The 125,421-nt window shown below is 40.0% G+C and overlaps 4 protein-coding genes, 1 long non-coding RNA gene, 1 other non-coding gene and 1 pseudogene across 7 annotated transcripts; 4 read left to right on the forward strand and 3 right to left on the reverse strand.

Moving 5' to 3' along the window:
- The first annotated feature begins 16 nt into the window (after nt 1-16).
- LOC148870316 (uncharacterized) lies at nt 17-1,047 on the forward strand. The gene has a single exon (XM_088969963.1). The coding sequence runs from the start codon at nt 100-102 to the stop codon at nt 1,045-1,047; it is 948 nt and encodes a 315-aa protein (XP_088826089.1). The 5' UTR covers nt 17-99.
- Nucleotides 1,048-12,653: 11,606 nt separating this feature from the next.
- On the forward strand, nt 12,654-21,115 carry LOC148870317 (putative E3 ubiquitin-protein ligase LUL2). The gene is made up of 3 exons (XM_088971011.1): nt 12,654-14,084; nt 19,186-19,684; nt 20,703-21,115. Exons 1-3 carry the CDS (start codon nt 13,588-13,590, stop codon nt 20,850-20,852), a joined length of 1,146 nt encoding a protein of 381 aa, XP_088827137.1. The 5' UTR covers nt 12,654-13,587; the 3' UTR covers nt 20,853-21,115.
- A 6,357-nt stretch (nt 21,116-27,472) lies between these two features.
- On the forward strand, nt 27,473-43,747 carry EMB1144 (chorismate synthase, putative / 5-enolpyruvylshikimate-3-phosphate phospholyase). Its single transcript, XM_088969042.1, has 13 exons — nt 27,473-28,144; nt 29,932-30,082; nt 30,396-30,472; nt 30,615-30,673; nt 30,996-31,079; nt 31,198-31,290; nt 37,467-37,547; nt 40,389-40,520; nt 41,709-41,811; nt 41,900-41,994; nt 42,115-42,180; nt 43,022-43,106; nt 43,256-43,747. The coding sequence occupies exons 1-13, from the start codon at nt 27,994-27,996 to the stop codon at nt 43,390-43,392; spliced, it is 1,314 nt and encodes a 437-aa protein (XP_088825168.1). The 5' UTR covers nt 27,473-27,993; the 3' UTR covers nt 43,393-43,747.
- A 5,734-nt stretch (nt 43,748-49,481) lies between these two features.
- LOC148870319 (uncharacterized) lies at nt 49,482-50,168 on the reverse strand. Its single transcript, XR_016107713.1, has 3 exons — nt 50,107-50,168; nt 49,952-50,041; nt 49,482-49,869 (listed from the first exon to the last, which is right to left on the reverse strand). It is a non-coding gene; the product is annotated as an uncharacterized LOC148870319 (long non-coding RNA).
- A 14,650-nt stretch (nt 50,169-64,818) lies between these two features.
- Nucleotides 64,819-71,769, reverse strand: LOC148870320 (patatin-like protein 6). Of its 2 annotated transcripts, XM_088971799.1 has the most exons (5): nt 70,848-71,751; nt 69,672-70,774; nt 67,768-68,085; nt 67,303-67,621; nt 64,819-65,560 (listed from the first exon to the last, which is right to left on the reverse strand). In XM_088971799.1, the coding sequence occupies exons 2-3, from the start codon at nt 70,770-70,772 to the stop codon at nt 67,816-67,818; spliced, it is 1,371 nt and encodes a 456-aa protein (XP_088827925.1). In that variant the 5' UTR covers nt 70,773-70,774; nt 70,848-71,751; the 3' UTR covers nt 64,819-65,560; nt 67,303-67,621; nt 67,768-67,815. The 2 variants fall into 2 exon arrangements, with proteins under 2 accessions (XP_088827925.1, XP_088827924.1); XM_088971798.1 differs by having other exon boundaries at nt 69,672-71,769.
- A 27,200-nt stretch (nt 71,770-98,969) lies between these two features.
- Nucleotides 98,970-113,280, forward strand: LOC148870321 (uncharacterized; annotated as a pseudogene).
- A 1,865-nt stretch (nt 113,281-115,145) lies between these two features.
- On the reverse strand, nt 115,146-115,245 carry LOC148870322 (small nucleolar RNA Z247). Its single transcript, XR_016108387.1, has one exon. It is a non-coding gene; the product is annotated as a small nucleolar RNA Z247 (small nucleolar RNA).
- Between the last annotated feature and the right edge of the window lie 10,176 nt (nt 115,246-125,421).

Raw genomic sequence — 125,421 nt, forward strand, 5'->3', positions numbered from 1 at the left:
GTCGTATCCCCGATTGCATCCAAGGTGTTTACATCTATAACGGCGCCAATCCTTTTGTTCAGGCTAGTTGCCAGCCACCATTTCTTCGATGGAGACAGTATGGTTCACATTGTTCGCAACGAAGATGGCTCAACAAGCTATGCTTGCCGCTTCACTGAAACCCAGCGTTTGGTTCAGGAAAGAGCCCTTGGCCACCCTTTCTTCCCCAAAGCTATTGTTGAACTTCCTTGTCTCCTTTTCTACACCAGAGGATTCTTTGGACTTGTCGATCATACTCATGGCACTGGAGTCGCCAACGCTGGCCTAGTCTACTTCAACGGCCACCTTCTTGCCATGTTCGAGGATGACTTGCCTTACCATGTGTGTGTGACTGCCTCTGGCGACCTTGAGATTATTGCCCATTACAACTTCAATGCCCAGCTTTGCTCTGCAATGATTGCTCACCCAAAACTAAACCCAGTTTCAGGGAAGCTATTCACTCTCAGCTATGATGTTAGCTTCTCCCCTGATGGTCAGACTCTCTCTCATCTTCTTCTTCTTCCCTTCCCCTGTTTTGTTATAGTGGTAGTTCCTCTCCCTCCTTCTCGCTCTCTCTCTTTCTCTCTCCCCGCCACTCTTTCTCTCTTTTTTTTTCTTCTTCCCTTCCTCCATTTCACCATTGCACTCTCTCTCTCTCCCCGCCACTCTTTCTCTCTTTTTTTTTTCTTCTTCCCTTCCTCCATTTCACCATTGCAGTCTCTCTCTCTCTCTCTCTTCTTCTTCTTCCCTTCCCTTGTTTCGTTGCAGTTCCTCCCCCTCTCTCCCCGCCACTCTTTCTCTTCTATTTTTTTTTCTTCCCTTCCCTTGTTCCGCCACCACCACTGTAACGATTCCTCTCCCACATACACTCTCTCTTCCTCTTCTTCTTCTTCTTCCTCGGATCCTCCCAAGATATTCTCGATCTCAGTTAGTCAGGGTACCCCCGCCACTGCAACCGTTCCTCTCTCCCACTCTCCCTCCCTCTCTCTCCCATGCTCTCTCACTTCTTCTTCTTCTTCTTCTTCTTGAGTCGGTCAGGGTACCACCACCAGCGCCACTCCTCTCTCCCACTCTCCCTCCCTCTCGCTCCCACACTCTCTCTTCTTCTTATTCTGCTTGATCAACTCTATCTCAATCAGTCTCTCTCCCATCTTAAGGGGTGTTCTATAGTGTGGACAAAAACCATGTGGTAGAGACCAATCCACACCACACCACATTCTCCAGTTGTTCTGAACTATGGACAGACTGTGTGGATTAGACCAATCCATACTCACAATGGCGTTCTATAGGCATGGTGTGGATTGATCCACATCACACTTTTTGATTCCATGTATCTCACATACAATTTATGAAGTAAACTATACAACCGATCATAAATGTCTAATTTTTATAATTTATATGATACATATAAATTGAAAAAAAAGCTTTGATCATTGAATATTAACTAAAAATATTAATTTCAATAACAAGTGTAATCAATTAATTTTAAAAAATAAAAATTAATATTTTATTGATAAAAATATTAAAAATAATATTTAAAAATTGCAAGATAAGCATAACATCAAACTATTCATGTAAAATATTAATCCATTGGATGTCATACTAGTTGTAAGGAAAGCATATATAACAGCAAAATATTGGACATTGGTTTCTTGGAATGGTGTATGGATAAACCACCAATATTACAATTAGTGCTTAAACAAAAATAGTAAAACAACAATTATAAGAAAGAAAATAAGAATAGTGCAAAGTATGTCACACCCACAACATGCAAGCAATATAATATCCGACTTGTAGAATTTGATATGCCTTCGTACTGCATAAAGTCTTACGTGTTGATGATGGATCGTTTAATTTCTATGTGGGACTACCTGAGCATCATGTTCAATTAATTCATCTACTCGCTGAAATGAATTTGGGTGATTCTCCCATTTTGGGCAACAGAAGAACCACAATCCATAATTGGCATTGGTTTTTGCCATGACTACTTCCATTTGTCCCTTGCCACACGAGCACATTGGTGTGTGTATATGTCCAGCCATCATTGCATCAATTTATCAATACAAATACAATAATGACATAGGATTATTTCACACAAACAAAGAAAACAAATCCAATGTACTACAAATAAGTTCAAAATGTTTCAAACATATCCAATATGTTAACCATGATGTCTAAAATTCGAATTAAAACTAAAATTAAAACGGTTCAATTTCATGGTGTGCCCACATCATATCTGCTATATTTTCCCTAATATTGGTTGTTTGCTTGTTCATTCTCTTCATTAGAATCACTCTCATTGGCTTCGTTTGAATCTTCATTAGTCATGTCTTCCATTGCCCATCGATCGATGTATTTATCGTAAATGGCTTCTTGCTTAATAAAATTATAGGTGATGAAGCATGCAATTACAATGTATTGTTGCATTCGTAATCCGAAAGATGTCATATTTTGCATAATAGGATTTTTTTCTTTCAATATCCGAAAGCACCCCTCTATAGCATTTCTTAGTGATGATTGTCTATAATTAAATAGTTTCTTCTTTGACCGAAATCTTCTTCTTTGCCCTCTAAAGTCATTTAAATGATATTGTTCACTAGAATAAGGAGTTAAATATCCAGACTCACCTGGAAATCCAGAATCAACAAAATAATATTTTCCTATAAAAGCTATATGTAATCAAATGCATTAGACATGGGTAAATAGACTTGTACTAACTAAAAATGTTGAAATAAATTACCTATGGGAAGATGTGGGAATTCTAAATGTGGTTGAGAAATAGTTTCTACAAATACCCTAGAGTCATGGGCAAATCCTTCCCAACCCACGTAAATAAATGTAAATTTCATGTCAAATGAGCATACAACCCACATTTGTGGTGCAACGTGACTTCCTCCCCTTATATGGGATTTGTTGATCCAAAGGAACCCACACACTTATATGGGTACCACCAATTGCCCTAATACTATCCTAAGTGGCCATATACATAGTCAATATATAAATAATACATGACATATATAGACATATAAGACATCAATAAAATACCTGAAACCATGGGTAATATTTCTACGAATGCCTGATATATGGTTGGAGTGTTTGAACCTACTTGCAATCAACCGATATCTTTCATTGTGACCAACAGTCATAAGAAAAATAGTAAGTGATTCCTCCATTGTAATATTCCGACTATTGGATAAAAGGCCATAGTCTTTCAAGAGATTAGCAAAATTTTTAAATACATGTCTCCCCATCCTAAACGTGTTATACACTTTGTCAGGATGCTCTAAGTCATACAAACATTCCATGACAAATGCATGCCCACTCATCCTTGATGTGAATTATGATTATTTAACAAAGTATGAATTGTAGTATTTTACTACTTCACCAACAAAAATAAGTTCAAAGAACTCATCATCATCTTCATCACATTCATTGAAAGGGATGTCATCTATTTCATTGATGTCCATATAATTCCTAAGAACATATACACATTGTTATACTAATTGAGATATGAAGTATGATAGAATGTAATGAAACATAATAAACATATAAAAAGTTAACATAATCTGTGTTTATATTAAAAAATTAATATAATAAAAAAAAGTTATCATAATAAAAAATCAAACATAAGCAAAAATCCATACTGATAAGATATCCAAGCACTTAAAAAAGTCAAACATAAGCAACAGAAAAATAACCTAAAGAGTTTAGGCTCATATCTGGGAGCATAGACAGTTTAGGCTCATATCCAAGAGCGAACTGAGATTTTTTTTTTTTTAATAGACAATTTAGGCTCATATCTAGGAGCATAGATAGTTTAGGCTCATATCCAAGAGCATAGTCTAAGTAAATTTGATTCATTTTCTTTCTGCGTAACATGTGACAGTATGCACATCTACACATCCTCTAGAGAAGAATCTTGTTTGTATGTACTCTTGTAGAGTAATTGGAAGTTGAGGGACTTGTTTCAAAACTTCATTAGTTACCACTTGCGATGGTTGGCCAACAATGTTCTTGCCTTGTTTTTTTTTTTTTTTTTTTTTTTGCTTTTAGGGAGTCTTTGTGATCAAACATTCCTTTTAATTTGCTTTGATTGTCCACAAGGTGGAGTGGATTGGTATGTCGCATGACGCTCCCGACGTGTAATGACGGTCCAATCATCTTTTGAGAGTGACGTGATGGACCAGGGTAAAGGAATTTCCTTGGGACTTAAGGCTTGTGCTTGTGCTTGATTTAGTACTACCACCCGCGTATGGCCACGAGTAGAAGGGTCAGTAGGGATTTTGGTTTGTTTTAGTGATGCAACCGATCTAAATTCATGGATGACGAGACGATGAGGACATTGGAGAGCTTTAGGCTCAAAGGATCTAAATGCAACAGTTGTCATGTTGATGGTGGCTATGTCTTGGATCTAGTTCGATCACTCTTAACTCGGCCAACTGCATCATCTTATCTTTGAGGACAAAACATTTCTCAATTGGGTGACTAATTACCCGATGGTAAAGACAATACTTCGGATGATCAATTTTCTCTTCCTCTTCTCGTCGTTTACTATCAGGAAGCTTTATAAGCTTTTCGGCTAGAAGGGCATCCAACATTTCTAGGACTTCTGAGTCAGGGAATGGATACACCTTCGCTTCCAATTCCTTAAGAGTGAGTTTTGGATTTTCTTTTTCTTGTTGAGTATTTAATTTTATTTCTTTTTTACTTTTCTTCTTCCTAGTAACCTTGAGAGGGGCTATTGAGGTTGCTAGAATTTGCATCGGCCTAGATGATTTTGTCTCATTTTCACCATCTTTCTTTTCCCTTTGAAAACCGTTCAAGCGATGTTCTCCCAAGGTAGCCAAGCTAAGTTCCATGTCATGGGCGCAAGTAGACAATTCCTCAAATGTTCAGGGTTTTATTCTCTTGAGGATGTAATGCAAACCCCAATGCATGCCTTGATTACAAGTATCAATAGTTGAAGCTTTTGAGAACTTGTCTCGACAGTTAAGGTAGAGATTTCTCCATCTGTCGATGTAGTCAACAACTGGTTCATCCTTTTTTTGTTTTGTGGTGGTGAGTTCATACATGCTTACAATACGTCGAGTACTGTAGAAGCAATCCAAGAACTCTCTTTCTAATTGATCCCAACTATCGATTGATCCAAAAGGGAGGTCAATGTACCAGTCAAAAGCATTTCCTCGTAGAGATCGTACAAATTGCTTTACCATCAAATCACCATAGGTCCCGGAAATGTTGCACGTCTCAACGAAGTGTGCAATATGTTGCTTGGGGTTACCTTTCCAGTCAAATGGTTGAAACTTTAGGGTTGGTACCCTAACGGCATAGGCATATGATCAATGCGCTCAGTGTATGGCTTAGTATACACCGAGGGTGACTATGGAACACCCGCATACTGAGCATTATTGATTCAGCTATCATGTTTTGGAGTTGTTGTACTGAGAGGGAGGCAACCAAAGCATGTTGGGCACCCCGTATGTTAGTACGTTCTGGCAACTCCTCTTGAGGAGGGTCTACTTGTGGGGTGAACCCTGGTGGGTGTGAAGGCCCCTGGTGGGTGTGAAGGCCCCTGGTTGGATGCCGTTGTTTGCATTTGTTCCATCCAATTCATGAGAGAAGCAATCTGAAGGTCCTTCTCTTCCACTGTCTTTGTCAACTTAGCAATGGTCGCAGCCATCTCAGTGAGTTGTTCTTCCACCGTAGTAGCTCCCACCATCATGACGGGTGCTACCGAGGTGTAGGAGCGAATCTGCATGTAATCAAACCCTTCGGATGGGATGGGATCTGGACCTTGACCCGGTGCTCAATTTTGAGTCTAACATGGGTATTCAAGTGGATTTGTTATGATGGACTCTTTCGTTGGGGCTACCTCCTTCATACCAACATCCCTTGCCATTGGCAACCTTGAAGGTCCCCTTTTGGCATTTTAGGCTTTTGAAGGGACCCCTTGAATTCCATAGAAGGCGAGAGGTGCAACCAATTGGGAATCCCCGGACCTTGTCATAAGGCGGGTGGTTGGCCTCTCGTAGTGGAAGGCTACAAATGCACTTGATCCAAATGAGCTTGAGCTATATGTGGTGTTTTTCTTGTTCTTGACAACACTTGAAACGGTTTTCTTTTGAGCCGTGCGTCCAAACCGTTTGTGAAAAATAAATAAACTTGATTTGTTGACTTGAGAGATGAAAGGAAAGAGAGGTCCCACCGGGCGTGCCAGAAATTTGTCAACACAAATTTTGTGCTGAATTTGGAGAACAAAAAGTTAATGCGAACAAATTCAAAGGAATTTAATCTTTTTTTTTTTTTGCAAAAATGTAAGTGGGATACAAACTCTCTTTTTCTTGGCAAAGCAAACCCTCTGATTCTCTTGTCTTGGACGAAGGCCGAAAGCGCGACTAGAACTTGCAATTATGAGAAGCAAATAACGCCCAACCTTGTATTAATAAAGATTTACTCATACTCAATCAATGATTAGAATGTGAACAACTGAAAGCAACGTCCTCGAGTGTAGAATTGACAGAAGTCTTTTGGATCATGGGAATTTGAAGATTGAAACTTCATGGGTTGATGTTGTAGCAATTTCGATTCCTTAGCAATTGAAGAGTTTGAGCCTTTCTTCTTTCTTCTTTGATCTTAGTGTAGTCTGCTTCTTCTCCTTTTTTTTTTTCAAAAGCAAAGGAAGCAGTCGGAGACGAACGAAAACGGTCAAAGACAAACCGAAGTGGTGGTTGAAAGGGGGGAGCCGAATGGGAGAAAAACCATCTCTTTTATAGTGAAAAGTACGCCCAATTCAGATTTGAATCAAGCAATTAATTGGGGGGACCCACAAGATTGGCTTTAAATGGTTGTTGGCAAGATTTCCTCCAATCCAATCAAGATTGATTGGCGAAATTGGGCCCATTGAGCTTGATTGATTTCCATTTAATTGGGCCCCATTGAGCTTTTAATTCATTTGATCAAAAGTAATCTCCAAATTTGGTTGATCAATCAGGCCTCCTAATGTGCTCATTTCTTTATAGATGGGATTCTCTGTAATCCCAATCTAAGATTTTGCCAATCTGTCTACCGTATGACATATTTAAATTTAGGGTTTGTTTCGTTGTTTTGATATCATTCCACCAAATGTTTGCAATTAAGCCCATGACCCATTAAAGGGCTAATGGGCAAATGTATTGGATCCCACCTTAACTCCTTAGCGGGCACATTTTCTAATTAGATTTTACATTGGGTCCCATCCAACATTTTTCTTGGGCCCAAATTCTGTTATTCTTTTTTTAGTGGGCCAATAGCTTCTTTGGGCCCTATTTACTTCATTTCTTAGGCCAAAAATTTATATATCGACAGCCACAAAGGAGGGAAATAAGAAGAGTTTGGCAGTTCTTTGTACATATATGGTTGATTGCAATCAAATCCAAGCTGACAGCCATCATCTGGCAGTAGTACAAACAAGAAAAAAGAAGGGTGGATGGACGATTGTCTGTTTCGAACCAATTTTTAGAATATTGATAATGGGGCATGCTGGGTCTTGTTTCACACTATTTTACTTCTATCAAGGAATAACATTCTCATTTATAGCTCATTATTTCCAATTACCCTTTCGAATCTCTCTCTAGTGTTCCAACAAAGCCTCTGTACTTCACTGAGAGGTACCTGGATGTGAAGAAAGTATTGTTCAGCATATTCTTTGGTCCTACAAAAGAGGGAGTATACAGCCCATCCGTTCAAAGAACCCTTTATGACATGGCTAGGACTGTTCTCAACAGGTCTCTTCCCCACCCCACCCCCATGCACACACACATAAGCATGAATAAAGGTATACACAGTTTCATGTAAGATTCTTTAGAGTTTGAATGTTATGGTCATTTTTTATTGATTCTTGATTATCTTGCTTTCAGGTTTCCAGATATACCATCAATCAAACTAAGAATGCCAAATCTTCATTTCTTACCAGTTAATATATCAAGAAGGGATAATCCAACCATTGTTAAGGTACAACTTTATCTGTTTAAGATCTGACTTGTAAAAACTAACAGAAACCTAAAATGAACTAAATGATTTAATGAAATGATCTATTAATAAGCAAATGTATATGTATTTGGATCCTATAGACTGTTGACCAGAGTAACATACTCTAGCTCATCCTTGTAAAGTAGACACTTGCACTTTTGATGGGCATTCCTCTGTAATTTCACAACAGTAATCCGCAATTTGTGCATTTAGATATACCTCTACTTGACAAGGGTAGACCAAAGTATGGTACCCTAGTCAATGGCCCCAGGGATCCATTCTTAATGTAAATGGCACCACATTGATTTCATGATGGACACAAGTAGGTAGAGAAAATAAAAATCCTGGAAGATCTGATGGGAATTTACCAATTTTCTATCATTATTTTTCCCAGATGTTTCAAATTGGATAACTTTATTGTTTCCAATACTTCGGTTTAAAGTGTCGATGCTGGATCATTATGTATTCATTCCATTGGGCAAAATGCACAGACAACACAATAGTAAGGACAAAAATATGAATAAAGAATCTGGCTAGAAATATAGTAACAGAAATGGGTATTAATTAATGAAGATAAGTGTCATAAAATATACCTAATCATGGGGATAATTTTGGGTATATAAATTAGAAAACCATGCTTAGGAAATATTGAAGGGTGTAGCTATTCCAATCTAAGAAATCCAGATTTGGGGAAATTTAGGAAGGGGAGAAAAAAATTCCTCTATGTTGGATTTTCCTTAGATTACCATTGGTATTGATAATTTTTGTTTTTGTTGCAGATTGATGATGATGTTTATATACACACAGATGAACCACATGGAACAATTGAAGCAAATTTGAGCCGCTCCTGGTCCAGTATGTAGAAGCTAGTATGAGTAGTATCAGTGGCTTGTGCTATAACAAGCCTGATACCTTCTCATATCTGTGTATTTGCTTCAGTTAAAAAAACCCACCACCCCTTCTCTTTAGTAAATTCTGTTTCCGTCTTTTCAACTAGGACTTCATTTATTCTTACACTACAGATATGACTTTGTATAAAGACTCTAGAAGATGAGGGTACTCAATAAAGGTGGAGCTTTTATGTGAATGTGGGAGGGTTATGCTTTTGTTCTGATTAAATTTCTCTTAATTTACTTAATGTGATTAAAAATCATGTAACCCATTAGATAGCAATTAGCTGGTCAATCAACATTAAGGATTTGCATTTCAGTAAGCTCTTTTCACTACCATAGCCTACATATCTCTTGCGTGAACATATTGATTGGGATTGAGGACTTAAAGATTTTCTTTCTAGGGACCTTTGGGAGTTTGATGGCAACAAAATTGTTCTTGGTTTGGGCTCTTTGATGCATCTTTTGTTAAACAAGTGGTCAGATCAGATAAGATTAGGCACCAATAATTTAGCAGGTTGAGACTGATTCTCTCATGTGGAGACTGGAGATATTGTTTGAGAAATCACCAAGGGTGAACCACCATCTCCAAGGGTTAGAGATCTGCTTGGTTTCCGGGGAAAAAAATTATGTGGCATGTATCTCAGGATAGTCAATCAGTACCAGCACTTGGTATGCCCTTTTACTCCCATGTTCAAAGATACTCATGCAAACAACTTTTGTGTCAAGTAATCAAAAAATGCTAATGCAAACAACTATCTATGTGTGCTTGTGTATACTCCATATGAAAAAAAAATGTTTGATTCTCATTAAAAAAACATATTTTCCAGATGAATAAGCTCTTTGCTCAAGCATACTACAAGATATAGAGGGGCTATTTTAATAAGAAAAAGATATAAAGAAATGTAGGATTATGCAAATGTTCAATCTTCGGGTCGGGCTTTGGGCTTTGCATAGGCATTCTGTACGACAAATAGAATACCCATCGGTATGAATGAACTTAGATGAACACTTTTTTTTTTCAATAATTAAGGACAAAACATAGATTAGAAATAAAAGACTAAACAAACAAGCCTATGCAAAGCTAAATCATTATGAATGAATTAGCTTTGCATGCAAACTAAATTTTCCCTCCACCCCGTTGCCAGAGAGAACTTGACGCGATCATCCACCTATGCCATTCCAGTTTCTTCTGGATGGCTTCCCCATCTTCTCTTGCAAAAAATCAGTAGTTTCTCCACAGAGGTTTATGTGGTTGGTTTCTTGTTATCCTCTATACATTCTTGTAAAGTATGAAACTGATATAAAGAAATATAGGATTATGCAAATGTTCAGAAAGTAGAAATCTTATAGTGGATTGGCTTTAAGGTTCAAAGAATGCCCATACCAAACAACTTTTGCAAATAAGTTCACATCCTAACAATCCCATCAACATATATGATGGGCAAGTTACACTATAGTAGCAGAAATGAATGTAAAACCAATCCCATGACAGCAAGAACCTTTCTCCCAAATTTGTGTGTCAAAATGGATTTGTTAACAACAATAATAACAAGTAAACAATTCAGTCAAGTAACAAAAAAGCAAATAACAATCACCATACAATAGCACACCAGAATTTTTATGTGGAAAACCCCAAAATCAGGGAAAAACCACTGGGCCTATGGTCCGTAAAAGCCTTCCACTAATTCAGAAATTAATGAATACAAACATCAAGGAAATAATCATCATCTCACAAGAATAATATTAACATCACCAAATGCATGGTGGATACAACACAAGCAGAAGTTTAGATCTCACCAAGTTGTTGTAAATCTGAACTAAGAAGTAAAGAAAGGAAGAAGAATCACCAAATCTGAATTGAAGTGGGATTCTTAACTCTAGCACTTAATATCATCAAGAACAGGCTTGGAAGGCACCTCCGAACTTGATCTTGAATGGAATAAGAGCCAATTTTTTCTTCTTCACAAAACTCAAAAGAATCAGGAAAAAACCTTTCAGTTCTGAGTTTTTTTTTCTTCGTTTTTTCTCAATCAGGTGGTTACGAACTTAATGCCAAAAACTAAAAGGTGGAAGCCTTTTTTTCCTTCCACTATCTAGCTCTTTTCTGGGAGCAAATGAAGGTGGGGTTGGCCCCTCCATATGGGCTGCACCCACACCCAACAATATATGAGAAAGCAAAACATCATGATCCTCTAGATCGATCAGATATGGGGGAATATCATGCAAACTAGACTCCAATGCCATATGCATTAGGAACCCATTGTTGGTTTTCTAACAAATCTGTGTTCGAGTTTCACATACCAGTGGTGAAGAACTAGGACGAAGGAGAGCGTCGGTGGAGCACAACAAAGGTCTTTGGCTATGGAGACCTTCGGCGGAGCACAACAGAGGTCTTTGATGGTGGAGACCTTTGGCGGAGCACAACAGATATCTTTGGTGGTGGAGACCTTTGGTAGAGCACAAGGGGGATATTCGACAATAGAGGCGTTCAACCGTAAAAAGATGTAGGATTTGGAGAATGCACGTGAAGCATCATATCAAAAACAAATCGTGAACTGACTCCATCCATGATAAAATGCCATCGAAGCTAAATTGGGGTGTGGGTAGGGCTAGTTCACAAGATAGTATGGACCTGTCCTATTCATAGCAAACCGAATAATGAATTCATTCCATGGCATGGATCAAAACGGCCCATCCACAATATAAACACGCTACCAAACGCCATCTTAGTCAGTCCTTATGTCAGGCCCTCAGCTCGAGACACCTTTGACCGTCTTAACCCCTCGATCAGCGAATGGCTAGAAGGGAGAAGCATGTTGTCCAATGGTTAAAATACATGTTGTAATCCAATGGTTATAAACATGTTGTCCAATGGTTAAAAGTATGAGAAGGAAGTGATTGTCCAATGATTAAAAAGCATGTTGTGATCTAATGGTTAAAAGGAAGCGATCGCACACTCAAGACCCCGTTGCACGCTCGAGATCCCGCTCGCACAACCTTTTTCTTTTAGTTCATGTAGGTTTCATTTCACGAACGGAGGGTTCATAACCTTTTGCTTTTATGTAATATATATAGAGAGAGATTTTATTTTCTCTCCAAGCGCTAACACAACCGGAGTAGTTCATAATTCTACGCAACAACCACCTTACCAACGGGGTTTCAATTGTAAAAAGATGGTTTTTTTTTAAGTTATATTCACAATTTTTCGTCTTTCTAAACCCCGGGGTCTCAAATGGGAAAAGACGGTTTTTTTGGGCTTTCGGTATCCTTTAAGGATTCGCTTGTTTGTGATATAAACGTTGAATCAGAGTATTTATGTATTCTGGTTCACATTTGTAATTTGTAAGTGCTTATTTGATGTATAAAAAAGTAATGATTATTTGAGCAAAAATATATTTTTCGACTCTTTTATACTCTGAATATTACCATATTTATTTTTTGAATATAATTTTATGCTCTCTTGATAATTAACATTTTGACCAAAATTAAAGCATTAAAATATATGATATTTGGAAGATTTAATGATGGATCCACACTTTTGCACTAATTTCAAACAAGCAAAATGAATGCAAAAATGATTTAAAATGATTTATATTCATAAATAAAAAAATAAATAAATATATAATATACATACTTGCATTTGCATTACAACCAAACGCAGTCCAAAGCCCAAAGCAGTAGCGTAGACCCGCGAAGAAGATTTGTAAGACGACGCTTACATTTTTGGCAGAAATCAGCACAGATCATAATTTTCTAGGCCCAAATTAGAAGGGAGGATGCATCTGACCGTGAATTGATGTCAAATTCACGGACAGGATGTATCGTGTGTATCCGTATTTATCCGTACATTTTTTCACCCAAGTATAAAAAACAAAACAATCGAGATGGCAAGATTATGGAGCCTCCGAGCCGTCCAGGCGTCCACGCATCCTGCATCAAGAACAACGATGGACTCGGTTTTGGTTTTATAGGCCATTCCTTGAGCGTAACTTCTCTCCCTTTCTACATCTCTTGGTGCTGCGCTTCTGCTTAGCTGCCTGCTGTGTGACAACTTTAGAAAATCCCGGGGAGGCGGGGACACATCAAAAGGATTCCCCTTTCTTACTTTCTTTCCCCCTCCCACAGTCCCACCTCTTCCTCGACCACCACCATCACCACTCCACCACTCAACCTTCTTCACATTTTCGAAAACCCTAGTCAGAATCCTTACCAGTCACCGCTAATCGACTCCCCTCAAATTTTCTGCAACGGAAAGGATCAGGGGCAGGCTAGAAGAAAAATAACAACAAGGACAAAAAAGATCTTCGAAATTCTTGTTCATTCTCTCCTCTTCGAGAAAAAAAAAGCAAGGAAAAAGAGATAAGTTTAACTTTTGAGCTTCCTTCTCTCCATTCCTGTTCAATCCATTCGAATTTGATCAGTTTTGGAAACAAGAGCGAACCCTTCAAAATTCGAGTTCCCTAGAATTGTTCTATTCTGTAACCTCTTTAACTTCTGCGCCACTATGTTGTTTTTTATTTCATTTTTTATGATCATACAGAGATTGCAAATGCCTTCAAAAACTAGGTTTTGAAAAATTTCAAGGACCAGTTTCTTTATTTTTTTCTTTAGTCGTTCAAGGAGAAGGGGGTTTAGTTTAGACAAAAAAAAAAAAAGGAAAAAGGGGGAAATGGGAAATATTGGAAGCAGTAGCGGTGGTGGTTATAATAGTAGGCGAAGACATGGGAATCATCACAGCCACCCACCACCCCATCCTCCCCAACCTCCTCAGCCTGAAATCACCGGAAACCGCTACGTTTTCGCCGCAGCAACCCCTTACCCTCCCCAATACCCCAACTACAACCAGCCTCAATACCATCAGTACCCCGGCTATTACCCTCCGCCACCATCGACGATGCCGATCCCATTGCCCGCTCCGTATGATCACCACCATCGTGGCGGTGGCGGTGGTCCCCATGCCGATCCTGTTCATGCAAATTGGGCCGCTGGGCATTATCGCTGTGGGAATGATCTCCATCCCCCCACCCCCTATGTTGAGCACCAGAAGGCCGTTACCATTCGTAACGATGTCAATCTCAAGAAGGAGACGCTGAGGGTTGAACCAGACGAGCAGAACCCTGGGCGCTTCCTCGTAGCTTTCACCTTTGATGCCACTGTCCCGGGAAGGTATTCTGTTGTCTGAATTTCTTCAATTCCCTTACAATTACATACACTTCATTCCCTTTTTCTTTTGTTGATGTATAGAATCTAGAATGTTTATGAGGCACTAGGGCTGCAAGTTACTAGCTCCTGTCCCAATTCTCTAATGAGTTTTTATGCTGTGAATTTAATGGTTGCAATTTACTTGAAGTACGTAGATTTTGTTGATAAAGATATGTTGGTGACGTGATTGTTGTGATTGTTGTAGTTTAATTTTATTGTGTGTTGTATATGATTTTTCAACTTTCTGTCTTCGCTTATGTGGGCCTTCTTATTTGGTCTCTGAAGGACTTATACTGAAGTCAGCTATAAATTATCAGTAAGAAAGTTATTGATCAATAGGTGTTCCTCATTGTTGAGAATTTTGAAGCTTCTGTGGAATTGTCTACCAAGTTCTTGACTTTCAAGTCTATGTCATCAGACCTGAGAGGATTGTTTTCTCTTTATTTATTGCATTCCTTTCTTTTTCTCCCCTTTTCCTTTTTTTTTCCTTCTTTTATTTTTCCTGTATTTTGTTTCTTTTTTGCATATGTTGTTTATTTTATTTTTATTTTTTTTGTGGAATTGCTGAGGATGTTCTTGACTTTCAAGTATCTGTCATCAGAGAGGGTAATTTTCTCTTTATTTCTTGCATTCCTTTCCTTTCATTTATTATTTTCTTGTATTTTGTTTTTTTTTCTGTACAAATATTTTTAAAAACTATTTATTTGACTTGTATATTATGTATGCACCATGACCTGCAACTGCTGCCTGGGACACTTAAATTAAAGTTAATGTGCTCCTATGCATATGCCCTGTTCCATATCCTTCTCTTTCCAGCCAGCCATAGAACTTATTCTATTGAAAAAAAAAAAAAAAAGATTATTCCCCAAGAGGAAACTAAAAGCTGCAAAACCTTAACTCAACTAAGCCTTGTCCTAGCTCTATGCGATCAGCTACATGAATCCTATTTACCACTCCACTTTGTTCAGTGCCATATCCAATTATCCATTGTTAAGTTGTGGGCCCTTAAATTATTTCTTGCTACTTGAATCCATGTCCTTTTATCTTCAACCTGTAACAGATTGCTTCTTCTTACCACTGTTGTAGCAAGTCCTATTTGCACGTGACCAAACCATCTTAGTCTGCTTTCCCTCATCTTATCACCTATTGATGCTACTCCTAGGTTCATGTGAATTAGCTCATTTCTTTTGACATGTTGTTTATTGACTGCCCAACATTCAGCTCCATACAATATTACTGGCCTTATAGCCCTGTTATAAAATTGTTAATTTAGCCTTAGTGGTATCCTCCTACTATGGAGGACTTTGGATTCACCCCTCCGTTTTGCCCATCCTACTCTAATTTTGTGGGTGAGGGTGGGCGGTGGGCCTTGGTGCAATGGTTTGGTTGCTCCATTGCGACCAGGATGGCCAGGGTTCAAATCTTGGAAACAACCTCTCTGTAGATGCAGGGGTAAGGCTGTGTACATCTGTCCCTCCCCAGACCCTGCATTGGTGGGAGCCTCGTGCACTGGGCTGCCCTTTTACTCTAATTTTGTGGGTGACGCCCTCCTCAATACCCATGTTATTGGATTATCAAAAAGATCACATTGAGATACCTCTCAGTCTCCAATACCAAGTATACCCTGATTTGACTCCTGTTATTATTAAATTCACAAATCCTAAATTCGTTTAATACTGTATAATTGAGTGGTTCTTGAGCGTAACCAAGTTGTTTTGTGTTTTTCTTCATTGCTTCTATGTTGTTATTTTGAGAACTGGTGTCAGATATTAATATCCAAAGTTACCAATATAATTACATTATTAAAAATTTTTCAAAGTTACATTTTATAAAATAAAACAAAAAGAACCCCCAGCAAAGAGATACAACTATTTAAAGTTACATTTTAAAAAAATTGGGATTGTAATTTTACAGAACAACTCCTATTGTATTTTCTGAGGTTAAGTGTCTGAAAACCAACTTGAATTCTAAGAAAGCATCTTTAAACCTGGTTGTTTGAATGGCTTTAGGTCCCTCATTAGCTAGTTTAAAAAGGATAGTCATTTATTGATTATTAGCTTCCAGTTTTCCAATAGGCATATATGAAAACCTACACGCTTAGTCCTTTTGAGAAAGAGCTATGGCTTTTCATTCTCATTCGGGTGTAGATATTAATGTGCCCTTTTACGGGGTTCTCCCAACATCATTGTAACTGGTCTTTCCTTGTTTTGGGTACTTTGAGCATGTCTGGTATCTAAAGTTACCACTTCTGTTTCTTTAAACCCTCTTTGCCAATTCAAAGAGAAAATTATTGAATTAAGGAAAATTAAGGGAAACCCTGCATTTCATCTTTTGTCTTAAAATGCTTCTGGTGGCTTGGCTAGGACCCAGCTTCTGTACTGCATTATTAACTTCATTTGGTTTAAATCCTGTTTCTAGGATAAGCTGAAGATAGAATTGATCAAACTTCAATTCTTCAATGCATCCGTTTGATTCCATTGGAGCTATCTCTTCTAGTTCCATTTGTTATGGGAATTTTCAATTTTATGAACTGTTTTCCACAAAGCACCTACTTGCTAGCTCTATTTGTGGATTGCTTTAAAGATTTAGGTTATAACCATGGGTTAGCTTATTTAGTTATGGCCTATGAAAATGTATACAGCATGGAGATTTGAAATTTCTTTTGATACTTGTGAGGATATGAAATTTTCACAAATGATAATTGTGCACCCCCCTTCTTGTGCCTGTTTGGAGAATGCAAATATCCAATCTGTACCATCAATTTTGGATCTCTGTGACCAATACTAATTGATTAGCACTGTACCATGGACAAAAAATAATAAAAAAGGGAATTACTGAATTCTCATTCCAGCTATTATTGATCTTGCGAAGTGTGGACTGGTGGACTTGGTATGGACCTAACCTCTGGCATTTCTTGAACAAAGTGACTTCTCTCAGACTCAAACTTGTGTTCCTCCAATTAATAATTCCTCTTTACAAGAATAGGAACATGGACAGACAGAGTATACACAAAGCTCAAATCTACTGGTTTGTTTGCCTAAGTACAACCTCTTTTACTGAACCCATGATCACCAAATGCCAGTGTTCACTTGGGTTATCCAACACAATCATAGGAGTAGGGGATGAGAGAGGGAGAGAGGACTCAAAACCCTCATCTACTGTTTTGGTCACTCAAATACCACTCTTTTACGGAACTCGTGATTTATATGTTAGTCAGTAGCTTGACAATTGATAAAATAGAATATATAGTATCTAATAAAACTAGATCTAATCTACATATAATACAGATGAGAAAGTAAAAAATTTTGTCCCTTAAAGGCTTAAACCTAAAACTCTCAACCAATTTTACCTTACAAATTCTATGCAGTCGTGTAGATGCATATAAATATAATCAGTTATGTACTTGCAAATTGGGGATGTTAATGGCGCAGGCAGGCTAATCGGGCACCCCCCCCCCACCCTGTCCCCATTGGATAGGATTTTCTTCAGTTACACTTGAATGTTGGTAATTAGTATGGGTAGAGGGTTCGCCTACCTGACTAGCTATGGTAAAGAGTTTATTTTTCAATTACTCTGTTATAGGATGTGAAGGTAAATGCTAGAGAAATTAGAAACTTTGATGGATGTAGAGCGTTTGATTTTGAATCTTGAAGTAAGTTTCACTCACCAAAATAGGCCACAAATTCTCGTCTGCAAAAAACTAAATTAACTTTAATAAGTTATAGAGATTCACTATCTAAAATTCATATCACAAAATCAAGATAGTTTGGGTTTTATTTATCATTTAAATTTGTTGAATCATCAGTACAGTCTGAACTGGTGTAAACATTTTCTATTGGGTTCAAATTTTACTTAGGCATCTCAAGGCCCTAGTTCCATGACTCAGACTCACCATCTTTCTCCTTTTTGAAACATTGATTTACTTTTAACAGCATCTTTATCATGTTGATATTAGATCTAGTGTTGGTAGCGGTGTGAGGCAGTCCTAGTTATTTTGGCCTTCTTAGGTGATGCAATGGCTAGCCAGTCCTTAGGTGCTGACTGGTTGACGAGAATAAAAGATATATTGGAAGTTTAAGATACTATTTTTTCAAAAAAAGTTGGAAGTTTAAGATATTGGTGCAATTCAATATCCTTGTTAATAAAAACTAGAAATATACCATGAACGATATGACAATGAACATTTCTTATACAGTCGGTTTTGCAAACACAAAAAGAAAGGTTAGATGGTCTGATATAGAACTACATTTTTCATTACCAAACTAAATGTCAATATGCCATCATTAGTGCTTGAAGCATTCCAAATGCAAATATCACATAAAGGCACATGTTATGCTATTTGTAAGTTTGTAACAATTGTATTCAAATAACAATTTAGATGCTTAGTCATCTAACATAAAGGCCTATGATCCAAATTTGGGTTGTCTACTTGTTTATTATGCACAAGAATCAAATGCCCTTTATTGAGTTTCACTGCATTTTTAGGGAGAAGTGATTCATGATATTTTGGTCATCTGCTGACTTTATTTTATAAACAATAGGCCTTTTTTTTAACCTCAGGATTACCAAAGAAATCAATCTGAAGTCGGATTATAAACACAAAATATGAAATGCACTGGTGATAGATGCAAATATCTTCAAATATAGGAATTTCCTAAAACATTATCTAACCTAAGGGGTCTTAAACTTTGTCTTGTTCTACATCTCAGGTGCTAGGGTGTCCTGTAAGACCCTTCATTTTTTTATGCATTCTTTGCTTTTTCTAATGTTAACTTGAAATGTATGACATTTTAGCTGTAAAATGATTTGCAAGGGGTGATAGATGTAAATATCTCAAATTAAAGGAGGTTCCCAAAACTTCTTATCTAGCCTGAACTTCAGCCATGTTCTACATCTCAAGTTCCAGGGCCTGCAAAGGCCGCAGGCCCTTCATATTTTTATTCATTCTCTGGTTTGTTATGATGTTCACCTTGAAATATATGGCATATTAGCTGTAAAATGATTTCCACCTAATTTCTTTGAAGTTTCACATATTTGATGTTTTTGTTCTTTTTTCTACAAGCAGTATCACTATAATCTTTTTTGCAAAAGAAGGTGCAGACTGTAACCTGTCACCAGTTAAAGAAAACCTGATTCCACCAGTCACAGTATCTTTCCAACAAGGTCTTGGGCAGAAGTTCAGGCAACCTCCAGGAACTGGAATTGACTTCTCAATGTTTAAGGAAGCCGAGTTGATGAAAGAGGATAATATGGAAGTGTATCCCCTTGCTGTGAAGGCAGAGGCATGTCCAGTGGATTCAAGCAGAACGGAGACAGGAAATCAAATGCCAGGATCCGCGAATTCTCAGATAACTCAGGCGGTATTTGAGAAGGAGAAAGGTGAATACCAGGTGAGAGTGGTGAAACAAATTCTATGGGTGAATGGAATGAGGTACGAGCTGCAAGAGATTTTTGGGATTGGAAATTCCGTTGATGGTGCATTTGATGGGAATGACCCGGGAAAAGAATGTGTCATCTGCCTGTCAGAACCTCGTGATACTACTGTGCTTCCCTGCCGCCATATGGTAAATGCATCTGTGTTAGCCTTTTCAGTTTAGTGTTAGGGAGAAAAAAACTCCTTTTATTGTCCAAAATTGATCACAATTGGATCATCCTATGCTGTTTAGATTGCCATGGGAATTGGGAATCTACAAGCAAATCTCTTCGCACACTGTCAAAGCATGGGATTCTAGCAGCACATTGGGAACATCTCATGAATATAACACATGTATTGGAGATATTGCCAATATGCGGCTGGATGATATGTGCATTATGACACTAGCTGACCATCTAGGTTGTATTGGGTACCGATGCTGTTTCTACCTGAAACGTTTTGGATTGATCAGGTGAAAAATGTGCTTCAGGGTCAGGGCAATGGATGCCCAGATCTGCTCCTAACGAAAACGCTTCCAACATGATTATATCCACACGTCAATGTGTTTGGATATGGATCATGTTGGAAGTTCTTTTGTCAGGAGCACATCCGTACTCCAGCAATGGTACCAAACACCACCCTAGTTAGTCTGGTGTGAGCGCCCATGTGGCCATGTTACAAGTGTGATTTGTGGACAGAACCAGATATTCATTTTGTATGGCACAGCACAAGCAGCCATATCTTTGCTATAATTGTTTAAAACGGAATTGAAATCTGAATGGTTTTTAGGTGTTTGGCATCGGTGCTGGGAACGTTGCACCGTTTTTTCAGAAAACGGTACTTATATTTTCTTTGGAACCAGTGTTGCCACATAATTGTTTTTTAAGAAAACAGCACTGGTTTTATTTGGTACTGATATTGGCAGCAACATTTTCAACATTAATCTACACTTGATTTTCAAGGTGTGGTTGGGAGCAAAATTTTTCTAGAAAAACAGTATCAAACAAGAGGGACTTCTTTGAAGCACTACTTTCTCTTATGTGGCACTTTGGCGCCACTCTGAAACCTTGCCTTTGTTTTTGTTTTTGGTTTTTTCTGTCCCTTTTTATCCAAATTCCAAAATATTGTAAATGATTCTAAAATTGTGGCACGGTTGGATTTGTCTGCAGTGCATGTGCAGTGGGTGTGCGAAAGTTCTGAGGTTTCAGACAAACCGATGTCCAATTTGCAGGCATCCAGTTGAAAGGCTCTTGGAGATCAAGATCAGTAATAATAATAATAATAACAATAATAGTAATAATAATAGATCTGAAGATTGAAGATTGACATGACAATTGACAGATATAGTGAGTGCACAGCGTTGTAAATCCTTTATTATGTTTTCTGTTTCAACTTTCAACCTCTCCTTCCCTCCACCGTTTCATCTTCCCTGAGGCCTTGACTGGAATAATCTGAAAAGAAGAGGTGTGAGATATAGTTATATGATACTGTTCCATGTGGAGTGGTGCATTGTGGCAGAAGCCGAACAACTCTGTACCTAATTATAAGTATTTTATTAAACAGGTGGTAGCCATGTTGATCACGAATTTGCCACAATCATTTGCAAATATGATCATGGTGGGGCATGCATTCCAGTTATAAATTATAATCTCGACCTACCAAATTATTGTCACAATCGCCTTTTGGGCTGGATTTTAAAACACTCTTTATTTTAACATGTGGGCAAATGTAAACCATCATGGATTATGTCAAACACCCACCTAGGGTACATGTTGGGTTTTTTTTTATTTTTGGGTAAATACAATTATACAAAGGCCGCTGATGTGCTATGGAAATGGGGTCAGTGAAAATTACTCCCTTGGACCTAGGGGTGGATTCGAATCAAGCCGAGCCGAATAGTATTAGGCTTGAGCTCGGCTCGAGATTGTTCTACAAGGCTTGAACTCGAGCTTGGCTTGGTTCGGTTCGAGCTCGATTTTGAGAAAAAATATTTTATAAAAATAAAAAAGTATATATAAACTATTTTTTATTTGATATTTAAAAAAGTAAGAATTATAATATATATATATATATATTCGAGGTCATTTAATAATCGAGCCAACGAATTGGATTCGAGCTTGAGCTCGGTTGAAACCGAGCTGAGCCAAGTTCAAGTAGCTCGTGAAAAGCTCGGCTCGCTGCCACCCCTACTTAGACCTTCATTTGCGGTAAAAACCCCTCTTGGGTTAATGACAATTATCCCTTTGAATTTTAATTTGCGGCAAAGACCCCCTGAATTTTTTACTTTATGACAAATATCCCCTTTGTTAGAGTTATGTTAACTCCAAAAAAGATTCTCATTCAGTTTAAAATTTTTAAATCCCCAAAACTAGTCTTTTTCTTATTTATTTGTATGATGTATGATTCAATTAATTTTTTAAATATAATATTGAAGTTTCCTTGATTGCTCTAATAAATCCTTGCAGATTTTTTATTGGATTCAATATTCAAATGAAATGGTAGAGGCTTCTTTGTGATAATATAAATTTAAGATTTTATTTGGTTTTCCTTAATTTATTAAAGAAATGAGTGGAAAACTTTTATATTTTAAGATGAATAGAGACATACATGTTAATGAAATGAAACTAGAATTCAAAGAAACTTGTGTTTTCTATGTCAATGAAATGACTTGATATTTTAGTTGGTTTCATTAGGAGAAAATGGAGGTATTTTTGGGTCAATTAGGATTTAAGAGAGAAGGGGGTTGAAAAAGAAAATAAGGAAAGTTCAGATGAATATCTTAGTAATTTAATGCATTATTTGTCTCAAAGTGAAAGTTAAGAAGGGTTTTTTGTCGCTGACCCCATAGTAGAGGCCAGAGGGTAGAGGAGACGGACGTTAGTTAATCCTGTTAGCATCCAATGTGTCTCAAAAAAAGCCAAAAAAAAAAAAAAAACTGATTTCCCGCTCTCTTCCTCTCTCGACTCTCCGTATCTCTGTCTCTCTCATCTCTCCCGTAGAAGTAGAAAGCCACTCGAGAGTCGAGAGGGCTGTTTTCTACTTCAACGAGGCCCTGCAACTGCTTCTTACTAGCAACAACACGGCCACCTCCCCTCCTCCAGGGAACTCCACTTACTTTGATACTGTTGTCAAGATTGGCGCCTACAAGGCTACAAGCTAGGCCTTCTCCGAGAATTCACCCTCCTACACTTGCAACCAAGCCCTTCTTGAAGCGCTTGCAGGCTTTGATCGAACCCATGTAGTAGACTTTGATATTGGGATTGGCGCACAATGGTCTTCCTTCATGCAGGAGCTTGCAGTCAGGATTAATGGCGGTGCTCCCTCAGCTCGATGAGGATTGATGCCTTTGCTTCCCAACCGTCCACGAGTCCACGACGCATGGAGCTTGTCCTCACTACGGAGAACCTGACCCATTTTGCCAATGACCTCGGCATCGCATTCGAACTTGCACATCATGAACCTCGACTCATCTGACCCAGCTTCCTGGTCGTTGGCTCAACTTCATGTATCGGATAACGATTAACGTGGCAGTTGCAGTGAACCTTCCCGTCGGGTCCTCATCGGCACACCGATCCTCTGTGTCGTCCCTCCTCCGCTTTGTGAGCTCTGTGGACCGAGGCTGGGACGCAGTGACCTTCCCTTCTCGCACCATTTCCTTCATGCTCTTCAATCATTCTCGGTCCTGCTGGATTCTCTTGATGCTGTAAATGTGAACTCGGATGCTGTGCACAACATTGAGAAGTTCCTGCTCAGCTAAGAACTGAGATCATTGTACTGGGACGGCAATGAGCACCTGAGAAGATGCCGCCTTGGAGGAACCTTTTCTGCTTCCGCTGGGTTATCGTCCTTAACATTCAGTAATTTCACGTCACCGAGACCCAAGCTGAATACCTGGTGAGGGATTCCACGTGGAAAAAGCGCCGGGCTTCGCTCATCCTCTTCTGTGATGTCATTGTGCATTTTCTTGCTTGTGATTCTCTACTTCCCCTTGTCTATGTGGTTCAGACAGATTGTTTATGAGTAAAGCAAAGCATTTGAGAAACCGGAGGTCTAGTACAGGTTTTTTTTGGGTAAATTACAAAGACCCTCTTGTATTATGGGGTCAGTGACAAAGTCCCCCTTTCATTAACGTTCTGTTAGTTAACTTCGAAAAAATTTTCATCTCACTATTTAAGGTTTTTTTAAATGTCTAAATTACCCTTTTATACTGTTCATTGCCTTCTCCATTGAATTTAGGTGAAATGGCTCCAGCAGAAAGAGAGAGCTTTTTCCGTAAAGGTCCAAGCTCGGTTTCTCAGGCATTGTCAGAGTGGAGCAAAAGTCGAAAGTGAACCAACCGAGACCAACAGAAATCAATTCTAAGCTAGTCATCTCAACAGAAATCAAATAGGAACAAAATGCATCATACCGAACAGTTACCTTGGGTGCTATGTAGTCTTTTGTTTCATCAGCTGCAACTGAGACACTAGCATTATTGATTTCTTCAATCTCTTTTTGAAGCAAACCCTTAGTTGCTGCCATCTGTGGTAATGGGGTCAAGCCAGGTACCAAAACATGAATTTCTTCATGAGCAATCAAATTCTCAATGTTATTCATGATTATAAGGGACTTGTCATTTACAGTTCTTCCATGACTTCTAAGTATGTTTTCTAATACAATCCTTTTGTTATTTGTATTAAGCTTTGCGTCCTCTGTTGACTGAATGATGCTCTCTGCTATGGTCATCCCTGTTCCCATGATCTGTAGGGCCCTCTTTAGGATAGTTTATGTTCTCTGCAACGATTAGTCCTTTGTTTGCAATGGTCATGAATCCTTCCCTTGGATGACTAATGTTTTTTGCAACAATCATTTTCTGGTTGACATTAGCCATCACTTCCTGATTCAGATCAGTCATGTCCTCTGTATTAGGATTAACCAATGATCCTTCTTTTGGATCAACCATTGCTTCCTCTGTTATTTTCTGAAGCTCAGAATCTTCCCAATCATCCTAAACGATGATTTTGTTAATGGTATTCCAAGTTTGCAGAACCCGATCTAGGCCAGGTTGCCACACAACCACCCCTGTAATTGCTTTGAGTATGAATTTGTATTGGATAGCCTTCCCAATAGGTATGTCCTTTTCAACATAAAAGAACAAATATATCAGAATCAGCAATCAAATAATATAGCATTCTAATCCCCACGATCACCAACATGACAAAAGGCATGCCCACAGAACATAACAGTCTTCGGTAGTCCGATTCCGGCAAAGACTTGTGCGACCCATCTAGTCTCTGAAGATCAAAATCCAACCCTCAGCTCCGCTACCCGCTAAACTGCATCCGTGCTGCTTTGCTCGAACCCAAACTAAAGAAAAGCCATTCCACTGGCATCTTCCCTTACTAGATATCTATATCCTATGTTAAATAGATTTTAAGAGAAAAAGTGCAATAAATAAAAAGAAAAAGTTTAATAGGATATTTTGGTAATTTGCTTTTCATCGTTTGGCTTCACAGTTAAGAGGGTCTTGCTAAAGTTCAGAACGTGTTTGTCGCAAAAAAAGTTACAGGAGGACTTTGTCACTAACCCGATAGTACAAGGGGCATCTTTTTTCGGTCTCTATTTTGAACATGGGTATTACTAAAGGTATTCTTAATCTTATGATGAGAAGGTGGTGGTTGTTGTACTTTGAAAGCAAGGCAAAAAATAGACTTTTTTTTTTTGACAAAAAATAGACGACACCGAATCAGCCCCCCACAACGTTTCACAGCACATCTATACCTTGTATTGGGAATATCTTTTGATGATGATATCATTATTTCTGATTATAATCGGGAGATGTTCTCAATAAATGGCAGAAATGTGTTGTGGGGGGCTGATTTGAACTCAAAACGAAGATGAAAAAAAAAGAATTACTATCATTACTTGCATGTTGGTAAGGAAAAAAAAGAATAAAATTTGAAATGGATGAGAGAGACAATAAATCGTTACCTGTGAAATCGTCGAATGATGCGATCACCAGAATTAGTTGTCCTACGCCAAAGAGAAGAAAAATGGGGAGTCCAAATTCGATTTTGGGGACAAGATGAGAGAGAGATAGAGAGAGTCGAGAGAGGAGGACAATGGGAAATAAGTTTTTTTTTTTGTATTTTTTTTGACACATTGGATGGTAGTGGGATGAACTACTGTCTGTCCCATTAGTAGGGGTGCAACTTGGGCGGGCCTAGCCCAAGCTCGAGTCTGAATTGGTCCAATCCGATATTTTATATGGGCTAGGCTTAGGCCCAAGAAATTGGGGTTTTTTTAATTTTTTGGGCCATGCTCGGGCCTAGCCCTTAGGTAGCCCAATTATATAAATTTATATAAATGTTGCATACATATTTACATATATATATATATACAGACATATTTATATATGTTAGAGAAATGGGTTACTGTAACTTTGGAGGAGAAACTCTGAGGCGCGTCTAAAGACACTGTCTTTAGAACGTTATTTGCCCCTACTTAGTTTTACTGAGTTTGCTATTGAGTTACAAGCAAATTCATTTCTAGGATACAACAGAGCCTTGGGCGATAATCTACAACCAGCAAAGTTGAAGAGTCTCCAAAGAAACCTTCTATGAGACTGTAGCAGATCGGACTGAGAGAAAGAGAGAGAGAGAGAGAGAGAGAGAGAGAGAGTGTGTGTGTGTGTGTGGATTTTGAAATTGTGTGTTTTGGAGTCTGATTCATGCTCCTTAAATAATTTCTGAAGAGGTATGAAGAAAATGTAGGTGCTGGTTTAGAGAAGGCACCTTGAACAGTTACAATTTCAAACATTGTGACTGTTTAAAAAGTAGTTAACAGGTGCGAGCAAAGTGCGCCTCTAAAGTGCTTCATTGCGTCACGCACACGCGTGTGCGTTGCGCGATATCGAATCCCCATACTCTCTCCTCCACTAATTCTAAGGAGTGTAAATCAGCTCCTATTGAAATACTGAAAACAAAACTTATAATTTTCCAATGTGGGACAAGTTCAAAACTGGGTTTTATAAGAGAAAAATCGATTTTCCAATCAAGTGTATAGGTGCAATTTCTCATGTCATTGACCAATCAAATTCATTGGATTTAATCTCTTATGAGATTAAAATCCAATTATATATATATATATATATTATATTCGTATAGATATTTTGTCTACATATTTACATACATATATACATAAATACATTTATATATGTATAATTTTAGAGTGGGTTCATTGACCAACTCGAGCCCAAACCCAACTTGTGTGCGTCAAATTACAGGGTGGATTGAGCTTAGTTTAAGAAAATCAAGTTTGACGTAGGGCTCGGGCCTTAAACCCAAAATTTAAGATTGGGCATGGATTGATCATAAACCCGCCCCAACCCGTTAACTATGCAAATGTCCAAGGCAAGTCAAGCCGGAGGACATATGGCGCTGAGGCGCCACACAACGTCCCACAGCGCATCCACGCAATGTATTGGAAGCATTTTCTATGACAGTATTAGAAATGATAATATCATCATTAGGGGATATTCCCAATCCACGACGGAGATATGAGGCGTTGATACGATTCCCATATGAGACCATCATGTCATTTTCAGGTTTCAGCCACCGATTTAAACAAACAAGCACGTGGTAGGTGGAATCATTGAAACCGGATTCAGTGAGTACAAAGCCCGTTCGAACAACCATTGTAGTATTGCATTGAAAATATTTCGCTGTGCAATAAAGCACAGTACTGAGATATTCCCGATGCAAGGCTGTTCGAACGGGCCTTGTATTTTCTAACCTTTAATTAAAAAAAGTAGGTTTTAACCTAATCAGAGAAGAGGAGAAAAGTGATCGGAGGGGTGTACTCTGTACCGTAAACGAAAATCCAATACATGTTGACAAACCGAGACCGGATCTGCTCCTCGCAGCAGGTGCTTTACACGTACATCCTATCATGCATTGATAATATCTTCCGTAGGTATTTATTTGTTATCCCATTGCGCGGTGGATGTGCCCGTGAGCGGCCATTTGTGAGGAACAGATCCCGTCACAACCGCACGGCACACAGTAATCCGCCTGTTGGGAGGGGTGAAATTAATAGCCTAATCTGATTATTAGGGGTAGAGGGTAGGTAAGCCAAGTTAAAAGGTAGAGTAAAACTGATTGGAGGTCTCAAACATTTGACCAAAACCCCCCCAGCCTCCATCGGTTTTATAGTCAATAGAAGAAAGAAGTGAGGAAAATAAAGGTTTTCTGCGGTATTACGGAGGAGAGCGGGTTGGTGAGGGGCCGCTGCCTGCTGGTGGTGGGGTGAGTCGTCAGTCATGTGTCAAGGAAATGGGAGTCGCGGTAGGTGAGGGAAAACTCCAGTCGTCTCTTCTCTTCTCTATACATACACATTCGTAGGACTCCACGTTTTTCAAAGAACCAACACCCACCATACCAACCCAACCTCTCTCTCTCTCTCTCTCTGCCATCGACGGTAATGGCGTCATCTCTCTCCTCCAAACAATTTGTAAGGGGTCCGAGGTCGGACGGTGGTGCTGGTTTTGGATTCCATGTCTCGGATCCACGGAAATTATTTTCTCCAACACTCCACATCTCTTTCCGACGCACAGCTCCTACGAGGAAGCTCCGTGAGTTCCTTCGATCTCCTTCCTTCTCCCTTTATTTATCATAACAGTATTTCTTATCCCGATCTTTAATTTTCAACTCATAAATTAGGTTGATCTTTAACATTAGAAAATGATGGGTTTTCATGGTTGCGAACCTCTTTTTCCACTTTAATTTCTTCTTCTTCTTCTTTTTTTTTTTTTTTTTAATTTTGTCTCCAGTTTTCAGTTTTCTGACTTGACTAGAAGTATGTAAACTCTATGTCTTTGCTTTTGCCTTTGGTATTGCATTTCCAGTTTCGCCATTGGTGTTTTTAAACTAGTTCAGATCTTTGATTTTCAGCGAGATGTGTCCATTTGTATTAAAGCAAGAGTTCTGGTTCTCTATTTCATCTTGCTTTTGTAGTGTTGTAGACCTGGAAATTGATCTTTTCCCCGTTGTAGCAAGAATGGATTTAGATTGATTCCTCCGTCTTTGTTCTACAATAACTTTTAAGTCTAGGTTTTTGCCAAACTTCTGTCAGAATTGGGAATTTTGCACGAGATCTTCAAGACTTGTTCAAATTTTATCGTTGCTGGCAAAATTTTTTCTCTCCCTCCTCCCCTGAAATTTCCCTGTTGCTTGGTTAAGCTGTTGAAGCTAGCAAGGTGCTTGTTGTTCCTGTATATTTGCTACTCCATTCTATCTAATCCAAGTCTGTGTTTGTGTGTGTTTTTCTGGTTTGTATTCTCGGAAAAAACAGTTACTTCTCCTCAATCAACTTGCCAAATTCTGTTATTTTGGTAGCAATTGCAGTTTTATCATTATATTTCCCGGATGTGTTGCTTTTATCTTTTATGTCAATACTGGAAAAAGGATAAGCCCGAAGCTGGTACTATGAGAGGATGTTTTAGAAGGAAAATTATAAGTAACAAACTGAAAATTTGTATTCAATGCAACTTTAGTAATAACAATTATCACCGGGGGGGGGGGGTTAATTAACACCGTTGGGTTTGGCTAAAAGATACCCTTAAGGCATGAACTGTTTATGTTTTAGTTCCGACAACAATTGAAAATGTTTCTTATAAAGTTTGCAAGCAATATTTCAATGGACAAGAAAGCAAGCAGATGGCTTGGTGGATAAATTAGCCAAATATGGAGCAAACTGACCACAATTGTATCGGAGGGTAACAAATGAGGAAATTGGAACCTAATTTGCTATATATCATGTCAGACTTCTGGGGTTAATACTCTCTTCTATACTTCTCTGTTTCATTATTAATAAGGCAATATTTCCATTAAAAAAATTGGATGATGATAATTAGGTGTACCTCTAGAACGTCGGTACTAGAATCATCAATGCTTTATGGAACAGAATATTGGGAATTTGAAAAGCAACACATACACAAAACAACCTATCTAGATGAGGATTTTGAGATGGATGATTGCCAATATTATGAGGGATAAAGCCATAAATGAATGTAATGAAATCTCCAGAATGGGCGAGAAGATGATGAAACTTTTAGGTTAGATGATCTGATAATTGCACCACATGCCAATAGTTTCATCTATGAAGAGTAATCTGATGCAAGTTTAAGGTATGATAAGAACAAAGGAATGGCAAGAAGGAATTGTCTTAGGTGCGAGAAAGGGTTTGAGAACCTAAACTTTAATAAAAGATATAACCCTATACAGTAGAATGTCAAAACAAGGTTTCTGTAGCCACTTGAAATAGTTAGAATATTGCTTTAGTGTTTGGTTGATTGACTATTCTACAAAAGTTACGAAAATAGCAATTTAGTTAAATATATATATTTTTTTCAAATACCAGAGGTGCAGGCAGTTGGAAGTACATTTGGGAATTTTTTCCGTGTGACAACATTTGGAGAATCTCATGGGGGTGGTGTTGGTTGTATAATTGATGGATGCCCTCCTAGGATTCCCCTCACAGAAGCAGATTTGCAAGTTGATCTTGACAGAAGGTACTCAACTTGACATTATATGACTTCTCACTGTTTTCTTTTTTAATCGTTGACTCTTCAATACATATTGACAATGCTAGGATTTTACATTCTTGCTGCAGTAGTAATGAGGAATTTCTTTTCGTTTTCTTAATCTTATGTAATTGCTGATAAATGAACCCTAAAATTGTGAATGATATGTTTAGTTATGCATTTCTAAATGCTATTGCTTACTTATGAACCTAGAATACACCTATTAATAGCACTGCTTTATTGCTATGCCTGAAATGATACAATGTCCAACCAGTAACTTAAAGTTAACCACTGTATGCAGGAGGCCAGGTCAGAGCCGAATTACTACCCCAAGAAAAGAGACTGATACTTGCCGTATATATTCTGGAGTAACTGAAGGTTAGATCTTGGATGATACTTTCTTATAGGATCTTCTACTTGTAGTTGTATGTCCTCTTTCCTACTAATAATAAAAAAGGAATGACTATTCTGTCTGTGGTCTTGTTGGAGCAATCAATGATGATGGATATAATTGATGCAGGATTGACAACTGGGTCTCCAATTATGGTCAAAGTACCAAATACCGATCAAAGAGGACATGTGAGTAGTCCAACACTAGAAACTATTACTAGAAAAATAAATATGGTGGTTGCTAGGGTACAACATTCTTGTTGAGCTAAGGTTGGCCGCTCATGTAGTTTTTATATGCAACCCTTCACCTAAATGACCGATTATTATAATAATCTAGATTGGCAAGCACCTATGCTACTTGTACTTGTACATTAGCTATTATGGCTGAATCTTATTCCATCTAAACACCAAAGGCTCCTTAGACTTTAAATCCAAATGCTCTGAATTTATTTCATTGATCATTTATTGTGCTAAAATATTCATGTAATCTTTATGTCATTGGACATTTCAGGACTACAAAGAAATGTCAATAGCATATAGGCCTTCTCATGCAGATGCAACCTATGACTTTAAGTATGGTGTGAGATCTGTACAGGTATACTCCATAAATTTTCAACAGTAGTTATACTATTTAAATTCAAGGAGATTTAGATTTCTTTTATTTAAAAATCCTTGATTTCTTATCCTAACATGATGTCCAAATGGAAATGTAGGGTGGTGGGAGATCTTCAGCAAGAGAAACTATTGGAAGAGTTGCTGCCGGAGCTGTTGCAAAGAAAATTATTAAAGCCTTTTCAGGAACTGAGGTTAGTTTATTAGGTTGCTTATTTGAGTTTTTGAACATTTACCATGATATCTCTAATGTCCATGAGACTTTACCATGTATAAAAAATGTACCTTAACTTTTCAGGAACTGAGGTTAGTTTATTAGGTTGCTTAGTTGAGTTTTTGAACATTTACCATGATATCTTCAATGTCCATGAGACTTTACCATGTATAAAAAATGTACCTTAACTTTTCTCTTGCACATTTTTGTGTTTAAGACATGCACTAATTTTTGTTCTGCATATGTATAGTCTAGTGAATTTACCTCCTAAGGTTTTGAAAAACAAATTTACTGAATTATCAAATTGTTCAAATTGGAAACATCTCATTTTCACTATTTGATGTATATGAGTCTTGGAATGCAATATACACCCAAAAAGAACAACCTACCAAACTGGAAAGGGTTATTATGAATTGCACTGGTCCATATGAGAGATCAGAAATATTGGTTACTTTCTGTTTTTATATCATTTTCCATTTGCTTACAGAAATAAAGCAAAGTAAAAAATGGGATATCTGACATCTTCCTCCTTTAAGATGAAAAAGGGATGGAGATATGGGAAGGAAATGGTACTTTGTACAGGTCCAATTTACCATCGTGATTAAAAATTTGACTTATGTTTTTTTTTTATCAATAGCATTGTGAATTATATTAAGATTATCCAAGTAAGAAGTAGAGAGTGTTATAGTGTATGCTAAAAAGAAGGGGAATAAGGAAAACGATTGTCCAAGAAAGAGGAAGCTATTGGAGGTAGAAAGATTAAAATCAGATGTTGCAACAGACTTAGAGTTCAGTGCTAGGGGGGAAAGAAGGAAAGGGTTCAAGTAAGGGATGGTTGTTGCCAGGGTGGAACTTTAAGTGGTTCCATGAAGATACTGAGTTGGAATGTAAGAGGGTTGGGTAGTGCTAGGAAAAGGAGGGTAATAAAGGATATGATTAGAAAGGAAAACCTGGATATAATTTTGCTTCAAGAAACAAAAGTGGCAGATTGGGATGGGAAATGGGTGAGAAGTGTGTGGTGCTCTAGAGGATTAGGATGGTCTTGTATGCCTTCATGTTGGGCTTTAGGAGGTATAGTGACAATGTGGAGGAAAGAGGCAGTGGAGCCAATGGAAGAGCTAATATGTCAGTTTTCAGTCTCTTTGAAAGTAAAGTGTGGGAGAAGAGTACATGGGTGATGATGAACGTCTATGGTCCGAATAAATATGGAGAGAGGCGAAATGTGGGAAGAGCTCTTTGATATAAGGGGTTTGTGGGAGGGTTAGTGGTGTTTAGGTGGGGACTTTAATGTGATCGGGTTTACAAATGAGACCAATAATCCCAATCAAGCGATCACAATCAGCATGAGGAGATTCAATGAATTTATTAATGAATGTGAACTGTTAGAAATCCCCCTCCAACAGTCTGTCTTCACCTGGTCCAACCTACAATCCCCCCCTCGAGATGCTCTAAGTCGGATAGGTTCATCTTTAGTTCAGATTGGGGAGAACATTGGTTAGGGCTGTCAATTTGTCAGCTAGGGCCTTGCCAAGAGTCACTTAAGATCATTGGTCGATAAGCATTGGAACTAGGAACTTTTTGAGTGGGCCTAAACCTTCCAGATTTGGAAATATGTGGCTAACACATCCAGACTTTACTCATAAGGTTAAAGAGTGGTGGAGCGAAGAAGTGGTGGGACCCCATTGGAAAACTCATAGGCTAAAAGGTAAAATTAAAGAGTGGAACAGGTAAGGGGCCACGAGCCGAGCCTTTCACGAGCTATTTGAGCTTGGCTTGTGAAAAGCTCGGCTTGGCTCAGTTTAAACTGAGCTTCGAGCCCAATATATAGGCTCATTTGTTAATTGATTTGAGCTTGAGCCCAATGAAGCTCGGCTTGTGAGGCTTGCGAGCCTAGTATTAAATAAACCATTTTTATTTTATATATATCTATATACATATACATACACACATACATGCATATATGTATAATGGTAAATAATTTTTATAATTATTTTTGTTGTATATATAATGTTAAATAATTTTACAATTCTTAATTTTTTGTCTAAAAAAATAAAAATATTAATTTTATGCATATAATTTTTATTTTTCAAAAAAAAGCTTGGCTTAAATTTGAGCTCAAGCCGACCCGAGCTTGAACTTGCGAGCTATGAACCAAGCTCGAGCTCGAGCTCAAGTCTCTAGCTTGATACTATTCCTGTGAGCCAAGCTCAAATAGCCAAGTATTCGGCTCAGCTTGGCTTGAATCCACTCCTAGGAACATGGAACATTTCGGGAGAGCGGAGGAGAAGAAATTAAATGTTATCTCCCAAATTGAACTCTTGGATGAAAAAGGACACAATTCTCTCTCAGAAGAAGAAAGGAATTTAAGATGGACCTTGGAGGAGTTGGAAGAAATAATGCTTAGGGAAGAGATTTGTTGGAGGCAGAAATCAAGGCATCAATGGATTAAGGAAGGGGATGACAATACTAAATTTTTCCATGCAATCGCTAATGGAAGGAGAAAAAACTTCGTAGAAAAGTTAGAGATCAACAGTGAAGTTGTGGATAATCAAGAGGAGATCGCTAATGCTTTCATGAATCATTTCAGGGCAGTCTACAAAAGACAGGGGGTTGTGAGGCTTATAGTGGCCTAGATTGGGCCCTGAGGTGGCAAATTTGTTGGAAAAGGATTTTGACTTGGAAGAAATAAAGGGAGTTGTGTTTTCAATGGATAGATCTAAAGCACCTGGACTTGACGATTTGACTATGGCGTTCTTTCAGGATTGCTGGGATATCATCGAGTTAGATTTGTTGGTAGTATTTGTGGAGTTTGTGGATGTTCACTTTATAAGTCCAAGGATCAACTCCACTTTCCAGGCCTTGATACCTAAAAAGGGAGATGCTTTCCAACCGAAAGGCTTTAGGCCCATCAGCCTAGTGACTAACATTTATAAAATTATGGCCAAAGTGTTGTCGTTAAGGTTAAACCTAGCCCTTTCTAATTTAATAAGCCAATCACAAGGGGACTTCATTCAAGGAAGATAGATTATAGATCAAATCTTGATAGCAAATGAATATGTGGAGGACTTCAAGAGAATGGAGAAAAAGGTTTTGTATGTAAACTGGACTTGGAGAAGCATATGACATGGTTGGTTGGTCTTTTTTTGTCGGAGTCCTTGAGGAACTTTGGGTTTGGAGAGAAATGGTGTGGTTGGATCGAAGCTTGTTTAAAAGCATGCCATTTTTCAGTTTTAGTTAATGGAGTGGTTAGAGACTTCTTTCCAACCTCTAGAGGGTTGAGACTAGGGTATCCTCTTTCTCCTTTCCTTTTCGCTCTGGTAGCTGACGTGTTTAGTATGCTTATTTCGAGAGTTGATGGTTTGGGCATGTTTAGAGGATGGAGGGTAGGAAGAGAGGGTATTGTGGTAACACACTTGCAATTTGCGGATGATACAATCATTTTTTTTTTTTGAGATTGGAGATCCCCTTAAAGGCTAGGAACGTGAAATGAGTAATAAAATTGTTTGAATGCGTGTTGAAGTTGAAGGTCAATTTCGAAAAGAGTTGTGTAGTGGGGGTAAATTTGGAGATGGAGGAGTTGAGTGAGGTAGCAAAGTCCATAGGTTGCCTTACCTCGAACTGGCCCTTGAAGTACTTGGGTATGCCTTTAGGAGATAGTCCAAGAGAAGGAAGATTTTGGAATTCTATTGTAGAAAAATGCACAAAGAAATTGGTAGTTTGGAAGAGAAACTACATTTCCCTCGGGGGTCATATCACTTTAATAAGAGCTACTCTTGTGAATTTGCCAACTTACCTTCTCTCGGTCTTTAGAATGCCACAAAAGGTGATTTTGAAAGTAGAGAAAGTCATGAGGGAATTTTTGTGGAGTCGGGGGAAGGGAGGAAGGATCATGTTGGAAATAGTGTGTAGGAGGAAGGAGCAAGGGGGTTTGGGAATAGGCAATCTAAGGAAGAAAATACAGCCTTGCTAGGCAAATGGTTGTGCAGGTGGCCTTTGGAAAGGGAAAGACTTTGGCATAAAGTTGTAAGGAGTGTGCATGGTGTTGCAGGCAGTGGTTGGGATGCTGGTTTATCTCGGCGGGCTACATTGAAGTCTCCATGGAAGGCTATTCATAGTATTCTTCCTTTTTTCTTGAACCTGATCAGGTATGACACTTGTACTGGAGATAGGATTTTGTTTTGGGAGGGTGTTTGGGTTGGTGACTTCACCCTCAAGGACTCTTTCCCTCCTTGTATTCCATCTCATGTTTTAAAAATGAGCCAATTCAAAGGTTTGTGTCCTTTTTTTTTTGGTATAAACTGGAACCTAGGTTTTAAAAGAGATTTGAGAGGTTCTGAGCTTGACCAGGTTGCTTTGCTCCTTAAAACTCTTGATCCTGTTTGCTTGGACCCTTCTTCTCTAGATACCCGTATTTGGAAGCCTTTTCCCTTGGGATCCTTTTCTTGTGCTCCTCTCCGTTGCCTCAACCTTTTCATAACAAGGAAGTCTAGTCCAAACCTGTCCTCCAAAAGTGGGAGCCCTTTGTTGGGAAGTCTCCCTTGGAAAAATCATCACTTTGGATGTTTTGCAAAAAAGAAGATCTGGTCTTTGTATCTCTCCTAACTGGTGTACCCTATGCAAAGCAAATGAAGAAAGTTGCTACCATATACTAATCACTTGCCCTTTTGTTGTAGGCCTTTGGGAAAAGCTTTTTGATTTTTTTGGGTGCAGGTGGACAGAATCGGAGCAGATTTGCAATCGTTTTGACCCTACAACTTTCAGGTGGCCAAAGAGAAGAGGATGAGTTTTGTGGAGGATGCTTTGGTGTGGATTGTGTGGGAGGAATGAAATGCTAGTCTTTAGTGACAAGGAGAGGGATCAGACATGTGTGCTAGAAAGTGTTTTATGTAGGGCTATAAGATGGGTAAAATCCTTGGACCTGTTCTCATCCTACTCTTTTGATGATATAAGTAGGAATTGGGAACAACTAGCCAAAAGTTCTGCAGTCAGAAGCAAGTCTTTGGTGGATTGGAAGCCTCCTGATTTAGGCTTCATTAAATTAAATTTTGATGGCAGTAGTTTGGGCAACCCGGGGCCATCTGGAATAGGAGGAGTCATTAGAAATGCTGAGGGCCAGATTGTAGCTCTATTTTCTGGTCCTATATGGATCGAAGATTCAGTTAATGCAGAACTTCAAGCTGTGATACAAGGAGCAGAAATTGCAAAAGAGTTGGCAGTGGAGCATTTAAAGATTGGAGGTGACTCCAAATTGGTTATTGCACGGCTAAAAGAACTGGAGATGGCAGCATGGCCTTACAGGAGGACTTTGAGAAGATTTAAGCGGCTAACATCAAATATCTCAGTCACAGTTCAATGGGAAAGAAGATCGGCAAATGGACTGGCAGATTTCCTAGCCAAACAAGGAGTACATAGGAATAAGCTCTTTTGGGCTCAACTGTAAGCTTTATGATGTAGTTTGGAGGCTGCACCTCACGCCTCTTTGTGGGGAGTTGTATGATGCATACTGTGTTTTTGTTCTAATTAATAAAATTATCGTTATCTATCATAAAAATTATATTAAGTCTTAAGAATGTAAACCAACTTTCTACAATCAGATATAAAGGAAAACCACATTAACATGGTACTTTGGACAGGTCCTACTGACAGTCTGACACCCATTGGAAGGATCAAAATAGCCCTGCTGCTAGGAGTTGAAGAGAATACAAAAAAAAAAAAAAAAAGAATACCTAGAGATGTCTTTGGACGCTTTCCAGAAAATGTCCTTAGAGTCTCTTTAAGATTCCCATCAGGCCATCACACACCCTCTCATGTCTCCACCATAAATACACTACACCCCTCCCCCAAACCTTGTACCTTTGGCCCAATCAACTCATTCAAATTGGACCTATCAAGTACCAGCTTCACTGACATGTTTGATGCCTGATGCTGTTTAAAACATTGATAACATGCCGACAACTCTATTTTTTATACATATATGCTATGGTTATGTAGTAACCAGTCAATATTTATTATGTATAAGCAGATAACATTATTTATTATCTTTTTGGTTTTTTCCTTGTTGGAAATTGCATTTTCAGACACACACTTTGTATGGACTTGTATGCTTATTCCCATTCACATTTTTCTCATTCTATATTTATTGTCTATAAACTTCAGGTTCTTGCATATGTCTCTCAAGTGCATAATGTCGTTCTTTCTGAGGGCTTGGTTAATCATGAAACTTTGTCACTTGAAGAGGTGAGCTGACTAACACTCATTTAATGGTTTCTGTGGTGAAGTCCTGCAGATGCATGACAAAACCATGTAATTTTCTGCTTATTTGGAAATTTGGCTTCCTTGGATGTCAAATCAATACTTTAGAAACCCTAGGTAATTAAAAACTAGTAGAGCAATGATCATGAGTCTTGTCCATCATAGGGCTCTGTAATGGCTAATCTTGTATTGCTTGCATTGATGCATTCACCATAATCAGTATGGTTGGTATCACATTAGTACCTGTAAAGTTTGACCTACCATTTGCACTAGGCTGGTGATGATCTTGATTGATGCCACCTGCAGCGTTCCAGTGGTTTCAGTAGCATATTTCCTTTCAAATACAAGAACTCGAACTGAAATTTGATCCTGGTTTTATCAGCCTTTGGCTTGTTGCAATATAATCTCTCAAATAACTTTGTAATGTTCCAAATTCAGAAGGCTACATGGGCAGAAAAGGGAAAACATCTAAATAATGCGATTAACAAAACTAATGCTAGTTTTCTTATAAAAAAGGTACTAGTTTCTGGTCTTTGTGTCGCCAATTATTCAGTCTATGCTGAAAATGTCCAGAAAAGAAAGTTGTACTGTTAAGTTTTCTTCTTTCCTTTCTTTCATTCATTCTTTCTTTCTTCTTTGTGGGGGTGCAAGGAAAGGGGATCTGTAGATGATTATAAGAATGTAATAGTTCTCTCTTTGGTTCCATGAGCCCAAGGCATCAAACCTCTGGTTGGTCAAACTCCCATAACAGTTGTTTTTAGATTAGTTGTTTAGTACTCGTAGTTTTCAAGGTGCCAAGGCAAGGCTGGGTGACAGGGGGTTGCCTTGTTGCTTAGTCACCTAGGCTAAGGATTATATATATATAGGTGTTACCATAGGTTCCATTGCAACCAGCAATCTTCTTTCACTAGTAATCATTAATAATCTTCATAAAAATCATATGAACTTTATTTTAAAATATGGAAAATCAACGTATTCATGAGAAGAAAAAGAAGGAAAAGAAAACTCAGAAGATATAAGGGCTGAGCCCCTGCTTTTGTCCTAGGAAAAAGAAGGAAAAATAAAGTAACAAAAAGAAGCTAGTAAAACTCACAAAATGAATATTTTAATGTATAATGTCTATTTTATTATTGTAATCTTTAAAGCAAAGAATATAAAAATATTTTTTAGCGCCATGCATAAAGTAGCTAGGTACTTAAGTGAGGCAACCCTCCATGGGTGCCTTGTTGCTTAGGCATCACCTTGTTAACCATGTTTACACTGTTGAAGTTGCCCCTGTTGAGGCAAAGAGTCTGCAGGATCCAACTCTGGGCGGATGTTCCATGTGATGCATAATTGCATATGGAGCATGTCTGACAAAATAAGGCATGAAAATATCTACATTGGAGCAGAATTGCAAATGGTGCATCTTTAGTCTATGTTTGGTTTGAAGGAAAAGGTAGGGAAAGGAAGGGAAAGACAGGAAACCTATACAAGGCTTGTAAAGGTTCTCCTACCTTTCCCTGCATTTTCCTTCAAACCAAACATAGCCTTAGCATCACTCTTTTATAGAAAAAAACAAGCCCCACATCTTTTCCTTTTAATTATTTTGGAAGGTGACCTTGAACTTATTGTCAAAGAGTGTGTACATGAGAAGATGCATGTTCAAGAGATTACAGGGAAAGAAACCTTTAAGCCCCACCGCTCAACATAAATTAGAGCTATCACTGTACAAGTCCTTCCTACACCCGTCCATGCAAGACTGTCAGCAATGATTTAATTCACTTGGAACCCATTGTCTTTGGCCTGGAAAGGCTAATAAAATATCCCTGATTTCACCAAAAAAAATCCCCTGATTTCATTTAGGTAATGAACCATCTATTAAGGCCCCTGTGCTCTTTGCTGTCTCATCTTACAACAGTTGTTGAATCTCATTTAATGACTAAAGATGAAGAGTGGAGTCTTTGCTATCCAGCCTCTAATAGAAGCTAGAATCTTTTATTTAGTGGTCTTTGGGTCTTCTATGGAGCCACTAAAGACCCACAATACTTCCGTCAGACTTGGTGAGCATTCCACCAAAAAGCCCCCTAAGGAGTTGGAACTCTATGTCACATTGTATAGATGGAGGGGAGGTGACTTCTGTAGGCTGTGACTGGGGGATGACCTAAGGATGTCCATTGGGTTTCTTTGCAAGTATTTAAGAGAATCCCTTTGAATTATGAAGTAGATACTACATAAATGCAATATTCCATCTCTGTTGTGCTTTAATGAGGACTTCCGTTGTGGATGCTGCTTTTATTCCTAAGCTCGTGACATGAGTGGATAAATAGATTACATGAAATACATATGTACCCTCACCTTTTCCTTTTCCTAGCATAAAATTTTTATTCCATTGTTACATTGATTGTCTGTAACTGATTTCTTTAATAATATATCATGCTGTAATTGTGGATTTCTCAGCACCCAGTAATTTCTAGATTCATTTTGTTGGGTACCTTTCTTGAATCCAGTCATAGAACTTTGGCGTTATTCCATTCTTACATTGATTGTCTGTAACTGATTTTTTAATAATATATCATGCTGTAATTGTGGAGATTTCTCAGCATCCAGGAATTTCTGGACTCATTTTGTTGGGTACCTTGAATCCAGTCCCAATCCTCATGTGTATGTCTTAGCTATATTAGATACAAATGAAGATGGTGGAAACCAATAAATTTTTTTTGAGTATTGTAAAATATGTATTTATGTGACCTTCAATGTAATCTTGGCATTTCTAGGGCCATCTTACATGATCTCTATTTTCCTTATATAAGTTTTTTAATAACTTCATTCTGTGAATTATGACAGATAGAAAGCAATATTGTCAGGTGCCCAGATCCAGAGTATGCTGAGAAGATGATTGCTGCCATTGATGCTGTCCGAGTGAGAGGGGACTCTATTGGTGGTGTTGTGACCTGCATCGCAAGGAATGTTCCTCGTGTAAGCAATTACTAAATCATCCTTGTTTTGTTTTTGCTAAACTATTTTTTTATGTTTTGACTTTCAAATCTAAATAATGTTTTGACAGATAGAAGCTGCACAGAAGCCTACCTAGAGAACTAGTTTCTTGTTCTTTTCTTTTTACTTTATTTTATTTAGAAAATGTTGTTCATTGCCGATGGCAATAGGATAATCTGTAACAAAGTCATTTCATCTTTTTAATTTTTTCATTAATTACTTAAGTAATTCTTTAAGCTTTGTTAAGACTGCTTTTAGTATTTGATCTTGTGTGGTAGCCATTTGAAAAAAAGAAAAATAGAAGTACAAATGCCATCTATTTCCAAACAAAGGATTGAACCAGCCACCAAGCTTCAGGGGCTTGGGAAGAGCACAAGTCACTTACTCCTACCAGCCCTACCCTGGCAGGAGTTTCAGCAATCTAGTTTCCTGCTATATACTATCTTATGTAGGTGCCCTTTCCTGAATAATAGTTAAAATATTGTGCCTTCAGTGGTTTTTAGTGTTTAATTTGGTATGAATTATTAAAATTTTGAATAGCGAAAAATGGAATTTCTACCATTTATTTGATATATTTGTTTAATACATAACAGTATCCATTTTATAAAGGTATTATGCTGTTATAATGACATTATCTGTAACTATTAACACTTGGTCTAAAAATCTTGCGTTGAAATTGTTGTTGTTTTGTGTGCGTGTGTGATCAATAACAATTCAACAATTTTGTCAATGATCAAAGTTAGAAAAAGGAGTACATGATCTGCATAGTAAGGTAGGTGACCTTGGCTAACAACTCCCCCAAATCAGACGTCTAGCACCCTGTTTTACCAACCAATCTGCGAAACTATTAGCAGCTCAAGTAATTCATTCCACTCTCATCCTCATTTGCCCCCATTAGGTTTCTGATTTCCCTGGGCATATTCCTATAGTGTAATGTGACCTGCTTTCTATCCAACCATCTTAATATTACAAGAGACTCCTAGAAATTTAGAATCACTGTTCTCTGGTACGTCTAGGGATCTGCTGGGCTATGATCTTCTAGCATAGCAGCCCAGATTTATTCAAGGCAGTCAGTTGACCTTTGAAGCATTTGCAGGGCCTGACAATTGTACAGTCGCATAATATCTATATCTTTCAATTAATAAAAACAATGCTCATATTTTATGTCAGGGGCTTGGCTCACCAGTCTTTGACAAGCTTGAAGCAGAGCTGGCTAGAGCTTGCATGTCACTGCCTGCAACAAAGGGGTTTGAATTTGGGAGTGGATTTGCAGGTAAAGAAGCACATGGAATTATTTCTGAATCAAATCCCCTGTTGTCTATGGTTTTTTCGTACTAATGATGAATTGGCAATGCTTGCAGGTACACTTTTGACTGGTAGTGAACATAATGACGAGTTCTATATAGACAAAAATGGAAGAATTAGGACAAGGACAAATCGGTCTGGTGGGATACAGGTAAAAGCTTCTCTTTCTCACTTGGTGGACCTAGTAGTGGTGGGGTTAACAAAGGGCTTAAGATTGTTTTTTTTCCCTTCAAACTTAGATAGTTCCCTTGTATTGTTTATAATGGTGCAGGGGGGAATATCTAATGGGGAAATCATAAACATGAGAATTGCTTTCAAACCAACGGCCACAATTGCAGTAAGTTGATCTATATTTACTTGTTTTTTTTGTTTGTATTCTAATCTTTCTTACTCGTGGGCTTAAAAAAAAAACCTTGTGTTTATTTTCCCTGAACATTCCAGATTAGAGTGGGGAAAAACCTCCTTGTGGCTGCAGTTTACTGCCAATAATGATTCTAAAATTGAGGGGCTTAATAGACATACATGGTTCAGGGGATCTCCATTTGATGTTGAAAGGGGCTTAATATAATAATATAACTATTTGACCACAGCTTGTGGATTGGTTTCTATGTGCTGTATTGTCCAAAATAAACATGATGGGGATTCTTTACCTTTGTTGGATTCAAATAAATGTTTCTTCTAGGTGATCTCCTAGGTCAGTCGATTTATTGGTATGTTTGATCTACAGAGGTGGGAGCTTCTATAACCTGCCTGATTCAATATCACTATATCGCTGTCGTCATCATCATCACCATCATCATCAAGCCTTGTCTCAGGTTCTCATCCACATGGGATTGGCTATATGAAACCTGTTTTATCATTCCATTCTGTTTAGGGCCATATCCATTGTTAAATTATGAGTGCTTAAAATCATACGCCCTAGCATACCCTTGTCCATTTCTCATCACACCTGGATCAAAGTGTAGCGTGTCACAATTCAGGACCCAGGACCATAAGAATTTGGTGAAAGTTGTAATGCCAGATGCCAACTTGACGCAACCTTCCTTTATCCGGGCTTGGGACTGGTGGTGTAAGACAAGCTCACATTGGTGGAATCTTAGGCATTATTGTTTTCTTTCTTGAACATCTTTAACTTACAAGCTGATATGAGGTGTTGCATTGATGTAATGCATTTGCAGAAGAAGCAGAACACTGTAACTAGAGAGAAACAGGAGATAGAACTCCTAGCACGTGGTCGCCATGATCCTTGTGTTGTCCCTCGAGGTTTGCTCTTTTCCCATGGATTAGGTGTCTCTTCTATTATGAGTCCTTGATGTTCTCGGATGCTTTCTTTTGTAATCTTTGTGTCAGATAGATAGACTTGCATTATTTCTGCTATTAACAATCTTTTTGTTTTGTTGCTTATGACACAGCTGTGCCAATGGTGGAAGCCATGGTAGCCATGGTGCTGGTAGATCAATTAATGTCACAGTATGCACAATGCGAGCTGTTCCCCGTCAATCCATCCCTACAAGAACCTACGGAATCTCTAGTGGCCCAGCCTAAATGACCCATCCGCCTGAAAGGTGCTTAGTATTTCTTCATAGTCTGGTTTTAATTTTTTTTGGTGCACCAATAACCGTTCGGGTGCATAATTTTGTAATAGTAACAAAGTAGAATGCATATCCTCCCTATTTCCATTTTTTATTTAATCGAACTCTTGGTAAAATATAATACTGTCCTGTGAGAAGGGAGTCGCAGGTTAGAGTGTGATGTTTTGGCCATTGTATTTGTATGTTCCCTGCCCCTTTTCGTACACAAACTAGATTTTACTTTCTTTTTTGGATCCAAATTCCCCAATGGTAGTTTGTTGTGGTTATTTCTGATATTTGAAAATAAAATGGTATGAGAAATCTATTCTGGAAGATGAGCCAGGGTCTTGGATATTTTCAGGTTCATGTACTTTTCTTTCACATCAATAGGCATTACCATTAGACTGATGAAGATTGCGTCCAAGAAGAAATTAAAAATTTAAAACATTGCGTCTGTGATGAGTTAAGACCTCGTGTCAATAAAATGACTTTTTATTGTCAACACTTGTATCAAACAATACATTTGAAAGTAATTCAAAGTCTCAAACTACTAGGATCAACTAGGACCCAAATCTATTTTACTTGGTGCAACCGGTACTTTTGCATGCTGAATGGATCCCACCGTACCTCTTTTATCTTCGTATTAAAAAAAAATATTCCTGATTTAATACCACCCTAAGAAATCAGCTGTTAAGTATCAAAGGAAAAAGTCAGAAATCAGCTCTTCCCACGGGTCTGAAGCACTAAATGGTATAATCATTAGTTCATAACCTCCTATTTTTGTAAAAGAATCAAGTTTTAGCTGTTTCTTTTTTAGGAGAACGATTGTTCAGTACACCCTAATAATTCTTAATTCCACGGAATTGTTGGGATAAGTGTCGATTTGAAATTGATACAAGGCGGGTATTGATGTTTTAGGGTGGAGGTACTTGTCATTCTGAATTATGGAAGGTTGCAGCGGAATTCAGAGCTCTGCAGTTGGTCACAGTGTATTTTTTTTTTCATTTTTTTTTGCTGCAAAAAGACTTTAGTTCAAAAGGAAAGGACAAGGTATCAGTGATCGTTCAATATTTGTCATACCTTTAAAAAGTCTGCAAATTCTAGACCAACTCAGTGAAAGAACCTGTAAAAAGGGAGCATATTTTAGACTAACTCGGTGATCTTTCACTTGAAACTTGACAAGAGTTGAGTTATGAATAGAAATCTACCGACTTTAATCTGTATCTGTGCCATGGTGAGTGCCAATTCGGTGCCAATGCCCCTTTCATCTAACTCACTACGTTCTAACTTTCTCTGGTTAGTTTTAGAAACAGAAAAAACGAATCTCTGGTTAACTCTCTAATACGGTAATACAACTCACAACATACACACACATGCATTGCCTAACTACATGTCCTCGAGAGAGAAGATAGAGCCAATCCAGGGAGTTGTCCCCTCCCTTCTTGACATGCCTTAGATTGACAACATTCCCTCCTTGTGGCAGAAATTCCACAGGCCATCCAAAAATAGCTTGCAGGTAGCCCCAGTGGAGCCTAAATACATGTTTTCCCTAATGGAGCCTAAAATTTTGTTTCGTTAAGATGTTTATAAAAGAAAAAATAAAACATTTTTCTCAAGTTATATGAGAACCATCCATTGGAGCGATAAGGCATTTTTCACTGTTTGTAGGAATTACAACCGGGCAGAGATCATATTCCTCGTCCCTGACCTCAATCCCCAACGGAGACGGGTTCCCCATAGGGATCTGAATTCTCAAAATTTTTTAATATATATATAGTGTTGGGGTTGAGACTTCATTACCCATCATTGTTCACGTCTCTGCCCCGCCAAAACAATCCCCATTCCCGACTCCAAGTAATTTCTTTTCCTAATGATTAACCGATTCATGAAGAAACACCTTTGATAATTTTAAATGGTTAGCTGGACTCGATAACAGACAGATGATTGTATTGACACCATGAACATCCCTGTGGATGTCTCCAAACGGTTGATATATAAAACCACAGAAAATGACTTTTTATCTGCTCTTCATTATATCCCATTTTAGTAGGAGTGCAAATGGGTAAGATAATGATCCAATCTAAATTCAAAATCCTATTTCGCTGGATTTGGATGTCTCCCTGTTGGATTTTTGGATCATATCAAATAATAGGATCCAATTAAAATCAGATTGAGTTCAGATCACCTTATCCGATTTGAAAGAATCCAATATGCATAATTAGTTATTTATTTATAAATATTTTTATATTGCATTTTTGTAATTTTTATATTAATCTTTTTATAAAAAGACATGTATATATATGACAAAAATGGTTGTGTTTTCCAACATCCTTAATGGATTAGAATTCGAATTGACCTTTGTGAGATTTGATCAGATCGGATATAACCCAATTTGAATCCGATCCGATCAATTTGCATCTCTACATTTTTGTTCCGACATTTGAACCTCAACTCAGACTAGATGAGAAGTGAGCATCATTATCATTAGAATAGAGGCTACTTGGTATCATGGATTCAATGTTGGTTGATTAATGGAGCCAGGGTAGCTACTTTGTGGTTCCAGAAAAAAAAAATGAAAAAAAATGCATTTTTTGGGATGTAATAGTTCTCTGGTCGGTTTCAGCTATATGATGAAAGCTTTGATTTCACCAAAGAGAAAAGGACAAAATTTCGTCAAATCACCACTAAGCTCAGCTCAAATTATAAGTTACCTGTTTTACAGGCATAACCTAACCGCTATCATAAAGGGCAGAACCAAAACCAAAGTTGCATCATCTCATGTATCCTGTACTAGAATTGTACAAATTCTTCTCATTTCCGGCCTTATCTTATATGTTGCCCTGAAGAACGAAACATATTTCTGGTTGATGAAAAGATTAAAGTCTGCCTCAAAAACCACCTGTGGTCTTATCATATTTTATCAATCGTAATCTTATAAAACAAAAATCAATGGTAAAAGAAAATAGAGCTGAATGGAGTTGAGTTGCTGCTTATTTCCTCAATGTTCAAGTTTATGCTTACATTGATCATACCAGAAATCTGTGTGTCTCCAGTAAATGACACTTTTTTGCACATGGAGAAACTACGTACCACACATTTTCACCCAACATAATGCAATATTGAGGCATCCATAATAATAATTAATAAAACAAGCAAACAGAGTATACCTATAAATAACAAGCAAATTTTTTGGTAGTTCGAACTTCGAATTAAGGATAACAAAGCAGACTAGAGCAAATGTTATCTTCTCGACCGGATTAAAAAGAGAACGTAAACGCGCGAGTTTCATGCATAGATCACTACTGATGAACACAAGTTCAAAGGAAGCTAAACGTCGAAGAAAGCAAATCATAAAGTAAACCAACTTGCAAATGGAAATACATCCATCTCACCATTGATGGACAAACACACCACTACTTCTAAGACCGTTGAGGAGGTCTATTCAGTCTTATCTTGATAATCGGTATTTTCAGAAAAGTGAATCAACAAGGCATATGGATCCGCTTTCAAATAATTCTAAGAGAAGTTTCAATTCTAGCGCACTAGCATTCATCTTCAGGATGACAAAATCCCCAGCTATGGCCGGCAATTTTGGCAAACCGCCGGTAATGGTTTGATTTATTGGTATCACATTTACCGGCGGTTTTGAATAGAGGTTGGGGCGGTCATAACTTTCTCCGACAGTGGTTATACCGGGAAAGAAAGACCGCCGGCTAAAATCAATACCGGCGGTTATGAAGTTTGTGCCGGTGGCCAGTAAAAACCTCTTTTTTTTTTTTTTTTTTTTAGTAAAACCAAACAAGAAAATCAAACCCCTCATCCGACAATAGGCTTAAACTTGCAACATGACTTGCAGTTACCTTATTCCTGGCCAGGCCTGGGTGATAAATGAAAGTACTACCAGGCTTTTTCACATAGGAAGAGAGGACATACAGATGTATCATGGTGGACAACAAAAACATCAAAAGCTCAAGACTGTTTTTGGTTGTAGTGCAATTTTAATCGTATTAGTTCAAATGTATAGGAGTGCAAATGAAAAAAATGCAAATTTTCATTTAATTTTATTTTAGGTTTTACTTTATTCTGTTTCATGTCTTAATTTACTACATTTATAATGCAATAGGATTCAAAACACTTTCATTGCCACAGTTTCACATCAGTGCAAATTTATTTGCATTGCAACCAAACACAGCCTAAAGTACAATATGTGGCCCGTGATACTTCCTGTTGGATTGAATCTTCGACCAAATGGCCTAGGTGGTCCTTCTTTCTGACCCAATTCAAAATTGTAGGCGCTACCTTACCATATAGGATAGGATTAAAAGGTGGGTGGCAAAATTAAAATCAAAGTTTAAAGATTAATAAGTACATTAATAATACTAAATCTAAAGTAGAATTATCTATCAATAAGGTATAAACATATGAAAAATGCACACATTAATAAATTATATGAATAAAAACATTGCAATCTAGGACTCTAAAACATGTACACATCATACAATGATTATCACTTATGATTTTCAAATTTTATTATTTTTTGGAAAATTCGTTTATTTGGTATTTCTACATAAAGAATCTCCAATTTTCAAATAACAAATAGGTTTTCATTTTTAACATATAATTGTAAAATAAAATATATTAATTTTTAAGGTAGATAAAATAAATTATTTTTAAAACTTTAAATTCTTATTAAACTTTTGGGAAAAATTAAATCTCAAATTACCTATTTCAGTTTTATAATTAAAATTTTATTTCATTTTTTAATTATACTTTCCAGTTTTTATTAAATTAAAGTTTGAAAACAATCCAAAAGCGGTAAGTAGGCACTGATCTAGAGATGTATCATCTTGATATGCACAACTTGTGGGATAGTGGGATATGTACCCAAACGTATCCCATATCCATGGACATAGATACAAATATAATATGCCCCGTATTGAGAGTATCATATTGATACTTTAAACCTTGATTAAAAGTACTTACTCACTTCTTCATAAAATGGGTGTGAAATTAGGGTTTTTGGATAATATTATGAATACCCTTACTTTGGGATTGTGACACTTAACCCTCGAACTTTTATTTGTAATAAAGACCCACCTTAAATTTTGTTTATCATTTTTCCCCTTTTATTAGCATTTGTCAATTGATTAAAAACATATTCTCATGTGCATGTTTAAATATTTTAAAACCCCAAACTGCTCTTATAACATTTTATGAGAAATGATAAAATACAATGCGAATATAACATTTAAGTAAATATAAAAAAATGAAGAAAAAGAGTAACATAAAACAAAACACACACACAAAAAAAATGGAGAAAATATAACAAAGAAACGAGGAAATACAAAAACACTAAAAGTTTCAAAAACAAAAAAAAATACAATATAAATAAAAGTGATAAAATACAACAAAAATACTTAAAAATGCAAAGAAAGATGGAATTATAAAAAATATAAAAAAAAAGGAAAAATTTCCGATAAGTACCCAAACTTTCAATTTAGGACAAATGTGTTAACTCACCATCAGTCAGAATGCAAAAAGACATAATTACACACCTGCAGTTCGACCAATGTATGAACTATTTTTCGAAATGATGAAAATGACCGCAGCTATAATCCCTTCTCTACAAGTTGGAACCATTGTTCACCTATTCTATTACCTGAAGTTTCGAAGAAACCAGTTCTACACGTTGGTAATGTCAAGAGGTATGCGAAGCTGGAAAAGTTGAAATCGACGAGTGACAAACCAGACAACGTCGTACGAAGATCTGCTCCGTGTATTGTGGAAGAAATTGGCGGAAGAAATCACATCCGATAATGGTACCGCCTTTTTCTAACTCAACCGTTGCCGGAGAAGAAGGCCCCTTGTTGCTGGTGCCGGAAGAGACGACCAGGGTTTTTTTTGTTTTTGCTTTTATCTATTATTCTCTATGCTTTTTTATTGTATTTATATTACATTGACTTCTGTTGATTTTAATGCAAGATTTTAAGGGATTTTCTGATCAGCCTATACGAAGCTACTGCTACTGAACCTTTTGGTCCCACCATCTCTGATGCCTCCCGCAAAATTTGGTTTTTCTTAGAGAGTTCAAGGTCCAGCTACTGAAAAATTAGGTTTTTCTTAGAGAGCTCAAGTGAAAAGAAGAGGAAGAAAATTAGGGAAAGGGACTTTTTCAACCTGAAAAATTAGGTTCTTTTTCTCTGTATAACCACACCACCCGAAAGCGCCTTCTGGAAAATCTCATAGTCCAAATCATATTCATCCACCTTCTTCCCACCAACCCCAATTGCCGTTGCAACCTGATCCTTACTGGCAGAAAAATCGAGTTTGTCGGTCACTTTGTCAAGATCATCACTAAGAAGCGGAGCACTAGCTAGAGCATCCCAAAAGTCGGCAAGCTCCTCGCCCTCATCAATTCTCAGAATTGGACCTTGCGCTCTCTCATAACGGACGACCTGACAGGCAGCCACTCAGCCACTCTAGCACGATAGCTAATTTGTGAAACTGATCAGACGTTAGGAGTTTAAAGCTTACCACCTTATTTGACGTTCATTCAACCTGCGCGTGAACAGTCTCCTCTCTTCTCCTCTATGTTCCTTCAAGTTGGAATTGATCGAAGCTTACCACCTACGCGAGCAAGAGCAGGAGTTCGGAAAATTACCGTGGAGGTCGGAACCAAAGGCTGCACTTACCACGTGTGAACACTGTGTTCGGAATGAAGGGCTGCGCTTACCACTTCCTTTGATCCTTCTTCAACCTAGATTGAGAAAGGGGAAAAGGGAAAAAATAAGAGAAAAGGGTAAAATGGTTTGAAAATTATCATGGAGGTTAATTTTGGCATTATGAAAACATTTAAATCGCACCTCACCTCACGTGATGGTTTTGACTAACGCTGATTTAACGCTAGGTACTATTTTGAAAGTTCGGGTATTAAATTGTCGCGTTTTAAAGTTCGTGCATTAAATTGACCAAAGGTACTTATTGGGATTTTTTCCAAAAAAATACATTACTTCAAAACATGGTTTTCAAAGCCAAATTGGACTGGATGGTCGGACTAAGAAAATCGGTAACCAGTCAGCCCCTGGGTCCGGTTTTACTAAAAACCAGAAATTTTTAAAAATCGTTGAAAAAGTCATAAAACCGTTGACCCGGGTGGTTAGACCGCTAAAGTGTTCGACCTGAGTAGCAGTTTGTGGGTTACCCTTTTTATTTTCAATGTTTTAAATATAAAAAAACAAAAAATAAAATACCTTCTCCCCAACCCAATTGAATGTTTAGCCCCTTTAGCTTTAGGGTTTCCCGAGTTCCCTCCTCTCAACCCTCACACCCAACCAACCACCCACAATGGCTAATACCTCTGGTGTCCAACGGCGAACTTGTAGGTAGCAAGCAACACTTGCAGCCAGTAGTAAGAGTTGGTGGGCCTTGTTGTCACAGGTGATTCCTTCGTCGCGCCATCAAGCACCTATAGTGAGTCATCTGAGTGCCAACCGCGTGCTGTCATGGTGTCAACATGTGTGTCATGGGTGGGCTTTGCTTGTATTTTGTAAGGGGGACCGCCAATGGCGTTATTGTAATTACTTAGTATGCTTTTCCATCATTTTGATGTTTCCTATTGTCACTCCCCCAAAAGCTTAGCGTACTCTTTGAGGGGAGGTAGGTAGTCGAGTGAGCTCATAAGCGTGTAAAGGTTAAGCACAAGATCCCCTCGACACTGTACTGTGTGCTTGTGCTTACCACTGATTAATGCAATACAAATAGCCCTTTGCTAATTCGTGTGCCATCTTGTTGCCTTTGTGTGTGTGTTTGCTTTGTTTCGTAGGCTTACTCGCCCATTTCGAGTGCCGCACGGGGCCCCAACGATTATCCCTGTGACAGTTGGTATCAGAGCAGGTGCTCCTACAAATACTCTGGACCGTCTTCGTCCCTACATCAACCCAATGAAGAGCAATCGGGGCATTTCCGATGACACACCACATGGGCGGATTCAAGGCCACGACACTAACGAAGCTCCACTTGATGAACCTACCAAGACACAAGCCCCAAAGGGGCGTACAACCAAAGCTAGCAAGCGCGACAAATCAGTTGACCAACTAGCTACCGTGGACATGCGCCTCCTACGTTGCGAGGTGACAGTGGGAGAAACCAGAGATCGGGTTGATGAACTCCACCTCAACCTAGAGACGGTTGAGAATGCAGTGGTGGAACTAGAAGGACGTTTCAATGGCGCCTTCAGAGACATGCACACCACCATACAGAATTCGGGAGCTGGGCCTTCCCAAAGCAGCCTACAGGGCTTGCTAGACAGATTCCAAGCGCAATTGGATGAGATGAGAGATGAGATGACTCTCCTAAAGAGGGCAGTGGCCAACACACCAAGCACTCCCTCCACCCTAGCTTCCATTAACATCAAGATCCGAGAGCCAACACCATACTCGGGTGCTCGGGATGCTAGGGAGCTTGACAACTTCTTGTGGCAATTGGAGCAATATTTCTCTGCCACTGGCATCATTGACAACCAAACTCAGGTACGTACAGCTACTATGTATTTGACTGATATCGCAATGTTATGGTGGCGTAGGTGTTGCCAAGACATTGAACGTGGAACCCATACCATCGACACTTGGGTTGGATTCAAGCGTGAGATCAAGCAGCAGTTCTACCCAGAAAATGTGGAGTACTTGGCGCACCGAAGAATGAAGAATCTCAGACATCAAGAATCACTACATGACTATGTCAGGGAGTTTTCGGCCTTGACGCTGGAGATCACTGACATGTCGGACAAGGATCTTCTGTTCAATTTTATGGACGGTCTCAAACCATGGGCTGAGCTCAAACTCCAGCGACGTGGGGTTGAGGACCTCGCCACCGCCATGGCCATAGCTGAACAGCTTGTTGATCTGAGAACACCTAAGGAAGATGTGCAAAGACCATCCAGCCCAGGTACCATGAGTTTGAGTGGGGGAGATCCCCAATCAACCCCTACAAAGGAGAAGCCAGTGCCCGCGGACAAGCCCTACACTTACCAACAAGGGAAGAAACCACAAGGAGGCCCAATCTACCAGGGCCACCAATCCTCTAGGAGACCTCCTCCTGCGCCGTGTTACCTTTGCAACGGGAAGCATTGGACGAGTGACTGTCCAACCCGAAAGAAAATAACTGCCCTCATCGCCAAACTCAGTGATAGTGAAGAGAGCGATGAGGAGAAACCCACAGCGGCGCCCAGAGTAGGCGCCCTCCAACTCATCAATGCCATGGTCAAGAAAGAGGCCACATCAAAGCGGCCCACCAAAGCCCACAAGGGGCTGAGTTATGTAGACATCACCCTCGGCGGGAGGCCGACCCAAGCCTTGGTGGACATTGGGGCCACCCATAACTTCATTTTGCTTGCGGAGGCAAAGCAACTCGGCTTGACCACCACCAAACGAATTGGGTGGGTCAAGGCTGTCAACTCCGGGGCCAAAGCAGTAGAGGGCACGGCCCGTGGAGTAGAACTCCGAGTGGGACCATGGAAAGGACCCATCAATCTATCTGTGGTTCCCTTGGATGATTTTCAGGTGGTTCTTGGAGTGGAGTTCCTCAAGCAGGCGGAAGCAGCACTTATGCCACACATCAACAGCTTGCTTATTCTGGACGAACACTCCCCTTGCATGGTTCCTGTCTCATCAGCCTTGCAGATACTTGGGAAGCAGCTTTCAGCCTTGCAGTTGTACCAAGAAACTATCAACCATGAAGACAACTCTGTGTCAACAAGGAAGAACCCCTGTCAAGTACCTCACATCGACACTGGAACTGGTTGGGAAGTCGTCACTAGGAAGAAGTCACCCTCAAGACAGTTCCATTTTCAGCGCGAACACCAATGTCAGCGCCCAAGTCAACACCAGCAGCAACATCAGCTTCAACGCCAGCCACATCAGCAGAAGTCGACTTCGCAGCAGAAGCCGCAAGTGCCCGCAACTGGTGGGCCCAACAGAAGAAAACCCAAGGCCGTGTCAAACCTTGCCCACATCTACTACCACAACCATCGGGGAGAGCGAGTGCCACCCAAGCCATCTAGGGACCACATTCACATCATCCCTAAGGCTAGTTCCCATAGTAGCCCTGTGAGATACCCTTGGGGAAAAATGCATGGGAATCCACACCTTAATAATCCAAAACACCATTTTGATCCTTACTTGGCCCAAACCTACCCCTTAGCCAAATATGACCAGCCACTAACATACCTTGAGGCTGCCAGGAAAGGACTTAGCCATAGGAAACCCTAACAGAATGAGCCAACCCGACCATACCACCAAAATATACACCTCGGCCTTGGACGACAATCGGTTCGGGGAGCAGCAGAAGAACCCTCCTTCCGCAACAGTGACTCTAAACGACCAGCCAAAGCCGATCTCCGAGGACGTAGATCGAATTGAGTGGGGGAGAATGTCATAGGTGACTCCTTCGTTGCGCCATCAAGCACCTACAGTGAGCCATCTGAGTGCCAACCGCATGCTGTCATGGTGTCAACATGTGTGTCATGGGTGGGCTTTGCTTGTATTTTGTAAGGGGGATCGCCAATGGCGTTATTATAATTACTTAGTATGCTTTTCCATCATTTTGATGTTTTCTATTGTCACTCCCCCAAAAGATTAACGTACTCTTTGAGGGGAGGTAGGTAGTCGAGTGAGCTCATAAGCGTGTAAAGGTTAAGCACGAAATCCCCTCGACACTGTACTGTGTGCTTGTGCTTACCACTGATTAATGCAATACAAATAGCCCTTTGCTAATTCGTGTGTCATCTTGTTGCCTTTGTATGTGTGTTTGCTTTGTTTCGTAGGCTTACTCGCCCATTTCTAGTGCCGCACGGGGCCCCAACGATTATCCCCGTGACATTGTGGCGGCTAGCACTTGTAGCGGTGGATGGCTAGCTTGCCTGCGACCAAATTTGCAATGACAACCGGCGATTTTGCAGCAACGAGTGAGGGTTTTTAGCAGCAGTAACAATTGCAGCCACTTGTAGCGGCAATCACTTGCGTCAATCATTTGGGATCTTGGATCCTCTAAGTGGCATTCTAGAGATGTATATGGAAGAGTTCGATAACACCATGTTCACGAATGTGAGAGGGGTGGCATCGATGATTAAGCACGCAATCGGGCTATGGTGGAGAGAAAGATATGTGGCTCGATCGTCTGCACTGAAACTGTGGCAGCGGCCTTGAGTGGCTCAGCTCCTTGTTCATACACCACTTCTAAGCACACATTGGTGGGGCTGGTCCGGTCAGCCAGTAGTGAACTGGGGCCCATGGCATCAGGGTCAACTGCATCTCCCCTTTCGGAGTTGCTACCCCATTGGCCTACAACTTGAAGGGCATTGTGTTAAAGCCCACCCATATAGCAGAGGCTGCTTGATTTACCGTTGAAGTTTTTAAATTTTTGTATTTTTTTATATTTTTATGTATTTTTCACTGTATTATTTTTTATTTAGATAGTTTTATTTTTTGTATTTTACTGTATTTTTTTCTGTTTTTATTTAATTTTATACTATTTTTTTTATTATTTATAAATATTTTTTAAATTTTAATCGAAACCGTTTGACCCGGACAGTTGAACTGCTTAACCGGAAACCAGTCCCCTAACTGGTTCTGTTTCCGGTTCGTTTTTAAAAACCTTGCTTCCAAATGATATTGTTACCCTTTGAAAATAGAAAAGAATACAGTATTTCAAATGGAAAAATGAAAAAGAATACAATTACGAATACCACCAAGCACATTAATGGGTATTGTTACAACATACATGATTTTTTTTTTGTACCTCAGCGACTCCATTGTCAAGTTGTCATACGTTTTTATGGATAAAATATAAAAAACCTAACCTAAGGTTTCTAACAATAATAAAACCTCCCCTAAGGCTTTAATTTGATAAAACATCTCCCTTGTACTATTGAATGAACCTAGAGTTACCTCCCTTTTGTTGTTGTCTTAGACAAGAACATGGGTATAATGCATTAGTTTTAAAAGCAGCCATTTTACAATTATATCTATCAATTCAGATGAAATTTTATAAAAATATCCTCTAAACTTTTCGCTTTTAATTAAAAAATTTCTATAGGTCTCATTGAAAAGAATAAAGTAATTTTGCTCTATAAATCATTAGGTTTGGTGAAGTCTAAAAGGGCAAATCTAGCATTTTGAATTATATTGAAAGATGCCCTAATAAGTTATAAGGGTAATTTTATAACTTTAAAGTTTCCATTAATGGGACAAAGATGAAAGGAAGGTAGGGGAAGTTTTTGTTAAGGCCTTGTTTGTTTGTAAGAGTGCAGTTTAATTGGGTAAGTGCACTTATCCAGGTTTAATGTTTCCCGGATAATGTTTACCTGGGTAAGTTCACTTACCCATGTTCTTTTGATTTTCAGGATTCTCAAATAAATAATAAAATGACATTTGTACCTATAAAAAGTAAGTATTAAAATGGACAAAATGGTCCCATCATATTTTGTAAAAGTTTGTCCCAGGTGGGAAAGTTATTTACCCACCTATGGTATGGGTAAGTTTTACCCATGAAAGTAAGGGTAACTTTACCGTCGGACCCATTGCTTAATGGAAAAAGAACATGGGAAAGTTGGTCAATATGAAAAAGTTGCCCATTGATCAACTATCACATGCATATTTACTTGTAAATGAATGGAGCCTAAGGATAAAATATAAAAACCTTCCTTGAGGTTTCACTTTCATAAAAACTTCCCTTATAGTTTACCAAAAACCTACAATTACCTCCCTTCCATCTTTGTTCCACTAATGAAGACTTCAAAATTTTGAAATTACCCTTACAATTTATTAGGGAATCTTTCAATATAATTTAAAATGCCAATTTTTCTCTTCTAAACTTCAGTGGACCCAACATTTTTACAAAGAAATTATTTTTATTCTTTTCAATTTAATCCCAGCATCTTTTTTAATTAAGAGAGAAAAATTCTTTTGGGAGTATTTTAGTAAATTTTCATCTAAATTGATAGATGGAAGGGTAAATGGATATTTATTTTTGAAAAATCAATGCATTAGACCAACGTTATAAGAGAGGTTTTATGATTGTTAAAAACCTCAAGGGAGGTTTTTATATTTTACCGTTTTGTTAAAGTGAAACCTTAGGGGAAATTATCATGAATAGACCTGGCAATTGGGTTGGGTGGGTCAGGTTCGGGTTGCGTATCAAATGCTAGACCCTAACCCTAAATGTTCTGGTTAGGATTGACCCATCCCCAAAAATAACTGAAATTAAAAAAAAAAAAAGAAAAACTACATGAAAATGCCAAAATTAAAGGAATTAACCTTAAAATTCAAAATATAAAATAAAAAAACTTGAACGTTTAACAATTTAAAGAGTAAACAATAAAGAGTAAAGACTAAATAGAAAAATTAAAGAGTGGAAACTTCTAACAATGCACAAATAGTCCCAATTAGACTTGACAATCGGGTCAATGGGTTAACCCATGAACCAACCTAGTATTTCGGGTTGGGTTGGGTTAGGTCATTCTTACATTCAAGTAGCTAAATATGAGACCTTAACCCTATTTTTTCGGGTTGGGTTATGTCAGGTCATTCTTACATTCAAGTAGCTAAATATGAGACCCTAACCCTATTTTTTCGGGTTGGGTTATGTCAACTTTTTGCCAAGTCTAATCATGATTGTCAAAAACTTCACGGGAGGTTTTTATATTTTAGGCTCTTTTTCAAGAGTCCAATGATAACCTCTATTTAACTCAATCTATAAACAAAAATTGCTGAATAAATTCTTCTGTTCACTTAAAATGTAGTGATGCAAACGGATTGGAATAAGGGTATATTCGAATCTGATCCGACACTGTTTATGTCGGATCCGATCCGATATGATTCAATTTGAATTTGAATCCTATCGGTAAGTCAAATCTTCGGATCTGATCTGATCCGATCTGGCTTGTTTTCTTTAAAAATTAATAAATTATTAAAAGAAAAATAAAATATACTAATTTAAATAAAATAAAAACAAAAAATACAGGTAATTTTTCAATTATTTCCATCATATATATATACATGTTTTTTTTATAAAAACTAAATAATATAATAAATTTATAAAAATATAATATAAAAATATATTTATAAATAAATAAATAACATATATATATATATGTATGTATTATATATATTTATATTTATAAATATATAATACATGTCAGACCAGATATAGGGGGTGATCTGAATCCGATCATATTTCTGATTAGATCCTATTATTCGATCTGATATAAAGATCTTAGCAAGGATGATCCAAATTCGACCAAATAGGATCGAGTCTTAGATCACGATCCCATCCATTTGCACCCTATTAAAATGTACCCATCAGTGCTGGTGTTTGAAGGGAACAGTTGGTAGGCTGTGAAAAATTAGGGATATCTTTGTCATATAATAGTTAATGTAGTACTCTGGTTAGTGAGAGTTAGTTTTATCATCAAGGGGCATTTTTTTATATAGACCACTTATTTTTTGGACGGGAAGCAAATACGTGGGATGGGTTGAACCCATCTAAGATTCGATTGGGTCGAACCCATCTAGTTTTGTTGCAATTTTTATTATATTTCATGTAGGAAAGATAAATTTGATAAATAATATATAAGATCATTTTGATTGAAAACACTTAATTTATTAATATATTAACTATTAACTATTTTACTATATTTTTATTAAGGTTATATTACCAAAAATGAAGTTGTAAGTTGTAAGCAATAGAAATAATTATAGATGCATGTCAATATGTTTGGATCTAATTGGTGAGGCGTGATTAATAATTAATTAGAACAGTTCTGAATCTATAATTTTGTCCCAATTAGTAGTCCAACCAAGACTGGTACAGCTTGTTCCAAAGCAGGACAATCCTAACTTTTTCATACATGATTTTTTATATATGTAGAACCATCAAAATGGTCGCGAAGGTTCAGTTTGAAAGAACACAAATACAAATATATACAATATAAATACATATAAAATAATACAAAAATATAAAGTTTTATATTACATATTTGTATTAGTGCTTCTTCCAAACTGACCCGAAGTAATATCTTTTGCAAATATGTTCAATGATTTGAGTATTATGTTGCCGATGTGTTCAATATTTGAGTTGACATATGTCTCATTTAGAAGCAGCTCCAGAGGGTTTCGTATTTGGTGAAAAATAAACTTGTTTAGAATAAGTTCAAAATTTTGGTTTTATTTGAAGTACTTTTTCACCAAGCATTCATAAGAGCTTATTAGGATAAACATTTATTCATCTAATAAAACACTCCCAAACCAATGCGTTAGTGTTACAAGTTTTATATAAATAAAACTCATGACCTAAAGCAGAGGGTTTTAGTTACGTTTAACCTTGTGGAAAGGGCTTTTAGCTTCAAATTTGACCAATTGACAAGAATATATATATGATAACTCTTTGGTCCAAAACCAACTTGACTTCTATATTAAGGATTCCATGCTCCAAACCCTTTAAATTCATTTCCAAGCAATTTTTTTTTTTCCCTTGCTTCAAACTTAGAATGAGAAGACAGGCTCTTATATCAAAATTTGCATGCATATATATGATCAATATGCTTGAAGTGGGATAAGCTCTGATATCAAAATTTATGTGCTCAATCAATAGTATACAGTATACACTAAAAGATGTTAATTAGCACTAGAATATTTTAAGCCAAACCATTTAATCTTTAGAAACCGACCCACCTTGAATTAGTTAGTATTAAGGTTCACTAAATAAAGATTATGCGGCAGAGTTGAAACCTGTCAATCACTCATGGGGTAAAAGCAAATACAGATATATATATATTCTTTTGGTAGATACCCAACTGATAATTAATTGACTTTCTAACTTGTAATTATAAACAATATACTAACTAGTAGCTAAGCCACGTTTTAAAAGAATATACACGAGCGTGAAGTGATGTTATTGGAGTACTCGTCGATCGTTCTACAATTAATAATATTCAAATGCTAAAGATTATCTCCTCAGCGTGAACCTTTTTTTTTTTTTTTTGCTGGCAGCGTGTATCCTTTTTTACTTTCCAGCATTAGATTATAAAGAAGATTATGTTTATACGCCGACTACTGTAGGATGACTCCAGCAGGCAAACCTCTTTTGGAAGGGCTAAAACACAGCAACAGGGTTGATAATTAATTGACTTAACAATCTCCCATCCTTATTGTAAATTAAGGCCCACTTACGTTATATTAATACCAAGAAAGAAGCACATTCCTGGGCCTGATTCCCCCATGGAAAAGTTTTATGCATGTACCCAATTGCTTCTTGATGATCACCATTATATCATCTATATGTGAGAGTGAGAGTGAGAGGATAATCCACCTAGCTAGTCAATCTACATCATGCATCAACTCGATCCCTTAACGTTCTGAATATTTAAAAAACAGAAGAAAATTAAAATAGCGATAATGGTTGCGGGGTCAATATGCATCAACCAACAACCAATGAATGTCTAGATTCTCTTATTCAATAGTGCCAAGTTAGTTCACATCGAAGACAATCCAATCAAGTATATATCAACTCTTTTTCTTTTCATTGTTTTCAGCCCATTTCTGTCCTAATCCCAAGAAGAACAATCAATATAAATATATGATTGGGAATGGGAATCATAGTAAAAGCTAATGATCCAGTATCCAAAAGAGTTGTCCATTTATAATAATTAAGATAATTATGGTATTAATCATAATAAAGAAGTAGTTAGTTGTATTAGGAGATTCCCTAAGATGGTAGGTGGCGTAATAAACCAAAATTAAGATAATAATGCGTTCTTGCCGATATGCACAGAAAAGTAAACTCAAACTAGTCATCTCATCAATTGACATAACCAAAGGCATCATCTAAGCAAAATGAAAGGTGAAAAGACATGAGAGGCTTCCTTGACCTGAACCCAAGTGCATTACCATTAGCATTAGGTGCTTGTCACAGGTGGAAAAACTTTAAACCACTATATATATAATATATTCTTTTTCCTTTGTTTGGAAGAGTCAGGGCTACAAACAATTAAGAATGTCGATAAGATTATTATAAAGGACGGAAAGGAATGTAGACTTAGATTGATTGATTGTTACAAAATTGAAGAGACGTCAAATTAAGTGATAATTTGAGTTAGGAAGTTGGAACACGCAACTTTTGCACTTAGTATTGAGTTGATTGATGTGAGACAAGTAGCTTATTTTGGTTCATTAACATAAAATATTATTTCTATCCAATTATTTTTCCAATGTCGTTGTGATTTTAATTTTATATAAGAAGTAAGAATCCCCTCAAGTATTAATTACATAAAACCATCGATGTATATATCATCATTATTAATGCAAATGATGTTGCTTTTTGGCCGATTACATGGTGCCTAGCTTGATCTTTTTATTAGGTAACTAGATTTTAGTTTTTTACTTTGCATTTTGATCAACCAAAAAAGTTCATGCATTTAGCAACCGAATCATTTTCACATTCTAACACTCATTGAAGTCTCTCACTCTCGGCATTTGAAACTTATAATTAAGTTTAATAAAATGGAATACACTAGTCATTTTCATCTCAACTTTAACCATACCCCAGCTATAAGTCTATGAGCAAAGTTAACCGTTCAAGTCATCCTCCATCTCCCCTTTTCTATATATTCTACTAGCTGGGACCGTGCATAGCTTTGTGGAATTTAAACATTAGACATATATAAGAATATATAATTGTTTTATATTTTAATTTTTAATAATTAATTCGGTCAAACTCAATCCAGATTAATTGTTTTTTTTTTATATTTTTCAATATGACCAAATTAGGTCAGTTTTGATTTAGCCATTTGTAAACTGATCAAAACTGAATCGATGTATTTTAATATTTTAAATTTAATTTTTTTAATACCGGGAAGTAGGAAAATTCCCATGTTTTTTAGTCTAAAATATTTTTATATCATGAATTTATTTTTTAATAATATCATTGTAATTTATTAAACTTAAATTTACTTTTTACGTTTAAATCTTTTGAACAAACAAACCAAATTGAAAATAAACCCAAACCGATACAATCCAACTTGGTAGATTTTCACTAGTAGTCAATTGGTTTCGAGTGACAAACTCCCGACTTAACTAGGTCGATTTGGTTGGCGAAACAACTTGCAACTGAATTGTACTAATCCTTGAACACTCCTAATTTCAGTTAAATTAATAGTCTAATCTCTAATAAATAGCAATAGTTTAATCTCCAATAACTATTTAAAATTTATAGCAAAAGTACACAGTCATTGAAAATAAGGCACTATTTGGATAGACTTCTACTTTTGTACTTTTAAAAATACCAAGTATAAAGTACATAAAATATTTTTACATTGGTATTTTTTCTTTGAAAACCGTTTTGAGTAAAAAATTGAAAAGTATACTTTTCAAAACAAAAGTACCATTTTCTGTTTGATGAAAGCACGCCTATTTGTACTTTTGGTGATTTCGGGGCCTGAGACCAGTGACAATAGTCTGATTCTAGCATTAGCAAGGAGAGGTAAGGTCAATAGTTTATTGAAAGGTTGTCACACATGACCACCCATCATGCGAAAATAAAAGCACAATTTTTCCAAAAGCACGAAGTATAAGTAGCTAACTTCATGCTTTTGGGGTATTTCATACTTTTAAAAGTATGAAAACAAACAGTATAAAGCCTATCCAAACAAGGCTTAAATTTATAATGAAAATATAATAGATATCTAATAAAAATACAATAATTACAAAAATACAATAAAGACTAAATATATTTTAAAGAAGTCAGTAAATAGTGTAATCTCAAATAATAGTTTAATCTCCAATAAATAATAATCTATTAATTATAAAAAATATATAATTACTAAAAATAAATTTACAAAAAATACAATAAATACGATAAATTAAATTTCAAAAGTTAAATAATAAATTTTTAATCTCCAATAATTATTGACAATTTTTTTTATAAATAACAAAAAAATATATTTATAAATAATTATTGAAAACACATTCATAAAAAATACAATAAATAATTACTGAAAATAAAATAAATATTAATTTAGTATATATAAATATATAATGAATATACACTATTAATTTTTTTTGAAACTTATTTTCTATAATTATTAATTGATATAGGTGAAATTAGTTATTTACAATATTATTTAGTTATTTAAATTCTTAATATATTAATTATTTATTGAATTTAATAATCCATAAAATTATAATTAGTACAATTGTTACATAATTCATTATTAATTTTGTAAAATATTTAATTATTATTAATGTGAATATTATGAAATCTTTTATAGTTACTTTTCTACTTTTAAGAAATTTCTTAAATTTATTAATTATTTTGTTATTTTAAATTTAGTCTTTTTAAATATTTGAATAATATGTAAAATATTTAAAATTTTCATTATTTGAATTTTATTTATTTTAATGATATTACATAATATTAAACATTGTTTATATAATATTTTAGAAATTTTTAATGTTTCGTTATTTAAGATATTTAGTTACTGGTTTATTTAAATTTTGTTTTATTTTTTATTTGAATAAGATTTAAATTGAATAATGCCTAAAATTATAATTTATATTGATACTACATAGTTTCAAGATGAATTTTGTAAAAAATATAGAATTATCAATAATGTGAATATTATTAAATATATTATACTTTATTTCATGTTTTGAATAAATATTTTAAAGTTAGAATATAGTTTTGTTATAATATTTAAATAATTCTAAAAATTTTTTAATTGAAACTTTCTTTGTATAGATATAGATAAAAATTGGGGGAACGGATAAATAGGAATTAGAGATAGTTTGGGAGAGGATAAATAGGAATTAGAGATAGTTTAGGAGAGAATCTCTCTAATAAATTAGAAATAATTTAAGAGATTAATAGGAGTTAGAGATAATTAGGAGATAAATAGGAATTAGAGATAATTTAGGAGAAAATGGTGCCATTTGGCTAAACATAAGAAAAGCTATGTGATTTCCTTATTGGTTTAACGGATAATTATGTGGAATTAAAAAAATAAAAAATTAGGAAGGAGGGTTTAGAGCAAGGAGATGCATGGTGACTTGGACTATATTGCATAGATAGATAGATAGATAGATAGATAGATATTCTATGGCTACCCTCCCTATCTGATTATATTGTCCCTATCAACAGCCTCTCAAAACTTTTCTTCCACATTCCATTGTTAGTTAAGTAATGTTCTTTTTCTATTGTTTAATGATCTTTGCCCCCTACCTTCAAGAAAATTAAATAGGGGGCTGTTTGGAAAGTTTTTTTTTTATTTTTTTAATTTTTAAATAGATCTTTCAATAGCCCAATAAAAATCAAAACACGTACCAAGTTTTTTGGAATTTGTCTTTGAAGACCAATACCATTTCATAAATAACCAAAGTCAACCGGGCCGTTAAAACCAAATTTTTGGTACAGAAAGATGAAAAATTTCATATGAATTTTGGCAAAAGACAATTTTTGATCCACTGAACTTTGAAACATTGAATACCTTTTAGATACCACGGCACGAGTAGACCTGTTCATGGGCCAGGTGGCCTGACAGGTCGGCCTAAGCCTTGAACGGGCTTGAACACGCAAATGAGCCCATGGGCTTAACCTCGGGCCAAAAAGCCCGGCCTGCAATAAATTCAAGCCGCGCTTGGGATTTGCCAAAATAGCCTGGCCTATAGACTAAACCCAAAAACCTTAATATCCTAAGTAACCCTTCTCATTCATCTCTTTCCACATTTCCTGTTAGTTGCACTGCCCAGTGCCTAACCTCTCTTCTCTTCACATCCTCCTCACACTCTCAAGCAACCACAGAACCAGCGAACATTCACCAGCGCAACAACTCCGACAGACTAACGGTGAGTCTTCTCTCTCTCTCTCTCTCTCTCTCTCTTTCTCTTATACGCAAACAGACTCCTCTTTTCATTGTCAAAATCACATCTCACCACGAGCTGAGCACCGGCCGATGAATCCTCTCTCTCTCTCTCTCACACACACACATAGACGCAAACTCAGCACCAGTGAACACAATCAATGGCAATGAGTTCTTTCTTCTGCTAGGTCGGGCTTCAGACTTTTTATTAGGAATGGGCTCGGGGCCATGTTATAGGCCCATTGGTCGGGACAGGCTCGAACTTGGACCTAACAAAATCATGTTTATGAAGAGTAAAAGCCCAACCCGAGCCCAGCACATGAACAGGTGTAGACACGAGTAATGTTGGTAAAACATTGTATACCTTTCAAAACATTGTATACCCTTCAAAACCTTCAAGTGGGTCTCATTTTGAAGATTCAAATATCAACCAAACAGAAACTATATAGTGTTGGATCATTATTTCCACAAGCACCGAAACTAGAGCTTGCAAAGACAGTTACTGAATCGTGTTGAGCTGCGTGGTTAGCAGCCGCGGAATTTATAGTTTTATACAATAATAAGAAGATTACAGTTTACACAGAAAGGCTCTTTCCACTCCAGTCGTCGGGACCAACGCCTGAAAAAGCTACGACAATATTAACCACCCTTGACCTTGAGTACCTTCTCTCTACAATCTGGATATGGTCGCCTGCTAAAGAAAATTGCACGTTACATTCCTCCCGGACCGCCACTACAAGAAGAAAACAGAAAATACATGCCCACCCCATTACAAACCAAACAAATTTTTTGGTCTTAAAGGAGAGCTGCGTCTGTTCTTCCGTACAGTGCGTCAAGTTTCTGGACAGAAGGATATGAGAGGGCGAACCCGAACCGTAGGATAAACATAAAATATAGGGGCATTTAAGAGTTGGTATGGGTAGTAGGAAACAGGCTGAACTTTTAAGTTCCCAACCCAAATCCCGCTTGAGTGCAAACCGCATGTAATTTGATTTCACATACCAAGTAGGAATCAGGAAACCTCTCTCCCACTCGCCGGAGAGACGACTCGTCCAAAATGTGGGGGGTGGGGGGACACCAAAATTGCATGTTCTCTACCTGGCAAAAGATCCCAATGAAGTGTCCGACCTTTTTCTTTTACCAACTGCTCTTTACATCTCAATTGCCCCGACCACCTCTCCTCCTCCCTTCTTAAAGTAAAAGCTGCTATGTTTTCTTTCCTTTTTCTTTTTCTTCCCTACCTGCATTTCCAAGATCATAAACCATTCTTACAATCATGAAGGAAAAAGATAAAACTGATGCAGGATGCTAAAGCTTCAAAAGAAAAGAGGACTTGGACAAATTTCTTCTTATTTTTTTTTTCTTTCCCCTTAGTCCTTCGTTGCAGTGGATTTAGTGGAAGGTGAAAGTTTCAAGTGTCGGTACTCTGTAGCCTTCACTTTATCTTCTTTTCGCATTCCACGCATAGCAGAGAAGAGCAGAACTCACTCGGTTGGAAATGTACGGAGTTTGTAAGTAATGAATCCATGTATTTGGTGTTTATTTTAATGACGAAAAAAGCTTTGTTTTTTCTAGTGGCATATCCAGCGATTAGTTAACGACAAAAACAGAGAAGGGGTAACAGAACAAGAAATGACTGTAAAATGTAAATTTGAGGGGATGGTTTTTTATTCCTTTAAACAAGGGGGTGTAGCAGAGTAGTAGTGCAACTTTAGTGGCAAATCAAGGGCAAAAATAAGAGACTGACAAAGTGGCAATTTGCAAAAATTTTCTAGAGCGTGAATTTGTCGAATGATAGCAGGATGATCAAGGTTAAGCCTATCAACTGCAGCCTAGATTACTTACTCACTCTCTACCCGCCCGCTGTGAATTGCAACCACATATTTTTCAATTAAAACGGGCTATGCTATTCGAGCCCGTGGGTCATCCCACCGTCTCCTGGGATAATTTGGGGGTCAGCTCCACACGGCCCAAGTCCGTGCAGACCCATGCTGTGCTGTGCTGTGCCGCGTGTCAGGCTGGTCCATGGGCTAAGCCTTGGGTTAGGCCAGGCCGTAAAACATAAATTTTTTATTTTATATGAATTTTGATGTATATTAATACAATAATTAAATAAATTAGTATAATAAAATTGAAAATAACTGTTTATTTTATTAATATATTATATTATATTTTATATATATATATATAAGTGTATAAAATAAATAATAAATATGGGCCACGATGGCCATGCCGCGGGCTGGGCCGTGGGTGGCATGGCCCGCTTGTTCGTGCCGTGCCAACTGGACCCGCGAACCTAAAACCCCAAGTCTAATACAGTCCAAACCATCATATCAAACTTGACAAGGCCTGCATGCCATCATGCCGGGCAGTAGACGGCACGGCCCGATTTACATCTATATTCTCAATTAGAAAAAATGAGTAGAAAATCCCGTTTTATCAACTGGTCGGGTCTGGCCCGGTCAGGGCAGACCCGGTCCCGAATAGGAAAAAATGCACATGCAGTCCCAACCTCAAGTGAAAGTGATAAACCCAGACACCAACCTATATATTATTATATATTATTAGGTGTTTATCAGGATTGTCATCACAAGAATCCATGATAAATGACAAGTCTTTGCCTTTATCCTGCTAATTTAACAATAAAACTCATGAGAATGACAAGTCTAAGCATCTTTTATAAAGTCAATAAGGAATCTCAAATAATTAGCCTGGTTCTTATCCCAGCCATATTATAATCCGGATACAAAATGCAGGTCCAGACCCTCTGTGTAATAAGTTGGCATAAGTTAAGATCATCTGGACCATTGATAGGGCTATAGTTTCACAACATAGGCTTTGGCTACATCATCGTAATCTGCACTCTTTGCGGGCATGGATATTGGTTTTTGTTTTTGTTTATTTCTTTTCCTTGGGAATAATAATAAAACATGAAAACGAAAAACAATTGGAAATAGGTATTAAGAACTGACCATGGACTTACCTAGAAGAAGACTCTTGGAAGTTGGGAGAAGGGATTGAGCAGTAGTGAGCAGGCAGCACAACGATGTTGATTCTTGTTCATGAGCATTAAATGACAAAAATGACTAAACCATCCCCACCCTCACTGTCGGTAGGCCAACAACATCAGGAATTTGGAATTTCCAGCCCCAGCCTCACAGGTCACAACAACAACCGGCCGTTTGCTCTTTGATTTAAAATGACGGTAATATCCCACGATGCGACATGAATTGAAGGATCAGTATTCTGATTTCTGCACCACCATCCTCCGCCTCCGGAGTGATTTGTGACTTCCGTAAAATCTACGGTTTCAAGTGTAGTTTTAGGCAATTTCTTTTCTACGGAACTTCCATTTTTTTAATAATAAATAAATAATAATCAAACAAATATATATTATAATTAGAGGGGAATTGGAAATGAAGAAAGAGTTTCATGAGAATATGCTTACCTTCACTTTCTGAATTCTGACGGGTCTATGTTAATATGTGAATGGGATTTAGGTGGGTTTTGGGGTAGCTTGTTTGAACGCGACGGTGGGAGCAATTCTACAACTCCTCCTCTGATGCTCCAGCACGAGTTGTTCAGCGAACCAATCGAGTTTCTCCATATTGGTGTCCTCCCCGATTCTCTTTCCCCCGAATAGAACGGATTCAACATTCCTCTGTCTAAGCATCTCTTCTGCCGCTTCCATCAGCATATTCACATTCTTGGTACTGGGGTCAGCATCCACATTTGCCCCACAGAGACCCAAAATTGGCCCGTTTGCCTGTAAATGGAACAATAAAAATAATAACTGATAAAGCAAAATCCCTGTTATGTATTGTAAGAGAAATTCGACAGCAAATGTTATATATATATATATATATATATAGTAAGAAGATTAGAAGAACGTAACAATGCCAAATGCCAACCACAGCAAATGTTATTCCACGGGAAGAATAACACTGGGTTTAAAATTTACCTATCCAACAGCAACAGCCTCTTGTGATGGTTTAGCAGAGTACAATGGATTTAAATTTTAAAATCCGAGTATGATTGATAATACTGCACGTACGATTCATTATTCGCAGGGTTCATAACTATTTTTAATTTGATACTTTGACTGAAAAAGGTATGAAGATTATTGGGGGGATTGGGCCATCATTTCCGGTGAAAAACATGTCCCCTTAATGGGAAACTAGGAACAAGGTGAACCACACAACCATTGTACCATAAAAAGATTCAGAGGAAAATCCATCCTCCTCTGTCTCCGGCCTGGCCTCCGGGTAAAAAGAAATGGATAAAACAGGATGGGGCAAAAGATTCCAATTGACCACGCATATCATCATTAGGTACCATAAAAGGCCACCATGAAATTGAAAACCCCGTATGTTCCCACCAGGCATAAGCCGTAGCCCTGTAATTCCTAATTCCCAACTTAATCTACGATCGACAGCAGCTCCACCACTGTAGCTATCTCCAGAGAGAGAGATCACTCAGGACCAAAACCAACAAGTTTGGTCATTTCAGGCGTTACGACTTATGCCCAATGACTACTGGGTGCACTCTGCAGAACGAAAATAGCCCAAAATATGAAGAGTTGAAATCAGCCCCACAAGTTTGTCCCCCACAACGTCTCACAGCACATCCTCGCTGTGTATTAGGGCTGATTTGATATCAAATACTAAGGCCACATATAATTAATGCACGTCCGCCTCCACCAATACATCTCTACGGTTGATCTAGAATATCTTATTTTGTGTCATTTGTTGCTGCAATTAAAACGACAATATTTCAGATCAACCGTGTAAGGACTCCGGATCTCCTGCCCACGCCTACCCACAATTCTCCATATGAAGCTAAGATAAATGTGGGCAGGAGATCCGGGCTCTGTGGTAAGATGCATGGATAGAAGTAACGCACTCCTTGCTCGAAATGCCCAGCTCAGCTGTACAAAATGAAACACTGATAGGTTTGACACATAATCAGGACTCCTTGGCACATTTTAGCACCGTCACTTAACATGCGCCAGAAGAGCCCATTTTGGAATTTGGACGAGGCGGAGGTGCCAGACGATGCGCAGTTAATTGCAAAACAACGACACAGCGCAGGTTAGAGTTAGACAATATTCTCCAAGTTGAGAAAATGGCTGGCAACCAGTCTGGCATCCGTTCCTGGACTGCTACTAGAAAGCGAAATCAAGACGTCCGGAATAAATATTTTTTTCGTTGTTTTGGCACCATGTTAATAATCATAATAATAGTAATAAAAAAAAAGGGAATTTAACCAAGACTAGAACCGGTTAAATGCATTCACCAACACGGCGCACGTTAGAACCCTCTAAATAGTTTTGAACAGTGGAATTACGCGTACCTGTATACGGACGTAATTGCTGCTCCGGCTTTGTCCAAACGCCATGGCTACGGCGTGGTCGACCAAATCGGCGGCACCATCACCGGCGATTCGAGCCATGGGTCGCGCCCACTCCCTTGCTTTCCACCCTTTGACCTGCTCATACTCGTAGCTGCGCTCCAGCAGATGACCACTCCCCAGGGACAACACCAACAAGTCCTCCACTCCTCGCACGAACGGGAACTCATGCTTGTTGTGTAACACGTGCGTTATCGCCGCTGCTGTCGGGTTGCTCATCGCCAGCCCACCGTCGACCGCCACGCACCGAGTCTGGCCGTCAACTGACCGCATTGCTACCGGTTCGAACATGGCCGGCTCGGCCGACGTTGCTCGGCATACCTCCCACAGCCTGAAATCATAGCTGTCCGTCTCCAGCGCGTCAGCTCTGGAGAAGAGAAACGGCGCTGAACTCGAAAGATCGTAGCAAGGTATCAAAACCGGCTTCAGCGTGTCTTTAAGTGTGAGAATACGGCCATTATCCGTAAATACTTCTTTCATCTCCCTTTCCAGTCCGGCCGTCGCTAAACTGGTTGAACCACCGGCTCCGCTCTTGGATATTCGCCGTAAAAAACCGCCACCGGAGCATGAACCAGAGGAAGGTCGGAAAAAATATTTTCCCTTCTCCGCCAAGAACTTCCACGTCTCCTCCGCTTGGAAAATGGGATGGTTATTGCCCTTGGTACCGAAGAGCATCGCCGTGAATATTCCTCCGAACCCTGTTCCAGCGGCAACGTCAAAATAATCGGCGATTCTTGCGTCTGGATTTCCAGATTTGGTCTTGAGAGCTTGTTCTAGGTAAGACAGGGCTTTTCCTGAGAGGATCTCTCGCATTCCTCCACCATCAATGCTAAGAATGCAGACCTTGCCTCTTTGATTCTTGATCGCCCCAACACCGTTGTCAGTGGTCGTCGGAGCTGTAGTTTCGGATATTGTTCCGTTGGCTGGAGCGATATGTTTCGGAATCCAGACCTTCTGATCGTCGTAGCCGAAAAGGAATTTACTTTCGAGGATAGAAAATATCTCATAACTAAGCTTGTCCGTATCAATGCTCGGTTCTTGCATTTCTGATTGATTACAAGCCATTTCCATAAATATAAAAATGGAACTAAAACAATAGGGAGGATTTCAGTTGCAGACCTTGGTTGAATCGTTTCACCACAATATTTGATCTTCGTACAGGTAGGAAATACTTTGCATAGCTTAACTCAGCTCTTCGTTCGCATAGTATCAAGAGATATATAATTTAACGAATCCTCGTTCATTCTCGGTTCTGTAGCTTCTGCAACACCTTGCTTCAAACCATAACTGCTTCTGACCTCTGGTACGGTTACGAATAACAGCATTCATGCTCCCCCGAAAAACACATACATACACACTCTCTCTCTCTACTTTTCCACCTTTTCTCTTTGAATATCCCCTGTTAAAAAAGAATTTCTTGAGAAAACCTTGGAAAACTCCACTACTTCAAGAATTAATTGCAGATTTCGCTCCAGTCCTGAACCAATTCAATGGATTCTCAACTCAAAAAATCACGCTTCGAGTATCCACCTGATGGGCACTGGGTTCTTGCAGATATCTTCCAATCCCGATTTTTGGAATGAGAAATGTCGCCTTCCTTTGAAACCTGTGCCCTGTTAAAACATTCCTAAAGGCTACGATACAATGGACCGCAATGGTCAAGCTGTCGATCGAACAAACAAAAAAAAAAGTAAGAAGAAGAAACCTATCCTCTCAAAATCAATTCTATCCTATGACTTTCCAAGCATTAAACCTTCTGTGAACACCGTGTGCGGTGTGCCATGTGTTTCTGGAAAAAACTTTTTCCCTGTAGTTTAACAGAGCACGGCAGAACTACAACGAGAGATTAAACCCAAGAAAGGAAACCAAGGACATAAAAAAATGGGAGGGGGGAAGGGGAAGCGCAGGACTTGCAGAGCATTGTCTGCTAACTTCAAAACCCGAAGATTTTCAGAGCTTCGGACGTTTCTGGAGTCAATTATCCTCCCTCCAAATTCCACTCTCCCTCCTCCCTCCTCCCTCCTTCCCTTCATTGGTAATCATCTTTTTTAACCACGGCTTACAGTTACTTACACACCCGGGTCACAACATCACCGACGGTTGGCTCGGTCAATGGCCCGTCATCCCTCCCATCCGACGCTCAAGATTCTTTCCCCGCCGAGTCCGCTGCCCCCACGAGATCGACGGTTGAAATGCAAATTTTCTCCCGCTCTTTGTCTGCTTCTGGGGTCCAGCGCCTCCTTCGCCTCTATTTTTTTTTTTAGAAAAATCCTGAGACTTCCCTATATACTTTTTTTAAACCGGCTGAAACAGAGTCTGTAAAGGATAAAATGGAATTCGGATGTGACCGCTCCTCACATAGGGCGCCTCACACGCACATCCTATCGTGCATAACATCAGCAGGTCTAGTTCCAATTGGGATTAGATAAACGCTTTAATTAGCTGGGTAGGAGGCTGCCTCACACTATTGATAAAGTATCGGTCGAATTCTAATTGGCTAAACGCTTTAACTAGACCCGTTAAAAAGTTGAACCAACCCGTGAATCCAATCCAAAAAAATAGGGTTAGGGTCTCATATTTAGCAACCCCAATGTGAAATGACCCGACCCGACTCGACTTAATCCGAAAAAAATGGGTTGGGTCATGGGTCAACCTACCGACCTGATTGTCAAGTTTAATTGAGATTATTTATGTATTGTTAGAAATTTTCATACTTTAATTTTTTCTATTTAGTCTTTACTTTTTATTATTTACTCTTTAAATTATTAAATGTTCGAGTTTTTATTTTATATTTGGAATTTTAAGATTAATTCTTTTTATTTTGACATTTTTTATGTAATTTTTTTTTATTTTTTTAAATTAAAATTATTTTTTGGGATAATCCGAATTGACCCATGGGTCAATCCTAACCCGAACATTTAGAGTTAGGGTCTAGCATTTGACAATTCAACCCGACCAAAAATCAACCCGAAATACCTTGACCCAACCCGAACTCGACCCACCCAACCTGATTGCCAGGTCTAGCTTTAACTGCTCAACGGCTGTTACGTTAAGCTAATCTTATCTCGATCAATATCAATCCAATTCTAATTGTACTCTTATCCTTTTAAGTTCTAACTTTTACGGCTGCATTTGTCATTTCTGGATTTCTCTCTTTTTTGCAGTTAAGATGCCCTTATAAACATTGAATTTTTAACAGTAAAAAGGTTAAAATAAGAAATACCAAATGCAACTTAAGTCGGATTCTCATTCAGATATCGTTTTGTTTTTTGAATTAATCAGATGGTTAAGAAAATATGATAACAAATAGAAACATTTAAAAGTTAATTTTGATAATGTTTTATGTGGGTGCATGCGCATGGCATATGCCTTTACAATAATTTATTTTAAAATCTTTTAATTTGTAGATTTTAAAGGACCTAATTGGGTCAAAATGGGTTATCTTGCCATGCCAAAATTAAGAATATAATACATAGATAAAAATAAATGTTTATAAAAATTAAAAAAAAAATGTAGAAAAATGGGCATATCTAAAATGTTACTAAAAATAAAAGTTTATAAAAATGGATGCTAGCATTTTGTAGGCTTAAAGTGTGAGCTCCCCGTGTATGGAATGCTGGTGTGTTCACCTGCAATAGGCTGTCCAATCTGTTGTTCATGATTTTGTCTTCGGCCCATCTAAGTCTCCCCTTCAACATATATCATATTAAACAAAAATAATAATAATTTTTTATTAATGATGGAAATTGCTAAAAATATAAAATAGAACAAAAAATGAATTAAAATCCGACCCATGACCTGCCGCTGGTTAGGTCAAATAGTTTAATGGTTCAATCAATCAGATCAAATGAATTAACCCATGATATAAAAATATAATAAATAGATAAAAAATTGTGAAAAAAGACATCTCTAATATTATATGTTCATTATATTAAACAAAGTTAAGTATAATAAATAAGAATTAATTTTAATGATGATAAAAATGGTTAAATCTTAAAAAAACAAAAAATGATAATTATATGTATTCTCTTTTCCTTTTTGGGTAAATTGTTGTAGCCTCCCTTGATATTTTTAATCATTGCTGAAACCTCCCCTGAACTTTCTAACTCTATTGCAAGTAAACCCCCATATAAGAATCCTCAATTAAGAGGCACAAAAATGTGCATAATACCTATGCAAATAACTTTTGACTAAAATGTTTATTTTTCAAATGTTTTTGTTGTATCAATTGCCACCTTTATGAAGTTTGTATTGCTTTTTCTTTTCCTGTAGAAATTGGTCTCAACAGTAATTGCATGGCTATTTTGGACATTTTTCTATACCTCTTGTTAGAGGATACTCATGGAAAGGGTATACTTGCAACCAAGGTTCAAAGTATCGACACGTATCAACCCGTATCAGTCGATATGTATCATTCTGAGACCCCTCCGATACAATCCTATATAGGGGTCTGACTGGTTCAGGGGGTGGAGGAGCCCTAAACTGCCCCCTGAACCGGTTTCAGAAAAAAATTAAAAAAAAGTAAAAAAAAAATAGTATTGATTTGTCTTATACGCCCCTACCGATGTATCGGGCGTATCAATATTTTGAACCTTGCTTGCAACTGAGTCAGAATGTTCAGGAAAGGTTATTGCAATTATCAAACTTCAGTGGAGATTTCGACAACTATTAGAAACTTTGAGGAGGTTTCAGTAATTTACCCACCCCTTATTACGAGCTAATCTTGTGTATATTTTGTATGTATTTGGTTTTGTTTACATTTTTTCATTCAACGTTTGTACTTTATTTGCTTGTAAAACTGAGACGGGTAATAATTACAATCATTTATGACAACTAGGCACCAAATCAACGTAACAGTGTAAAAGTGCCTAACCAAAGCTTTAAAAAATAACTTCCCCAAACGGTAGGTATGCACAAAAACTGAAGTCATCTTTTACTATTGTCAATGCGTACGGAAAAACATGAGAGAGAAACTGCTAAAATGACGTCTATGTGACAACGTTTATTGAATAAATGCCCACAAACAAAAAAACCTCCTAATTCAAAGGTAGATCGTGTGAAAACATTTTTAGATAGTTAGATATATAGAGAGGAGCTCTATCTTTAAGGTTTTGTATAAAATAAAAACTAGGGTAAATTACAAAGGCCCCCCTGTACTATGGATTTTGTGACAAAGACCCCCTATACTTTGTTTTGCCACAAAAACCCCCTTGTACTATGACCATGAGACAAAGACCCTCCTTGACCGTTAAGTCAGATGGAATGCATTAAATTATCAAAATACCCCATTGAATTTTTTCTGTTTTCTTTTTTGGCCCCTTTTCTCTTAAAACCTATATAACCTATTGTCTTGCCTTTCTTCTCTTATTTTCCTCTCCCTCACTGCCCTCTCTTTGGCCACGTGGAGAGCAAAAAGATGGATACTGATGGAGCGCGATCCGGCTGGTCTTAGTTGTCCGCTGCCTTGCTTTCGAATGGGGTAGCAGGGATCCTGAAACGGGAGAGATGGGAAAGCTCCGGGGGGAACCCGGTGTAGAGGCTCCGAAGCTCAAGTTAGAATCTTTCAAAAGCAAGGTAATACCAGATAGCGCAAAGTTTGCATACCTCCGTTGTCGGGGGGCAGGGGGCTCTTATAGCCGCTTCGCATACTCGTCCCGAGGCCCTTGTCAGATCGGGTATGATTACTCTTGCGCTTGTCAACTCGGCCGTCGTCCCTTCTGCTGAGACAGAACCGTCACTGCCTAACCGTCACTGCCTAACAGTCCAACTGGAGATGGCGGCGTCAGTGGCGGTGGCAGGTGGCCGTTTAGAGTGCTTCTGCCAAAACGTCAGATCCCAAGTCAGTCAGGCATGGCGCCCTCGGGCACGGACTTCCCTGGTGCCAGGCATGGTACGACTTGTTTGGCTTTGGTGCCTAGAAGATGATGCGAAGTGCTGAGCGAGGCGGTCTTGAGCTCGGAGGTATCCCGAGCTGTTACAAGGTGGGTCAGTTTGGCGAAGTGTGTCCCGAGCTGTTACAAGGTGGCAGTTCGGCGAAGTCTACCCCGAGCTGTTACAAGGTGGGTCAGTTCGGCGAAATCTACCCTGAGCTATTACAAGGTCAGTTCGGCGAAGTTTATCCCGAGCTTTTACAAGGCGGCAATTCGGCGAAGTCTACCCCGAGCTATTACAAGGTGGTCAGTTCGGCGAAGTCCATCCCGAGCTGTTACAAGGTAGGTTAGTTCGGCGAAGTGTGCCCTTGTTCCCGCCTAGGCTTGACCCCTTTTTCCGAGCTGTCGTTTCTGCCACGTGTCTCATAATAAAGAGGTCGGGCCAAATCTTCCTTCATCAATTGCCCCCCACTCCTTGCGCCGAGGGCCTTGCCATGGTGCGGGGAGTTTTCACGAGGTGGTTGTAGATTTGTCCCGTCCTTCAAACCTTCATTGTACGAGACGCTTTTGCTAGGGTTTTTTCGGTTTTCAAGAAGGCTGGAAACGTGCCTTACTCAAGAACGCTGGTGGTTGTGACCGTGCGTTTTAAATTTCAAACCAACTCGCGTCGCTGGGACGTGACAGCGAGTCATTTCAAAAAGGCACGCCACTGCTGTACGTACGCCGTCGACTGTCAGGGAGACGTGAGGCGCGTCAGATTCGAAAAGACTCATGTCGAAGTGACGTCGGTTTCAAAAAGACGTGCTGACGTTTCGCTTTTTTCAGAAAGACGTGCGCCAATCACGTCTCGACTTTAAGGGTTGCGCGGTTGGTAAGAACGTGGGCCGTCGGATCGTCTTCAGTTTGCACGGTCGATTCTTGGTTACTGTAGCTATAAATATTGGGGGACCCCGGTTGGTTTGTCACTTCTGCGGTTGTCTATCGAGTTCGCGTCCAACCTTCCAACTCGAGTGAGTCTCTTCCAGCTCGCGTCAAGGCTGGTTATACAGTCTTCACGGTTCTTTAGCTTGTTCTTCAAACTTTTCGGTGAGTACTTTCTTGAATCTATCTTTTCCCCAATGTCTAGCTTTGATAGCTCAGACGATTCTTCGAGTAGGGCCGACGTAGGTTCCACCAACCGAGCCGTGTCCCCATACTGCCTCAGTGATCCCGAGGTGGAGCTTGAAGACTATGAACTAGTGGGCCGAGTTGCTTCGGGCAGTTTGACGTCTACCTCTCGCCGAGGTCGGATGCTAGACAGGTTTGGTCCTTCGACCATGACGCCTGAGGGGCTTCAATCCATACTTCTGTCCTACAATCTTCTTGGGGGGTACACATATTTCATTCCTTCGGGTAGCTTTCCTTGGGAACACGGTCCCGACGAGATCGTGATTTTTCGAGAGCAGCTCGCCGTAGGGTTGCGACTTCCTTTCCATCCCCTCCTCGTCGAAGTCATAAACCACTTCGGCATCACCATTGGCCAGCTTCATCCGAACTCTATTCGGAACCTGGTGGGGACGATATCCCTTTTTTGCGAGCAGAACTTTCCCTTGGACTTAGAGATATTCTCCTCTATCTTGATGCTCAAGAGACAGGCGGGTCCTCTTCCTGGGGGGAGACGAGCGTATTACCTTACTCCTCGCCAGGGTTTTAAGCTTCTGCACGATCTCCCTAACAAGGTCCCGACGTGGAAGCGGGACTACTTCGGCGTGCGAAGTGCACAAGGATGGCCCTTTCAGACCGGGTGGGGTGAGGCCGCTCCCGACTCGGGCGTAACTCTTGATAAAGAGACGGTGAAGGGTCTCCGACAGTGGGCACGACAAGGCTTAAAGTGCCACCACTACTTAATGGAGGCTAAGCTTTTTGCAGCCGGCCTGAGTTCGGGTAGGTTTCTGGCTATGTGGTTTCTTGTTTGCTGTTCCTTCATTTTCTGATGTCGAATTCGTTCTGCAGGTGTGATGGATGCGGAGAGAACTCGCGGCGGGCGTTTGTTCCAAGGTATGAAGAGGAGGAAGCGGGTCGCCAAGCGAACTCGTAACGAGCTGCCCCTGGATGAGGAGCCCCAAGTCCCAGACCATACGACAGAGGATCTGCCCAGGGAGCCCGAAGTGACTCCACCGGTGCATGAGATTGCCGGGGCGCCTTTCGCTGAAACCACTCATATGGGCGCTCCTGCGTACTCAAGTGCTTCTCACTCCAGGTCTGCTCATACGCGGGCTGGGCCCTCAGGCTCGGGAGCTCAAGGGGAGTTTAGGAGCGTGTTGATGCCGAACTACGCTCTTCAAAAGAGTAGGGATGCTACTTTCCCCGAGGAGGTCACGGCGTGGACCGATCTTCCCTTGAATCAGGTCGCTTGCCGCGCCGTAACACATGCCATGGTGGTAAGTGAGATTCTTTTTTTTTTTTTTTTTAATTCCGTTGCTTCTGTTGTCTTTTTGCTTACTTGTTTCTTTCGGTAGGTGAATTCTTCGATTCATGCCTTGGCGGCCCAATTGGAGAGGAGCTCGCGACAGGTGCGAGCTGCTGAGGCTGCTGCTCATGCTGCTGAAGAAGCCTTCTGTGCTGCAGAGGCAAATACCCGGGCTGCTGAGGCGGCTGCTTACGCTGCTGAAAGGGTTGCTTGCGTCGCGATGGCCAGACAGGCGAGGTCTCAGCGTGATGCCGAGGCCATGGGGGTAGATGTCAAGCACATGGCGGACTTGAGGTTGGATTTGCAGCATCAAGTCGAGTATCTTCAGGAGGACATTAGGGAGAGAACACAGATTTTCTCCCAAGGCATTGAAGACGCCAAAAAGAAGGCAGTTGAAGACTACATTGCCTCCCCGCGTTTTGACGATCTGATGGTGGACTCTTACAGGAGGGGGTTCAAGTTGAGCCGGTGGATGATCCGAAATACATACCCCGACCTCGATGTAAGTGCCATAACCACTTCGCGCATAACTCAGGAGATGGCCAATGCTGCCGATGGTGAGCCGGACTCTGAAGGAGAGGCAAGGCCTTCGGGTGTTGTTGAAGTGCCTTCCGATGGCGAAGAAGTGGCTCCGGGCATGTAATTTTTTTTTGCTAGTGTACTTTTTCTTGCAATGGAGTGTCTTTTTCCCCTTGCTCATCTTCCCCGAGCTGTTTCTTTGCCGGGTTTTTAGATTTCCGTGGTCTTTTATGCCGCGAACTGATTTTTTGCCGAGCTGATAATGTGTTGAAGTTCCTCGGCTTGCCTTGTGGCACATGGCCTAATTTCGTCCACTTCGCTAGGTGATTTATAGGTAGTATCGCCTCAAGTTCACGATGTTCCATGTTCGGGGTACTCGCTTGCCTTCCAAGGTTTTGAGTTCATATGCGCTCCCGAGCGCTGTTCTTACTTTATAGGGCCCTTCCCAATTAGGTCCAAGCTTGCCGACGCCGGGTTCGGGCACCATAATTTTCCAAAGGACCAGGTCGCCAACTCGGAAGCTTCATCGCTTTACTCTGCTATTGTAGTAGCAAGCTACCTGCTGCTGGTATGCCGCTGTTCGGATGTGCGCGAGGTCCCTTACCTCGTCTAGTAGGTCGAGGTTGGTTCGTAACTCGTCTCCGTTCGTCCGATCGTCGTATGTTTCTAATCGCAACGTTGGTATTTCGATTTCCGCCGGGATCACCGCTTCAGTGCCGTAGGTGAGGTTGAAGGGGGTTTCTCCCGTGGCTGCTTTTTCGGTCGTTCGGTGAGCCCATAAGACACTTGGTAGCTCTTCGGCCCACAATCCCTTAGCTCGATCCAGACGTGCTTTCAGTCCGCGCATGATGGCTCTGTTCATTACTTCCGTCTGATCGTTTGCCTGTGGGTGCGCGACTGACGTGAAATTTTGCCGAATCCCCATGTCCTGGCACTACTCTTGGAACTTGATATCCTCGAACTGTTTGCCATTGTCGGAAATTAGAACCCGAGGTAATCCAAACCGACATACTATGTTCTTCCAAAAGAAGTTCTGTATGTTTCGGGCCGTAACAGTTGCCAGAGGTTCTACTTCTATCCACTTCGTAAAATAATCTACCGCAACAACTAAGAATTTTCTCCCGCCTGTTGCTGGTGGGAATGGCCCAAGGAGGTCGATGCCCCATTGTGCAAAGGGCCACGGGCTGGCGAGGTATTTGAGGTCGGAGGCAGGTTGATGGTGGATGTTAGCGTGCTTCTAACACTTGTTGCATTTTCTAACGAGCTCGACAGCTTCTGCCTTCATCGTTGGCCAGTAGTATCCTTGTCGAAGTGCCTTTTGGGCGAGTGCTCTGCCCCGCAAGTGTCCGCCACACAGGCCTTCATGAGTGTCGCGGAGTACAAACTCGGCTTCGGTAGGTCGCAGGCACCGCAAATAGGGGAGCGTGTACGACCGTCGGTATAACCGTTCGTCTATTATGACATATTTGGCCGCCTGGCGCTGCACCCTTTTGGCGGCATTGTGTTCTACAGGGAGGGTTCCGTCTATCAGGAAGCTCGCGAGTGGATCGATCTAGCTCGACTCTGCTTCTAAGATGGGAGCGACCTCCTCTGTCCCCCCGAGAATACTAGGCCGAGGTAAGTCCTCTATGTACACAGTTCTCATATTGTTGTGACTCGTGCTGGCTAACCGGGACAGGGCGTCGACCTCAGTGTTTTTGGACCTCGGGATTTGCCTGATGATGTGTGACCGGAAGTTGAGCAGGGCTTCTTTTACTTTGGCCAAATATGCGATCATGGAGAGATCGCGTGCTTCGTACTCGCCGATAACTTGGTTTACCACGAGCTGAGAATCGCTGCAGATGACCAAGTGTTTTGCCTTAAACTTTCGCGCTAGGTCCAGCCCGGCGATTAGCGCTTCGTACTCTGCCTCGTTGTTGGATGCCGCGAACTCAAAGCGTAGCGCGTACTCTACTTTTGTGCCGCTCGGGCCGCACAAGACTATTCCAGCTCTGCTGCCCTGCCGGTTCGAGGAACCATCCACGTGAAGGATCCAGGGCTCCTCATCCCAATTCGCTCTTCACTTGATAAGGAGAGATGCCACACAGGATGCTACTTCACGAGGTTCGAACTCTATGGGCTCAGGAGCTCCGGGTTCGCCGCAAATGGGGACCTCGGGCTCGACCTGTGGGGCTTCGTGGCTGAAAGTGCATTCGGCAATAAAATCTGCCAAAGCTTGGGCCTTGATAGCGGTTCTCGGTTTGTACTGGAGATCGTACTCGCTGAGTTCGATGGCCCATTTCGTCAGTCGACTGGAGACTTCGGGTTTGAGTAAAACTTGTCTAAGAGGTTTGTCAGTTAGGACGATGACTGTATGAGCCTGGAAGTACGGGCGGAGTTTCCGAGCTGCTATTACTAGGGCCTATGCTAGTTTTTCTATCTCCGGGTACCTTGCCTCTGCTCCCTGCAAAATTTTACTAACATAATATATGGGTCGTTGGACCCGGTCTGCTTCCTTTATTAGTACCAAACTGACCGCCTCGTCGCTCGCCGAGAGGTACAGTTGTAGAACCTCGCCCACCTCGGGCCGGGCTAAGGTTGGTATACTTGTGAGGTAACCTTTTAGTTCGTCGAACGCGAACTGGCAGTCCTGGGTCCATTCGAACCCTTTGCCTTTGACTGCCTTGAAGAAGGGTAGGCAGCGGTCTGCTGACTTAGATAAGAAGCGGCTTAGAGCGGCTATGCGGCCGTTTAGCCTCTGGACCTCTTTTACTTTCCGAGGTGGTTTCATATCTAGAATGGCTTTTATTTTGTCCGGGTTGGCCTCAATACCGCGCCGATTGACAATGTAGCCTAGGAACTTGCCCGAGGTGACGCCGAAGACACACTTGTTGGGATTCAACTTCATGCTAAAGTGTCGCAGGATTTGGAAGACAGAATCTAAGTCTTGTATTAACTCTTGTGAAAACTGAGTTTTGACGACCATGTCGTCTACATAGCACTCTATCTTCGTACCAATCAGGGGCCGAAATAGCTTATTTACAAGTCTTTGGAAAGTTGCCCCGTCGTTTTTTAGTCCGAAGAGCATGACTTTGTAGCAATATAGGCCGAACTCGGTAATGAAGCTGGTTTTTTCCTCATCGGATGGGTCCATCCTAACTTGGTTGTAGCCCGAGTAGGCGTCCAGGAAGCTTAGCAACTCGTTTCCCGAGGTCGCATCCACTAGGCGGTCAATTCTGGAGAGGGGGAAGCAATCTTTCGGGCAAGCTTGGTTCAAGTCGGTATAGTCGACGCACATGCGCCACTTGCCGCTTACCTTTTTTACCAACACCGGGTTGGCCACCCAGCTCTGGTAGTGGACTTCCCTTATGAAGTTTGCTGCGAGGAGCTTCTCAACCTCCTCGTCGACCGCGATCCAGCGTTCTGGGGCTAAGTTGCGTTTCTTCTGTCTAACGGGTCTGACTACAGGGTCAGTATTAAGTTTGTGAGTTATCAGTCCGGGGCTAATGCCGGGTATGTCGGCCGCGGACCAGGCAAAAATATCTAAATTTTGGAGTAAAAAACTTACCAGTTCGGCTCGTAGGGGATCTTCGATGGAAGCTCCGATGCTTAGTGTGCGAGCTGAGTCCGTAGCTGAAGCCTGGATTGCGACTGTTTCCTCCGTGGGCGAAGCTCGCTCCTCACCTTGCTCCGCCGGCCGCTCCAGCTCGAGGTCGTCGGCCGCCTTGGTTTTTCCCTTTAAGGCGGCAACGTAGCACTTGCGGGACTCGAGCTGGTCGCCCCGCGCTACCCCTATACCGAAGTCCGTAGGGAACTTCATGGCCAAATAGTAGGTGGAGACCGCCGCCCGTAGGACATGCGTGATCGGCCGCCCTATTATGGCATTGTATGGGGAGGGGGTCGCGACTACCAGGAAATCATGGTTGAGTCTGACCACACAATGCCATGTGCCGACTTCCACAGGGACAGTTATTTTCCCGAGGGGCCTAACTTCCTCTCCGCTGAAACCTACTAGGGGAGTGTTCGCGGGCTTCAGCTCGCTCCTCTTTAACTGCAGAATGCCGATTTGAAGAGGATGTCCGTTGAGCTGCCCGAATCTACGAGTACGCGCCTGACCTCGAAATCGCTGATCCTTAGCTTAATGACAAGCGCGCCATCATGGGGGTAGTGGACTCCTCGCGTGTCGTCCTCCGTGAAAAAGATTGGCTCTTTGGTCTTTGGCCTCTTTGGGGGGTTCCTTTCTTCGAGGGCCACTTCGCGAACTGAAGTCCGGGCTGCTGCCGAGGTACACCCCGCTACTACGGATCCTCCCACTATTACATGGATGGTTCCCCGAACTGGCCTCTCTTCCGGAGGCTGCTTCTGCAACGGTTCGGCAGGTCTGTTGCTAGACTCGGGTGCATCATTTTCTTGCTCCCCTTGCCGACCTGCTTTATTGTTATTGTTGTGCTGTACAAAATTTCTCAAGTATCCGCGACGGATGAGTCCCTCTATCTCGTCCCGGAGGTTATTACACTGTTCGGTGCTATGACCATGGTCTCTATGGAAAGTACAATACAAATTCTTGTTTCTATCGTTCGGATTTCCCTTCAGGCGAGGCGGCCACTTAACGTACGGAGCGTCTTTGATCGTCATTAAGATCTCTGTCCGCCTCGTGTTCAACGGCGTGTAGTCCGTCCGAACTGCTAAGGGGGCCCGGAAGGACTGGTTCGGCTTCGGCTCCCGGGTCGGATTTTTTCTACTCACCGGGTTGGAGAGCTCGCCTTCTCTCTTTCTTTTCTCGTTCCCGCCTTCGGTTCGCTGGTTGATCTCTTCCTCATTCCTCATGAACTTATCCGCGAGTTTGAGGAATTCGGCCATGGTCGCGGGCTGGTTGGCCACCATGTGCCATTTGAACTCTTTGTGCGTCACCCCTCTTTTGGCCGCCGCGAGCTGCACTGCGGGGTCCAACCGTGGTATTTGCAAGCATGCCTCGTTGAACCGCTTGATGTAGCCCCGAATAGACTCTCATTCTCTTTGGACCACTCCGAAGATGCTTTCCTCTATTCTGGGGCACCGTCGGCTGGTGACGAAGTGTGTGGTGAAGACTTGCACGAACTGGGCCCAACACTTTATCGACCCGGGGGCCAGGTTCCTGTACCAAGTGCGGGCTACCCCCCTGAGGGTGGTGGTAAAGGCCACACACATGCACGATTCGCTAGCCTTGGCGAGGTGCATTTGCGACTGAAAGGCGTCAACGTGGTCGTTGGGGTCGAAGGACCCGTCGTACTTGTCCAGAGGTGGGAGTTTGAAGTCTCTAGGTAAGGGGACCGCTAGGAGTTCCGATGCGAGGGGGGAAGGAACGGAGAGAGCCGAGGCAGCCCCTACCTCGTCCAAGCTCGTGGCTTTGCCTCTGACTTCTGACAAGGCGCGGGTGGCGGTCTGGTGGCTTCGCCGGCGCCTTCGCCATTGAGCGGGCCTTGTGCTGGCGCTGCTGGCCTTCGTGTTACCAAGCTCGATAGGCCTAGAGTGCTGGTAGTCCGCCGCCAGGGCGCTGAATTGATGGAGCGGTATTGATTTTCGGTGAGCGGGAGCTCGGGCTTGGAGTGCCGGGGTGCCGACCTCGCGGGCGAGGTTCCCGACCCACCCGCGGGTTGTGAGGCGGGGATGACATTTCTCTCTCTTCGGCCTGGGGACGAGGCCTGACTGTTGGGGTGGTTTTGGGGCCGGGAGGCCTTCGCCTGGCGGGGGTGCCCATCCTGCGGGGAGGCCTTGACCGGCCTCGGAGCGGGGTGGCGAGGTGGAAGTAGTGGTTGGTTCAGTGGCAGTTGGGGGAACTGCTGTTGGTAGTGATACTGGGAGATGTTGTGCAACACTTGGTGCTGGTGAAGCTGGTGTTGCTAGAACTGTTGCATTTGGGCTTGCATTGCCCGCATGCACTGCACCAGGTCCTCCAACCGGTCTTGGCTAGCTGCCAGGGGGACGGCAGTTGGTTCAGTGAAATTGTCTCAATGGGGAGAGGAAAGGGGACGTTTGTGGTAGGACGGTTTACGGGTGCCACTGCTTGTGGCGTGTTCAGGATGGGGATCCCATCCGCCAAAAGGGGGATGGTGAACTGTCCGACGCACACTACGGGGACTTGAAGTTGCTCCCCGGTGGCGTTTGTCTCCGTGCCGCGTCCGGTGTTGCTGGAGGAGGCCATGAGTGTTGGGATTTTTGAAGAAGAAAGGGGGTATCGAAGTTTGGAGGGAGGCTTTTTGAAGCGTTTTGCCACAGACGGCGCCAATTGATGGAGTGCGATCCGGCTGGTCTTAGTTGTCCGCTGCCTTGCTTTCGAACGGGGTAGTAGGGATCCTGAAACGGGAGAGATGGGAAAGCTCCGGGGGGAACCCGGTGTAGAGGCTCCGAAGCTCAAGTTAGAATCTTTCAAAAGCAAGGTAATACCAGATAGCGCAAAGTTTGCATACCTCCGTTGTCGGGGGGCAGGAGGCTCTTATAGTCGCTTCGCGTACTCGTCCCGAGGCCCTTGTCAGATCGGATATGATTACCCTTGCGCTTGTCAACTCGGCCGTCGTCCCTTCTGCTGAGACAGAACCGTCACTGCCTAACCGTCCAACTGGAGATGGCGGCGTCAGTGGCGGTGGCAGGTGGCCGTTTAGAGTGTTGCTGCCAAAACGTCAGATCCCAAGTCAGTCAAGCGTGGTGCCCTCGGGCACGGACTTCCCTGGTGCCAGGCATGGTACGACTTGTTTGGCTTTGGTGCCTAGAAGATGATGCGAAGTGTTGAGCGAGGCGGTCTTGAGCTCGGAGGTATCCCGAGCTGTTACAAGGTGGGTCAGTTCGGCGAAGTGTGTCCCGAGCTGTTACAAGGTGGCAGTTCGGCGAAGTCTACCCCGAGCTGTTACAAGGTGGGTCAGTTCGGCGAAATCTACCCTGAGCTGTTACAAGGTCAGTTCGGCGAAGTCTATCCCGAGCTGTTACAAGGCGGCAATTCGGCGAAGTCTACCCCGAGCTGTTACAAGGTGGTCAGTTCGGCGAATTCCATCCCGAGCTGTTACAAGGTAGGTTAGTTCGGCGAAGTGTGCCCTTGTTCCCGCCTAGGCTTGACCCCTTTTGCCGAGTTGTCGTTTCTGCCACGTGTCTCATAATAAAGAGGTCGGGCCAAATCTTCCTTCATCAGATACGACCCTTCAGTTCAACACCCCATAACTCGGAAAACTGCACCTCCTCTATCTCTTATTCTCTCTCCTCAGAGGAAAACACGGAAAGGGTGAATGACTGCGCCTCCTCTTTGAGGTTGGCGTTGGTCTGTAAGATTTTAGTATGCAAATAGCTAAAAATAAATGAAAAAAATATGGCACATGGTACCAAACGAACCATTAACTCTATAAGCATTTAGAAGTGAAACAGATGCAAAGATGGTTTTAAGTACCTCTGATTCGTTTTCTACTTTGAGCTTGTTAACCGGATATTTCATCAACAATCGAACTGTCATTCTCCCATCTCTGTAGAAGACAAGATTAATTTACCGGGGCAGGGATAAATGCTGTTGATTAGACGATGACCTCTAAACTCGTTCATATGGAGTGTGAACGTGTGGTGTCAACCTAGTATAGTGGGGAGGGATAAAATCTGTGATTACGTGAACGGGTGTCGTCTTTCTGGTTCTGGAGTCGTCTTCGGCCATTTGACCGATCATCAGATCGGATTCGGGGAGAGAGGAGAGAGAGAAATGTGAAAGAATGGAGGGATAGTATCGAAAGGTCTGTCGGGGTTTTTTGTCTAATTATTATAAAAATAGTATAGGGACTAAAAGATATTATAAAGGCGTTTTTGAACGAAAGGCTAACGAAAGGAGTGTTTGTCCCACGGTGATAATATAAAGGGAGTCTTTATCGCAAAATAAAGTACAGGGCATCTTTATCACAATTGTAATTAAACTGTGAAGAAAGAGAAAGACATTGGTTATTGGAGAAACCCCTCGTGCAAACTGCAACCTATCCCATACAAATTTTATTCCCACTTGCAAATTTCTTTCCAAAGCCAAAACGCCCAGACCACCACCACGCACCAAACATACATTCCACGAGAACCAGAATAATGAAGCACTCATTTGTGCAGTTGTAGAACTGTTGTATAGGAGCTAGCGGTGTAGATTATCTCGGTCAAAATGCCACGTATCTTTTTATCTTTATGCCAAGTGTCATCACCCTCTTCAGGTACAAGTATAATTCGCAAAACAAGGTCGTCTGGATCTTCTAATTCTTATTAATGCTTAAATAAATAAATAATAGAGTGGGAGACTTGATACAAAGCCAATTTGGGCATGGGTTGATCTTGGGCACCCATTAGCCATTACCCAAGGACTATGGAAGCTCCCGTTCATCAAGTTCTGACCCAAATTGATTTCAAGCTTCACGCGAGGACGCAGGTGGTGTTGTGGAGGGAGGACCTGACTCCTGAGGTGTCATATATATGAGGCGACATGGGATTGTGATGAGCTGTGTACGTGGTAAGACTTAAGAGGAGGACGAGACAGTGGCCCGAATTAAGAATCAAAGGAACCAAAACCAAAGTATTGAAGCAACAAAGTTGGGAGTGGAGAAATGGACAAGTGCATGGTCTCTGCTGCTCGCTCACCTACTACTAAACCTCCACTGCCCCCCACCTTTGTCCGCTTCGCCCAATTTGTCCATCACCTTCCATAAACGTTGCTCCTCCTCTCCTTCCTCTATTGCCCTTTGTTTTTGTAATCTTCGTATATTTTACCTTTTTTCACTTGGGCTGTGAGTGACATGACGGAATTAGAGCAGGCCCCAGGCCCCAGCCAGCCAGCGCGTCGGTCCGTCAGCCTTATGGAGATTAAGGACAAAACTCCAAGGAAAATCTGTCTACTAATAGGGAGCTTCACCTTCTTCGTACATCAAACTACTCATCTATTTCTGCCACTTGGGGGGGGCTCAGCTGGAACCCTCAAACCTCTGCCTCTGCCTCTGCCTCTGCTGCCCAATTCAATTACCTTACCTTCTCTGCTCAATCTTACATTTTATCCCAATTGCATTCTTTATGCCCCGCCTTGCATTGTGGTTCTCACAATTTACACGTCTCATTAATTCAATTTTTTAATATAAAATTTTATTTATTTATAAAGGAGTTTATTTTGCACATTTGCTAAGATTTTTTGTTTTCATAAAACAATAAAAGGTTGAGAGAGGAGTTGTGAGATTCTTTTAAGATCCTAACTAATTTAACAAACAAGATATTATTCATTATCTTCTACTTTAAGACTGAATTGATTATTTTTAAAGAAAAAAAGAAAAAAAACATATGAAATATGATAGAGGGAAACAATAACTGAAAGCAAAGAAATAAACAGACAAGAATGTGTTTCAGGTCTAAAGGTAAACAATGACTTCATGAGTCTAGAATCTCAAACACCTCAACCTGTTCAGTCTCAAGGTAGATTAACGGATAACTAACAGTAGTTATGACATTTTCAATAGATAATTAACAGTAAAAACCAATTTCACACCTTTTGAAAGTTTAAGAATTATAGCGATACATTTGAAAGTTCGGATACTAACTTGACACTACCCCCAAAGCAAAGCATTGAATTTGATCAACAGAACATCTGAAGAAGAAGAAGAAGAAGAAGAAGAAGAAGAAGAAGAAAAAGCAAGAAGGAATGTCTCACTGCTCTCTCTTGTAAATTGAAACAAACGGACCCAGCCCCAACTTTTGGGAGATTATTAGTGGGGTATGCCTCGCCATTTGGATAGTTGAGTCATGAGTGAGCTTCTCTCAGGAATCTTCAACGTGCCAGAGTCCCAATTCCCAAGTCCCATCACAACGCAGGATATAAAGTTGCAAATGGGCCCGACAAGCCCAATCAGCTTTGAGGTAGCGAGTTAGCCCATAAACTCTATCACAGCCTGCTGAAAGCCTGAAGCCAAAGCCCGACAGGTATTTTACAATTACAGAAACGGGAAAATCAATGGTACCGCTATTGGGTTGTGACGCAGCGTGAAAGCAATGAGAACCGGAGCTGGCTATGCAAGCACCGGGCATCCGCTAGCACCTAGCAAAAAACACCAATTTCTCTAGGAGAGAGAAAAAGGTAGTGAAAATAGGAAGAAGAGAACTTGAAGAAATTCTGAAAATCTGAAGTATGAAATTGATTAATAATTCTAGGAAATAGCAGTATTTATAATACATCGAGAAATTATAAAAGAACTAGGAAAAGAAATTAGATTTGATCTAAACATCTCAAACTTGTAGATAGGATCGAACTCTTCTTGACTTGATCTCCCCCGTCCGATCTCCCTTGATCTTATCCATGCATGAATCTTGGATTATCTAGAATTCTTGAATTCTTGATGAGTCTTGAATTCTTTGGATTCTTGATGGATCTTGAATTCTTGAATTCTTGAGGGATCTTGAACTCTTGAATTTTGATAATTCTTGAATTCTTGAATTATCTTGGACTCTTGGCCTTATCCTAGGAGCTGCCGCCCCTAGGGGTGAGATGGGCCTTGGGATGGGCCTCCATCATTCTCCCCCACTTGGAGAGAACTCGACCCCGAGTCTTGACGAGGATAGGCAAGTGTTATCTCTGGTAGGTACCGGTGAAGGTCAGCAACGTTGAAGGTCTTGGATATGCCCATATGATCTGGTAGGTCCACTATATAGGCATTGTCATTAATCTTCTTCACAATCTTGTATGGGCCATACTTCCGAGGCTTCAACTTGTTGTAGGTACCTACGAGAATTCTTTCCTTCCTTAAGAAGACCATAACCTCATCACCTACATCAAACACTTGAGGTCGGCGGTGTTTGTCTGCGGCCATCTTGTACTTGGCGTTGGATTGTTCTAGCTTCTGCTTCACGGCGTCTTGGACGGACCAGATTTGTTCTGCCATCTGTTCTGCTGAGATACTGGCGCTGGGTACCTTGGGTAATTTCACTAAATCCAGTGCATGGCTAGGGACCTTCATGTACACGATGGAGAATGGGGATCTGCCTGTAGAACTATGCACTGCATTGTTATAGGCGAACTCGGCCTGGGCTATGGCGAAATCCCACTGTTTCGGCCGTTCCCGGCATATGCTGCGAATTAAATTCCCTAAGGTTCGATTTACCACTTCTGTTTGTCCATCTGTCTGCGGATGGGCTGTACTGCTGAAATTAAGTGATGAATCGAACAACCTCCACAGGGTCATCCAAAAGTGACTAAGGAACCGTGTGTCACGATCTGAAGTGATGGTCTTGGGTACCCCATGTAAGCGAACAATCTCCCTGAAAAATAATTTGGCTGTTGCGGATGCATCTGCAGTTTTCTTGCATGGGAGTAAGTGAGCCATTTTTGAGAACCTATCAACCACCACGAAGACGGAGTCCATGTTCCTTTGGGTCTTTGGCAAGCCGAGAACAAAATCCATGGACAAGTCTTCCCATATAGCAATAGGAATGGGTAGGGGCGTGTAGAGACCTGTGTTCTGGGTTTGTCCCTTAGTTGTCTGACAAACACAGCACCTGCTTACGATGGTAGACACGTCCCTTCTCAATTTCGGCCAGTAATATCGCCCCTTAACAACTTCTATTGTTTTGTCCCTTCCCAAGTGTCCTGCTAGTCCACCCCCATGCAAATCCCTGATGATCTTTTCGCGGAGGGAGGTGCAAAGGATACATAGCTGTTCCCCTTTCATAAGGAACCCGTCATAAATAAAGAAGTCTTCCGCTGGCTACTTATTCACACATTTCTCCCATACTTGTTGGAAGTCTTCATCTCGGGCATATAAGTCTTTTAGGCACTCAAAACCCACGATCTCAACGCTGAGGGTCTTGATGAGAGCTACACGCCTACTAAGTGCATCAGCCACTTTATTTTGCTGCCTTGTCTTATACACAATTTTATATGGGAACTTGTCTAGGAAAGTAGACCATCTGGCATGTAAATCACTTCTTAATTGCTTTTGCCCACTAAGATATTTTAGGGCCTGGTGGTCAGTATAGAGAACAAATTCTTTTGCAATTAGATAGTGTTCCCATGTTTTCAAGGCTCTTATCACACCATAAAACTCCTTGTCATAAGTAGACCACTTTCTCCTGGCTTCACATAATTTTTCACTAAAGAAGGCAATGGGTCTTTTCTCTTGGGGCAATACAGCCCCTATGCCAACTCCACTGGCGTCACATTCAACTTCAAATAATTTATTGAAATCAGGTAAGGCAAGAACAGGAGCAGTGCATAACTTTTCTTTTATGAGAGCAAAACTTTGCTCTTGTTCTTCTCCCCATTGAAATTTCCCCTTTTTCAAGCATTCAGTAATGGGAGCCATGATACTACTAAAATTCTTAATAAAACGCCTATAGAAGGTTGCCAACCCATGAAATCACCTGACATCTGTGACAGTGGATGGGGTCAGCCACTCCCTAATGGCTTTCACCTTTTCCTCATCTACTTTCACACCATCCTTGCTTATAATAAATCCCAGGAATAATAAATTATCATTCATAAATATGCATTTCTTCAAATTGGCATATAATTTATTTTCCCTCAATGTTTTCAGGACCTCCCTAATATGTCCCACATGCTCAGTGATAGATTTGCTGTATATCAAAATATCATCAAAATAGACTATCACAAATTTACCAATGAAGGGGCGCTATACCTAGTTCATCAGCCTCATGAAAGTGCTGGGTGCGTTGGTTAGTCCAAAGGGCATGACCAACCACTTGAACAAGCCATCTCTAGTCTTGAAGGCTGTCTTCCATTCATCTCCGGGACGGATCCTAATTTGATGATATCCACTCCTGAGATCTATTTTTGAGAAAACTACAGCTCCGCTTAGTTGATCCAGCATGTCGTTCAGCCGAGGAATGGGATATTTGTACCCAATGGTGATCTTGTTAATGGCCCTGCTGTCGACACACATTCTCCAACTGCCATTCTTCTTAGGTGTTAATAAGGCAGGTACTACACAAGGACTCATGCTGATTTGAATGTGTCCCTTTTACAATAATTCTTCTACCTTTTCACGTAAAATTTCATTCTCCTTGGGACTCATCCTGTAATGTGGGAGGTTAGGTAGACTAGCACCTGGAACAAAATCAATATGGTGCTGTATATCTCTCATGGGAGGGAGTTCATTTGGTAACTCCTCTGAAACTACATCATTAAATTCATCCATTAGTCCCTGTATTTCAGTTGGAATTGTATTTTCATCATTAACATCTTCTCCTTTTACTACTAACAAATGTATCTCATAAGTATCCTTACATTCTTTAACAAATTCAGCATGATGATGGGTGATGGTAAGGAAATTTTTCTCATGTGCCTTTGGAGTATTTGTAACATTTTTTTCTGCAATGGGTAACAAAGTATAGCGTGTACCTTCTTTTTCAAGTTGGTAGGTATTCTTCCTACCCATGTGCCTTGCATCTGTATCAAATTGCCAAGGCCTCCCTAACAAAATATGGCAAGCATCCATATCTACAATATCACAATATGCTTCATCATGGTACTTACCAATTGAAAAAGGTACCTTGCAGCGTTCTTCCACTCGTACGCCGCCTCCTTCCTTGATCCACCCAATTGTGTATGGGTTGGGATGTTTTTCAGGAATCAGCTGTAATTGTTGGATGACATCCCTGCAAATAATATTTTCTTGACTACCACTGTCAATAATTAAATTAAATAATTTTCCCTTGATAGTACATCTGGTATGAAATAATCTGTGCCGTTGAGAAGTATCCTTACTTTTTTGGGACAACATTAATTTTCTTACCACACAAGTATACTCCTCATGTTCATATGGACCCTCTTCATCCTCCCCATCAGGTCCACAATATACCTCTTCCTCAATATCTTCTTCCTCTTCCCTTTCTACCATATTAACTGCCTTCCTCCTGGGACAGTCACTGGATCTATGTCCAACCTCATTACATTTAAAACATTTAATAGGAGCAGGCCTTGCATAAGGGTTACTGGGTTTAGGAGGGTTGGAAGGATTACCTCGAGTATGTCCTCCTATAGTAGCCTTACCGGCGTTACTTGTACTTGCCGGGTGAGAAGGTTGTGCTGCCGGAACTGACTTGTTCCTGTCGATAGTCGCCGGTCTGTTGTCGCTCCCGCTGTACCGGCGATAATTATCACTGCGTGCCTTGTCCTGGAACATTAATTCTGCTTTCAAGGCTAGGTTCCTTGCTTCCTGCACACTAAGAACCGTCTGTACACCAATTTTATCTCTGATAGACGGTCTTAAACCGCTTAGATAACGGGCTACCTGCTGGTTATCACTTTCAGATAATTGATTTCTTTCAGCTAATCTCAAAAATTCAGATGTATATTCATTAACACTACGAGAACCCTGTGCACACCTCTGATAAGATTCAAACATATATTGTTCATAGTCAGGAGGTAAAAATCTACCTCTGATTAATTGTTTCATGCGCCTCTAGGTTCGAACAGGACCCCTTCCTTCTCTCATCCGGGTTTCTCTCATCTGTTCCCACCAAACAGATGCGCCTCCCTTTAATCGGAAAGCTACTAATTTTACCCTTCGTTCCTCTGGTATTTCCATGTAATCAAAGAACCTATCGACTTCTGTGATCCAATCCAGAAGTCCCTCTATACCAAGATCTCCACTAAAAGTAGGAATATCTACCTTGAGTTTAAATTCATCATTATTCCTACGGGGGTTGAAATTACCTTGATTGTGCCAATTTCTACCATTTCTGTCAATGCCGGGAAGAATTGGAGCACCACCAAATTCGAAATCATCATCATTGTCATCGTCAAGAACTGGACGTCGGGATGCAGTAGCGACGGATGGTCTGTCGTGGTCGTCTCCTACGATCTGCTGTGGATTTTCCCGGATTCGTGGGACAACCTCCCGTAACAAGGTTTACAATTGTTCAGTCACCTCTGCCAACTGCTGTTCGATGTTACGTGTGGCTGTACGCTGCTCTTCGATTGCTCTCCAAACAACTGGGAACCCCTGATCTCCGTCACGGGGTGGGTTGCGACTGCTACCGTTTGGGTTGGACATGACTGGGCGAATTCCCTGCTCTGATACCACCTGACGCAGCGTGGAAGCAATGAGAACCGGAGCTGGCTATGCAAGCACCGGGCGTCTGCTAGCACCTAGCGAAAAACACCGATTTCTCTAGGAGAGAGAAAAATGTAGTGAAAATAGGAAGAAGAGAACTTGAAGAAATTATGAAAATCTGAAGTATGGAATTGATTAATAATTCTGGGAAATAGCAGTATTTATAATACATTGAGAAATTATAAAAGAACTAGGAAAAGAAATTAGATTTGATCTAAACATCTCAAACTTGTAGATAGGATCGAACTCTTCTTGACTTGATCTCCCCCGTCCGATCTCCCTTGATCTTATCCATGCATGAATCTTGGATTATCTAGAATTCTTGAATTCTTGATGAGTCTTTGAATTCTTGAATTCTTGATAGATCTTGAACTCTTGAATTTTGATAATTCTTGAATTCTTGAATTATCTTGGACTCTTGGCCTTATCCTAGGAGCTGCCGCCCCTAGGGGTGAGATGGGCCTTGGGATGGGCCTCCATCAGGTTGGGCCAAACCCACTACTGACTTAATCCCAAGGAGCACTACCCAATTCTAAATTTAGAAATATAGGTCAGGCCCATCAAAGAGACATCGGTACTTCGGATGCTGGGCCTACCAGGCCTTACGTGAGATGCAGCCCCAATACAATCGTATTCAATCTCAACGACTGGAGATGGAGGAGGCCATGTTTGGGAGTGTCAAGTGTTTATTTGGGCCAGTAAGCACTTATTGGTATTTAGAAAATAAGTCCGAAATAAGTACTTATAATAAAAATAAGGGTTTATTTTTTAAGCCCAAATTTTCAGATTTTTTTTAAGTATTTATACAATAAGCACTTATTCAGTTTTTTTTTCTTCCAAAATTATCCCTAGTTGAATTTTAAAATACCACTTATAAAATTATCCCTAGTTGAATTTTATAAAAGTAAATTAATAAAAGTGTTTTCAAATGGTACATTTTGAAAATTTGAAAGAAAATGAAGGACAAAATAGTCACAAATGCTTATTTAAGACTACCAAACCCCAATATAAAATAGGGGTTTTTACCGTTCAGTCCACCTCTGAAATACTAGCTCCATCGTACAGTTCAAGGTAGGTGCCATCTCGGAATTGATGCCAATTCACGGACGGGTATGGGTGTTATAGGTGGAACTGTTTATAAATTTGAATTGTTGTTGGTCTGCAGTTTAAATCAGAGTTATGAGGTGGAGTGCAGTGCAAAAATCCCTATAAAATAAATGATTCCTTTAAAAAATAAGTACTTGAAAAAGTTGGGTACCAAATGCGAATAAGTGCTTATTTGAATAAGCACTTGTTTTTAAATACTTATTTTTAACTTAAATACTCCCAAACATAACCTTAACTTTGAAAGTTGAAACATTGTTGCACCTATACATACTTTGAACCTTGCTACATATCTTTCCAATAAATCAAAGCTTTCTGTTCAAAAACTTAATAACTGGTTCAAAACTTTTTTATGGCCATCCCCCTCTCCCCCCAAATTAAACTAGTAAAGCAAGTAAAGAAAATTAACCACTAGTCTTGTGCGAGTGCGGCCTAAATTTGGTTCAAGAAAATATTATAGCTCAATTTGAAAAGAGTACAAATACAAATATGTACAGTTCAAATACATAAAAAATAATACAAAATATAAGGTTTTGAACTCTACATATTTGCATTTGTACTCCTTCCAAACTAAGCCTATATATCAAAAAATAAAAGGCGAAGGCACAAGTATGTTTGAATTTGTCTTGTGGATTTAACATTTACATCTTGATTTTAATTATGTTATTATGAAATCTTTGGTTTAAGATTTCATATATTTAAACATATATATTATGGTGCCGGCTTAGGTTAGAACTGGTTCATTTAAAACATTAAGAATAAACAAACATTTTATTCATTCATATTCCATTTTTTCTTTAAGTTGAAATCCTTGAAAATATTTGAATTTCTGTCTTGATATTCACTAAATATTCTATTGAAATATGGTTGATTAAACTAATCACATTAATTAAAATGTAAACAATTGAAGAATCTGAAAAATTTTACAAATTTGGATAAAGCTTGGGAAAAAAGTGAAATTTTAGTACAAATGAATGATCTTTAGGCTGCCTTTGCTTTGAAAGAAAAGGTAGGTAAACCTATTCCCTTCATTTCCTTATTCAAACCAAACACAACTTTAGTGAAGAAAGCTAAGGATGCATCTAGAAATGGCAATGGGGTGGGGTGGGGACTGGGAGACTCTCCCCATCTCCGTCCCCGTCCCCGCTAACGGGGACAAGGTTATCCCCATCCTCGTCCCCACAGGGATTCCCATCCCCGTGTGGATCCCCATTCTCTGTGACTTTTTACAATGTTAGCAATTTTGTTGTTACTTTTATTTTATTTAAAAAATAAAAATGAAATAATTAAAACTTACAATCCTATTAGAAAAGATTCAAACATATTCAATCACATTTTAAAAAATATTAATATATAAATGTATTACCACGGGGCGAAGATCGGGGTCCTTGCAGGGCAGGGAGTGCTCTCCCCGTCCCCACTAATGGGGATGAAAATTTCCCTATTCCCATCACTGCAAGGGAAAAATGATCCCCATCCCTGCCCCATTCCGATCGAGAATCTCTCGTGGAAGATGCGGTTACTAATCCCAAGTTTTCGACTATATCTGTTGATGCCTGATGGTCATTACATATTACATGTTGATGCCTGATGGACAGAAGACTGTATGTTGAAGACATGGATCAACTAATGAAGATATTAATTGGTTTTTGTCCGGGAAACGAGAGAAGGAACAAGTGTAGTGGAAATCAAAATAGAGAAAGGAAGGTGGAAGCAGTAACTGGGAGCGAGCTACCACCCACGAATCAATCCGAAAATTATACTATAAACAACTTTCTTCTTCTGGTGGGCTGATGGGTCACTCTCGACTTTGTGTTTTCTTCTTTTTTTTTTTTTCTTCCCTATTCCTAATAACTTGGTTTCCTCCGGGTCTCGGTCAGAGCTTCTTGTTTGGAAAGACTGGGACTGGTTTCAACTTTTAAGGCAAAGAAACTTGTATGAAAAAATGAGAGCTGAAGAAAAAACCATACCTGACGATCAGGAAGTGGGTACAAGGAACAGTATAGTTCCTCTTCTTCCAAGTGAAAAGTTGGTGCATCTGTTTTTTCAATCATTTCCACTGTTTACTTGTTTATTCTTTTAGTTGTTTCTTCTTTAGTAGAACATGCAGAAAGATTATCATTCTTCTCGAGGTTTCAAGACAGTTAATGTGGGTAGCTAGTTGTTAACCAGTCAATACTTGAAGTTTAGAGTGAAGTAAGGAAGTACTACTGATATGGTTATTTGATTCCTATAGTAAGGTCTGCTGCTTTTGTAGGCTGAAGATTCAACTGGAATAACTGTGGAAACCCAACCTACACAACAACGGAGGAAACAAAACCTCTGCCTAGAGATTCCTTTGAGAACTTTGGAGGACTACTCTAAGGAATTTGTGAGAATAAATGGATCCCCAGGTCCTTTCTCATCTATAAAATGCCTCCTACCACGTTTGAGCTTCAAAAATCGAAATTCAATGTCAGATATTGAGTTATTGGCGGGGTGTGAGAGGACTTCGGTCTCAAGGTCATTGTCTTTTACAAAGATATTGACACCCAGAATGAAGAAACCATCACCATTACCAGTTACACCGGTTGCATACTCAAACCAAGAATTTCCGCATGGAGGCAGAACTGTTGATCCACTTAATCCAACTGTAAGTTTCTCACACCTCAATAAATTGATAACATTTAGGCTTCCTGTTAATGTGAACCCTGGAGTTTGAGCATCAGATCTTATTAAACCTACCCATTTCTGCAGCCATGCTTATAGAGTCTTCGTGATGGTTTGCGGATGATAGTAACAGTAAAAACAGTAAAAAAATTATGATAGGAAAACAGAAGAGAACTTAGTGGATCGAGAGAAAAGATTTGAAGTTGTATTCTGATATTTTTCTCTGATGAACCGAAGTAGTATAGAAGGGGGATATATATAGTAGATGGAGCCGGTTGAAGGTGAACCGACGTACATTGAACTGAGACTCACATTAACTCACCTTGTGAGAGGTATCGACTGACTTTGGAACTAATTAACTTTGAAAGATACAACGACTTTCATTGGAATGAAACAAACATTGGAAGGGGCTTAACTTTACTGTTATTCGAGGGGACTGATTCAACAACTTCTGGAAATGTGAAGCAGCATTTAATACTCCTCCTTGGTGCACATTTCAGAAACTCCAATCATGTCTTGTAACAATTCGAACTTGCCTTTTGGTAGATCCTTTGTGAATATGTCAACTAACTGTTCTTTAGTTTTGCAATGTCTGAGCTCTATTTCTTTGTTTCCTTCTACTTCTCTGATAAAGTGATACTTGATGTCAATATGTTTGGTTCTGTTGTGAAATATGGGATTCTTTGCCATTGCAATAGCAGATTTGCTATCGCAGTAGATTTCAGTAGCACCAACTTGTGGTTCTCCCATGTCATCAAATATCCTTTTGAGCCATATAGCCTGGCTCATTGTTATTGCTTTTGCAATATATTCTGCTTCAGCTGATGATTGGGCAACAATTGCTTGCTTCTTTGAAAGCATAACCAGATGTACTTTTCATGTCATTTACCGATCCTGCCCAGTCATTGTCTGTGTAGCCAATGAGCTTAGAGTCATGTGTGTCTCTGTACCAAATTCCATAGCTCTTTGTACCTTGCAAATACCTTAGTATTCTTTTAGCTTCTCCATGGTGGACTTGACTTGGGTTCTGCATGAATCTTGATAGTAGACTAACTACATACATGATGTCTGGTCTTGTAGCAGTTAAATAGAGAAGACTACAAATCATACTCCGAAATTGTGATTCATTTGCCTTTGATAAGCCATCTTCCTTTTTGAATGCTTTAGTGTTGTCTGGATGAGTGGAGACTATTTTGCACCCCTCCATTTTGAATTTCTTCAAAAGAGTTTCTGTATACTTCTTTTGTGAGATGAATGTCCCTTCTTCTTCTTGAATTATAGTTTTCTCCATTTTGATGGACCAGAAGTCATAGTTTTCTCCATTTAAGATTGGAAGAGAAAGGGTGGAGCGATTGGCTTCTACATACATTATGTTTAGAAGAAATCATGCCCAAGAGATTCATCGAACGAGCTCTGATGCCACTGATGGTTTGCGGATGATAGTAACAGTAAAAACAATAAAACAAAATATGATAGGAAAACATAAGAGAACTTAGTGGATCGAGAGAAAAGATTTGAAGTTGTATTCTTATATTTTTCTCTGATGAACCGAAGCAGTACAGAAGGGGGATATATATAGTAGATGGAGTCGGTTGAAGGTGAACCGACGTACATTGAACTGAGACTCACATTAACTCACCTTCTGAGAGGTATCGATTGGCTTTGGAACTAATTAACTTTGGAAGATACATCGACTTTCATTGGAATGAAACAAACATTGGAAGGGGCTTAACTTTACTATTATTCAAGGGGATTGATTCAACGACTTCTAGAAATGTGAAGGAGCATTTAATACTTCACTTTGCAGAAGAATGGGGCCCGCAACAAATTTCTTGTTCATTTTCAGTTCCTTTGAACAACAAAACACGAAGCATAATGCGCATGAATTCCTCAGGTGGAGTGTTCCGTGTAATTCCCTCAACTCCACGAGTGGTGGAAGGGTGTGTATCCGTGTCAAATGTAACTCCAACAGTGGATCCTGGTATTCTTGTTCTCTTATCCATCATCTTCTGCCTGATGCAATTTTGAAAAGTTGAAGTTCAAAATGTTAGAAAATTTTGAACTCAATTGCTTTTGATCACGATGGATATAACTTGGATTCTAGTTGGAACTCAGCCAAAGGTCCTTTCTGAGTTGACTGGGTTTAAGTAGGAAAAAAAATAGAAGTGCAATATAAAGTGGAAAGCTAAACATTGTAGGAACCCACTTTAAATCCTTCAATAGTTCTCTTCTTAGATAAACTAATAGATTTTCTCTCGCTCATTCTTAGTTTAGGTCCAAACCAATCAGCCCATACAATTGTTAAAAAATTAAAGGATGGCTAACACAATGAAAAGAACAGTAACAAAATAACAAAATTAGCAGAAAAAGCATATTTTATTCACCGCATAACCAACATTTAAATAGCAAGAAAACATAACAAACTATCAGAGGTTCTAGTACCAAACACCCCTGATATGACTCCTAAACAATAGCAAATACAACCCAACTGAAAAGACTAAGTCATTCTCCTAAACAATAGCAAATACAGCTCAACTGAAAAGACTAAGTCATTATTTAACTAACTCAACGGTAAATAATTTCTACATTAATCTTTAACACCATCCCTTAATGTAGAAATTTAACAACACCTAAAAGATCTCTTAAATCCATGAATTTCTTTATTGGAAGTGGCTTCGTGAATATATCTACAACTTGATCATTGGTACTGCAATATTCCATCTTGATGTCTCCTTTTGCAACTAGCTCTCTCATGAAATGATGACGTGTCTCAATATGCCTTGTTCTACTATGATAGTCTGGATTCTGTCATAGCAATTATGGATTGATTATCACAATAAATAGTAGTTGCCTCCACTTGAGTTTGCTTCATATCATCCAGGATTCTTCTCAACCAAACTCCTTGACAAGCTTCTGTAGTTACTGCCATATATTCAGCTTCTAAGGATGATAAAGCTATAGATGGTTGTTTCTTTGAGCTCCAAGAAATAGCTCTGTTGCCCATAGAGAAAACATAACCTGTAGTACTCTTCCGATCACCAATGCAGCCTCTCCAATCACTGCCAGAAAAACCATACAACTTGAAGTTGTTATTGTGCTTGTACCATATCCCAAATGAACTTGTCCATTTCAAGTATCTGAGAATTCGTTTGGCAGCCCCCAAGTGATACTTGCTTGGACTTTGCATAAACCTAAACAAGAGACTTGTTGCTTGCAAAATATCCGGTCTGCTCTTCGTGAGATATAATAGACTGCCAACAAGGCTTCGATAAAGCTGAACATCAACTTTTTCTCCTCCATCATCCAAGCTGAACTTTTAATTAGTGCACATGGGAGTTCTCACAAGATTGCAATATTTTAAGCTAAACCTTGTAAGAAGATCATTGACATATTTTTCTTGTGTCATAAAAATCCCATTATCACACTGCTTAATTTCCAGCCCCAAAAAGAAATTCATCACCCCCAAATCAGTCATGTCAAACTCATCTATCATCAGTTGCTTAAACTCATTCAATAAAGCATCACAATTGCTTGTATAAATCAGGTCATCAACATAAAGACAAACAATGAGAGTATCACATGTACCTCTGGCTTTGACGACAAGGTTGGTTCACTTGGACTTCTTTGAAATCCATTCTTACTGAAATGCCCATAAATTCTCCCATACCAAGCACGTGGTGCTTGTTTTAAGCCGTAAAGGGATTTTCTCAAACGGTACACTTTATCTTCATGGCCTACAATCTCATAGCCTTTCAGTTGTCGTACGTACACTTATTCTTCTAAGATTCCGTTTAAGAATGCTGACTTCACATCAAACTGATAAACTTTCCAATGAAAATGAGCAACAATAGATAAAATAGTTTGTATAGTATCAAACCTTGCTACTGGAGAGAAGGTTTCTCTGAAGTCTATCCCCTCTCGCTGCATATACCCAAGTGCAACAAGCCTTGCCTTATACTTTTGAACAGAACCATCAGCCTGGTACTTGATCTTATAGACCCATTTCAGCCGAATGACCTCCTTTCCATTTGGAATGTCAAGTAGCTCCCATGTCTTGTTTCTTTCTAAGGCTTTCATTTCCTCATCCATTGTTGTACGCCATTCTTTGGACTTGATGGCTTCTTCAAAGACAGTTGGTTCATCAATCTTGGCAATTTGATATCGTTCTATGTTGTCATAAATTTCTTGCAATGATCTCCATTTTCTTGGAGGTGTCTCTGATGAAGGCGAGCTTGGTGAGTGTTAGCTTGAGACCGGTGATTGATTGTTTGCACATCTTCTAATATTGGACTTGATTGCACAATCTCCCAATTCCATGCACTCTTCTCATCAAATACAACATCACGACTTATTAATAACTTTTTGGTGACAGGGTCATAGAGGCGATACCTTTTAGTTTCAGTACTATAGCCAACAAATATGCATTTAATACTGTTGTCATCTAACTTCCCTCTCTTTTGAGATGGCACATGCACATGTGCAATACATCCAAAGATTCTGAGATGAGTTACCTTAGGCTTCCACCTATGCCATGCTTCAAATGGTGTCTTTTGACTCAAAGCTGCTGTTAAAGATCTATTGAGAAGGTAGCATGCTATATGGATTGCTTCTGCCCAAAAATTTTTTGGAAGACTTTTAGCTTTCAGCATGCTTTTTGCCATTGCTACAAGACTCTAATTCTTCCGCTCAGCTACTCCATTTTGCTGTGGAGTGTAACTAGCTTTTAGTTGTCTCGATGTCGAGCTCTTCACAAAAACTATCAAATTCTCCTGATAGAAATTCTCCACCACGATCTGTCCTTAAGACTTTTAGTTGCTGCTCACTTTGCTTTTCGATATAGGCCTTAAACTTCTTGAACACCGAAAAGGCTTCTAATTTTTCTTTCAAAAAATATACCCACGTCATTTGGCAAAAATCATCAACAAAGACTAGAAAATACATGCTGTTGTTGAGAGAATATGTTGTCATGGGCCCACAAACATCCGCATGAATCAGTTCTGCAGGTATGGAAGCTCTTCTTGCTTTGCATGTCGGGAAATAATCACGATGCTGCTTTCCAACAACACAACTCTCATAGACATCATCAACAATTTTAATTATAGGCAAACCATCAACAAAATTCTATTCATACATAAGAGCCAAACTTCTGAAATTAAGATGCCCATATCTATAATGCCAAACTCAGGTTTCGTCACCCACAGTTGCTTTCAAAGCATGCTGATCAGTAGAGGTGAGAATGTAGGTAAAAATTTTGTTTTTTGACATGGGTACTTCAACTACCAACTACGTTTTCGATTTGTCTTTATAAAAAAACAAATGGAATTTTCAAAGACAAGAGAATACCCATCCAACATGAATTTCCCAACACTCAACAAATTTGAATTCAGATGAGGAACATACAGAACATTCTGAATGCATTTCAATCCAAGAGAGTTCAACATCACAGTACCTTTTCCTTGTGCCTCACGTATCGTTCCATCACCCATTGTGATATGACTAGTCACAGATTCATCTAAATCGGTGAAAATATGCAAATCACTTGTCATGTGATTGTTGCAGTCGTTGTCGATGTACCAAGCTTTTAGAGAACATTCTTTGTCAGAGAAACATGCAAGAAATAGACTTTCGGTATCATCTTCCCCTTTCTCCTGGGCTAGATTGGCATGCTGCTCCTTATGCCAGCAAAATTTCTCTATAAGGTCATATCTCTTACAGTAATAACACTATTTAGGGCTTTGATTCTCACCTTTATCATAGTTTCTTGAACCTTGATCGCACTCATTGGAACGACCACTGCTTCTGCCTCCTCTTCTTCCTCATGACAAAGAGCCAACGTGCGACTTAGAGTTGCTTTGACTTCTTGGTTCACATTGTGAGAGCTGCATCTTATTGTAAAAAGCATTCTCAACAGAAACATCATCATATCTCTTCATCCTATCTTCATGAGAGAAAAGAGAACCTTGCAACTCATCAAGAGTTAACATACTTAAGTCTTTTGATTCTTCTATTGTAGACACAACATGATCATATTTCTTAAGCAAACTCCTAAGAATTTTCTCAACCACTTTTTGCTCACTCAAATCTTCACCATACTTTCTAATTTGATTCACAACATCAATCACGTTGGAAATATAATCAGACAAAACATCTCCATCTTTCATAAGCAAATTTTCAAATTTTCTACGAAGAGTTTGAAGTTTAACAGTTACCACTTTTGCAGTGCCTTGATACGCTGTATATAGTCTATCCCATGCTTCTTTGGACCTTGTTGCAGCAGATATGCATTGGAAAATCACGTCATCCACAGCTTGTTGGATGAAGAATAAAGCTTTGGCATCTTTCTTTCGGAGGTCTCTGAGAGTATCAGCTGCCACTCCGTCTTCAGTATAGCCCTTCTCCACTAAATCCCATAGTTCTTGGGATAAAAACAAAGTCCTCATCTTGGTACTCCACACATCATAATTACTCCCTTGGAAAATCGGAATTGAAGTTGTGATGGGTTCCTCCAGTGTGATTATTGGCCATCTGGATTGAAATAGCTCTGATACCAGATGTTAAAAAAATAAAGGATGGTTAACACAATGAAAAGAACAGTAACAAGACAACGAAATTAGCAGAAAAGACATATTTTATTCACTGCATAACCAGCATTTAAATAGCAAGAAAACATAACAAACTATAAGAGATTCTAGTACCAAACACCCCTGATATGACTCCTAAACAATAGCAAATACATCTCAACTGAAAAGATTAAGTCATTATTTGACTAACTCAACAGTAAATAGTTTCTACATTAATCTTTAACAACAATTTCCAAGTTAACTCTCCACTCCAGACTCTAGGGTGTGCTTTTGCAATACCATCTGCATTTTCCTACTTTCATTCCTTTCCACTGTCTTTGACTTGTGATGACCAACCTGTGTCTTATTCTAGTTTCATGGTTCAGAGGACAATGATTCTGATGGTGAAGATATTCCAGAAGAAGAAGAGGTTGTGTGTAGAATTTGTTCAATTGAACTTGGTGAAGGTGGCAACACCCTTAAGATGGAATGTAGCTGCAAAGATGAACTTGCACAAATGCCCACCAAGAATGTGCTATAAAATGGTTCAGCATCAAGGGCAACAACTAACAAGAATTGTGGTGTATGTAAGCAAGAAGTCCAGAACCTACCTGTCATATTTTTACGAATCCAAAATGTTCAAACACTTGGTGCAAATGCAAATAGTGCTCAGCGAACAGTGGTTACTCAGAACAGGCAAGTTAAAAAAAAAATGAAATAGTTATGCTATCTGCTCTTAGGTATTATTTATCATTTAAGGAATTTGCTTTCCAGATTTTTCCTTTAAATAGGTAAAATGGAGTTAAAGCATACCTGACCTGCTATACTTAAATCAAAATCAAGAATTTAAAGGCTCCATTAAAGAAGCTTGGAAGTTTATGGCTGGAGCCTTGGTGAGAGCACTCAAGCAATTCTTACAGTGAACTTAATCAGAAGCAAGTCTCAAGAGAAAGTGAAATTTCTGTACAATTCAAAAAGCACAATCCAGTAATTAAAAGCTCTGGGAATTAATTCTTCCAATATAATGAAGAATGATTTTGGGTAAATGTAGGACTAGAAGCAAACACATCCCACCGCTCTGAGGTCCCTTCTGAGGTTCATAATTACCCAGTTCTCAGGCAATCACCATCAGTAGCTACCCCATTTGATGGTTCAACACTCTGCTAGGAAAGGCATGATTTAACCAGCCACAAACCAGATAACAATAACAATAAGGGCAGCGTAGTATACGAGGCTCCAGCATATACGGTGCGGGTTCAGAGGAGTGACAGATGTATGCAACCATACCCCAGTAGATACATAGAGAGGCTGGCAATAGAGACCATGCTGATTGACGTTGAATAAAAAAATCCATAGCCAAATAAATTTTGCTATAGCCTGGAAAAGAAAACAGGTGACAATGATAATCTTATCCATTAGTCAGGAGAACCTACTTTCTCCAGCACTCTGACTTTGCCCACTACTTAAGCAAGTACTTAGAAATTTGTTCTTTTTTAAATGTTTTTATCCCCCACCCAACTATTTTGCTTTTATGTATTTGTACATTTAATCCTATGATGTTCAATTGCCTGAATTTTCTTACTTCGAAGTTCAAATATTATCAGGGTTTGGTAGGATGTGCCCATTCTTATCATTGTCAGCATGCTTGCATACTTCTGTTTTCTGGAACAATTGCTGCTGGTATGGTTATTAGATTCCATTTACAGCTGGGTATCCTTGCCATTTTCTGTTTTCTGAGTGCACAGGTGAACAAAATGGGTGTAGGGGCAATAGCCATATCTCTGCCATTTTCTTGCATACTGGGTATCCTTGCATCTATGGCATCATCAACCATGGGTAAGTTGGCTGTAATTCCTTAACATGTATGTATGTATGTATATTCAACACTTTAAATTGAAATACCAGAGAAACTTGCCACTTAAAACTTAAAAGGGTCCTCCCCACGAGATTAGCTTGGTCAAATAAATGATAGAGTATTGATTATTTTCATTCATCCGGGTGACCAGGAAAGTATATTGAAAGGTACGATGAAAATCTATATGATAGTTATTATCATCCAGTTAATCTGTGTTTTGACCTAGTGACCCAATCTGCACCATTTAGGTGACACACTTTCACAGTGTGCGGATCCATACCTGTTTAGTAACTGCCCCATCTCTCTCTCTCTCTCTCTCTCTCTCTGCACTCCACCTTGTCGTTATAAGCTTCTCTTCCATCTACCATCTCTCCTCTCTTCCCAAACATATACACAATTACACATTCTCAATAAACTAATGATTTTAGAGCGCAGACTTTGACATATATACTTGCGCGCATTTCTTTTCTGAGTATAAATATGATTACATTTTTTGATATATTATAAGATAAACTATATACCATCTGCCTAAAACTTCTTCACAGTACCATGAAGAATGAAAATAAGGATAAGCATCTATAAAGATTCCTCGATTTGATGAGATCTTTCAAACTTGTGCCATTATGAGTTCATTCTGCACTCTAGTCGCTTAGGTTGGTTTTGACAGCAGAAATCTAGGTGGACAGGACAGATAACTAATATGCCATGTTTCTCAATCCCATGCACATTGAAAGTTCTGCTATTCCATTTATGGTTGAGAATAGTTGTCAATGGTTTTTGTATGAAATTCTTCCTAATTAGTTATTGGTTCTCCTGGGTGCTTGTTAGAATTTGTTGCTGTTCTCATGCTTAGTGATGAAAACTCAAATCGATCCGAGTGAATATAGACAACTCGAATAACAGAGAATGAATGAATGTTTCATTATACGAGCAGGTATATATACATGAGTGAAAAACAGGTTACTTAGTTGGATAGAAATACAAGTTTATCTTGATAGGGATTAGGAGTAGATAGAGATAAGAGCTTAGATGCTGATCTATATTGGAGGTTACCTAACTTCATTCGTAATACTCCCCATCAAGTTGGGGGTTAGATGGTACGGACCAACTTGGACTGGAAGTGATGAAAAGCGTCTCGTCCCAAGGGTTTGGTGAATATATCAGCAGTCTGTTGAGAGAAAGAAATGTGTTGAAGATGAAGTAAGCCACATTGTATTCATTCTCGTATGAAATGATAGTCCATTTCGATATGTTTAGTGTGCTCATAAAATACGGGATTGTTAGCACTGTGCAAGGCCGCTTAATTGCCACAATGAAGAACCACTGGCTGTAAGGGAAGGCCAAGGTGAAAGGAGAGCCATTGTATTTCACATGATGTCATGGCCATAGTACGGTATTCGGATTTCGCAGTTGAGCGTGCAAAGGTGGATTGTTTCTTGGACTTCCAAGAGATGGGGTTATGGCGAAGAAAGATGTAGTGACCGGTAATAGACCATCTGGTAGATGAACAACCTCCCCAATCTGAATCACAGTATGCAGTAAGAGTAAGAGGGCCAGAAAAATGCCATGTCCTGCAGTGAACTTGATGTAACACAAAATACGCAAGGCAGCATTCCAATGTAACGCGTTTATGAACTGACTGAGGGAACTAACAGATTAAACCAAATCTGGCTGAGTAATATTGAGATAATGAACTGATTGAGGGAACTAACAGATTAAACCAAATCTGGCCGAGTAATATTGAGATACTACAAGCGACCAACCACGTGGCGGTAAAAAGAAGGATCAGAGAGGAGTGTGCCCATGTTTTTGTGTAAGTTGATGTTCTGCTCCATGGAAAATTTAGAAGGCTGATAATTTGAGTACCTGACATTAGATAATATATCAAGGGCATACTTGCGCTGAGACAGAAAAATGCTTGAAGAATTTCGAGTAAACTCAAAACCCAAAAAATATTTCAGCAGCCCAAGGTCTTTGATGTGAAATTGGAAATGCAAAAATTCTTTGAGAGATTCAATGGCATTGGAATCATTGCCAAGATGATATCATCAACATAAACTAGGATGGTAGTGAAGGAACAAGTAGAGCCCTTTGTGAAGAGTGTGTAATCAGCTTTGGACTAAGAGAAGCCAGCTACAAGGAGTGCATTAGAGAACTTTGAAAACTAGTTTCTAGAAGCATGTTTTAAACCATAGAGGGACTTATGAAGTCGGCAAACCATTCGCTCCCCTTGTCTGCTGAAGCCGGAAAGGAGTTGCACATATAAATTTCGTCGAGGTCAACATGAAGAAATGTATTATGCACATCAAGTTGAAATAAGGACCAATTTTTAATGGTTGCAATAGCAAGTAAGCAGCGCATGGTACCCATTTTAGCAACCGGCACAAATGTGTTGGTAAAGTCCAATACCTCAACTTGGGTGAAGTCCTTGGCGACCAAACGAGTTTTATAACATTCAATGGTGCCATCCGACTTGTATTTTATTTTGTAAACCCATTTACAGCCAATTACTTTCTTGCTAGCTAGCAAATCAGTGAGAGTTCATGCACCATTGTCTTGCAAGGCATGAATTTCTGTAGCCACGGCATCATGCCAATTGGGGTCATTGAAAAATTGGGAATACGAAGTGGGTTCAGTGTGGTTAGAGAGTGAGGTGAGAAATGCCATGTGAGATGGTGATATACGGTGGTAGGAGAGAAGTGTACTCTGTGACAAGGACGGCAACAGAGAAGGGTGTTGAGCGGAGCAATAGTAATCCTTCAAATAGGAAGGTGCGGAGGGCTGCCTCTAAGAGCGTCGAGGAGTTGGGGTGTCACAAACGGCTGTTGAGGGAGGAGAGGGTGGTGGTATGTCATCGAGGAGAGGTTCGTATGAGTGAGATCGTTTAGGTGGGTCAGGAGGCACCATTGAGGATGTCGTGACATTGAGAACGGGCGAAGGGAGCGGTGTGGGAGACGTGTCTGTATAAGAGGGGAAGGGAAAGACATCTTCATGGAAGATGACATCGCGACTAGTAAAAATGGTGTGAGATTGGAGGTCAAAGAGTTTGTGGGTCTTTTGTCCCTTGGGGTATCCAATGAAAATACATTTGTGTGCACGAGCATCAAATTTATTGGAGACAAGGTGGCTAATAGAAGCAAGACACAAGCATCCAAAATCACATCGATGGGTATAATTCGGTGTGGTACCGAAAAGGAACTCATGTGGAGTTCGACCTCCCAATAGTAGGGTGGGTGTTCGGTTTATTAAGTAGGCAACGGTTAGGATGCACTCACCCCAGAAGGCAAGAGGAAGATGAGCTTGAAATCGTAATGCACGGGTGCCTGTGTTTACATTCAACGACGCCGTTTTGTTGAGGGGTAATGTGTTTATGGACAACCCTAAGGTTATTAAAGAATTCTTGGGTTGGTTTGGAGAAGAATTCGAGGCCATTATCAGTTCGAAAGACTTGAATGGATGCACGGAATTGGGTCTGTATATAAGCGTGAAAATAACGTAGTAAATCATGCACGTCAGATTTCAGGCACATGAGAAAGACCCAAATGCATCGAGTAAAGTCATTAACAAGAGAGAAAATAACGGGCTCCCGAAAACAATGGGACAGAATAGGGTCTGTCACAGTGAATAACCTCAAATGGTGCCTTGGCTGACCTAGAACGGCATGGAAAATGGATGAGGGTTTGTTTGGCTAAAGGTGTGAAACAGTAGGTGTGGGAGGTAATTGTAAAAAAAAAATGGTTTTAATTTTATTTAAACGTTCATGAGAGGGGCGGCCAAAGCGCCAGTGCCAAACATTAAAATTGCTAGAAGAAGAAAGCAAGGATATGTTTGGGGGTTTGGGTTCTACACGAAGTAATACAGTCCGCCCCATTCTTTACCCAGTCCAATCACCATCTTCGTCACAAGGTCCCGGAAGACGCAATGATCAGGATAAAACGTGATAGAACATTGCAAGGCATTAGTAATTTTGCTGACGGAGAGTAAATTAAACTTGAAGGAAGGAACATGAAAAACATTGGTGAGTGCTATGTGATCATTTAGGGGTGTGGTCCCAATGAGGTAGATGGGAGTGGAGGTCCCATCAGGTAAAGTAATGGAGGAAGATGTGGTAGGTGGATCAGTGTTATGAATGAGGGTGGGGTTTGAGACCATGTGGCCCGTTGCCCCAGTGTCAATGACCCAAGATGCATTTGGCCCAGATGACAAAAGACTCAAATGGTTACCTGCAAAATTGGCAGCATGAGAAAGGGGCTTCGTGTCTTTAAGCAATAATGTTGCACTATGTACAACGATCCTTAGAGCGAGGCTTGCCGTTTAGAGGTCGTTCTGCAGAGGTAGCAGCAGCAAGATGCGTCGGGTCAGTTGTGGCATGAGATCCTTGGAGAGCAGCGGCATCAGTCCCACTGGATTGGGCATGAATAAGCTTGTGGGCTTCATCTTGAAGAACAAGAGAGTAAGCCTTACCAACACTAGGCAGAAGCTCCATCAACAGAATTTGAGAGCGCACATGGGCATAGGATTCGTTGAGACCCATGAGGAACTGCATGAGGTGTGATTATTGTTGGTAAGCACTAAAGTCTTTAGAGGACGCACAAGAACAGATCAGGATCGGCGCGAGAGTTGTAAGATCTCAATAGCATTTTAGTGCATTGTAGTAAGTGGCAACAGACAAAGAATGTTGGTGATGGGTAGCAATGGCACGCTGGAGCTTATAGATTCGAGGTCCGTTGCTGATGGAGAATCGTTCCCGAAGATCCTTCCAGACAACGGATGCCGATTCAGCATATAGGACGTTGGGGGCGAGGTCTTTGTGCAGTGAATTCAAGATCCACGACAATACCATGTTGTTCACCCTTACCCAGGATGGAAGTAGAGGGTCGATTGATGCTGGCTTGGTTATAGAACTATCAACAAATCCCATCTTGTTCTTGGCTGATAAGGTCATAGTCATGGCGCGTTCCTAGTTAACGTAGTTGTCACCGGTGAGGGGAACGGTGACCAGTACTGTACCTGGGTTATCCGAGTGGTGTAGGAAGAACGGACTGTCAATGTTGTCTACGGTCGTTGATTCAGCCGATGTTCGAGTGTGAGACATCGAGGTGGCAGGAGTAACGAAAGCCATGAGAGCCGATGTCCAAGAGCGTCATTGCTCGGATACCATGAAAACTCAGATCGATCTGAGTGAATATAGACAACTCGAATAACAGAGAATGAACGCATATTTCATTGATATACGAGCAGGTATATATACATGAGTGAAAAACAGGTTACATAGTTGGATAGAAATACAAGTTTATCTTGATAGGGATTAGAAGGTGATAGAGATAAGAGCTTAGATGCTGATCTGTATCGGAGGCTACATAACTTCATCGGTAATAAGTGAAGAGAAGATTTGTCTGGGTTTATGCATTAGTTCAATTTGCGCTGGTGGTTTTCTCTGCTCGTCTTTTCTACTCTCTGGTAAGTAAAAGTATATATAAATACTTCCATAATCAGTAGTACTTCAGAACTTGAAAACTTACAAACTTGAAACGAGACTGGGAAAAGACGAAAACAGGTGCAAACTTATCATTGGTTACGAAAAAGTTGCCATTATCAAATAGACAGTAGAGATATTTTAAGCTAAATGAAGGCTACTACTTTGCTTTAGTTCACAGTAGTTAACAAAAGCTCTCTTAAGATTTTGATTGCCTCACAGTTAAAGGAAACAAAGGAGAGCAGGAATTGATGAATATGATAATTTTGGTGGTGAGGTTGAGCACCAGTCGTGTGCTATTTATAATGAATGTGTTTACATGTAAGTAGAAGTCTACAGGATTGGGAAGTGTACAGATAAGATAACCAAGATAAGGATAGACTTGTGATATTAGACGCCTGCGATAGAGTTCATCGCATGACCCATACATGCGATGAACTCTATCCTGATCCAATCGTATGAGTTGGGTTACTCATCATTATCCTCAATACGCCCCCGCAAGCGAAACGGCTTCGAGAAGACGTATAGCTTGGATCGAAGGTGAAGAAATCGCGGTGTTGGTAAGGCCTTTGTCATGATGTCAGCAATCTGATCCCCCGATGAGATGAACTTGACTACTAGCTTCCGTTTGAGGATTAAGTCACAGAGAAAGTGGAAGTCGACCTCTACAAGTTTGGTGCGAGCTTGAAACACCGGGTGAGCAGCTAAATGTGTAGATCCAATATTGTCACACCATGCAACCGGAGGAGTTTTAGCCGGGAAACCCAAACCGGTCAAGAGAGGCTGAACCCATAGTAGCAACGTTATAGAATTGGCAAGTGCTCAGAATTCCGCTTCAGTGCTTGAACGAGCTACTGTGGTTTGTTTCCTTACGCTCCAAACTATGAGGTTGGACCTCAAGTATACGCAATACCTACCGGTGGATTTACGATCGTCTGGGCACCCAGCCCAATCAGCATCATTGTAGGCATGTAGCTGAAGAGAAGAGGATGGAGTAAAGTAAAGGCCAACATCCAACGTGCCTTTGAGGTAATGGAGAATCCGTTTGACTGTAGATCAATGAGCATCAGTGGGAGCATAAGAAATCAGCAAACTTTGTTGACCGAGTAAGCAATATCAGCAAGCTTACTCTGATGGATCGGAAAGAGCTACTCCTTTGAAGAGAGGCTAGTTTGCAAGAGGGTGGCATGGGGGAAGATATGGGCTTGGCATCAGCTAGCTTACTCCGACACAGTAGGTCAAGGATGGAGCGGCGTTGAGACAACCAATCCTGTAGATGTAGGATAAGCCTCTATACCCAAAAATAAATGTAGACGGCCCAAATCCTTCAATGCAAAGGTGCTGGATAGATCTGAAATGATACAAGAAATAGTATGTGAAGATCCAGTGAATAGGATGCCGTCGACATAGACTAGTATGAATACAGTGATCCCATCATGTTGATAGATGAACAAGGAAGGATCAGCTTGAGAACACCGGAAGCTGAAGCTGATGAGAGCAGTACTTAGCTAGGAAAACCACGCCCTCGGTGCTTGGCGAAGACCGTACAATGCCTTGTGCAATTTAGACATGTGTGGGCTTGGTTGCTTAACATATATATCTTCATCGACAAACCTATTCAAGAAAGCGTTGTTGATGTGAAGTTGTGGAATGTCTCACCCGAGAGAGAGAGCAATTACATTATTGGTTTGACCACAGGACTAAATGTATCAGTGAAATCCAATCCCGGTATTTGACTGAAGCCTTGTGCCACTAGGCGGGCCTTGTGAGGATCAATTGTCCCATTGGATTTACATTTAATTTCGTAAATCCATTTGGTACCTATTACATTCATGCCCAGACGGTAGAGAACAAGCTGCCAAGTATTATTGTTCACAAGTGCATTGCATTCCTGTTGCATAGCTTGTTGCGTTGTGGACTGTTGGCTGCAGTGGAATATGATGTTGATTCACATTTGTCTGGGCTGATGTCGGCAAGAAGAGCTTTGGGAATAGGATATTGAGAAGTTGTCTTGGCAAGAGAGGCTGAGGAACTCATCAATCTCGTGACCATGGGATGCATTCGTCGTCGATCAGGGGCCAACACAACTAGAGTGGAGTCAAGGAGTTCTTGAACCAGTCTAGTTTGTTGTGGTGGGCCAGAAGTGGAGGCTGAATTACTTGAACCAGTCGAGCCGACTGGGGAGTCTGAAGAAGACTTCGGTGATGCAGATAGGGTCTCGTTAGCTGCTGAGATGTCCAAAGAGGGAGGTCGGACGTTGATCACAGATGAGGGTGCCGATGGTGGAGAAGTTGGGCAGATTCGAGGTGGTCCTGTAACGGGGCCGGTTACGACATTTGTGAGGAGCGATGTAGCGTCATTGAATTAAAAGGAGAGAACAACTGTGTACCGGGAATGTAGGATTTGTCGAATATGACATGTCAGATGATATATTCTTTTCCACTAGTAGAATGAAAGCATTTGTAGCCTTTGTGAGTGGCATTATATCCGAGAAAGATGCACTGTTGAGATCAGAATTCAAACTTGTGGCCATTGGAAGGTCGTAGTAATGGGAAACACATACATCCAAAAATTTGATGAATTTATAATCAAGAGTCCGGTGAAATAATAGGAGATCAACCTTGAAGAGTAGAAGGCAGTCTATTGATTAGATAGACAACCGTTTGAGCAACATTAGTCCAAAAGAAAAATGGGAGGGAGGAGGAAGCCAGTAGAGATAATGTAGATTCAATAATGTACTGGTGTTTTCGTTCAACTGCGCCATTTTATTCATGAGTGTGGGGACACATCAACTGGTGTAAAATGCCTTCAGAGTCGAGGTATAGAGAGAGAGTATGAAACTCCCCTCCCCAATCAAATTGAAAACTCTTAATTTTTGTAGCAAACAATCGTTCTACATGACGCTTAATGCTCAAGAAGGCATCCGTTTCTTGGTTGAGAGGATATAGCTAGGTGAATTTAAAATAATCATCCACAAAAATAACATAGTATCGATAACCTTTATAAAATAGAATTGGGTCCGGTCCCCATACATCAGAATAAACAAGGTCTAAGGGTTGTGTTGAAGTAAATGAAGAGACTGAAGATGTTGCCTACGACTCTTACCCATTTGACAAAACTGACATATAAACTTAGTGACACGACTCTCACAAGGTAAATCGTACTTAGAAATGACTTGACTCACTATTTGAATGCAACATGACCCAGCCGTTGATGTCAGCCTGAAACGGTTGTGCACTCTCCAACAAAGGCAGCCACTTTATTGTTGACTTGAGTCCCCCTTGGAAACCGGTAAAGACCATCTCTACTGGTTCCTCTGCGTCTAGTCCTTCACAATAAAGAAATCACAATGAAATTCAAAATAAATATCATTGTTCTTGGTGAATTTGCTTATTGAAATTAGATTCTTTGTGATTTGAGGAACATGATAAACCGTATGCAAAGCAAATGTATGACAGTTATGTTATAAGGATGATGACCCTGAATGTAAAATCTTCAAACCTGATCCATTATCAATTGTAACTTGATCCTGACCTGTGTAATCTGAACGAGTTGTCTATATCTGGAGTGAGATGGTGAGTAACACCCGAGTCCAGATACCATGCTGGGTCAAGTTCATTCCTGAGACTGGTGTGATATGCCACTGGATCAGAAGGAGTCTGTTGTTCTCCTTGATAGTCCAGATCATAACGTCTCATGCAGGTAAGTGCGCCATGTCCATGTTTGCTGCAGACTTGACATATAATCAAAGAAGAATTCCTCTGCCACGGCCACCATTGTTACCTCTGCTGATGGTGGATTGATTATGTTCTTTCAACCAGGATTCATGATTCAATAATAATCTCATTACACCATTAATGGTAGGTTGATCAAAATCAGGTCTATTTGTAACCACAGTAACTATAGATTCATATTCAGTTTCCAAGCCAAAAAGAATATAAAGTATAAGATCATCCTTACCAATGGGTTCAGAAATTGCAACCAGACTATCATCTATTACCATAGCTTTCTTAACATACTCTGTTATGGACTGAGAACCTTTTTTATGCTCTACAACTGCTGTTTCAAATGAAGAATCCTCGATCTCGAAATGGTAGAATATGTTGCTGATAGAGCTTGGAAAACCTTGGCTGAAGTAGTTAGGCCAATTACCTCAGTTACCATGCTTTCAGACAGCGACGAGATAATACATCCGAGCACCATTTGATCAAGCTGCAATCAGTTGTCATAGTTAGGATTCACCATTCTCTGACCATCTGGCTCATTAACATGAGTTGGTGGTGGTTGCATGGTACCCTCCACAAGTCCCAGTAGCTTGTGCGTTCTGAGAACAAAAACCATCTACGCTTTCCATGGAAGATAGTTGTCATGATTTAGTTTGATAGGAAGAGAACGAGAGATGTTGGGAACATTGGATACTGGTGATCCCAAGGCAGAACTCAGAAAGGTGTTTGAGCCACTTGTGTTCGAGCTTTCTATAGAATGCATACCGTTGTGAGCCATGGCTCTGATACCAAGTTAAAGGAAACAAAGGAGAGCAACAACTGATGAATATGATAATTTCGGTGGTGAGGCTGAGCACCAGTCGTGTGCTATTTATAATGAATGTGTTTACATGCAAGTAGAAGTCTATAGGATTGGGAAGTTTACAGATAAGAGATTGTATAACCTATTCACATTAGTGAAGCGGATGGATGCATAAGGGAAATGCACGTTTGTGAGACCGGATGCATAGGGGAGTCAACCTACGAGCACGGAAGAGACCTACGTTGAGGGGATACTAAAACCAGATGGAAGTCGTCTCCTCCGAGTGCAGTGGTGTTCTCCTTAAATCACTAGAATTTGGGATTATCTTTTCTTGCCTTATGGTGAAGCACAAGGGAAGAGGAAGCTAGTCCTATAGCTTTTGATGTCCTCAGCCGCCTCTCTTTCTCTCTACGACCACTTACAGCTGGAACTGAAAGTACAGACTCTTTAAGCAAAGCCACTTTCCGGACTGTAGGAATGCATTCATGAGCTACTTTCCCGATAGCTAAAAGCCGAAAGCGATAGTATGAGAGAAAGCAGAGATAGAAGAGACCACGGCTACTGATTTCAGGGTGACGTAGGTGCACAAGAGTACTTCGTGCTATTAAATGTTGGTACACATTTTTAGAAGTCGTTAAATGAACTCTCTCGAATATCAGTAAAGATAATCTATTTTCAATGTTTTTTGTTTCATTCCAATGTAACTCGTTGCATCTTCCAAATCTAGTTAATTCCCAAGGTCTGTCGATTCTTCTCCCAAGGTAATTAATGTCAGCCCAAGTCCAATGTAAGTCGGTTCACCTTCAACCGACTCCATCTAGTATAAATAGACCTCTGTACTGGTTCGATATATAAGAGAGAAAAATCAGAATACTACAAAACCTTTCTCTCATTCAACCAAGTTCTACTCTGTTTTTTTTTTCTATCTTATTTTTTTACAGTATTTGCTGTTACTATCATTATCAACCATCAGTGGTATCAGAGCACGTTCGATCAAATCTCTTGGGCGTGAGTTCTTCTAAACAATGTGTGTAGAAGCCAATCGTTCCACCCTTTCTCTTCCAATCTTCAATGGAGAAAACTATGACTTCTGGTCTATCAAAATGAAGACCTATTTTCGGTCACAAAGTTTATGGAGAATCGTTGAGGAAGGATTCTGCATTACTGAAGACACCTCTACTCTTTCAGCAAGTCAAAAGAAGATCTATGAAGAAAATCAACAAAAGGATTGTCAAGAATGGCTGAGGAGATATTTCCTCGAATCATGGGCGCATCAACTGCAAAAGAAGCATGGGATACACTGCAAGAGGAGTTCCAAGGATCTGTCATATTCTAGAATAAAAGGAATAGTAAATCAAATGAAAGAATATGGGGAGACTATTTCTGACAAGAAAATAGTCGAAAAAATTCTAATCTCTTGCACAAAGAGATATGATCAAATAATTTCGGTGATAGAAGAAACAAATGATCTAGAAACACAATCACCAACATAATTGATGGGCTCTCTCGAGACATATGAAAATAGGCGTGACAGGCAGAATGAAAATTCGGTTGAATCTGCCTTTCAGTCTAAAGTTAATCTGCGGTCTCATAAACCAAAAGTTGATGGAAGAAAGTCACAAGGAAAACCAAAATAAAATAATGACAAGTTTTCTTCATGTGGTATTTGCAAGAAGAGAAATCACTTGGAGAAAGATTGTTGGTTTAAAGGAAAACCACAGTGCCAAAACTGTAAAAAATTTGGCCATGTTGAAAAAGTTTGTAGATTCAAGAAAACCCATCAAGATAATTTTTCAGAAAAGAAAGATGAGGAAAATAATCTCTTTTATGATTGTCATTCTGCAATAGAAGAAAAAAATGATACTTGGTATCTTGACAGTGGGTGTAGTAATCACATGACTAAAAATGAAAGCATCTTCCATAGCCTTGATAAAATCAAGACAAAAGTCAAAATTGGTAATGGCGACTTCATGGAAGCAACAGGCAAAGACACCATTGTTGTTGACACCAAACAAGGCAAGAAATACATAAATGATGTACTTTTGGTCCCTAACATTGATCAAAATCTACTTAGTGTGGGCCAAATGATAGAAAGAGGCTACTCTCTACGTTTTGAGTGAAACTCTTGCACAATCTATGATAAGCAAGACAAATCCCTTGAAATTGCAAAAACAAAAATGACAGAAAATAGGTGATTTCCCATTCAATGGAAAGATGCAAGTTATATCGCAATGCAAGCACAAGTGGACGAGTCGTGGCTATGGCATAGAAGATTTGGACACTATAATTTCCATGGATTAAGGATTCTTCAGCAGAAGAACATGATACATGACCTACCAGCCATCAAGGAGTTCAACAATGTCTGTGAATGGTGTATGCTCGGAAAACAACATCGACAACCATTTCCATCCGGCAAAGCTTGGAGAGCCAAAGTACCATTGGAGTTAATTCATACAGATGTTTGTAATCCAATGCGTATTCCATCAAATAATCAAAACAAGTATTTCATCCTCTTCATTGATGATTATACTAGAATGACATGGGTTTATTTCTTGCGAGAAAAATCGCAGGTTTTTTATATTTTTAAAAAATTCAAAGCCCGTGTTGAGAAGCAAAGTGGTCACAACATCAAGACCATAAGAAGTGACAGAGGCAAAGAATATCCCTCTAATGAATTCAACAAGTTCTGTGAAGATGAAGGCATGGAGCATCAACTTACAGTCGGGTACACTCCATAACAGAATGGAGTATCCAAAAGAAAAAACAGAACTGTTATGGAGACTACAAGAGCTATGCTCATGGAAAAAGGTCTTCCCAAAATTTTCTGGGCAGAGGCAGTAAGCACTGCTATCTATCTACTCAATAGATGTCCTACTAAAGTTGTGCAAGATAGGACATCAATTGAAGCTTGGAGTGGGCAAAAACCATCAGCAAAGCATCTCAGAGTTTTCAGATGCATATGTAACACACATGTCCCACAAGAGAAAAGAGGCAAACTAGATGAGAAGACTGAGAAAGGAATTTTCTTAGGCTATAGCACTCAATCAAAAGGCTATCGAGTCTATAGCTTAAGGAAAGAAAAACTCATAATCAGTCGAGACATAAGCTTTGACAAAGATGCTGCATACAATTGGGAGACAAAAGAAGTTGAAAGAAAGACTATCAACTTGCCTCTATTACCAAGTCAAAGAATTGAAGAAGATCGTGATCAAATCAGTTCGCCAACACAATCAGAACCGGAACAAGCTTCACAGTCTACTCCGGACTCACCACCAAGACGCACTAAATCCTTAACAGAAATATATGAGACATGCAACTTGATGATCATAGAACCAGAAAGCTTTGAAGAAGTTTTTAAGGAAGAAAATTTGAGAAAAGCTATGAATGAAGAGATAAAAATGATTGAAAAAAATGAGACCTGGGAACTTGTGGATCGTCCACAAGACAAAGACACTATTGGAGTTAAGTGGGTCTATAAGACAAAGCTTAACTCAGATGGCTCAATCCAGAAGCTTAAAGCAATGCTAGTTGTCAAAGGATACTCACAACAATACGGTATCGACTACAATGAGATATTTGCTCCAGTTGCTCGCCTTGACACAATCAGGGCATTGATAGCACTTGCTGCACAGAAGAAATGGAAAACTTTTCAACTTGATGTGAAATTTGCATTCCTTAATGGCTATCTTAAGGAGGAAATCTATGTGGAACAACCTCAAGGGTTCGTGGTGCAAAGACAAGAAGACAAAGTTCTCAGATTAAAGAATGCATTATATGGCTTAAAACAAGCTCCACGAGCTTGGTACAACAGAATCGACAATTACTTCTTGGAGCAAGGATTCAGGAGGAGCTATAGTGAGCCAACACTCTACATCAAGACTCAGGGTACAAATGATACTCTCATTGTTTCTTTATATGTTGATGATCTCATTTATACTGGAAATAATGAGAAGATGGTCAAGAAGTTTAAAGAAGACATGATGAAGACTTTTGAGATGACTGATTTAGGCCTAATGCACTATTTTCTTGGAATTGAAATATCTCAAGAAGAAGAATGGACATTCATCTCACAAAAGAAGTATACAAAAACTCTTTTGAAGAAATTCAAAATGAAGGGGTGCAAAACATTCTCCACTCCATTAGACAACACTAAAGCATACAAAAAGGAATATGGCTCACCTAAGGCAAATGAATCACAATTTCGAAGTATGATTGGAAGTCTTCTCTATTTAACTGCTACAAGACCAGGCATCATGTATGTAGTTAGTCTACTATCAAGATTCATGCAGAATCCAAGTCAAGTCCACCTTGGAGCAGCTAAAAGAATACTAAGGTATTTGCAAGGTACAAAGAGCTATGGAATTTGGTACAGAGTCACACATGACTCTAAGCTCATTGGCTACACCGACAGTGATTGGGCAAGTTCGGTTGATGACATGAAAAGCACATCTGGTTATGCTTTCACACTTGGATCAGGGATATTTTTTTGGGCTTCAAAGAAGCAAGCAACTGTTGCCCAATCATCAGCTGAAGCAGAATATATTGCAGCAGCAATAACAACGAGCCAAGCTATATGGCTCAAAAGAATATTTGATGACATGGGAGAACCACAAGATGATGCTACTGAAATCTACTGCGATAGCAAATCTGCTATTGCAATGACAAAGAATCCCATATTTCACAGCAGAACCAAACATATTGGCATCAAGTATCACTTTATCAGACAAGCAGAAGGAAACAAAGAAATAGAGCTCAAACATTGCAAAATTGAAGAACAGTTAGCTGACATATGCACAAAGGCTCTACCAAAAGGCAAGTTCGAATTGTTACGAGACATGATTGGAGTTGCTGAAATGTGCACCAAGGAGGAATATTAAATGTTGGTACACATTTTCAGAAGTCGTTAAATGAACTCTCTCGAAGATCAGTAAAGATAATCTATTTTCAATGTTTTTTGTTTCATTCCAATGTAACTCGTTGCATCTTCCAAATCTAGTTAATTCCCAAGGTCTGTCGATTCTTCTCCCAAGGTAATTAATGTCAGCCCAAGTCCAATGTAAGTCGGTTCACCTTCAACCGACTTCATCTAGTATAAATAAACCTCTGTACTGGTTCGATATATAAGAGAGAAAATTCAGAATACTACTAAACTTTTCTCTCGTTCAACCAAGTTCTACTCTGTTTTTTTTTTTCTATCTTATTTTTTTACAGTATTTGCTGTTACCATCATTATCAACCATCACGCGCCACAACCATCTCTTTTTTATAGGTTCTACGGACGGATGCCTGCTGCTTCATCTGGGAGAAAAGAATCATAGATATGCCGGTTATTAGAAGGAAGAACCGCCATAAAAAGATTCCTCGTGTATCATCTGTAGCAAAACTATGAACGGGAGCTAGCAATCCGGTAGCGCGTGCAGTAGTTTTGAATCTTGCTACTCCGGCTTTCGAGCCAGCAAGCAACGGCGCCGCTTGAAGGCGGTTCTCCGTGCACCAGACACAAAGCTTACCAAATCAGTTGCGACACGAATGGGAATTCATGCTATGAATACATCAACCGTCTACTCAAAATCCCTGTACGAGTCCACAATCACCACACGAGGTGAACCTTGGTTTGGTGAATTGAAGTTGGCCTTAGGTGTAATAGGACTCCCAGTTAGTTACTGCGCGCGATCGTATACTGAGGTGCATGCGATGAACTCTTTCCTGATCCAATCGTATGAGCTGGGTTACTCATCATTATCCTCCATACTCACCACCATTGACTAGGGAAGCATGTCCAGGCCTTTTTTAACGATCATGATTTCTAAAGTAAACAAATGCAATTCATTGAAGATGGTGTGTTTTATATATATGTTAATTTGTCACTTGTTGGAATGTTGTATAGTTTTTTCATGTGCAGATAATCCTATCCGTTCTTCTCTCTTTCTTTGTGGGTTTTGGTGTTACAATGGGCGGGAATGCTATACCTGTTGAGTTGTTGGGATGGAAGAGAAGGTGGAACATTCGCTCAAATCATCGTCAACAAATGCCACAGCTAGTCATTTGTTGGGTTCTATGTCAGGTCTTCATCATCTATGAGAGCACATCTGTTGCTGCAACTATGGTCGCAGTACTCCCTTGCGATCCTTAATCAAATACGAACAATTCAGAGGTGGAAAATCTGGTTCCACTGGTCATGTATATAAGATGTGGCTACTTAATTATTTGCAGAGCGACGAACAAATTTCACCAAGCATAAGCATGCATGCATGAGAGAAGAAGTGATAAAGCACTGCTGCCAACATGGCCAACAAGAGGTGTTAACGATTTTGTTCACAGTTGATAAATGTGTCCGTTAATTTGCTAGCTTTTGCTCGACACCTTCATTAATTGAAAGTGTCCAATCCTAGCTACCACTATTTTGAAGGAAGGGGGTACATACAAATACATTTCATTTCATCTTTTCTGAATGAGAAACTGAATTCCGAATTCTTCGGAGGGTATTACGTATACTATAGTGAGTGGCAGATTTCATAAAATTAACACCCTAACCCGACCGCCATTTACAAATTAAAACAAATCTAGCTGCTCCTTTATACAATTAATTTCAGATATGGAACACTAATTGCCAAAAATATGTTATACCACTATACCTATCCATCCAATTTTAATTCCTTGCAAACCACCCTCCAATTTAGTCAATTTTAATGATTTAGGTTTAATTCACATCCAAATCGTTTTATGTTTTTTCCCTCTTACATGACGTAAAACAGAAAAATTTTAGTCCTTGGATGATGGATGAAAGACATTCAAAATTTTAATTTGATTATAAAACTCTTAAATGAATATTTGTGGCTTAACTGTCAGCACTCAGCAGAGCTGGTTTGTATTATATTAGAGATGGCAATTTGATCCACCATCTCAGGGTTTTGCCCCCACCTTGATTGGGGTGGGTTTTTAGGCCACTAGTCAGGTTCATGGCAGGTTTCTGCAGGAAGACCCAAAATTCTGGTGATTGGGAACAAGGGAATGGTATTTATCCCCCGTCTCAATTCAAAGTGTATGTAGTTTTCGAAAAGAAAAAAGTAGGTTTACAAGAAGAAATGATCAAGGAGGGGTATTACAAATTAGGGGATCCAAGCTGATAAAAATGGGGTTAGGATTTTTAGCTCCATTGGAATGAGACAAGGTATTTGAATTTGGGGTAAGGGATGGGGCATGCAAAACCGGCCCTGCTCCGCCCTAAACACGTTTCAATTCAAAGTGTGCGTGTGCTTACATATAGTATTCAAATAAATAAAAAGAAAAAAGAAATAGGCTTACAAGTAGAAATGATTGGAGAGGGGCAGTGCAAATTTAGGGATCCTATTCCTTAAGGGGATAAAGATAGGGTTTGGATTTCCAACTCCACTGGAGTATGTGGTAAGGTATTTGAATTCGGGGTTAGTGATGGGGTATGCAAAACCTGGCCCTACCCCCACCTCTTTGCCATTTATGGTTTGTATGATGGGATCTTACATTACCTGCAACTAAAGACGTAGAACAATTCACCGGCCCCCCAATGAAAAAAGAATACACCAAGCACGCTGTGGAACTAATGATAATGTTCTACATCAGTGAAATCCCCACTTTTCACAGTGGGGCCCATAAATTTATTATTGGTGATGGAGGATGATTTGGCCCGACCTTGTAGCACGGGGACACATGTGTGTAACTTGGCCCAATGAACAACTCAGCCTGACAGTACGACCGCGACTCGACAGGAAACACACACCGAGTCCAACGCTGGCCACTCGACGGGTTAAGCAACTCGCCGGGGACTAACACCTGGCCAACCTCAACTCCCACCAAGTGTGGGAGATCCCAAGCTCCCCTTGAGGCCCGAGCTCCCCTAAGGGGCTCTAAGCTCTCCTTTCCTAAGATGGGAGCACCCCGGTTTTTGGCTAAGTGTCCCGAGGGAGAAGCACCTCGGAGCAGCACCGCCTCCAACGCAGGCACCTTGGCACCTCGGTACCGAGACAAACCTGCCCCAGGTAGTCCGGCGTACAGTAGCTTGGTAGGCTGTGGGGAGGCCTATCTGACATCCGTACCTGCTAGACCCGGTGGCAGGGCTCTGACCCCTTGCCAGGCAGCGTTCTGTTTACCGTCTCCGAAAAGCATGACACGCCTGTCGAGTCCATACCTGGCAATGGCAACCTATAGCAGCAACCTGCACTTGCCACACCTACCCTAGCAGTAACGACTAGGGCGGTGGCGGTTATGCCAGGTATGACCAAGCCCCGATATAAAAGAACTCTAACTCTCATGGGGAAAAGGTATTGAAGCTTAAGCACTTTCAACACTCTGACTCTCTACTCTTTCTTTGAGGTTTTCTCCAGTTATAACTTAGCCATCAGAGTGTTCCCACTGGGATAACTCCCCGGGAACCCTTCACCTTGTCCTTCCTCTCAGGTGTCGTTCGTTCCAATCAGAAGCCAAGTCACAGCCAGCTAGGAGTGCCCAGATCGTACAACATCATTTGGCGTCGTCTGTGGGAAACGCTTCAAAAAGCCTCCCTTTAATCTCTACGAAACTTCCTTCTTTTACTCACCAGCACCGCCGACACCCATGGCTTCTTCTAGCAACTCCAAATGTCGGAACACCCCAGAGGATCAACTCCAACTGCCCGCCATTTGCATCAGGCAGTTCACAGCCCCCCTCTTTGCGGACGGGGTTCCTAGCCTGAACGTGCCTACAACGGTGGCACCCGTAACTGTCCCGCTGTCCCCTGCAGTCGGGACGACCTCCGCCGAACCCACCATTCTCCCTCCAGTGGCCGGCCAAGGCCAACTTGAAGACTTGATGTAGTGCATGCGGGCCATGCAGGTCCAGATGCAGCACTTTCAACAACTCCAGTTTCACCAGCAGCAAGTGTTGCACCAAGTATCCCAGTACCAATACCAGCAACAGTTCCCTTCACTCCATCCCCGACATCCGGCGGCGCAGCCAGCTAAGCCTCAATGCCGCAGTGAACCCCCTTCCCGCCGGGGAGAGACTTCGGCATCATCTCACAGAAGGAAGGGAAGACTCCCTACCCCCACCACATGGCCCGCGGTCAGGTTGGGGGCTTCTCGGCCGATTAGGCCGGCGTCACCCCAGTACTCGCAGTTCGAGCCTCTGCTCGCGGAGAACAGGTTCAAGGTGCTAGCCGACAACCTGGAACAAGGTCCTTCTATCCGCAGCTGCCGGCAACCATCTCTGCCTACCCCTGGGTCCATCAAGCTCAGCAATACAGAAGCCAGTAGCACCAACGTCGAGCCAGCCAAGAAGCAGCAAAGACGTCATCGGGCTCACCGAACTACCACCGCCCACAACTTGCCCGAGCTCAAGGGAAAAATAGAAATAAGTTCGGGAGAGGTAAGAGCTGCGCCACTTCTCTCGGTACCCTCTCCTCTGTCCCTGGTGCTCCTCGCAGTCCCCATGTCCAAGGACTTCAAGCTCCCACCGTTGGACAAATACGATGGGTCCTTCGACCCCAACGACCACATCGACGCCTTCCAGTCGCAGATGCATCTGACCAGGGCGAGTAAACCTTGCATGTGCATGGCCTTCTCCACTACGTTCAAAGGAGTGGCCCGCAACTAGTACCGAAATC

This window comes from Nelumbo lutea, chromosome 2 (genome assembly GCF_056320005.1).
Source record: "Nelumbo lutea isolate HS-2025 chromosome 2, American lotus-T2T, whole genome shotgun sequence".
Taxonomy (NCBI): domain Eukaryota; kingdom Viridiplantae; phylum Streptophyta; class Magnoliopsida; order Proteales; family Nelumbonaceae; genus Nelumbo; species Nelumbo lutea.

Excerpts from the sequence above, each read along its gene's own strand:
- LOC148870317 (XM_088971011.1), top strand. The coding sequence starts at position 13,588 with ATGGGAAATATTGGAAGCAGTAGCGGTGGTGGTTATAATAGTAGGCGA. Across the intron at positions 14,085-19,185 it reads GATGCCACTGTCCCGGGAAG|TATCACTATAATCTTTTTTG; the intron begins GTATTCTGTTGT and ends TTCTACAAGCAG. Across the intron at positions 19,685-20,702 it reads TGCTTCCCTGCCGCCATATG|TGCATGTGCAGTGGGTGTGC; the intron begins GTAAATGCATCT and ends ATTTGTCTGCAG.
- LOC148870320 (XM_088971798.1), bottom strand. The coding sequence starts at position 70,799 with ATGGAAATGGCTTGTAATCAATCAGAAATGCAAGAACCGAGCATTGAT. Across the intron at positions 68,086-69,671 it reads GCAATTACGTCCGTATACAG|GCAAACGGGCCAATTTTGGG; the intron begins GTACGCGTAATT and ends TTCCATTTACAG.
- EMB1144 (XM_088969042.1), top strand. The coding sequence starts at position 27,994 with ATGGCGTCATCTCTCTCCTCCAAACAATTTGTAAGGGGTCCGAGGTCG. Across the intron at positions 30,674-30,995 it reads ATACCGATCAAAGAGGACAT|GACTACAAAGAAATGTCAAT; the intron begins GTGAGTAGTCCA and ends TGGACATTTCAG. Across the intron at positions 31,291-37,466 it reads AAGCCTTTTCAGGAACTGAG|GTTCTTGCATATGTCTCTCA; the intron begins GTTAGTTTATTA and ends TATAAACTTCAG.
- LOC148870316 (XM_088969963.1), top strand. The coding sequence starts at position 100 with ATGGTTCACATTGTTCGCAACGAAGATGGCTCAACAAGCTATGCTTGC.